The sequence below is a fragment of the Adiantum capillus-veneris genome, chromosome 20, assembly GCF_014529385.1.
Source record: "Adiantum capillus-veneris isolate H3 chromosome 20, ASM1452938v2, whole genome shotgun sequence".
In the NCBI taxonomy this organism is placed as follows: domain Eukaryota; kingdom Viridiplantae; phylum Streptophyta; class Polypodiopsida; order Polypodiales; family Pteridaceae; genus Adiantum; species Adiantum capillus-veneris.
The window spans coordinates 6,160,954-6,305,132 of record NC_140950.1 but is presented as its reverse complement, the minus strand read 5'-3'; the positions used below and the strand labels follow the sequence as shown (position 1 = coordinate 6,305,132).

Here is a 144,179-nt window from a genome sequence, read left to right as displayed (position 1 = left end):
CACGAGCATGTGTGTATAATTGATAAGCTTTGAGCATCAAGATCAAAGATCATTCACGACATGGAAGGTCCGTGCAAGCTTGCAAAGCCTCATGACTATTTGACAGCCCCTTGTTAGGTGGATCAACGGTACACGATCTTGGAAAGATATGGACCGTCCATTTATTCTCAAGAATCAAAAAACTTTGATCGGGTTGAACCTCCGTGACTTGAACCACCACCTAGCAAATCAGAGTCTATGACTCTCCCACTAAGCTATCGTGCGTCACTTGAAATCGAGATGAGAACATAAAATGATATAGCAAAAATGACGGGGTGAGGATCACATGGTGTTTGCTTAGAGATCGCTTTGGAATGGTTGGGGTCACACAGTGATCACTTTTAAATAGGTGGGATCACAAGGTGATCATATTTTGATTGGGATTTGCACAAGGATCACTTGTTGGCGGTCACTTAACCGGATGTTCACATCGATTTTATTTGCGGTTCACTTTAATTATGATCACATAGTGATCACTTGGGGATTAATCAGCCATCAAATGCTATGAAACTAATTCGTCCACCCTCAATTTATAGGGAAAATCGATCCCACTTGACAGAGTGGGTGTCAAATAATCATGAGGCTTACAAAGGGAGGTTCATTGGGTGATACATGGAGGCATTCGAGGGAGTTCTTTATGGCCTTCAAAATGCAAAGCAAAGCCACCTTTCAAATGGCCTTAAAAAACAAAAGTAGTGAGTAGTCACTTTTCAAATTTCATTTCAGAGCTAGAGTAAAACTACATAGCCTCCCAAAGACTCTAAGTATTATGAATATAGATAGAGTACTTTTTTTTAACTGTACTTTGCCATACTCAAAAGTCTTTGTGTTTTTATTTTCTACCATGTCACTACTTATCTTTCACTTTTGCATTTTAAATTAAGTGTTTTTTAAGGTTTTCTTTGAAATGAAGCAGTGAATGACACATGGAGGATCTCTCCTTCTTTGAAAACTTTAAGCTGGTTCATATATAGTATAGATTCACACATATATCAATTAGTTCTTTTTATTTCACCTTTCATTTCACAACTTTGCATGGCTTTACATTTCTTGCATTTTATAGCTTGATTCCAATCAGTGTTAATATTCAAGAAAGTCTCTTTTATTAAGCAGCTCCTGATGGAGTTTCCTCCCCACAAAGAAGAAAACCGGAAATACTAGCAAAAATTTTGAGATATGTAGAACTTTTGGATGACTTTCTCACATATTTCAGCGATTTTTCTTCCGTTTACCATGGTTTGTAGCTAGTTAGTCTCGATTTTCAATCGGCTCAAGACTAAGTTGAAGCAATCCTTTCCCAAACACTGATACAAGTTTAATTCAACCTAACAATTTTATCACTTTCTTATTGTTTTTAAAAGCCGTCATGACCCTTTCACTTGTTATACCTATTTACATGGTAAGTTCTTCTTATCCTTATACGAACAAACCAACTCCCATGTTTGATTCTTTCACAATCATTAGAAAAAGTTTGGACTCAAAATTGGGCCTTTTACTTTTAGAGAGAGAATGGCGTTGGACCAGTGAGAGGTAAGTCACCATAATACAGGTTCAAAGCTTTTTCATTTCTATCTTGTTGTTCCCTTTTCAAAAATTGGCACAAAAAAGACTCCAAAAGTCTAAATATTGAGATTGCATGAATCTTCACTTTGTCAATAGTGAAAGAAAGTCTTTTTCTATCTTTTTTTTTGTTCAAAACTCACAATAGGTGAGTGAGAAGTATATTATAAAACACAAAAATTACAAAATCTCCCCATGAACATAGCGTGCCATTAGAGCAAACCATAGCTAGAATCATAATAACAACCATACCATAGACCAAGATTGCTCACATAACTAGACCACAACAATCCACCACAGAGCAGTATCAACAAACTCACAAAGTTACAATGGCTATCATAGGGGAGCCACCCCACTCGAGATGAGACAACACAGTAAATAGAAGAGGATCAAAACAAGCCGAACGGGTGGGACCCACTGTCCCCATTACCATCAGCACCTTCCTGAGTTACCACCAAGACAGAACTGCTGCCACCAACAACTTCTTGCCTTGGGAAAGCCTGCATGTAAACCCGCCAAGTAAAGACCAAAGCAAACCAGATCCGAACGAATATGCCACCCAAAAAACAGTTCCAAGCAGAAGCACCACACCAAACCAACACAATTGATCAACACAGAACCATGGAAGAACCACCAAACCAATTTTTTCCACCATCAGGTCCTCCAACTCCACTCCCATAAATAGAGGTTTCCACAAACCAGATACGCGAGGCGAGCTTTTGCTCCTACCACAACAGAAACAGGCTGCCACCAAGCCTTGATGTCTCAAAAATAGAGGCGAGCATGAGAGGAAAGGAGCCAGCAGTAGAGTCACAAGCTAGGTCCTCCATCCCCGAAAAAGACTCTGATGCGAGGGCAACGCCACATCTCTGCAGCCAGCACCATCAAAGCGAGGCCTAGTGTGCCTCCATCCTCCTCCGCACTAGCCTCCAAAGGGGCCCCCACCCACGAGCACCGCGCAGGGCTGAGAACACAAAAATCCTAGACTACCCTTCCTCTCCTGCCAGCTTCCAATTAACATTAGGGTTTAGTCTTTTTCTATCTTAAATGATATTAATTTGAGAGTAGCTTTTTTGAAAAGTGTAACTTAGTTTGACACTTTCTTAGATCTCATGTCTTTCAAAGGCTTTTTTTTATTACAATTTCACAACTGGCTTGTCTTGCATGGGTTACACAAAATGCCATTTTGAGGATTGAAAATGGTGTTCCAAAGTTTCCAACCCTTTGCCTTTCTAATATGTTGAAATATTAGCACATTGGATCATATTTGGAAACTAATGTGTCTGGATTAGCATATTGGCTCAACTATTGAAATAGATGTGTATTTCTCTTTCTAATATTTTTGTTTCTTGTATTAACATTTCCACGTGCTATTGTCTTTCCATATTTTTTGCAACCCAATTGCTTGCTACATATTGTCTCTTTTCTTGGCATTTGTAGCTTGTTAAAGATTGTGATAAAAGAAACCCAACATACTTGCTACCTATCCTTTGATATAAAGTTATGACTCAAGCTAAAGTAACACAAAGTGCTAGTCATGCCAAATGTGAGGAGGTAGGAACCATCACTCACCACCTCCTCTCGTGTTGTGGCATGACAACCACTTTGTGACATTCTTCTTGGGTCGTTTGGAACACTAATAAATTTTTAGGTCTCCAGATGTACAAATCTTCAAAATCACAATAGAAGTGCTCAATTGAGAAAAATAGCCACACTGTTGCATCTAGACTGTTGAAAAAAGATAACATAGGGCTTTAAATCACCCCAACTTGAGCCCTAGAGCTCAAGTTATGACCCCCAAAAAAGTGTCACTAAGTGGTTGTGTGCCACAACACAAAAAAGAAGGGGGGGATCAATATTTTTCTCACCACAATTCAAAAAAGGACTTAAGGAAAAGGAAGAGGTTAGTAAAATGACCAAAATCAAGATTTGGAAAATGGTTGGAACTCCAATAACTTTCTTCTTGTAAGAAATTGTGCAAATCCATGATAAACAAAGTTTTCAAGTAAGAAATGAGATTAGGTACATACATTGAAGATTCTAGGAGAAGGAGACATCAGAATTATGAGCTTTAAAAACAAAAACAAAGAAAATAAATTGAGAGAAAAGCTCAAGAACTGGTCCAAGGAAGAACTAAGTCAACTTCAACGGAGTTCAAAGAACCCAACCGAAAATCAAGTGGGTCTATAGGATAAATCTATGAGCCTATCAATGCATCCTTTAAGGCATTCCAAGCAGGGCTATGTTACCATATACATGTGGTAGTGATGTGTGTGAACACACTTAGGACCGTCCGGGCAAGGTTTTTTCCCCAATGCATTGTATGCCCATTCATTCTAGGGCTATCCATCTTTCCATTGCACTCTAAGTAATATACTCTTTGTTGTGTGCCTTGAGCATCCTTTGTCTTCTCCAAACTGTGTGTGTTTTCTGCAACCCTAATTCCAACAATTGGTATCATAGCAGGTTATATCCTCTCGGGCTTAGTTGCCAGTAGCTCCAGCACATTCCTACTCACTTTCTTCAATTTCCTATGAGATTTGGCGAGGCTCACAGGTCAACAAAAATTTTGGTAGAGATTGAAGAGCTTAGTCTGCTCAGATTTTTGATTCAGGCTCATTGTAGCCTTCGTTTCCATTACAGATAGTACTGTGCAGGCTATTTTGTCATTTTGTGTAGAAATTTTGTTAGTGCCATTTTCTGCATAACAGGTCCCTTAGAGTCTTCTACGGTTTGTGCTATATAGCATGTGTTGTTCCCACTTTGTTTCTCCTCTTTTGGAGCAGTTTTCACATCAAGTGCATGCATTCATCATGACCGACAACAACACATTTGTGTTCAAGATGTTTGTTGCTGCTGAGGATAGATTGGATGGGGACAATTATCCTATGTGGGCTTATATGATGCAACATAATGTTCTTGTGTCAAAGGGAGTTTAAAGCATTGTGTAGGGCATTGATGTACATCCTGGTTCTGAGGATACAAGCAATGTTTAGGATGTTGCAGGTCTTGCTGCAAGGATTACTACTATTAGAGTTGGTTTGCCTACAACAAAACAAGCTTGTTGGGATGTAAAGGATTCACAGTTCATGTGTTGATTGCATTGTCTATGAAGCGCACCATACTCCTCATAGTTGTTCAGCAAAATCTACAAAACAGGCTCATTAGAAAAAAATTGGACTCACAAAGGGGCCTTATAAAGAGTTTGACTTTCTCTCTCATGTCCAAAATGGACGTGCGCTAAACTTTTTGCAAATCCACTCTAAACTTTGCAGAGATTTGACAGTTAGAATTACTCTTCAAGCTCATTCTATTGATATATAGCACGCCACGAGATTCCTTATATTTTGAAAGATTCTATTTTTTATTCTCTTGCGATGTGACAACTCCGTCTAGAATCTAAAGAACAAAAAATAAAATCTTTCAAAATATGAGGAATCTCGTGGCGTGCTATAAGAGTAGATTCTAACTGCCAAATCTCCGCCAAGTTTAGAGCTGATTTGCAAAAAATTTACCGCACGCCCGTTTTGGACATGAGAGAGGAAGTCAAACTCTTCATAAGGCCCCTTTGTCAGTCCAAATTTTGCCTAATGTGGGATATTCTGGTTGGTCTTTATGCAAGACGCAATGAGGCAAAAATTGCATTGCTGCGTAAAGAGATGAGTCTATTGGGGGTCATCGTAGCATCACCTAATCACAACCCAAGACCAACAAAATTATCGGTCTATGGATTGGCAACCCAGCTAGAGCTTGAGGGATGAGCATCATTGGATGTATTGAATGAGAGGTTTCAAGAGAATGCTCTTCCAATGCAGTAGAGATTAGCCATGAATCACCTAAGTCTAATCACACCATAATCATCAATCAAGTATCACCTACACACTTTAAGCCCACCAAAGTCCAACTTGTCATAGACTTGAATCTCAAAGCACTCTCTTGAGAAGCACACACTAATTGAATTGGTGTTGGCCTCTCTAATCACCACATGCCAATCAAGGTACTTAATCAAAAGCTACACACACAAGGGTGAATGGTACTTGAGTCTCATTAAACCCACCCACACATGAGTAAACAATAGGGCACATACTCTAATCACAAGATTAAAAATCCACTTAATCAATCTAATTAGAGATGTTAAATATCACAAATTGAGTACTCATAGAATGATAGGAGTGGTCAATAAGCAAGAAGTCATCACCACACACTTAAACCTAAAATAATGAGAAGGTGAAACTACTTCATGACATAATGGAATGTAGAATAATTAAGACTAATGAAGAAAGTAGAGACTAGATTAATCAAAAATTGCTTCTCTAATTATGAAGGATTAGCATTAGTCTTCTAAGTATGGACATTAAGGTCAAGGCTAGGCCATCCAAGACCACTCAAGAGAGAGCTCTCAAGAATGAGTCCTCTTTGCACAAAAGGGCTTCTTATAAAGGCATGCACCACAAGACTTTCTATTATGGGATTAAGTTGAGCGCTCTAGCATAGACAATTTGGAACTCCCAAATGAGACCAAAGACTTATACAATGTGAATAGAAAATATTGTGCACATCCATAGCACATCCCTAGCTTGGTGCACAATTGGTGTAGCATGTGTTAGCCGTCACTACTAATATTCCCCCTCTCCTAATTTGGCGCACGTCCTCGTGTGCCGCTGAAGCAAAGCATGGTGACATGGTAGAAATCACGTCCATGGAGGAATGTTGAGCTGCAAAACATAAAACAAGTCATGAGTATCAAAAGCCAACAAAGATAAATAAAACATGAAGTGTAATGAATAATCATGCAAAGTGAATTTTTTGCTTCTAAAAGATGGATCAATCATAGCCAAAAACTCAACAACATAAAGCAAAAAAACACATAAACTATCATGAAGATTAATAAACCACTTGAAATTTCAGTTTTATGCATGAAACGCAAGCAATCAGTTAAGACCCTAGGCTAATGCAAGGTCATAAACCTACTAGCCTAAAAACTATATGACCAATCTTAATAAAGCATAAAGTCTCATGTCTATGGGCTATAAAAAAACTCACAATCTATTAGTATTGTCACAGCTTTTTGAAGCTCATGGAAGTTTATTTTTTAACATTTCATAGAACCGATAACTTGAACTCCAACACAAGGGTCCAAACTAATTATAGGGAGCACTTCTTGCCCCTCTCTGCCACTCACAAGCCTCTCTCTGGCTGCCAGCTAGTGGTGACACCAATCTCCATGTGACTAGAAGCCGGGAGTCCATACCAGTGTAGTCATCGTCACACTAGGAGCCTCTTTGATGTCCTTCCTTGAGTCACTATCATTGCTTTCCTCACATTGCTTGTTTTTACGTTTATCCTTTGTAGAATATCTATCTTTGCCTTTGAAGTTTGCAATCCTTGGCCAAATGACCACACTTTCCACATTTGTAACAACTGTACTTCGCCCTCTTATTGGAATCTGAAGTAGCAAGTGCTTCACCATGTGATTCCTCTATCTTTGAAATCTAAATTTTGCCTTGAGTTACCAACATGGCTTCCTCCTCAATGAGAAAAGAGCTGAGATCATCAAATTCTAGATTTTCCTTCATTACTTGTAGCCGAAGTGTCCTAGCCACCGTTTCATACTCTTTAGGAAACTTCGTGAGAACCAAAGCAGCTAATTGAGTACTCATCAGTGCACTCTTCATAGCCGATAGTTGAACATGAATAACTTTAGTCTTCATAAGAAATGATTGCATGGAGCTTCTTCGTGGAAAGTGGATGTCAAATAACTATCCAAGAAGGGTGATCGCTCACATCGTAGAATCCCGATCAAACATTCCCATTGCCACAAGCTTGAACCACATTTCATTGGGAGACTTCAAAGTCTAAATAGCTGGGGAAAGGTCCTTAGTAAGAGATTCTGCAATGGCCGACATTGCCTTTGCATTAGCCGCATCCCAATCGACACACCATTTGAGACGTTCGTCATCTTGAGGGCGGGTGTACCTGTTGTGGGGATCCCTCGTGGGACAAGGCTCCGAGCCATCGACAACATCCCATAAGCCTTTCCATGAGAACCAAGTCGCATAATCAAATTCCAATGAGCGTAGTTATTTTCGTTCAATTTGTCGCTGGCGCTCAGGCAAGGGGGGGGGCATGATGAAGTTGCAAAATGTGGTAGTCTCGTAGCTTCTCGTACTCCACAACTGGATGCAGGAACCAAGACGATAAAATCTCCAATGCCAAACCCAACCTATCCTACTCTCGAGCCTCTACAAAGAAACTCTTCATATCCATCTCTTCAATTGCTCGCCTTGCTATCTCCCAAACCTCACCACAACAAAGTTATCGCACCCTCTACCTCTATTGCCTTCTCCAAACTACACCTCTTCCAACCGCATAAAGTTCCCTAAGACACACAAAGTGTGTCTCCTCCGAGGCCATCAACTCCAAGGACTTGCAACCCTCGACAGACAAATGTCATTGCCAAAAAGCACCAGGTGTCGATCGTTTCGGAACGCACGTGTTGTATGGGGTTCTGTTGGCGCCGTCAAGGGACAAAGATCGTCTCAAAATGCTTAGTGCGGGGGGGTTTCACAAGCGGATGGCGTTGAAGGACTTCACCATCGGCAACATCATTTTAAAATGCTATCGCAAAGGGGAATTTTTGACACAAAGCTGCCTTAAACAGCGTTTCAAAATGCAAGGAAAAAAGAGGGCATCCAGTGCCAGTTTTGGGCAGCGTTTCACAATGCCAGGAGTGAGGGGGAAGTTGGATGCCGGTTAGGAATTCCTTGCATTTTGAGATGTCAATTGGGGTGGACTTCAAAGCCGATAGAGTGCTACATTTTAAAACGGTTCTCTAGAGGGTGAGGTACAGAGATGCCAATGACTGTGGGTCTTCTCTTCTCTTACGGGTTGCTCCTCCACGTCCAAGGCCTTCAAGCACGGAGCTCCCCCAAGAAGCTCTGATACCATGTCAAAGTTGGTGATGCAGAAGCGTAGAGACCAAGGGGAGTGAGCACGAGTGCACGAGAGAGAGAGAGAGAGAGAGAGAGAGAGAGAGAGAGAGAGAGAGAGAGAGAGAGAGAGAGAGAGAGAGAGAGAGAGAGAGAGAGAGAGAGAGAGTCTCTTGAACCAATCAACCTTGGCAATTAATAATTGAATGTGTATACAATGGGGGCAAGGGGTTGCTTATATAGCAACCTGAGTAAATTGCCCTACCAAGACTTTGACAAATAAGTAAAATAAATACCTAAAAGCCCAACTATATAATGGGAGCACATTGGTCAAATCACTTGAAATGCCAAAACTCTAACACCATATCCTTGGGCCCCTTCTTGGATTTCAAACTAGCACTACATCAGATGAAAATTATGCCGTATAGCCTGATTGCATGGCAACACTTCCTGAATCGACACTAATACAACACATGTTGGCCCCAATTATATTTTTATTTCTAGCAACACTCGTTTATAACTTGGGTACCCTCGTAGGTTCACTACCCTCATGATTATTAGACACCCCTTCTATCCGGTGGGATCAATGGTCCCCTATTAATGGGGGGTGGCAGGATTGGTTTTGCACCGTTTGATGGTGGGTTAATCCCCAAGTGATCATCATGTGATCACAATCAAAGTGAACCCAAGGAAACTTGATATGAACATCAAGTGATCCTCGTGTGATTCCCAATTGAGATGTGATCACCTTGTGAACCCACATATTCCAAAGTGATCACTGTGTGACCCCAACCATTCCAAAGTGATCTCCATGTGAACACCCTATTAAACCCACCCCGTCACTTTTGCCATATTTTTTTACATTCTCACCCCCATTTCAAGTGGTACGTGATACCTTAATGGGAGAGATGTTGTCCCCGGTGTGGGAGGTGGTGGGCTCAAGTCGCGGGGGCAAACCCAACGAAAAATATTTTTATTCTTGGGAATAAACAGATGGTCCACATCATCCAGAGATTGTGGACTATCGATCCCACCTAACAAAGGGGTGTCAAACAGTCATGAGGGCTTGGTACCTCGGTCCTCATCATTTGTTGAGCACTTGAAGTTCTTTCTTGCAATTGTCAATGGCTTGCTTTTTCACCAGATCTGCTAACTGCACTCAATACTTCCTCAACATGTGGCTCGCGTTCAACTTCAAGTTTCCATCTCCCAACACATTTACTTGCCTTGTCCCCTGCATGTTCTCGCTACAAGCTTCATAAAGTACAATTTCGTTTCAGTATTTAAGCGGGTTGTCATCCTTTTCCATAAGGGTGCTCCCACGGTCGTCCAATCCTTGGCTCCCTAAATCTCCAAGCATAAGGGTGGCTTCCCATAGTGCACAGCTCCATCCAGCTAGTGCTCAAAGAAGGTCTTTCCCACAAGAAGCCTTGCATCATCATGCATTCAAATGATCAACAAGCTTCAAAGAGCATTTGGAAGCTCCCCATCGAGCATTCCCATCGAGCATTCAAAGGTTTTTTTTTTAAAAGGAAAAAGGAACTTCGAAGACTCAAACAGAATAGCAAGAAGGAGTTTGAGTATTCCCCTATTTGCATATCTTGCCTTAACAATGTTTTGTCAGCAACGGCAATAATATCTAAATTATGCACCATTTTGTATTGACAAATGATGTTATGTAATGCTTTTGCACAAAAGTGCTATGCACTCTTGGGTTTACAAACAGTGCCTACACAATGACTATATGGTAAGGCCGCCAATCACTATGAATCACACACACAAGCGCACAAAATGAAGTGTTTGTGTACTTTGCACCATTAGCCATGAGCGTTGTATCCTCAACAAAATGGACCAAAAACACGACAAATGACAACAATGACATCATTGAAGATGACAACATCAACAATGACAAAGACAAGAAGATGTTTCTAAAGAGGATACACATGATGACCACTTCCACATAAATGAATGAATGTAATTTTTGTACAACCTAGGTCATTCATGAACCTACTAAGTCCCACTTGTGAACCATAGCGATAAATCCGATACATAACCACTATGGTGTATCATGGGACATTGAACCATGGTTGCTAAATTTGCTGAGAATTTCCACGATGTATCCATTTGAGAACCGTAAGGTGTTGAATCCAATGAGAACCACCGTTATGTATCAGGTAGATGAATCATGTTAGCATAGGAGTACATCATGACATGAGAACCGTAAGGTGTTGAATCCAGTGAGAACCACCGTTATGTATCAGGTAGATGAATCGTGTTAGCATAGGAGTACAACATGAGATGAACATATGAACTCAAAAACATATGAAGTCTTTGTAAAACCCCAAGTTTGTCTTAAGGGGGGGATTGTTAGGGTAAGCCTAACTTGTGCCACCATGTGGGAATGCCCTCTAGCCACCTAGGAGGAGATAAATGATGGGATGTTAAAATAGCAAGAGGGTGCAACTCTCTAGCCAATGATTGTAAAGCATAAGGCCTATATTAGAGGTTGTTTTCTAATGAATCATTTTCACTTTGAGTTATCATCATTGTGTCTATACTCTACCTTTATGCTTTTGCCCTAAGCTATAGCCTAACCCTAATTTCCATCGTTGTAACCCTAACCATAGCATCATGGTGAGCTTAAGGCTTCATCCACCATAGCCTAGCTCACTAATGACACTTAGTGCAGATCACGCTTCCCCCAATTCTACCAAAGGAATCTTGAAAGATTCCACATATTGGAATACTCAGTGGAGCCAATAGGTGAGTACAAGTAGGTTGGCACAATTTTGCACTCATTAGTTTAAAACAAATGTAGGTAGATGCTCTCTTGCTTTGACTTCAACTAAAAGGTAGAAAGAAGAGAGGGACACGTGTTGGTAGGGTGGGGGACATGTGGCTGGATGATGCAGCCAAGGGTGGAGGATAGGGGGCTACCAAGCATCCCATGATGCAGCTAGGGGAGGAGCATGGGGCAGGTGCTCTGTCTAAGCAGGTGACGACCTCTAGCAGAGGAGGGTGTGCCCTTGTAAGAGTAGGTGGCAAATATATTTTGTATTGCATTGCTAGAGTAAGCACACATACCCTCATGAGGGGTTGGCTTAGGTTAAGGATGACTCTCTATTAGCGAGTTGCCATGGTTGGACATCTGTAGCATAGCTATCTAGCACTAACATAATGTCAATACTCAGAGGAGGGTGTGCCCTTGTAAGAGTAGGTGGCAAATATATTTTGTATTGCATTGCTAGAGTAAGCACACATACCCTCATGAGGGGTTGGCTTAGGTTAAGGATGACTCTCTATTAGCGAGTTTCCATGGTTGGACATTTGTAGCATAGCTATCTAGCACTAACATAATGTCAATACTCATGGTTGGACATCTGTAGCATAGCTATCTAGCACTAACATAATGTCAATACTCAGGGAAGTCACTTGGATGGGACACGGAGACTCTCTGAGTGTGTCAACCTCAAGAAGTGAACCAAGTGAACTAATCTATCAACACAACCAACAAACCATCACTCTCTAATCTAGGAAATTCCCATATGTCCTAACTCATCGTTGTAGGTCATCACACCATGCTATCAACCTAATGAACTCGGATCACAATGAAACTTTAGGGGGGAGCTATATTAGGCCCAAGGGCACTAATATACAAATTCTCGAGGTCATCCAATAAGGTACCAAAATCCTAATCCATCATGGTCCAGGTCCTGAAAATTGTTAAGTATGGAGCCTAATCGTTGGAATATTCATTTTCTCCAAAATATTATGGTCAAAAGGCGGCCGAAAGTGGTCAAAAAACGGCCGATCAGTTGGCCGATGGTTGGTAGTCAATGGCTGGTGGCTGGTGGCTGGTGGTCGAAAGTCAATGGCCGGTGGATGGTGGCCAATTTCAAGGCGGACTTGTCTTCTCAAGGGCGGCCACACATGAGTGCATTGGAGAGTCCAACTTGGACTTGTCTACACAAGGGAAGCTACACACACGGCTGCCTCTCATGAGAGAGGGCAGCCCTTTTGGCCTATAAAAGGAGGATTCTCCTACACACAAAATGCATTGTGGTGCATTGTGAAGTTGATGTGAGGTGGTGAGAGTGAAGCAAGGTGGGAGCTCTATTAAGGGTATAATCTCTTTGTAACCTACTTCTTGTTTGAAGTACTAAAGCCATTGAGTGGCTTCTTTCCCATGGATGTAGCCCACATTGGGTGAACCATGTATCTCTCTCTCTCTCTCTCTCTCTCTCTCTCTCTCTCTCTCTCTCTCTCTCTCTTGCATTGCATCTTTTCACTTTGTATCAGCCATGGCCTCTTTGATGGAAGAGCTAAATCCTTTATAGATCCCACAATTTTAGTCATTAGAGCCATGTTGATGATGTGTTCGGAGGCTCATTTTTCTCCTCTATTCTCTTTGATATTTGCAAACCATCTTCTTCTTCACAACATGAGGATTTTGATAATCAAAGAGTTGTTGAGACCACGTAGTGGCCTCTCCTATAATGCTACAATGGGTTGGTTGGTTTTATTTGAGTTTTATTATTAGACAATTCCTCGTCCTCAATTTTTACCTGACTGATCTAGCACAAGTTTCTTTGTTTGGTGAGATATTGGACAAACTTGTTTTCTCCACCGAATGTACCCTTGTTCAAAATCACTTCACAACCTTGTTAAGACCACTATATAATGTGTAGTGGAATTCTTGGTCTAGCCCAATATCATCTTGGAACTAGGCACCAATACTAGGCTCTAGGAAGCACTAGGGTACACCTACGTACAAATTGTGTACAAAGGGACCATTGCAACCTTCTCTACTGCACTCTTTATAGATACTATAGATGACTCGTCCAAGTGAATTTCAAGGATTACTTTGGTAGTTAGATCTTGCATGATGAGAGGCACATTTATTCTTTACACTTTGTCAAGAGATCACAGCTGTACCTCTTGGTAGGTCACTCCCAACTTGGTATGCTAGCTCCTGTGTGGAGTTTGTAGCTCTGCAAGCAGCCAAATAGGCACCTTCACAAGAAATGGTAGGAGTGGAATTAGGATAAACTCTCTAACCAAATGGTAGTATATATTGAGTAGAGAAAATTCTCTTTGTATTTCTCTACAAGATTACTGTTGTAGGTGACTGGTATCACTCCTACCAATTTGCCTGGTGGACCTCCTCAAATTTCTCCTCACTTTTATGTACTTTTTGTGCTTTACTACCCAATTCTTGGTAGTGACCATAAACTCTTCCCACATGTATATGAGGTAAAATCCATGAACATGGTCATGTATTCTCGTGCCATAATATCATAATTGAGTCCATATTGACTCACTTTCATCATGTGTTCATCCTGAGCACTTGTTCACACCTCTAGTAGAGATGATGTGAACTTCTATATTTTAATACCTTTTGTCAAATTCAAAAACATCTCTAAGGACTATCTAAAATGGGAGAGATGATTCAAACTTGTATTTTCAACACCTTCCCTCAAATTTTGAATCATCTCCAAATAACCCTTGTTAATGAGGAGAGATGGTGTGATCTTGTATCTCCAACACATTCCCTCAGATCCTACAACATCTTTGACTATTCTTGAAATCAAAAAACACAAAGTTATGATGAAAGGCTTCCTATGTTTGATGATCCTTCCCTTGATCCAATGATGGGCTCTATGAGATTAGTGTTGTAGGTGGCTTATATCACTCTTACAAGTTTGCTATTGAACGTCCTAAAATTGCTCCTACCTTTAAGAGACCTTTGGTACTTTACTAGCCGGTTGCTTGGTAGTTATTGTATACTCTTCCCATGTGTAAATCCATGAACATGGACATGAACATGGACATATGCTATCGTGAAATAACATCATACTTGAGACCATGTTGACTTGTTCCATCATCCCTTCCTCCTCAATCCTTTTTCACACCTCTAATATAGATCATGGGAATTTGGGTGATTCGCAATACCAAAAATTGTTACTTCTAGAGTATCAAATTATCTATTTGGTATTATTAGCTCTTTGTTATTGGTACTATTAAGATTTTGTTACAATACTACATTTGGTGGTCTATAGTACCATTTTCTAGGAGATTTACATGCTTCAACCAAAGGGGTATGAAGTAAAGGGTAAGGAGAAAATGGTTTGCAGATTAAAGAAAAGCTTGTATGGTCTAAAGCAAGCATCAAGACAATGGTACTTGAAGTTCGATCGATGGATACTGGATCATGAATTTAGAAGATGCAACTTAGATCACTGCGTCTACACAGATGGGAAGTTCATCGTCCTAATGTTGTATGTTGATGACATGCTGATTGCAAGTGCTATATCAAAGACCTAAAAGAGGATCTATCTAAATCTTTTTCAATGAAAACTTTAGGTGCTACAATGCGAATACTTGGTATGAAGATATCAAGAGACAGGACAAAGAAGACAGTAAAGCTATCTCAAGAGGATTACATCAAAAAGGTACAAAAAAGTTTTGCAATGCAAGATGCAAAATCGGTTTTTACACCTTTGGCTAGTCATTTTAAACTAACCAAGGATATGTGTCCCTTTATAGCCTACTTCTAGTTTAAAGTACTAAAGCCATTGAGTGGCTTCTTTCTCGTGGACATAGCCCACATTGGGTGAACCACATATATCATGTGTTCTCTCTCTCTCTCTCTCTCTCTCTCTCTCTCTCATATATATATATATATATATATATATATAAAATCTCTCATGTGTGAAAATTTATCTCTCTCCATTAAGTAAACTACTCTAATATCTACTTAGCTACGTCATATTTCCTAACAAGGTGATCACATAAAGAGCCCATTCAACAAACTCAAAATAGTTTGAGCTCCGAGTTTGAAATAACAGACTTGAAACTTCAACATTATTGTTTGGGAATTGAGGTTTGAATATCCATAAAGGGCATCTTCATCTCTCAACAAAAGTATGCAACATAGATTCTAAAAGCATTTGGATTGTAAACCTGTGAGTACTCCAATGGAGGCGAACGTGCGACTCTCCATGGAGGATTCTTCTCCCTTAGTTGACGTCAAGAAGTATAGGAAGCTTGTGAGAAGTTTGATTTTTCTAATGTAATACTAGACTAGAAATTTGTTTTGTAGTTGGTGTTTTGAGAGGTTCTCCAAATAGCCTAGAGAATCTCATGAGAAGGTGTGCATGCATGTTCTAAAGCATATTGAAGGTACTTTGGGCCATGGTATTTTCTATGGAATTGGCATAAATACCCTAAGTGGTTATTCTAACTCTCATTGGGCAAGAGGTTATGATTCTAAAGAGTGAATTTTTGGATATTATTATCACTTGGTTCTAGATTGTTTTCTTGGGTTGGCAAGAAGCTGCCAACGTCTCTCTTTCTTCAATAGAATTAGAGGATAAAGATGCTTATTCTGCATCTTATGAAGCAGTTTGGGTTAGGAGAGTTCTCATGAATTAGGTGTTCCTATTGATTCAACAACAACACTTCAATGTGATACAACTAGATATGCATGGCAATTGCCAAGATTCGTGTCTTTCATGCATTGAGGTTCAATTTTATCATGTTCAAGAGGAGAATGAGATTGTGGAGCAAGAGTATTCATCTATAGCCTTTCCTTTGTCTTTGCTTGTCAACATCTTCTGTTTGCTAGTTTTTAGGTTGCTAGCCTAGAGATGCATGCTCTTGTCCTCCATTGGTTTGATCAGCTACTAGGCATGTCAGAGTGTCTGGTTAGATGGCTCTTGAAAATTTCAAGGGACATGGCTAGTTTTATTTCCACCTTGACTAGAGCCATTAGGAGTGTTCTCAGCTACTAGGCGTGTTAATTGACTGGTCAGATGGGCCTTGAAAACCACTAGGGGAATGGCTAGTTTGATTTCCACCTTGACTAGAGCCATTAGGAGAACTAGTGGGGTCATCGTCATCATCATCATCCTTTTTTTCTGATGGTCCCCCATCCTTTGCATCCTACTCTTTCTCTTTGTCATCTTCATCCTCATTTTCATCATCGTTTACATTTGTTGACAAGTGCTCAATGAGCACCTAATTTGCTAAAGTATTGGTGAAAGTGAAACTCTTTTGCTCTAGATCATCTTTGATTGCTGCCACCAAATTTGGTAGATCTTCTAAATTCAAAGTAAGGTTGCCATCAAAATTAGTTATGTCCACCAATGATTGATAGATATATTTAATGAGTATTGGTTGTTTTAGTACAATGTGATCCAATGTTACTTTTTGTGTTGCCATGTCCTTTGTAAGTCTCCATTTCTCAATAGTAGAGCTAAATTCTAGAGCTTTACTACTTTTTGTGCTTCAATGTCCTTTGTAAGTCTCCATTTCTTAGTAGTTATAGCTAAATTCTAAAGCTTTAATGTTTTGTTTGTTGTTGGAGCTCTTTGACGGTCTTTATGTTCTACTCCCTTTGACACTCCTCTTCAATCATATATTCTTTAAGCTTTATCCAATGTCTTTGATGTATCAATGATGAGATTCCCCACTAGCTTGTTCTTCTACAAGGCTTGCAACCTATCTACAATTCTTTATACTAGAGTAGTGATGATAGTGGTTCCTTGTCTGGTGAAACTAGTGGCCCATTTAGATGTCCAAGCTTGTTCTCATGTTTGATTCAGGCTCTTCTGCAATTCGATAGTGGTTTTTTGATTTGTACCAAGTAGCACAATAGTTGTGGCCACTCAATTGTTGGTTGCTTCTATAGTTGTTGGTCTAGACTTATTTTCACCTAAAGTGATTGTTGGTTTCTTTGCTTTGGTGCTCAATTGATCCCAAAATTCTTGGTAGCCAGTTTTGATGTTTCAGATGCGTCCTTCTCTACATTGTGCTTTGTGTCTTTTTTCTTACAAGAAAGAAGTATTCTCCTCACGTAATCACTCTAATAGCATAGCTTAGCTTAGTAATTAGCACGGTAGAGGAGATGAACATGCCAAGGCTCTTGGTTGGATTTGCATTCCATAGCCAAGAGCTTTTGGTGTAGGCCTCTACTTCTCAATGCTTGGAGAAGGAGATGGAGTTCTTCTTGCACACATGAGTTGTGTGTGTGTGTGTGGCAATGTGTTAAGAGTAAAATGTAGCCCCCTCTCTCTTCTTCGTCGACCCCTCTTGCTAATTGCTCATGTTGGCCTCCCATTGGCTCTTGTAAAGCTTAGCCAATCACAAATTAGAAGCATAACGGATAGCCTTTTGACAAGTGTCCCCCTTTCCCCTTTTGTGAGAGTTTTAGGTAATTAAATAGTTTGATTAAACTCTCATTGGACCTCTTAGTCTTCTGGCCAATAGGAATTAGGCAAGCCATTGGGTTGCTGGATGCTCATTAGACCCCTTGGTGTTCAATAGTCTTCTAGGGAGCTTAATTTCTATTGGTTATTTTATCAACCATTTTTAAAATTGATTTGACTAGCTTTACTCTAGCCTAATTCTCATTGGTCCACCTCTATGGCCATCCAATAGGATTTGAGGGGAGATTGGGGGCAACTGGCGTAGGAGCCTGACATATGTCCAATATTCCTTTTGTGTAAAGAGGGAGCTTTGGTGTGTGTGTGTGTGTGTGTGTGTGTGTGTGTGTGTGTGTGTGTGTTTCTCTCTCATCCCCTACTAAAAGGGCTCGCCCCCTCCTTCCTAGGGATGTGGGAAGACTTGTTAGTCTTCCCATGACCATCCAATTTTCCCCTACTTTGCAAAGCCTTTGGGCAATTGAATTAAATTAGGAACCCTAGCCTATGGAAGTCTTAATGGAGCTAAACCTTAGGTTTTTTAAGCCCCATTGAAGCACATTTCTCTTTTGCAGACTGTCCCCCTTTGGATCCCTATTTTTCCTCCTTTGGATCCCTACAAAGATCGGTCTGGAAATTTTACCAATATTCTAGCTTTTACTCTCCTGGTACTTCCCCATATTAAATGATCAGTTTAACATGAGAAAATCATTTGGGAGAATTAGAAATTAGTTTTTATGACATTACCTCTCTCTTGAAATCATGGTTGTCCTCGACTATGAGGTGGAGAAGATAAAGTCTAGTGATTAGTCTGTTTGCTAGCGGGTAGAGGATCCCTATTTTACCCTACAACACCATTCCAAAATGGATGACTAGTCCATTTGGTGCTTAAGAGCCTTAGCTTCTGCAAGCATGTCTGCACTTTAGTCCGTATCAATCTTCCATAGTAGAGTGACAAACTCTACTTGGTGTTTGGGAGACGTCGTCTCCACAAACATGATCCTAAGCATGCATACTTATTAACATTTGTGCACGATAAAAAAAAAAGAGAGTCTTATAAGACAAAAACTTTGTTCATTTATACATATTTACATTTGCTTACTCTAGGGAATCATTGTAAGCATTGACAAGGTTTAAGTTATCCTTTAATTGTATGCCTTGCATCCATCTAGCATCTTGAAAAGGATAATTGAAGACAGTGGCTTTGAGGTGTAAATCCCAAAACTTGTCTGCCCAAGGACTTTAGGGATTCATATTTATTATATCTTCTACCTAAGCATACTTACTATTGGCATCTTCTTTACACCTTGGAAATCTTATTAAGCTCGTAACACATCATGACTATTGAGAAATTACTATGCTTGGCCATCTTGGAAAAAAGGGGGACTCCAATTTTTAATGTTTCTTTGTATTCGCCCTTAATGTGTAGTTGCTAGGCTTGGGCCTTTAGCAGAGTCCTATTAATTGACATCGGCTTAGTTAACACCAAGCCAAAGTGACTTGGGAATATATTAAGATTCAACTAAAAAATACCTATTAGAAGAATGTATGTCAAGTACGCTCCAACAAAAATGACTTAGAAGGTCAAGGTAGCACATTTTGTATATGGGCTTCACAAACCTTGAAGATTTGACTTCAAAGTTTTAGGCTTACAAATTTCTTAGATTTCCTTGATACGGGTAAGCCTATTGAACTCCAAATTTCAATTGGTAGTAAAAGAAGACATGAGACGACCCCAATTGTGAATACTAAAGACCTCAACCAAAGGATGAGTTTAGACTTTTAAATTGTGAGAACTGAGAAGCGAGGTTATGTATGAAGGCTATCAAAGATCAACCTTGCCTTGATTGTTTTGACCCCGACCATCTGGCCCGAGATTGTCCATTTAATGATCTAGAAAACCTCTTGAATTTCCAAGATTGAATGAGGCTAGAAGTGTAATCACTAATCCAAATAGAAGTTTTACAAATTCTCAATCTAAACATGTTGGGATTTAACAGATATTTTTTTGAAATCAGAGATCACCACAAAACTAAGGGAATTTTAGACCAAGAAATCCAATTTTTACAGGTATGAATCGCCCCACAATAACAACAACCTAACACCTCTCAAAAATTAATGGACCTCAATGCAATCGAGCTCAAGATGCTAGAAGAGAAGGAAACCAATCAAATGCTATGTTCAAGAGGTGAAGAAGGAATGGGTAGAATAAGAAGATATGATTTTTGGACTCACTAGTACACCAACGATCTTCAATAGGCTCATAACCAATATCTCTCTAGAACAAGACCATAACTGAACATTTTGTGAATTGATCAACGTACCTATATTATAGAAGTTTTAAGCCTTAGCTACCCTACATTTATGCTTAAATGAGGACACCTCAATTTTTTCAAGAGCTAGAGGGTGTAAGATCTCCAAATTTTGTAAGAGAATAAGAGAATTGGTTCTTCTAGTACACATAAACTTGACTCCATCATCTTTTATATAAATGGTTGTAGTACAATCTTATAGTGTTTTAAAGTAGAAAGTAAGGTTGTTTCTAGTCTCTACTAGTTAGACAGACACTCGCTTCGCTTTTGGAAAATTTTACTTTTTCTTGCTTTTTAGAAAAACAAGAGATTGGATTCTATTATTACTAGATCTCATGAAACTATTGGTCATATTGTTTTTGGTTAATTTTCATGCTTTTCAAGGCTTTTCGACAAAAAGCAAGATTGTTTCTTAGTTCTACAGGATCTAGCGAAGCCATGGCTCGTTTTATTTAAAAAAATCCCTTTTCATAAATTTTGATACTTTTCAAAAAATAATATGCTTTTTATGATTTCTAACCCAAAATCTTTGTTTTGACCATCAAAGGATGGCCGTATCATGTAAAGGTGGCAAATGGAAATATTTTTTTCGAGAATGGTTTTTACAAAAAACAACATCCTAATTACATTGGGGTGGTATGCTGAGACCACAATCATATTAGTTGCCAAGATTTCATTTAATTAATTTAGGAGGATGACCAGAATTGAAGGACTAGGAGATGAGGGTTGACTAGAATAAAGCAAAGAAAAGTGTGGCTTATTTTTAAAGAAAGGGTCCCAGTGATTTTCTAAAATTGTGGAGTGCTTTTAGTCTTAAAACCTAGCACCGAGTTTTCTCTCTCTTCCTTTCGCCATCACCTCGTGCCAAAAAACTATACAAGGAGCATGAGTGAGTACTCACAAACAGGGTACATACTCCATAACCACCATCTATCTCTCTCTCTCTCTCTCTCTCTCTCTCTCTCGCTCTACGTCTATTTGCACATTGTACATGAAAATTTTTCTCCTAGTTTCTACATATACATAGGCATATATGGACTTGCGAGAAGTGTAAAATATTGATTCTTGCTTCTCTAATCATATTTAACATGCTGATGTGTTCTTATGGCATGTTTGCATACGTGTAGACACGTAATTTATGTTCTTCTCCTATGTCATCTATATGGTAGGGACATTGTTTTGGTTGTATCTCTGAAACTACTACTAAAAATTAAGTTAGGCCCTTTAAAATGGGTATTAAGCACCATTTTTTTTCCTCTCGTATTATCCATGTGTGAAATCCTCATGTAAAGAGTTATGGTCAATGTATGGCTTGCTAGTTTTGCACTTAGCCATTGGACCTCGAGCTTCTTGGAGGTCTACCATAAGGACTCGCCAGATGGAGGAGTCCACTTAGCCAATTTATAAAATCTATTATAAATATTTAAATATAAACTTAAGTCACCATTGACAATTCTTGTGTTTGAGGTTTACAAATTGCTCTTGGTACACAATTGCCTAGGTGCATAATGTTGCTACCAAGGAGGGGAACCATATGGAGTCAAGATTTTGATGTGTAGCTCATATATATTTTATAACTTAATTTGGTGACTTGATTCCACTTGTGTGATGTCTGTGAAGATATTTGTTGATGTATGGCCGCCTACACAAAGTCATTAGTTTTGCAAAAAGTGGCTTTCCTTTTGTATCATAAAAGTGGGCATGGGTCTTATATGAGTGAAGTGATGGAATAAGATGAAATCCTATGTTATAGGGCTGAACTTAATGCATGATTATGAGGTCATACACTCTCTCTTATTATGTATGATCCCAAAAATGAAAAAAAAACTATTTTGTGCCTAAGGAGTCAGTTATGGTATATACTTGCCCAAAGTCATCGGGTTATTTTGTATCATGCTTATGGTCATTTGGTGATGATATGTTATGCATGGGACATCAAAGAACTTACGTGTGTGTCTCATGTGCATGTATGCATTGTATCCATCTTTTGAGGTCAAAACTAGCTAGATGTGAAGGAAGGAAGGGGGTTGGTTATGGTATGGCATTTGCATGTGATTATGGACAATTTTCTTGTGTCTATTTTTGTACTATATTTCCCCCTCCACAATTATATCTCTCTTCTCTCCCGAAAGAAGTAGTGTGCACATATATTCACCCTCCAATTGGTCACTTACTAAGGCGCGCTACTTTTTTCCTCGTTCTTGTTGGCATGGCTACATCAAATCAAGATGTTACCACCTAAAGCTTTTCTAGGAGCTACATCAAACAAATTCCTCTCATGGATTCTACCTAATTTGAATTAGGCAGCTACAAGCAGATAATTTTCACATCTAGATTTTGTTGCAAGGATAAGGAAAATGCAAAATCTTCCTTGTAGCAACATTGAGATTTACAGAACCTTGCCAAGAAACGTATTATTATCACTTCATATGATCATGCAAGGCGTGATGCTTCTTCTATGGAGTATTATTTTCATACAAGCACATGCAAGTAGTTTAATTCATGTTATGCATGCGGATGCTGCCACAAACATAAGTACTTGTTGCATCTGTTCTTGACAAAAATTCAAAGCTTCTTTGAAAATCTAGTTGTATGCAAGTGCATGTGATAAATTTGATTCCAAATTGGCATCCACCATCACCATCTTGTGAAAGTTGTTATTCCTAATCATTCTATTACATAATATCAGATTGCTCACAAAGAAATTTTTTAAAGTGAATCTTTTCTTTTGACATTGCACAATGCAACATGGCTTTATAATTACCATCCATTCATCATTTTGACATTGTGCAAGGCTCATTGGTTCATGAGAAAGCCAATGGCTAGCATAGACTACGACATTGCTTATGTGCAAAAATTTGATTTTATATGAAACCAAGGAACTTTCAAGCAGGTTTGGCACATGTAAAATGATTTTTATATGTCTTTTTGCTAGCTAACATATAAGCAACATGCTAACTGGCCTACAGGTTAGCTTGTACTAGCATCATATACATGATGAATGCTAACCGCATTCACGATATATGATTCTCATTAGCATACATCTCGTATAGTGCATCCTCCAATTCAAGATACAATGAATGCAATTGAGACATACATTTAGTGGCCCACAATAACAAAGGGTAAACAAGCTGACTTTATACCCATAAAAAAGACTCAAGGCACATCGTATGGCAACCCTCTTCATTTCTCAAGTATTTAAATATCATGGTTTACTAGTTTCTATTGCTTTGGAAAAAGATCCTAGAATGACCAATAATTTTTAGAGAAAATTATTTATAATTTTAGAAACAAAGCTCAATGTTTTCTCTTCACCCTATCAACCACACAAAAAGATGGCCAAAGTCAAATTGCTCCACAATATTTGATCTCTTAAAAGCCTATGTCATAGAAATGGATCAATGCAACCAATGAAATGAAATGGTATCTGCCTCTTTTATAATATGTATACAGTTAACACTATCTACACTTTTGCATGCAAGAGACCTTTTGAGGTATTAGAAGGAAGATCAAAAGTCCCTCCAATTGTGAAAATGGATGGGAAGGTATTTGCAGGTAATAAATTAAGTTGTGACTTACACTATACTTTAGCTAAGATTAGACAAGCTATTTCCGTTGCACATAAAAAGCATAGGTTATCAAAGATGATAAGCATGGGAGAAGTTTTTGATTCAAAGAAGGCGAATGTGTACTCCTTTTGTTTCCCAAAGCTTGTATGAAGCAATACTACAGGAAAAGCTGAAAAGGAGAGTGAACATGTCATCAAAAGTACTATGCTAATGTGGCACGTAGATATTATGGTTCATTTCAAATTTTGGGACAATAATTGAAATGAAATATTATCTCAAGTTGGCTTTCCCTTGGCCAATTCACAATGACTTCCACGTTATCTGACTTAAGGCTTTTAAGGTCACAAAACCAATGGAGCTTGTAGCACATAATCGTGAAAATTTTGAAGCTGAGGAAGAGATAGTTCAACCTTAAAGTATCCTACATCAAGTGAAGTTAAGGTTCTATGAAATCATAAGGTATTTTGTAAGTTTCTCATTCAGTTCAAAAGTTATATCCTTTTGAACATGCTAGTTGAATGTATGAGCCTCAATGGAAGGATAAAATATCTCTTGTAAATTCTTACAGTGACTTGCATCAGATGTATTAATAATGGATGGCAATCTTTACATGTTTTAAGAATGGAAAATTTCTCTTTCTTACCTTTTTCATTGCAATATTATTTATTTATATATTCAGATTTAAGTGCATGCATACAAAATTACACATTTGTGACACAAATTTTCTTCCAAAGTACCAAGTACTTTTTCAACCTACTACATAATGATATCTAGTGCTAAAAGGGGATCCTCAACTAAATGTGGCCATTCTACAAAAAGGAAGTGGAAATAGTCAAAGGGCCGAACATTGCACAAAAGTGCCAAAAGTGTAACGCCACTTCAAAAGTTCATAGAGAATTCATTTTGGATTCCAATGTGTTTTTATGGGACCAACACAACATTAAAACCACTATAAAGAGCCCTCGGCGGAGAGCAAGTTGCATGATTTGTGGTGTCTTTTTTTTTCTAGTCTCTATAGCCATGAAGCTCTACCACTATTTACACAAAACTATGTATCTAAATAAAGTGTGTGTACTATAAGTGTATTGATTTCAAAGTATCTCATGTAGAGAGGGTTGAATAAATACAATCCTTTCATTGTTGTGGGGGGGGGGGGGGGGGGGGGGGGGCTTCATAAAAACGACCCTATACTGATGGAAACTTTGTGTGTGTGTGTGTGACTGATCTAGCAATTGGTACATGTGAGTTTTTGTAGTTGTAAGATGCATATATGAATTTATTTAACTAATCTTGGTTTGTTAGATAATTTGAATTATATTATGACAAGGTCCTTCAAATTTCTACAATTTCTCCAAAGACTGTCATGGATGAAGGATCTAAAATCTTTAGGTTTTATGGGAGAGGAATGTCAGTGGAAAAGGGGGCACCTTTCTCTGCAAATGAATTGATGTGCTTCAATTATGGGTAACATCAAATACTTTTCATCCACTAGAAAGTATTCCAGCACTTGGAAGGCAAGCTTGGCCTACAAGTGGTGGATGTCACTCAAGGTACATCAAAAGTCGAAAAGCTAAAGACTATGTTCTACAAGGAATCCTCACCAAGAAACAAGGATGAGAACAATTGGAAGATTTTAGATACTTGTCACATGCACAACTCTTCTTTGAAGAGCTATATCTCCAAGATGTGCTTCAATAATGGGTGACATCAGATACTTTTCATCCACTAGAAAGTATTCTAGCACTTGAAGACAAGGCCTACTATGGTGGATGTCACTCAAGGTACATCAAAAGTTGAACTTTTGGGCAAAAGCTAAAGACTATGTTCTACAAGGAATCCTTACCAAGCAACAAGGATGAGAACAATTGCAAGACTTTAGATACTTGTCACATGCACAATTCTTCTCTAAAGAGTTATATCTCCAAGTACATTGAGGTTTTTTAGAAGCTTGTTTAATTGGATGATGAGTTTGAAAAAAAAAATTGAGGGTGACATCCACTTAAATGATTTTACAAATTATTTTCATGTGACTACGAGGAGACATACAAGTGCTTATGAATACTTTCATGTAATAACACACAATAGGACGCATGGCTTCATCAATGGGCATGAACCCACAAAGTCTTATTGATGATGCAAATTTTGAGAGCGATAAGAAAGTAATTTTTTGCTTTCGTTGTTTATTAGATGTGGGGCTCCTCGAATGTCAAGCCTCACTATCTTATTATAGTGATAGTGAGAACCACGAACATAAATGGCATACCGTGGGATGGAGTCGACTTAACTAGTGCATGGAGGCCACGAGAGGTTTTAAATCTCTCGAAAAATGCACTCAATCCTTTTCTCACTCAAATCTACATTCTATTGCATGTCAGGCAGCAAAAGATAACTACGACACCACAAACAACTCTCAATGGTTTACCAAGCAAACGAAGTCCAAACGAGACGAAACTTATAGGCTGGATAGACAACATCTATAGACACATGCTTGAACCCTCAAATCCCCCTTTTGACCACTTTTAAAAATCATGCAAGGCAGATTTGACCTAATCATTTTCAGTCTAGAATACACCCTCTAGCTTAGCAATGATGCCCCTACACCCCTCCAATGCATAAAATGTAGTCTTGTTAAGTGAGTATTGAGTTATGAGTAGACTAAGGAGTAGGCCAGAAACAACCAAAACATAGTTTTCTCACGAGAAAAGCATAATGTTGCGAAGAGCTTTCCCCTGTGCATGCAATGAAGTAGACGGCACTTCAAACAAACACTTCACGAGGGAATTATGAGCTTAAGAAGAAAGCAAGAGTACACTGTGCTTTGCAAATTAGTTATATTGCTTATTATCCAAAAAGTCTCCTCTAGGTTTTACAAAAAATGGATTTTATACCTTAGCCAAAGGTTTACGATTCAAAAAATGAGAAATATTCTAACTTTCTGCAGCCTAGGATTTCATTAACACAATCTAGAAGCATTTAGTCCCACTCTATTTGGCTCACAATCACAAAAAGGTTACAAATTAATTCCAAAAATAAAAGAATTACAATGACTTAGGGCTCTGGATGTCCAGTATGATCAAAAAAGTGAAAATTATATCATAGGTTGAGTATGTAGGCTCCGATGTTAGCTATGTGCTAACATTCCCCCCCTCCTAGAGTGGTCATCCGCAAAGTTTCTTGTCTACTTTGGCGAGCGACTGCAAGTCAATAGCAATATTGAGCTCCATTGTTGTTTAGCCCACGAACTTGGTGCAAAGGTTCTCCACCATAGGACCAAAGATCTTTGATTTGAAAGTGAAGAATCGTGTGTAGAAGGCTTCCTCAAATGTCTGCATATAATAGGAGGGCAAGAACATGATCCGAGCGTAGAAACCATAAAGCACTTCGTTAGGCGGTTAATTTGATAGATCGTAGCAAAGCCCCTAGTTTCCCTCGAGGAATACCATCCATGGTACATCGGTCTACTCTACTTGATGAAACATTTGTATGCATATGAGCAACATCTTGGAAATTTTGATAAACATTATGTAGGCCAAATGTAGGATCCTGTTGAAGATGTCCACTTCCTCTGAGAGAGTGAATTATGTAATCTTTTATAGCTCTGCCTTTTGAGGGACTCGAACTTGGGTATTTGAGCCATGTAGGATGTTTCTTTGAAAGAAATTGATGGCTATCCCAACTTCGCACTCTTGGTACTGGGCAAAATGTGGGGTCCTTTTTTATATCGGGTGGAGCTTGTGTGTAGAGGATGAGGTACTTAGAATGTGGCTTAAGACAATACATCCTCCAAGCTGGGTGTCGATCGGCATTGTCTATAGTTTGATCCTCGATTAGTCTCTCTTTCACTTTTAGGATTTTGTACTTGATGAGTGGGTATGGGAGAGACTGTTGGTACCATGGTTCTCTAATCTGCTTGGACATGAGTTCGGAAACATTTGTAGGGTGGAGAATCCGCTGGTCCCACACCATAGCTTCTTCCAGATGTCTTCGAATTTTGACTCTATGTTGAACTTAAGGGCTTGCTCGGCCTTGGCAGCAGTGAACTTACCTATTGGCCGCCTTGGTTTTGCTTCCAACTCAACTATAGGATTCTGGGGCTACTGTAGTTGGGTATATATCTTCTTCTAACTATGAGAATTCTAGTGCCCCAGTTTCTTTTGGCAATGTGTCAGGTACTTCTACTTCATGGACTTTTTGCATTCCTTTTCGTTGCTCTTAGACAACTACCAATGCTGCTTGGAGATCAACTGCCAGTTTTTTATCATTGTCCTCTTTCATCATAAATGAGAACGAGAGCTCGCTTCCCTGCATCTGTTCGGTCTTTGGTCCGCTTTTTGAGTGCTTGGTAGGCTAGATTAAAGCCTTGCACTTGATGGGTAAGTCGATGTGGAAGCATACTCCCTAATCACCAATGCTTAGCATTAGGCTATGCAGGGTGAAGCCTTAGCTTTACCATGGTGTTAGGGTTCGGGTTAGGGTTAGAGAGTTGGTGATTAGGTTTAGCTTATGTCAAATGCAAGAGCATAGAGTGAGAGAGTCTAGACACAATGATAAGACTCAAAGTGCAATGATTCATTAGAAAATAGCCTCTAATATAGGCTTAGTGCTTTACATTCACTGGCTAGAGAGGTTGTATCCTTTTCTTATTGGACCATGTCATCTTTTCATCCATCCTAGTAGAAAAGGGCTCTTTCCCATGTGGTGCCACAAGTGTGGGCTTACCCTAACAGCAATGTCAGCACTTGTGGATTAGGTTTCAGCTTATCTAGGAGCTCATGCTGATCTTTCAATCTAGCTTCAGCTTGGGCGGCTTGGCTTCTGTCATTCACTTTCCTAACTTGTTCCCATAGATGGTTTGGCCAAACTTCCTATACTAAGGAATTCCATCTAGCCCTTCCTCATTGTCTAGGACTATCATTTCAGAGTTTGTCAGTTCTTGCTAAAGATTCCCTCGATTCCTTAGCATCCTTTGTTTTCTCAGTTTCTCGTTCAATTTTCTTTTCTGTTGGTTTTCTTATGATTTCCAACTTTGGCTTTTGCTTTTCCCGCATTGACTGTGTGATTTGCACTAAGTTCTTGTAAAGCTTCAAGCTTTGCGGCTTCCATGTCAGGTGTTGAATAGTTTTTTCATTTTGTTTACAATGTTTCACCCGCTTTTAGTCCTGCTTGGAAAGCTTCCAAGGCTGCATTGATTGGCTCGTATATTTTTTCCATCAAACATGCATCCTCCTGGTCTTGGCTTTGATTTCTTAAATTCTGATGACATTGACTGAGTCATTCTTTTTTGAACTTTCTCTTCAATTTTCCTTCATTTGTTTTGTCTTATAAGGTCATACCATTTGCGTTTCTCTAGAGTCTCTAGAAGATTTCTTGGTCTTTTCAAACTCGCTTGCACTGTTTTGCCTGTTTTTCTTGGCATGTGCCCTAGTAACTACTCGAATCGGAACACCTTTTGAGGAGCTACTTGGCATGACTTGAACTACGTTGATGGCTATTTTTCCTTTGTTAGCCGGATTTCTCAGACTGTCATCATAAAAATGTCTGCCTTTTCGATCGTAGTGCATGCAATATGCTTCGATTGGTCTAGCATTCTTATTTGGCTCAGGACAATCATTCTTCCAATGGTCATGTGAACCACTATCGTGAAAATTCATTGTTCTTGGCTTAGGCATTTGTTTCACCATGGGTAGTCTTAGACGCTCCTTGGTTTGCAATAAAGTAAACCGGTGATGCATCTACAGGTGCCTGATAAACTTATTCCACCATGGTAGGAGTTGACTGTGTGTACCGCTTATCCTCCACTCCCACAATTGTTGAACTTGCTTCATTATAGGGCGTGACTGGTACTAGAGCTTGCTCATCTTCTTGCCCTTCAAGAAGCATGTACTTAATTGACTCATCATTATTTCCTGGTAGTGGTGGTTGCTATCCTAATACCGGTTGCGTCTCTCCATAGCCATAGGCAATTTTTGTCTTGGCCCCATGTTAGGAAGATACTTATGCATAGGTTGTCCCTATTGTCTCATTGGTACATACTGGACATTTCCATCATATTTAGGTTTGTAATAGCACTTGTTTGTTTCAGGTTTTGTCCATTTTCCCTCGATGGCACACCCTTTCGATGGTATGGGTTATCCCATAGATTGCCCTTGTGGTGGACCTTGTCCAAGCCCTCACATCAATATCCTTTGCATGTTACTCATCATATCATTCATACGTTGAAGCATGTCTTCAATAGCATTCATAAGAGATTCCATAGTTGTTCCTACTTGTGCTGGTATAGTTGATGTGGTCTTCTCACTCTGAGTATCCTCAACAGCACTCTCTTCATTGAAGATTTCGCAATTATCCCCCAAGTCTATTGCTACCAGGTTGCATGCTTCCCAAGTTGTATGTTTCTTGCTATGCAGAATGGCATGCAACTCCTTGTTGAGTAAACCTTCTAGGAATAATGAGACAAGTCTCTACTCGGTTGGAATTTCCAACTCTGGACATATATCGATGTATTGCCTCATTCGACTCACATAGTCTCTCACAGTTTCCCCTTGTCTCAAGTTCTAGATTTGTGCTACCGTATTGTGTTTGATTCCCATTTTTGAACAAGCAACAATACATCTCATAGCCAATGTTGGTACATCAATAATTGATCGAGGAGGTATGGTCTTGAACCAAGTTAAGCTTTTTCTTCCAAAGTCATTCCGATTAGCTCTCAAGATCCATTTGAAGCTTGCTAAATGGTCATACAAATCCTCAAATCCGCTATATTTTTTGACCCATTTTTAAAAGTCGACTGGTCTGCCTCTACGGTTGCGTTCCGCACCCACTCTCTTGGCCGGTGTTTCTCTCACTAAGCCTTTAAACCAGTTGCTTGATAGGTGTGACTGATGTGGACCTCTTCTTGTCCTAGTGTCTCCCGTTCTTCTCCAATTAATGGTTGTTTTCGAATCTCTAGCCCAATTCCCATCATTGAGGTGGCTACCTCGGGCCACACTTCCCTGTTGATTGGCTATACTGCCAAATGCTCTTTTGTTTGGCCCCAGACTTTGTTCTATTTCATGTCTCATACCCATGATGATTTCTCGAATGGAGTATCCTTGGTAATTTGTATGTTCAACCTCCTTTGGAGTCATCAAAACAAAGTTATTGTTATAAGAATACCTAAAGAAATGGATGGGAAAGTGTGCTAGGCCTTTCTCCCTTGTTTTGAAAATATATATAATATTTTCAAGGGTGTCAGGTGCCCTGGTTTAGAATGAGTTGTCAAAATAAAATCCATAATATTGTCGTCCTCCTAATAATAAACTCCAAGTCGTGGGTTGTTGATAGGTATATGCTTCAAAGGTTTGGTTGTAAGGGTAAGCCCAACTTGTGGCACCATGTGGGAAAGCCCTATAGCCACCTAGGAGAGGATAAATGTTGACATGGTCCAATAGCAAAAAGATGCAACCCATTTAGCCAATGATTATAAAGCACCAAGCCTTTATAGAGGCTACTTTCTAATCAATCTATTGCATTTTGAGTCATATCATTGTGTCTCTACTCTCTCTCTCTCTCTCTCTCTCTCTCTCTCTCTCTCTCTCTCTCTGCGCTCTTGCTTTTGGCATAACCTAACCCTAATTGCCATCTCTCTAACCCTAACCCTAACACCATGGTTAAGCTAAGGTTTCACCCTCCATAGCCTAACACTAATCATTGGTGATTAGAGAGTATGCTTCCACATCGACTAACCCATCAAGTGGTATCAGAACCAACGGTTCATACCTAGGCCTAATTAGTTATCCTAATTACATGTCTAATTACTCTCTATTCCTGTTAAGCATTAGTAGCAATAAGCTACACAATCTCGTTATGATTCTCATAGAGTTTGGGCACATTCATTGCGAGCCACTACCCTCATTTATGAGAGAAACACGAGATTAGTAACAATTAGTGTGTGTTTTATCGCATTTTCATTGCAATTAGTGTTGATTTTGCATGTTTTGTTCCCCTAATTAACTTCCCTTCATAACCGAATATCATTGCATTGTGCATGTGTGGAGGAAGCACTCGTCAAGAGCAGTTCATCAAATGTCTATCTGCTCTAATCAGGTTTTACATGCGCAATCAATTGCTTGATGAATTTTGCAAGATTAGTGGTCTTCACTTTCTAAAATCTCTGTAGTACAGCAGCCCAAGGAATTTGTGTGTGTGTGTGTGTGTGTGTGTGTGTGTGTGTGTGTGTGTGTGAAGGCTTAATATAGGTGTGTGAAAGAGATCTTTATGTTTTCAAGGCATCATTCATTTTAACCTTTTTTGGCCAACCAAGGCAACGCAAATTGAGAAAACATCCCATTTTTACGATGATTTGACTTTTTTTTCAGGGCCATCCCAATTTGAGTCCAACAGAGTTGAAAATTCCGCTGCATTGTGTGGCATCAATCTGTTTTTGCAAGTCACCTTTCCTATCATCAACATTGTAAGTCTACAGTTGATCAACGTTCGGGTCCCGCTATCCGATTGTTGCATGCCTGGATATTTTCTTCAAAGTGCTTCTCTGACTCCATATACTAATCTTAAGGAGTTCAAACTCTGCTGAGGGTGTTTTACTAGCTCGTTCTGCTAGGAGCTACTACACAAGGGATTTCTTGTAGTAGGAACAAATTGTTCTTGCATCTGCTATCGTTCGATGCCTTGTTCATTGTATACATCACAATGTGTCATCCTCATCACCTACCTATTTCAACTACCGCTTCAAAAGCTCTAAGTCAAGCCTCACCCTCGCCCAACATTTGCGTGCTATCAACATCCCAACACACTATTTTGAGCATTTCGCGGTATCGCCTACATCTAGCCCAGTATCCAATCTGCAGCCCGTCAAGAATTCACCCCTTTATGTTGTTGCAAGTTGCAACTTGCTAATTGCTAAATCTGTAGAATCCCACATTTGCTACAAATTTATGCACTGCACATCTCGTGCTCACAGGCTAGCCAATCAATCACTAATTCGCCAATTAGCATCACTTAAGGACCGGCCCCTGTTGCTGCTCCGTCTAGTTGGTGCCCAACGGGCTAGTTCCCACCACTTGCCTCGACATTGGTTTGTTTTGGGCCTTTCTCATGGGGTAGACTCCCACGGCAGAGGTTCCATAAGCTCTCTTTGTTAAAAGCTCCTTCCCACATGCTGCACTGCAAGGCAGCTAAACCTTCAAAGGCTTGTCCCAAGCATCTAGGTAACATCAAACAAAGAATTCTCTCGTGCTTCAGGAACAACAAAAGGCTTTCATCTTTAAGGTTCAAGCATGAAACACACCCCAACATATGTACAAAGCACATATGCATGAAGCTTTGGCATCCATGCATAATTTTGCAAATGGGTTGCCTACACACTGAGTGTACGATGAGACCGCGCCCATAGTCATGAGCACACACACGAGCACTACAAATGCAATCTATATGTTTAACACCATTGGCCATGAAGTTTACACTCTCAACAAATCGGACCAACAAAAGTCAAAAAACCAAAGCACAACATATACATGAAGATAAAAAACAAAGACAACAACAACAAACAAACAAATTGTTGCAGATTTTTGTGGGGGAGAAATTCCTCCAAACTACAAAAAGGAATAAGCATGTGAATTTGTGTGCACTCAGTTATATGTCACCCTTATTTGTGATAGGGAAAATTTGTGTGTCTACCCTTGTGTTTGGGGGACTTGTGTGCTTACCCTTTTGTGCCAAGGGAGGCTTGATAAGGTGTGGGGTTTGTTGCACTGCAAGACCTACATCCTAATGTGTGAGAAGAAGCTTGTGTGCATACACCCATTGTGATAGGGAAGGAAAATTTGTGTGTCTATCCTTGTGTTTGGGATACTTGTGTGCTTACCCTCTTGTGCCAAGGGGTTTATTGCACCACAAGACCTACATCCTAATGTGTGAGGAGAAGCTTGTGTGTATACACACATTGTGATAGGGAAGGAAAATTTGTGTGTCTACCCTTGTGTTTGGGAGGCTTGTGTGCTTACCCTTTTGTGCCAAAGGAGGCTTGATAAGGTGTGGGGTTTGTTGCACCGCAAGACCTACATCCTAATGTGTGAGGAGAATCTTGTGTGCATACACCATTGTGATAGGGAAGGAAAATTTATGTAACTTCATCCTCGTCTATGTTTGTGGGGAGACAGCTTGTGTGAGTGCAATACCTTTTGTGTTATGTGCAATAATACCCTTTATATGTGTGAAGATTGTGTGTCAGCTACCAGTACAAACACAAGTTTGGCTTAAGGGGGTGCAATTGTAAGGGTAAGCCCAACTTGTGGCACCATGTGGAAAAGCCCTCTAGCCACCTAGGAAAGGATAAATGTTGACATGGCCAACAGCAAAAGGATGCAACCCATCTAGCCAATGATTGTAAAGCAACAAGCTTATATAGAGGCTACTTTCTAATCAATCAATTGCACTTTGAGTCCTATCAATGTGTCTATACTCTCTCTCTCTCTCTCTCTCTCTCTCTCTCTCTCTCTCTCTCTCTATGCTCTTGCTTTTGGTATAACCTAGCTCTAATCATCATCTCTCTAACCCTAACCCTTACACCATGGTTAAGTTAAGGTTTCACCCTCCATAGCCTAATGCTAATCATTGGTAATTAAGGAGTATGCTTCCGCATCGACTAACCCATCCTTGGTATCTATCAGGTCGTACCCTTCTAATTCAAACACTGGAGGTCTCTCTTTAGTAGCCATGTTTGGAATTAGTGTATTGACTTCTAATCCCTATCAGTCTGTAGTGTCAAGATTTCAAATCTTCAAGTATTGCACTCCATTTCGGTCCATATAGAAGGTATCTTTCGTATTAGCTCTAACCTCCTCTTCGAACTCAACGGTAGGGTCTACCCTTATTACATACTCCTCGTTGGGATCCACATAGATATGGGCCCCATGCTTGTTAGTCTTGTAGAAGGTCAAAATGTGCTTGAACCTAAGAGAAGTTCTAGCCCTCGATTGAGTTGAGAAGGAAGTCATCTCGAAACTTGAGTCGGATACTTCTTCCACTATAGTCTCTAAAGGCTTTCCTCGGTTCACACCCTCTTCTGTAAATACTCTACTCTCTAAGTTTCTCTATTGTAACCTTAATTCGCAACAATACGGCCTCACCTTAGGTACATAAAGGCTTGAACTACTCAATAAAAATGAATACTAGTCTTTCGTACCAATACCAACACGTTTCTATGGTCGTAAATCCAATCTGGCAATTTTCCAAGCTGATCTTCATCACTCCCGCACAATCAACGGTAATTTTATTGATCTGTAAGAATATACAAGGACTCTTGGTGTAAATTTTACTTCAATCATGTCAAAACAACCACAAGATCAATCTGCAACCTTCAAATATGAAAAACTCAATTTCATGTAGCAAACAATATCCAAATGACTTCAAACTTGCTAAGCTAATTGCTATGGAATCTACCAACTATCTGGACCAAAAAATGTCAAAATCGAACTCTCTGACTAACAGGAGATAATAAGTGTGCTTATTATCTACTAAGCCAAAAACTTACAATTTTTCACTTTTTCTTGTCCACACTGGTCAAGCATGTGTCCAATAAGCCCTGAATGAGGTTATTTCAATTTTTGGTCTCAATCCCCAATAGTTTTTGTATCTGAAAATTTCAATTACAAAACAAGTGATCATGCAAGTTAAATGATGTCCAAATTTCTTAAAACTTCTTCCAAGCATTCTATTACTACTTTAGATCCAATTCTCTTTGAAAAAACTTGCAGAAATTTAATTTTTAGGGCAAGACTTTTTTGGCTTTGATTAGATATACACACTCTAATCAAGCCACATATCAAGTTTCATGAAGTTTGGTTTAGTTTTGGAGTTTCTAAGTTAAATTTTGTATCTAATGCGTATAACATTAGCTTTTTAGAGTAAGAATCTCAATGGAGCCTAGCACATTTACTACTTATGAAACGAGACTATATGCACATAATTGGATGCATAGTTTGCACGAATATGATGCAACGAGAGAGGGGTGACTATTCCACTCGCATACACCACGTCAAGGCAAGGAACTTATTAGGCCGCTGTCCCAATGCTAGTGGCTATGCTCCATCTTGAGGACAAAGATGCAACCTTGTCTTTGCAACAAACGCATCTTTCCAAAAAGGGGTTTGGGGTGGTAGTTATCTATTGAACTAAGAAACACTATTGTTTAAGAAAAACAAGGCCGTCACTAACTTGCCAATGGTGAGAGAGAGAGAGAGAGAGAGAGAGAGAGAGAGAGAGAGAGAGAGAGATAAATAAATACTCACACACTCAAAGAGAGAGAGAGAGAGGTAGTTGTAGCAGCATACCTTGCACTCCTTGCTCTCGTTTCTATTATAGAGTCTCTTTGCGCTCCTTCTCTTGGCCCTGCCACTACTGGATTTTCTTAAGCGAGCACTATTTTTATTACAAGCACGGCTCCAAAAGAACGCTGAAAAACAGCATCTTAAAATAGCTTCAAAAAGCCTGTACATCATTTCATAGGCACCACGCCTATATCACTCCCTGCAAGCAGGCAGTGCCAACAAAGCTAAAATAGAACTTGTCAAAATGAAGGCTTGTGGACCATATTCTTGAAATGAAGAACTATGTGCTCCTCTTTTCACTTTCTGCTTGCTCAGCTGCCTCTTTGGCATTAGGATATGATTTCAATCATGGGCCGCCAAGAAACAGTGAGAAGCGTAAGTCTCTGCTTACGCACATTTCCCTTTGATAAAGACCTTGCTTGCACTGCAGCTCTTGGCCTCCTTTCATGCGAAGCATATGGACTCCGGAAAGCAGCGCAAGCAAAAGCGACAAACACTTTGTCCTCTGGGAGCTTGGCTAAGACGTAGAGCATTCATTAAGAGCGTATCTTATGAATTTGAAAGCTCACCTCTGTGACGGTCAAGTTGGCGCCACCATAGCCTAACATTCATGGGCATGGTGCATCACCTACATCTTTGCATGTCGGCCAACGCTGATAAGCATGCATGGGTCAAGAGATGGAAACCGACAAGATATTGGGGGTGGTGCCGGGCAGCACTCACAGCTACCCAACTACCCAATCTCATGCGGAAGCCATAACGCTCAAAAAGTAAAAACGACACAAGAAAGTGCCCACCACCTCCACCAATGTGGTGTACACGGGATTGGTGCCTTCCCTGAGAGTTGGGCACTCCCTCATATTATTCACAGACGGTTACAAGCACCTTAAAAAATTAAATTCAAATGCTCTCAAGCTTATAAGGCAGCTTAAATCCTGAGTAATTCAACACTTTCCTGACCCTGTTTGATTTCTAGAATGCATACTTGCACTAAAATTAACGCAAGCATTTGCACCCAGATGCAACAACCTAGGACATTAACTGACCCAAGGCAGTGAAAACTCATAGTACAATGAGTGCCTTATGCTGTCATGGATTCCTGAATTTCTTTTCCCACAGATTTGATTACATTCAACGATCTCAAAAGAGATGTAATGCAAAAAATCAATGAACACAGGTCCAAATGTTCAACAGAAGCCACATGGGCGATGAGAGGCTCCCCTACTCCCTTGAGTGTATGACAAAAATAAAATACAAGATATACAACGCCACTAAGAAGATTTTGTAGTCCCACTCTCCCACAGAATCTGACCACATCTCATAATGGACAAAAGCGCATCTGTCATCAGCTTTGAAAATCTCATAACATTCTTCACTTTAACACAAAAAAATTGTCCAATTACTCTCTCCACATACACACTAGCTAATCAGACCTCTCGCAAAGTTGTAGCTGCAAGACATCTCCCAGAAAGCTAAGCTGCATCAAGCACAACCCCTTTGCCTTCCGTATTTACTGTTAAATTCACTAGAGAAAATTTGTCGTGCCTGCTTTTGCAGAAGCATGAATCAGGGTGTTGTAGACAATTGCTAATTCGCGCCACTCCATTCCTTGCCAGCAAAAATATCCTTCTCCATGCTACCTGCCAAGCCCTGCTTGCACACCATGCCCAATACCAGTAGGAAGCATATGCTTGAGTTTACAATTTTGTCATCTGGTTCCTCAAAAATAGCAGAGATTGTTCACGTTGTGTCCCACTTCATTGATCGGGAAAGCTGTCCTTACTAGGCAAGCCCGAACATGAATCATGAGCAAAAATCGAAGTCTCTGCAAATCCTCTCATTTTTTCCAATGACGAGAAGGCTTTTGTACAAAACTGGCCGTGATACTCAGATTCACATGCCCACTGCTCTCTTAACATTTGGAAAGCATAACGGACCATAGGCCCCGCATTCAGTCTGTTCAATAAACCGACCTGCACAGGAACAGCCTTTTGGGTGTTCAAATACAGGTTTGGTGTGTGCAAATACAGCTCTTAGAATGTGCAATCATGGGCATGAAGTTGATGGAATGCCATGTGCAGTATCTCCATAATGCAGATCAAATTTTCCCACAACTATGCTCACAACCTTAATGTTTGAATGCCAAGTGCTGTAGCTCCATAATTCTCTCCAGATCCCTAAATCTGCCTGCAAACTTCACAGGACTAAGGATCAATTTGTAGGTCCGCTCATTAGGACTGATATCAAACTTTGGCATTTCATAAAATAGCTCCAAGGCCTCATCTATAAGAGTTTCTCTTAGCAAAGCTGTAAGGATAGAGTTAAATACAGCCACATTCAAACATGCGCCCCCTCTTAGCTTCAAGTCCTTAAATATCTCTTGAGCTTCCTGAATATACCCTGACTTACCATACCCATCAATCAAACCACTGTATGTGTAAGGATCAGGGTGCACTCCTTTGGAGTCCATATCTGCCATGAGCTGCTCAACAAAATCCCTCCTCCCTGCTTTTGCGAAGTTATGGATCAAGGTATTGTAAACGATCACATTGGGATAACAACCACAGCCCTCCATTTCCTGAAAGTAGTAATACCCTTCTTCAAGCCTGCCTGATTTGGCAAGCCCATCAATCAGAGTGGAGTAAGCCATTAAATTTGGTGAGTAACCAGAAGCTTTCATCTCCTTGAAGTATGCAAGAGAGACATCTACTTGCCCTGATTTATTCATGGCTCTGATAAGAGCAGTATATGTCACCACATCTACGACACCAGTTTTAGTTTTGATCCGCTCAAATAAGCTCCTTGCTGCACTAAACCGGGAAGCCCTTCCAAGACTATCTATTAGTGACGAAAAAGTGAATGCATCTGGAGAGATGCCTTGTTCAGCCATTTCTTCAACAATCAAGCTGGCGGCTTGGATGTGTCCAGATTTTCCAAGTACCTTAAACAAGGTGTTATAAGTTATTACATTTGGTCTAACACCTAGGCCCTTCATGTCCTTGAGAATCTCATAAGCTTCATCTGCAAGCATTGACCGACCTAAAATATCAATCAGAGTGGTAAAAGTGAATACATCTGGATGAATGCCCTTCTCACCCATGTCCCTGTAGATTCGTAAAGCGTCTGCCAATTTGCCGTGTTTTCCATGCATGTCAATGAGTGTGTTATAAGTCACCAGATCGTACTGCACATGGTCATTCTTCATGTCCTGGACTACTTTCAGAACATCATCAAATCTCTTCTCAAGTGCATAGCCCTTTATAACAGCATTGAATAATCCAGGCCTCAAAGCTCCAGACCTTGACCGAAGCTCCTGTAACAGTGAGTATGCAATATCAACTTCACCATTCTCTGACCAAGCAAAAATCAAATTATCCAGAATTAATAAATCTGGATGTCTCCCTTTGGCTTTCAGCATTAAGTAAAGGTCGTAAGCCTTTCTTGCCAGGCCAGATTTGACTAAAGTACTAATCATAGCTTTAAAACTCTTCATTGGGATTTTTAAACCTGACTCGTGGCTTTCCTTACAGCATTTCTCAATCTGTTCAACATGTCCACTTTTGCTGAGGCCCGTGATGAGTGCACCATAAAGGGCCTTCTTATGTACTGGACCTGTTCCCTTCAGCTCAACAGAGACTCTGTAGGCATCTTCCAAATGGCCTATTAAGGCAAGTCCACTAACAAGGATGTAAAGTGCATCTCCTGTAGCTACCATGTCCATGGCCTTCATCTCTTTAAATACATGGTACGCTTCTTCTATTAGACCCTGCTGGCATAGAGAATAAATCTGCCTGGTTCTAAGTGTCGATTCATAGCCAGCGCCTGTGTCACTGAGACATTGTTTTCTTGACAAAACTGGAGGCCTTATTGTGCCATTGCAGCCATTACTTGAAGAGCCTGCAGTGCCACAATGACCAATATCCTGATAATTTAGCACCATTTCCAGTTTCCCAAAAACTTTTGTGAGAGATCCTTAAATCATTTTGGTATGGTTCTCGACTACAGCAGGAAGCATTGTGTATTCCAAGAAACATTATCGACTTTAGTGAGGCACTATGGCTACATGACACGTAAGCCGCTAAATTAGGGACACAGTAATCACAATTTAACCAGTTTTGCAACCAACTCCAGCATGTGCATCTTACAATTACAGGAATGACCAAAACTGAGTTGAGAAAAAGATGCTGCCTACACAAACAGACATCTTATGAGTCTCAATGGATCATTACGGCTTCAAAGCATCCGCTAGTTACTGGAAAGGGTAAGTGTTTGATCACTATTCCAAACTCTACAACTGCAGAATAACAGTGCCCTACTCCTGATTTTGTAACAACGATATGGACTCGAGAGAGAGCTCTTCAATGAGAGTTGGTCAGCAGTCTTGGTCCCTGGTCTATATGGAGCCTGGAGGACTCGATGTTTCCAAGGTTTCCGAGGGATAACCTCGGCAGCCTGCAGTGAATGTGCTGGCATTTTGGCTCGAGTTGATCCACACACCCCTTGTAATCACCCTCGATTATGCCTCCAAAATCAGACATATGCCATAAGCCCGTTCAGTAGACACTGACTCTAAGTATCGACGCACTAGACAACACAAATCCAATACTTGCACAAAGATGACAGTCACTGAAAATCAAATCACATAGAATCCATCGAGAGGACCATGATTTCTAGCAACGTGTTAGCAATCACATCTAGATCCAAACCGGGCCTCTTTGATGTTGGATTAACTAATTCTTATTGCGATCATGTCCATAGAATCTCAAGACCAAAATGTTGCAATCATTTCGTCTTTCAAACTTGGACTCGTACAAAATCACATGAGAGAGTACACATTAATCAGATTCATTTTCGGGAATTCCCATTTCCAAGTTCTTTATTCATATAGTCATACAACACAATACTATCAGCACATCAGTATTCCTAAAATCCAAAGGAAAATCAGTGATTTATTCCATCTGGGTAATCTGTGACAAAGGAGCGGAGTAACTCCCCTCTTGTGCAATCCCGTCTGCACCAGATTTCAACCCTGCTGATCTGCGGGATCTCTCGGATAGACGCAGCTAGACCGAAAGCCTCAAGGTAAAGTTCCAATATCTCAGGAGTATCTCATTCACTTTGCATCCAATGCCAGATAGTTCTTAAATTTCACTAAGAACCGCCGTATCACTTTATCTTTCACTTTCCTTTCCTTGTGAGCCAATATCTGTTCAGGAACGAGTATCTTCTCGCTCTCTTCTACTTCAGGTTGCTCCTTAGGCTCCCTATCAACTGGCACCTCACCTTTGAAAGGTTTCAGGAGACTCACATGAAAAGCATTGTGAATCTTCCAAGTATTTGGCAACTTTAGTATGAAGGACACATCATTTATCTTTTCTAGAATCTGGAAAGGGTCATAATATCTCATACTTAGCTTTGGAAAAAGCTGTTCCTTTCCCTTTCTTTTCCTAAGGCTGCCTTCTCAAATCGTAAGAGCACCCAATCATCTTCTTTCAACTGCAAGTCACGTTGATATCAACTACCTTCTTATGTCGTGTTTGAGACTTCTCAAGAGCCTCGCGAACCTTGGCAAAAGCAGTGTCCAAACCTCTCGTATACTGATCTGCTTCAAAAATCTTATCTTTGGTGCTTAGAAATGGAGAGACCTTCTTAGCACCCTCGATAACTTCAAATCGTGCCTTCCCTGTCGATGAATGAACTATGTTGTTGTAGGCAAATTCCACAAGGGCAAGTACTTTCCCCATTGAGTCTTTTAATCTGAAATGTAAAACTTCAATATATCTAAATTTGCTATTTCAGACTGTCTGTCTGTCTGTGGGTGAAATGAGGACGAGAACTCTAACCGCGTGCCAATGTTCTCCCAGATTGCCCTCCAAAACAAACTCGTGAATCGAGGGTCTCTGTCCGAAACTATGGACTCAGGCATGCCATGTAACCACAAAATTTGTGAGATGAAAAGTCTCGCCAAATGGTCTCGCTTAATTGTCTTCTTTACCAATATAAAGTGAGCTTGCTTGCTAAATCTATCAATGACTGTCCAAATCCCATCATGCCCACTTTGGGTCTTGGGAAGATCAAAAATGAAATCCATAGCAATGCTTTCCCAAGGGCGGGCGGGTATGGGTAAAGGTTGTAGAAGTCCTGGTGCCGTATGCCTGTCAAACATGACCTTTTGGCATACTAAACAACTGCAAACAACCTCATCGACATCCTTTTGGAGCCTCGGCCAGAAAAAGTAACGCTCAACACCCTTCAAGGTGGTATCTATGCTACGGTGGCCTGAAAAAGATGGACAATGGCACTCTGTCAAAAGTTCAAAACCTTTTCTCTCAAAGGCTACGTAGCACACAACGTTGTTTTCCACATCAAAGAGCCATCCCGTATGAAATAGCCTGCAACTGTCTCCCTACTCTGTATCCGGTGAAAGATATCTGCAAAATAAGGATCTGTGGTGTACTACTCTACCATACCCTCGAAATTGAGATGATGGATCATGGAATAGCCATAAGCAAGGCCTTTCGAGACAATGCATCTGCCACTAAGTTCTTTTGTCCCTAAACATGGACTATCTGAAAGTGAAAGTTGAAACTATGACAAGATGTTAGCCCACTGCATGTGCTTTCCTGAAAGCTGCTTCCGGGACAAGGAAATGGCGTAAGCTCTGATGGTTTGTAAAGACAATGAAGTCGGCTATGAGTAGATAGTGTCGCCATTGCATAAGAGAATGGATAACTGCCAACCAGTTGGTTTCTCCTTCCCCCTCTGTGGTAGGGCCCAGACAGAGTGGTCCCTCGACTCAGTGTTGGGATGGTTGCATACGAAGGTCCTAGAGTTCTCTCACCACATGGGAGAACTTGGAGTTACAGATATGCTACAGACTTTGTGGCCATTGGCCAAGTTTGCAGTGACACCCCCAGACTAAGCAGGATGTAGGCACGTTGTGGTGTACTTCTTTGCTGATATGCAGTATTTGCCTTGCTATGTATACATTCATGAGGACTCCTGGACAGAGGAGGTTGCTTTACGCACGGCTTGCTCTGCTTGGGCTTGGGCTAGGCACTCACTGCAGTCACGCCTATCTAGAGAACGCTCGGATGCGGATTACTCCCCATCCAAGCCAACCTCGAAGACAGCCCGTCTTGCTGCTGCGGCAGCATCTGTTCTCTCTCGCTCCCCATGAGGATTGTCTCATGGAACGTGCAGGGACTAGGTGGGCCCCAGTTTCAACGACAGCGGGGCCGATTGCATCAGGAGCTTCAGCGTTGCCTTGTGGGAGGAGAGATTGATCTCCTTATGCTTCAGGAGCACCATCTGTGCGAGAGCCGCATTCTGCGATGTGGTCAGATTCTGCGTGGACGATATGATACCTTTTGGTCAGCTGCTTTTGGGCCTGGAGGCATCCAGGGTGGGGTATGTATGACTATTGCGGACTCATTGCACCAGGCCATTGTGGGCAGAGGGATTATTGTGCCAGGCAGGGCTCAGTGGATTACTATGCAGGTTCAGGGTAGCCTTGTGGGCTTCCTGAACATCTATGCGCCCAATGTGGCGAGTGCTTGTGCAGAGTTTTGGACACAGATTGTTGAGTCTTTGCCGCAGGCCGATCATTGATGTATAGGAGGGGACTTCAACATGTTGGAGGACCCTTCTGACAGGATTGGTGGCAGTCATGCTATTGTGCATGGAGTCGAGTTGGCAGCTTGGGAGAGGTTGTGTATGACTTTGAGGGTCTCGGATACATGGCAGCACTCTAGTTTTGTGAGGCCCCAAGACAGTCTTGCCTTCTCTAGATCGGACCACAGAGTGGGAGGAGTGAATCTATCGCGGATAGATCGCTTCTACACTAGTGACCACTTCAGTGACTTGGGGGGATCAGTGGGCATCCTGGCAGGGACATCCTTCTCGGACCATGCACCAGTGATCCTCACAATGGCAGACAGGCAGAGGAGTGGGAGCACGATGCTTCGCATCCCAGAGAGGGTCTTGTTGGACTCAGCACTCAGAGAGAAGGTAGAGGCTCTCTGGACAGAGGGCATGGACAGCCAGGTTTCACCTGTAGACAGAGTGGCCTCAGGCCTAGCTCAGCTTAGCCACTTTTTTCTTCAAGAGTCTTTGGCTCGCCGGGCTGTAGCGAGAGAGTCGGAGCAGTGTCTCAGACGAGGCATTGCTTCACTATAGAGGATGCAAGAGCAGCATCCAGACAGTCCATGGTTGGAGGAGCAGTTACAACAGGCTCGACAGGAGCTTGCTAGCACAGAGGAGAGGCGTCATGAGTTTGCCGTCCACCGACAGGCATCTCAATAGACTCAGGTGGGTGACAAAGTGACTGGTGCGTTTTTTGAGACAGTGGGACCTCGGCACTCGCATGCCAAGGTCAATCAGTTGAGGAGGCCCGATGGGTCAGTTGCTTGTGAGCCCGAGGATATGCGTGCAGTTGCTACTGACTTTTACCGTGAGTTACTGTCGGCTGAGCCCCAGTTAGAGCAGCAGGATGCATGCAGGGAGTAGGTTTGGGCACAGATGCCATGTCTTGTGACAGAGGAGATGCGCCAAAGGCTAGAGATGCCACTTCAGCTTGAGGAGCTGCACACGGCTCTTAGGGCCCTCCCTCGTGGTAGCTGTCCAGGCGAGGATGAGTTGACTCCCAGCTTTTTCTTGGAGTACTGGGACCTGCTTCGCCCGGATCTTTTAGTGCTTTTCAGTACATTTTGCACACAGGAGTGATGCCTGACAACATAAGTGAGGGCCTGATCTACCTCATTGCCAAGGAGGATGGCTCCTTGGATGAGATTCGACAGTGGTGCCACATCACCATCCTCAACTAAGCCTACAAAATTCTTGCCAAGGCTCTGAGTTTGAGGATTCAGCCACTTTTAGAGAGCCTTATACATGGGACTCAGACAAGTTTTGTCAAGGAACGCAGTATCCTTGACAACATCTTTACTTTCTAGGAGGCTTCTGCCCTGGCACGGCTCCGTGGTGAGGACCTTGTGATTCTTCTTCTCGATTTTGAGAAGGCATACGACAGAGTTGACTGGGACTTTCTAGAGGGCACTCTACGCAGGATGGGCTTCTCAGATGCTTGGATCAGAGGGGTGTCAGCTTTGTACAGACAGGCTCACAGTCAGGTGCTTTTGGCAGGAGGTAGAGGTGAGCGCTTCATGCTCACACGCTCGGTCAGACAAGGTTGTCCTCTTGCCCCCTTTCTCTTTTCTGTTCTATGTGGAGGCGATGAGCAGATTTTTGGTGTCACAGCAGGTTGGTGTACGGGGCTTAGCACTCCCTATTCGAGGAGATGAGCTACTGGAAGCTGAGTTTGACTCAGCCTTGTACTTAGATGGCAAGGAGGCCAATCTTCACAGATGTGAGCAGGCTTTGGAGACCTTCTGTTGTGCATCGGGCGCACTGATCAACTGGAGAAAGACAATGGCTTTCTCGGTTGGTAGTGCTCCTGTGCTAGATTGGATGCCAAGAGAGGGTTTCGGGTGGATTTCCCCAGGGACTGTAGTTCGGTACTTGGGTTGTCAGGTTGGTTTGAACTTGTCTCCCGAGCAGTAGATTGCTCCTCTTGTCCAGTCCATCAGGAGAAAGCTGTTACATTGGAGCTCAGCACGACTTTCGCTGGTTGGTAGAGTAGTAGTTGCCAACCAGGTGTTGTTGGCGACTATGTGGTACATCACTTCCTGTTGGATCTTCTCGATTTCTTGTATAAGCCAGGTACAGAGGCTGATCAGGAACTTCCTTTGGTTAGGACGTGACACTCAAATGGCCCGAGCCAAGGTGGCTTGGTCGGTCATCACGCTTCCTTGTTCTCAGGGAGGGCTTGGGATCATTGATCCAGCACAGCAGAGCAGAGCCCTTCTTGCGAAATTAATAGTCAGAGGACTTCTTCCAGGTGAGGAGCCCTGGAAGGAGTTCTTGCTGCAGAGGCTTCATGCCAGGGTGCCTCAATCAGGAGGCCCTTGGCAACCTTCGACCAGATGGATCTTTACAAAGATGCGCCGAGTTGGTTTGAGCAGAAGACTGGAGGACCGATTCGCTGTGAGTTTTCTTCGATCTTGGGAGCTCTTACGGCGTGGCCTGGAGCAGAGACAGCCGACGTGCACGGAGGAGCGCCTACGGCAGCCCCTCGTCTGGAACCCCATGGTTAGCACTCAGAGAGGCCACTTGGTTGGTAGTCGGCCTCATCTTTCCTTGGGTCCCATGGCAGCAGGCCCAGCGCTCTCTCTAGGTGACTGGCTAGAGTTCACAAGTTTGTTAGAGGAGGTGCAGGGTTTCCAGCTACAGGGCATGAGAGGGGTGCAGAGCATGTCTCACGACATCTCAGAGTCAGTTCCAACAGAGTGGCTCACGCCTCTCGAGCCAGTAGCACCCCGGTGGATGGGAGCCTTCACACGACTGGAGGTTCTCATTTCAGTCAGGGCCTGCTCAGAGACTGTCCCAGCCTGTTCTTCGAGCTTCAGGGTGGGGGACGATTACAGCGAGTTTCAGTAGAGGCCCCGCAGGTAGTAGTAGTGTTGTTTCCAGAGGATCCCAGTTGTGGGCATCTGTGGGAGGACTTGCGTCATAGACCCAGACCCAGCAGATCTTGAGACTGGACACTGGAGACTATGGGCTTGGGAGTGTTGTCCACTGGCACGAGTACAGTGGGATCCGGGTGAGTGGCTATGGAGGGACCCCTTCTGTTCTGCACACCACCTTGGAGTCCCGTTCTTTCAGTACACTGTTCGGCTTGGCCGTCATATACTTGCAGCACAAAGAGAGGCCCGCCCCGCTGCAGCACGTCATTGGCAGGAGGAGGGCCTCACAGTCGAGTTCTTGGCAGCCTTTTGGCAGAGGCTGTGGGACTCCAGACAGCCGAGGCGCGTCACTTTGTTTCAGTGGCTGGTTGCACACAGAGCTACAGCAGTAGGGAGCTGGCTTGTGCATAATGGTCTCTCGGCCGCATGTGCAGCCTGTGACCAGTTGGTGGAGAGTCAGCGCCATTGTCTTTGGGACTGTCCCTCCGCCCAGCAGGTGTGGCTACGAGTTCTTCGGATGATGCCTACTCTCTCCACGGCTAGAGAGTACACTTGGGGGGCAGCGGCTTGGTCCACTCTCACGAGCCCGGCACTTCAGTTTGAGCTATCTTCCACCAATAGGATGATAGTGATACAGGGGGGGCGACCTACACTTCAGCCTGCTACAGAGCTTACTCCACAGGAGTGGTGTAGTGAGAGAGAGGAGTGTTGGGAGCTCATTAGTGGCCTGACACTTTGGTTCATTTGGCGGGCCCGCTGTTTCCGCATTTGAGGCTCGCTCTGCGCCACCAGCAGAGACTGTTCGTGACTTTTGGCTAGAGCTGATCCATACTCTCAGAGGACAGCTTGAGGGACTACAGGGCTGCTCGGACCGCATGCGGGAGCGCCGCGAGGCTTTTCTTCGACTCTGGCGCCCTGGGCCTTCTACACCATTGTCCAGGGTGTGCTCAGATGGCACTACCGTCCACCTGTGTGGCTCTTCCCTCCTCCCATCTCTTGATTTAGCCTCATTGTATATATGTTGGTTTTTCATTGGGAGAGTCTCCCCATCATGTTTGTTGTAGCCCTCTCTTGCAGAGGTGGTTGTAGCCCTATGGGCAGTTTTCATTAACTAATAGAAGGATCTTTTTCTCGGGAAAAAAAAAAAAAGAGCACAAGCCCACAAAACTTCAAACTTCATGGACATTTTTCAAATCAGGCCAATCACAAATGGTCTCTACTTTGGCCGGGTCCATCTTTACTCCTTCTGCTGAGACTATGTGTCCCAAAAAGTGTATCTCTGGTAAGAAAAACTCGATCTTTTTTGATTGATAACCAATTTATGTTTTTGCAGTGCTTGGAAAACCTTTAGAAGATGGTGTCTGTATTCTGCTTCTTTCTTGGAAAAAAGGATGTCGTCATCAAAAAAAGTGCCCACAAATGATCGATACTCTCTAAAAATCCTATCCATCATTCGGTTGAATGTCCCCAAAGCATTTGTAAGGCCAAATGGCATAACCAAACGTTCGTAGAAACCAAAAGTTGTCCGAAAAGCTGCCTTGTAGACGTCCCCTGGAGCGATGCAGATATGATGATATCCACTCTTCATATCAATTCTACTAAAACAAGAGGGTCCCTCAAGTCTGTGGAGTATATCATCGATCCTTGGAATAGGGATTATGTTCTTGATGAATTTTATTGAGAGCTCTATATCAATGCACATTCTCCAAGATCCATCTTTCTTTAGTACTAACAACATCGAAGAACAGAAAGGTGAAGTGCTAGGTTGGATAAGACCCTTTTCAAGAAGTTCTTTTACCTGATTCATTATTTCTTCATTTTGGGCTCGGCTAACTCGATAAGGTGGTCAGTTCGGTGGTGTACTACCAGGAATCAAATCAATCGTGTGATCCTCAGGACGAGAAGGTGGTAACTCGTTTGGTAGGTCTTCAGAGAAACAATCAGCCTGTGCGTGTAGAAAGTTCTGTCGTTCGTTTTATAAATCAGACATATTAGACTTTTGTTCATCATTCAGTTCCTTCAAGAAGATCGAGTAAACAAAAAAACTGGATTTCATTAATTTGGAAATGGCCGAAGCCGATACAAGAGGGACGGACTCGCCCTTCGACTTTACATCAAGTACAATCTCTCTATCCTTCTCATTCTTCAAAGTTGCTTCCCTAGCCCTATAATTGACCATGGCACTGTTCTTGTGGAACCAAGAGATTCCTAGGAGGACGTCACACCCTTCCAAAGGCATGATATAAAAGTCCTCGTGCCCTAAATACTTTTGACAATGCAGACGAAGTTTGCCAACAACACGTGTACCGTGTAATGGCAACATCCTGTTTGGGTGCCGCTAGAACCACCTCCGCTTGTGGCCCCATTTGGCCGGGCATAATTCCCAGTCGCCAATTCAGGTGAAATGAAGTTGGTCTTGGCTCCTCCGTCGAGGGCTTCTTGATCCATCTGATCTCGGCCGGTCCCCACACAATCTGGTACCAGTCCTACTTTCGTCTTTACTTTTCTTCCGCGTTCTTCGGCTGCTCTGGAACTCTCTGGCCTATCTTCTGATTGCCCTCGGAGTGCCTTTTTGGGGCACCGTGCAAATATATGTCCTTGTTCTCCACAATCAAAGCACTTCCCCGCTTTAAGGTATTCATTTTTCTGTTCCTCTGTCAGCCAAGGACGTGTATCTTTAAACTTCCCTTTCTTTTGTTATCGTTTGTCGAATTTTGTCTGGTCTTTGGTGTCAAAGCCTAAACGGTTGGATAAGTCAAGTTTCCCGAATGCATAGCAAACCCTTGCTTAGCATGTCCCATCAGTTGTTGTATGGACTCGGACTTCTGTAGAAAGCAGTAATCTCGAATCTCTTTGGGAAGTCCACAACAAAATTGCTCAATTTGCTGCTTAAGGCTAATCTTTTTAAGAAAAGAGGCACACAGAGAAGCATCCCAAAATCTTTCACAATAAAGATTTAAATTATCTCCCTTGGTCATCTGAAGATGATTCCAACCTGTAATCACATCACGCTCATACCCTTGAGTGAGCCAAGAGGAAATAAAAAGTCGCTTGAACTTAAGCCACTTTGTCGGTGCTTTTTTTCATAGCAGAAGAGTGAACCACCATGTCCGTGCATTTCCTTTTAAATAAGACGTTGTCCTCCTGATTTTTGAGTGCTCTCAATAGCGCCCTCCAAAAAAAGCTATGTCAAATTGTTGAATAAAAGCGAGGGCCCTGTGAGCATCTCTAAAACCTGAAAAAGTACCAAATTTTACTGCTTGTCCACCCTCCTTAAATTCTTTGGTCTTCTTGCTCTTATCTTCAAGAAAGTCGTATTGATTGGCTCTATAAAAGCGCTTCCTCTTTGAATAAAACATCTGGTCCTCAGAGTCCGAACTCTCAGAAGAGAATGAATCCTCCTCATAACTATCAAAAAAATTCCAAGATCTTCGGTGGGATCTGCTTTTCTTGACCTTCTTGTTCTTCTTTCCATGCCTCCAGTTCTTTCGTCGTTTCTTGCCCTTTCTGTCCTCATCACTAGAATCAGAAGAGGAAGAGCTGTCAGAACTATCAGAAGAAGATGAGGACGAAATGGACACCCTCGAAGCGTACACGCTTCCTTTGTTTCTTGTATTTGCAAAAAAAGACTGACGACCCGAGTAACCAGGTTAGTCTACTCCCTTGCTACGTCTCTTCGAATGCTTCGTGGCCCCTAGAAGTTGGTTGACTCATCTTTCGACAAAGTCGTCGCGTTCATCTTCGATGAACATCCGTGGAACAGGAGCTTTCTTCAAAGCTGACTTTAAGGGGGAATTGATGGCCACACGCCATCGGGAATACATCTCATCAATCGGATGCCAGATCAAAAATTTCGCGTACTAGGGATCCTCCGAATGCTGGAGCATGTCCTTCGCATAAGCATCAACTTGTTGTTGACGTTGCAGCTCATGTCAGGTGCAGCAAAAGTGTTTAAGGATTTAGCTCGGATCTAGTACTCCGCATAAACACAAGGGACACTTTACTTCATTTGAAGGAACTGAATTGAAAGAAAGAGAGAGATACAAGAGAGAGAAAGAGAAAGAAAAGAGACGACAGAGGGATGTCGGGTCCCAAACCCTCAAGGTCCCCCTTGCTCTATTGCCAGAGCAAGTACTTTCTTTATTCTTGCACAATGATGCTAAATGTTGAGGTACTGATGCTAATGGGTACTAATGCTACTGATGTTGGGTACTACAAGGTAATGATGGTATTGATGTTGGGTACTACTGGATATTGATGGTATTGTGGGTACTACGGGTGCTGAGGTACTGAGGTATTGAGAGATTCTATGTCGACGACGATGATGACGACGACGGGTACTACTAGGTCTATGTCGACGACGAGGTATTGATGGGTTTGTGCTAACGACGGTGATGTTGACAACGAGGTTCTTGATGGGTCTATGTCGATGACGATAACGGTGACGACAAGGGTCTTGATGGGTCTATGTCGACGACGAGGTCTATGTCGATGACGAGGTACTGAAGGTCTATGTCCATGACAATGATGTCGATGACGAGGTATTGATGGGTCTACGCCGACGAAGGTGATGTTGACAACGAGGTTCTTGATGGGTCTATGTCGACGACGATAACGGCGACGACAAGGGTCTTGATGGGTCTATGTCGATGACGAGGTTCTTGATGGGTCTATATCGACGACGATGATGTCGACGACGAGGTTTTGTGGATCCTTATGTCGAGCCAAGGCATAAGGGGTACTAGGTGCTGGGGTACTGTGTCGACGACGACCGGTCTATGGCTGAATGTTGAAAACTGTTCCGTCGACTTGGTTGCGATGGAACGACCGACTGTGAGACGAGGGAAGGGCTGATCTGCTGGGGGTGCTGCGGCGGGGAGCCGGGAAAGGCAAACACGCTGGCTGTCTTGGCTGAAAACACTAATGGAGAAGAAGGTTGAAAACGCTAGATGCTCACCTGCTATCCCCAAGTCTGCAGGTTCCTTTGCTGCTGCTGTCTCTTCTGTCTTCCACTAGTGCCCAAGAGATTTCTTTTATAGGTCCTCTAGCCATTTGCCCTACCTACATTCCAACAAGGGTAAACAAAAAGTCACTTATTAATAAAATGGCTTAAGAGGCCGTTCACACGCAGTAAAATGCCTATATGCTGAAATGGAAATGTTGTGCAAGAGAGGGTGTGCAACTATGATTGGCTTGGACATGCACGTCCTGCTAGAGGCTCACAAAGTACCACGCTAGGTCCTAAGCTAGACGGCTGACGCTAGACTGTAGCAGAAACACGTCCACGTAGCGCAAGTGAAGTGCGCACGTGACATCCCCCATTGTTAAAGATGAGGCACAATTGCCGAACTTCTATCTTGGGATTCTTTTCTGTTCTTCTCATGTTGACTGTTTGTAATGCTTGTGGATGCATAACCGATGAAGATTCCTCCAAACGGGTGGATACTGCGGATGTAGATCAGCCGCGATGTAAACACCCACCACACGAGTTACTAGGCACGCTTACTACTGTTGCAGAATACACACCTTGGTGCTAACTCTGCCTTGGGAGCAAGTACTACCACTGGAATAGTCCTGTCGTGAAAACATTGCAAGTGAAGCTGAAAGATCAAGGCTCGGAGGTATTTCCAATGGTTGCTTGTCGACGGAAGTGGATGCACGCTACATGCGAATGCGAATGCAGAAGAGGGGCAGGGACCCTTTTCCAACTCCTTCCATACCCGCATAAGAGGCAAGTAGATCTTGGTACTCAAGATCTGGGTTGTCGTGTATCCGATGTTGATCTTCCTTCAAAGACATGGCAATGAAGATGAGATCTAGTAAGTCCATGATCGGGACTCAAAGATTCTATCAGGAAAAAACACCGAGAGAGGTTCTTTGGGTTCTTGGTTCTACTTGGGTGCTTGATGGTTCTTGGGGTTCTTGGGTTCTTGGTGGTTCTTCCCTTGAGTTTGCGAAACCGAAGCACATAGAGCTTTGATACCAATGTCAGGTGCAACGGAAGAATTTCGCTCGGATCTAGTACTCCGCACAAACACAAGGGACACTTCACTTCACTTGAAGGAACTAACTGAAAGAAACAGAGGCATATGAGAGAGAGAGAGAGAGAGAGAGAGAGAGAGAGAGAGAGAGAGAGAGAGAGACGACACAAGGATGTGGGTTCCCAAACCCTCAAGGGCCCCCTTGGTCCATTGCCAGAGCAAGTACTTTCTTTATTCTTGCACAATGCTAGTACAATGATGCTAAATGCTGAGGTACTAATGCTAATGGGTACTAATGCTACTCATGTTGGGTACTACAGGGTACTCATGGTACTAATGTTGGGTACTACTAGGTATTGTGGGTACTATGGGTGCTGAGGTATTGAGGTACTGGGAGGTTCTATGTCGACGACAATGACGAAGACGATGGGTAATGCTGGGTCTACGTCGACGACGATGATGTTGACGACGAGGTACTGATGGGTCTATGTCGATGACGATGATGTCGACGACGAGATATTGATGGGTCTATGTCGACGATGATGATGTCGATGACGAGCAACTGATGGGTCTATGTCAACGACGATGATGTCGACGACGAGCAACTGATGGGTCTATGTCGACGACGGTGATGTCAACGATGAGGTTCTTGATGGGTCTATGTCAACGACGATAACGGCGACGACGAGGTTCTTGATGGGTCTATGTCGACGACGAGGTTCTTGATGGATCTATATCGACGACAATAACAGCGACGACAAGGTTCTTGATGGGTCTATGTCAACGACGATGATGTCGATGACGAGGTTCTGTGGATCCTTATGCCGAGCCAAGGCACAAGGGACACTAGGTGTTGGGGTACTGTGTCGAGGACGACGACGACGACGATGACGGTCTATGGCTGAATGCTGAAAACTGTTCCGTCAACTTGTAAGCAATGGATGACCGACTGCGACGAGGGAAGGGCTGATCTGTTGGGGGTGCTGCAGCGGGAAGCCTGGAAAGGCAAAAACGCTGGCTGTCTTGGCTGATCATCAAGGCTGAAAACACTGATGGAGAAGAAGGCTGAAAGCACTAGGTGCTGGCCTGCAATCCCCAAGTCTGCATGTTCCTCTACTGTTGCTGCCTCTTTTGTCTCCCACTAACGCCCAAGGGATTTCTTTTTTAGATCCTTTAGCCGTTTGCCCTACCTACATTCCAACAAGGGTAAATGAAAAGTCACTTAATAATAAAATGGCTTAAGAGGCGGTTCATGTGAGGTAAAATGCCTATATGCTGAATTGTTGTCCAGTGCAAGAGAGGGTATCCAACTATGACCGGCCTAGACATGCACGTCCTGCTAGAGGCTCACAAAGTGCCAGGCTAGGTCCTAAGCTAGATGACTGACGCTAGACTGTAGCAGAAACATGTTCGCGTAGTGCAAGTGAAGTGCACACATGACATTTCCATTCGTTCGTTCTCCGTAGGCCGGGGTGGCCCGTACTCTTGTGTCTCCTTTTCCATTAGAATTTTCCATGATTTCACCCGATCCATAATTGTCGAGTGGGTTCGTCTAGATTCGTCGCCTGAATCCCAAGTCGAGAATCTGGCATGACACACGGGAGAATCACTTAAAAACACTTCACAAATTTAATCACAATTCACTTGAGCCGACATGGCCCGGCATAGTTCCGTGCCCAGAGGTATTGTGGCCCCAAAGTCTTGCGCCCCTTTTGTATTTAAATTTTATATGAATGCTTGAGCAAAGTTATAGAGTCGGAGGGTCCTCTTTACTCAACTGTTGGTCAACAAGTTTGAGTGCAGAGGCCCTCTCAGTACATATTTAAAGGCCCCATGGACTTTCAAAAGCACTATATGAAAAGCTTCAAACTCAAAAGCTCTAGGCCCAAAAGCAGCCCACGGAAATCCAAAAATCCGCACGCTGCCACATCATTAGTCATCGCAAAACGCGGAGCGTTCTTAGAGCTGCCACGTCAGTACTTCTACGCGGTCCTCTTTCTTTTTATTTTTCCTAGTGTCCCTAGGGCCCCATCGGACAGGGCCCTATAAGTTGGAACAACTTATAACTTTAAAATCTTGTCCCCGACATGCCACATCATTATTTTGTGACACTATTGCGATCATGTCTATAGAATCTCAAGACCGAAATGCTATAGTCAATTCGTCTTTCAAATCTGCACTGAAACAAAATCACATGGGAGAGTACACATTGGTCAGATTCATATCGGGAATTCCCATTTCCAAGTCCTTCATTCATAAAGTCATACAGCAGAATACTATCAACACATCAGTATCCCTGAAATCCAAAGGAAAATCGGTGACTTGGGTAATCTGTGACAAAGGAGCAGAGTAACTCCCCTCTTGTGCAATCCCGTCTGCACCAGATTCAACCCTGCGGGATCTCTCGGAATAGATGTAGAGACCGAAAGCCTCAAGGTAAAGTTCCAATATCTGAGGAGTATCTGCTAGGTCCTCCTCCTCTATCCACTTCACATTCAATGCCGGATAGTTCTTGAATTTCACTAAGAACCGTCGTATCACTTTACCTTTCACTTTTCTTTCCTTGTGAGCGAGTATCTGTTCACGAATGAATATCTCCTCGCTCTCCTCTACTTCAGGTTGCTCCTCACGCTCCCCATCGACTGCACCTCACCTTTGAAAGGTTTCAAGAGACTCACATGAAAAGCATTATGAATCTTCCACGAATCTCACAACTTCAGTCTGAAGAATACATCATTCATCTTTTCTTGAATCTCAAAAGGGCCATAATATCTCATACTTAGCTTTGGAAAAAGCCACTTCTTACCCTTACTTTTCCTAAGGGGTGCCTTCTCAAATCGTAAGAGCACCCAATCATCTTCCTTCAACTGCAAGTCCCGTCGATGTTTATCGGCTGCCTTCTTATGCCGTGCTTGAGACTTCTCAAGAGCCTCGCGAACCTTGGCAAAAGCAGTGTCCAAATCTCTCGTATACTGATCTACTTCAAAAATCTTATCTTTGGTGCTTAGAAATGGGGGAACCTTCTTAGCACCCTCGATTACTTCAAATGGCGCCTTCTCTGTCGATGAATGAACCGTGTTGTTCTAGGCAAATTTCACCAAGGCAAGTACTTTTCCCTTTGAGTCTTTTAATCCGAAATGTAAGACTTCAATAAATCCAAAACCATTGAATTTGCTATTTCAAACTGTCAATCTGTCTGTGGGTGGAATAAGGACGAGAACTCAAACCGCGTGCAAATGTTCTCCCCGATTGCCCTCCAAAACAAACTCGTGAATCCCCGCGGGGGTCTTTGTCAGAGACTATGGACTCAGGCATGCCATATAACTGAAAAAGCTGTGAGATAACTAGTCTCGCCAAATGGTCAGGCTCAATTGTCTTCTTTACCGCAATAAAGTGAGCTTGCTTGCTAAATTCGTCAATGACTGTCCAATGGATCGTGGGAAGATAAAAAATGAAACCAATCATGGCTTTCCCAGGGGCGGGTGGGTATGGGTAAAGGCTGTAGAAGTCATGATGCTTTATGCCTGTCAAACTTGACTTTTTGGCATATATGCTAAACAAATGCGAACAAACTCGTCAACATCCTTTTTGAGCCTGTAAAAGTAATTCTCAACACTCTTCGAGGTGCCCAGAAAAGGTGGACAATGCCACTAAACTTTTTCCCTCAAAGGTTGCGTAACACACGACATTGTTTTCCGCATCAAATAGCCATCCCTTATGGAATAGGCTGCAACTATCTCCCCACTTTGGATCCGATGAAAGATGTCTGCAAAGTCAGAATCTCTAGCGTACTTCTACCATATCCTCGAAGTTTTGATGATGTATCGTGGAAATAGCCAGAACCAAGGGCTTCCTAGATAATTCATCAGCCACTAAGTTCTTCTCTCCTTGAACATGGGCTATCTGAAAATGAAACTGTGACAAGATGTGAAAGATGTCTACAAGATGTCTGCAAAGTCAAGATCTATGGCGTACTTCTACCATATGCTCGAAGTTTTGATGATGTATCGTGGAAATAGCAAGAACCAAGGGCTTACGAGTCAATGCATCTACCACTAAGTTCTTCTGTCCTTGAACATGGACTATTTGAAAATGAAACTGTGACAAGATATTAGTCCACCGCTCTACTTTTCCGAAAGCTGCTTCTCGGACAAGAAGTAGCGTAAACTTTGTTGATCTGTGAAAACAGTAAAGTCGGCTCCGAGTAGATAGTGTCGCATGAGATCATGAATAATTGCCAGCAGCTCTTTCTCGTAAATTTGAGCAACCAACAGGACGTGAAAACATCTTGCTCTCCTTGGCAATGACATGGCCTTCTTGCATTAAAACTGCTCCCAAACTGCGACCACAAGCGTCACAATAAACTTCGAATGGCTTCTGCAAGTGGCGCAAGGTCGATACTGGTCCCGCTATTAGTTTCTCTTTCAAAGTTTGAAAGGCTGCAATCTCTGTCGGTCCCCAAGTAAAAGGAACCCCTGTCTGAAAGGCTGCAATCTCTATCCGTCCCCAAGTGAAAGGAACCCCTTTCTGACTTAGCATATGCATTAGAGAACCAATCTTTGTAAATTTCTGAATGAATCGCTGATAATAAGAGCACAAGCCCAAAAAATTTCGAACTTCATCAACATTTTGCAAATCACGCCAATCACGAATGGTCTCTACTTTGGACGGGTCCATCTTTACTCCGGCTGAGACGATGTGTTAGTGTCACATGGACGTGGCAGTAGCTAACCTTAGTTGTTGGTTTCTTTTCAATGATTTTTATTTAATTTTTGGGACCCTCTTTTTGAAGTCACAAATGGCCGGACATTGTGTGGCCACTGTAAACGGCCGACAACCAAGAGTTTCACCCACAATTGGGAAGGACAGGTTGCCACGAGATGGTCGGGCGAGTCCACACTGGAATCCGAGCAGTAAAAGGGTGTCTAGGCTCAATTCAAAGTCATTTAGGTCCCCTGGCTACATTTATAAGTTGGTGGGTACTAGGAATTAAACCTAAAGGAGAAAACTCGACACATGGCAGTAGGAGAGCAACCTGCAAGTCAACACATGCTCCAGAAGGTCACATCCAAGAGCCCCGGAGGCGCCCAAAAATGAGGCTGGAAGCTGATTTTTATAAGTGCTCCTCAATGTGGCATGTGTGTGTGCGAGTAGTGGGTGCAGCTTGCAGGTGATCACAGCTTTAATGGAAAGCTTGCCTTCTCCCTTGTCTCATGCAATGCGATAATTTGCTCTTGCGCAACTCTCTCCCCCCTTTGCACATATGGTAATGCCCCTCTAGTTGGGCTTCTCAGATGACCGTGTACAGTTCTGGGGGTTTTATGCGCGCGCGTTTGCCAAGCCAAGAGCCTTCTGTACAGGAACCAAATTAGCTGATTGCTAATCCCCTTCAGGTACGCACAGTCCCATCGCGAAGGAATGCAAAACGGAGTGTTTTCTCGCGTGACAACTCGTCCAATTTACAAGGGAACTATCCAAATGCGTGCAGGAGCATCTGATACACGTATAGACGTCGATTCAAAACAGAAAATTACAGCCTACTGTGTTTTTCTGCAGGTTTAGGGTTTTGCACCTAAACTGCAAGACATTGCCAGGGGAGCCTCGGGAAAGGTGTGGAATGCTTAAACAAGGCTTTGGGCACCTGACAGTGACAAAACAGGGAATTACAGCGTGCTGAAATTAACCTACAGCTCACTAGAAAGCTTCCATGCCACAAAGGGAAGTGTCCTTGACGAGTACTTTGGACCTACAAGGATTTTTGCGCCGTTATGCTGGTGAAGTTGGATCAAAAACCTGCAACTACAGCCATGGACAGGTTTGAACAGCTTGGTGAGGGTTAGGTAAAAGCGTTCGGATCGTTTATTTGTCAAGGGAGCCTCAAGAAACCATTGGGTGCCTGTACAAGACAATTTAGAGAGATTTCCCGTGAGGAATCTCGTCTAATTCAGGGGGCAAGTGACCCTACAGGTGCGAGAGCTCGAGGGCTATCCACATAAGCGATTGGCACACGAATCGGAGCGCAAAACAGAGAATTCCGCATGTTGCAATTTCTCGCCAGGTTTTGTGAAGTGCTCTGAAGTGTGTGGAAAGTCACCGTGTACTTGGGATTTTGTCTGTGGAGATTTCTACTGTGGTTATGTTGTCGAAATCGGGTTAGAATAGAGGAATTTCAGCCCGATAAAAGTGGGACAGCTTGTAGAAGTTTACAGGTTTTTCTCAAGTGTAATAAGAATAAAGAAATACCGAAAGGGGCGCCAGTCTTTGGGGCCAACAAGATGTCGGTGTCTGCTTGGGAGCACTCTAGCTACCAAGTCGTGAAATGTCTTGAAGTGTTGAATTCTAGTCACAGGTTCATTTGTAAAGTTCCTTTGTGTCCTAAAGTTCAAGTAAAGTAAAGTTTCGGGTGAAAGCTAAAGTCTACCGCCCTACGGGCCGGTTCCATGGTTTCGTCGTCGGGACAGAATCACTTTTTCCTTAATGAGTGAGCCTTGGTTGGTTTGCAGCGAAGACATAGAGTACAGGAACTTGGAATTAACTATGGCTGACTGGACAAACGACGCCATGGAAGAGGGTTCCTTTTCACAGGATAGACAGGCTATTCCTCCAGTGTTCAAGGTTGGCGAGAGTTCACGGCCACCCCTGTCTATATCTTTTGTTGATTTGAATGCTCCACAAGGTCAAGGGTTTATAACTAGGCAACTAGACGAGGATGCGTTCAGGACAAACACCTATGGATGCAAAGTGGATGGAAGAGTGTGAATTGCTAGTCACCAAATGTATTGCAGCTTTACCTTGAGGCCTTTCGGTTATAGCCTACGTATACCCGAACCCAATGTGTGCATAGGAGGGGTAATGATGGAGCTAGCACATCAAATGTACATACGGATTCACTGCAATAGAAGTGGACACTACTCTACAAATGCTAAAGGTATTATGCTCACTTCTATCGTAGATGAAATAACAAAAGTATGTAGGTCTCATTAAGTCATTTGCATCTGTGTTATGACCTTTCTTGCGGGTACATGCGATGATAAAAGGGTGCTAACAACACAAAATCATCAATGGCCTGTATATATGGCATGCAATCGAGGACATTTGCGATTTCAAGAGGGGTACGTCACATGGACATGGCAACTCCTAACCTTAGTTGTTGGTTTCTTTCCAATGATTTTTATTTAATTTTTGGGACCTTCTTTTTGAAGTCACAAATGGCCAGACATTGTGTGGCCAGTGTGAAACGGCCGACGATAGAGAGTTTCACCCACAGTTGGGAAGGGCAGGTTGCCACGAGATGGTCGGGCCAGTCCGCACTGGAATCCGAGCAGTAAAAGGGTGTCTACGCTCAGTTCAAAGTCATTTAGATCCCCTAGCTACACTTATAAGTTGGTGGGTACTAGGAATTAAACCAAAAGGAGAAAACTGGACACATGGCAGTAGGAGAGCAACTTGCAAGTCAACACATGCTCCAAAAGGTCTTATCCAAGAGGGGCGCCCAAAAATGAGGCTGGAGGCTGATTTTTTTAAGTGCTCCTCAGAGTGTGTGTGTGTGAGTTGTGGGTGCAGGTGATCACAGCTTTAATAGAAAGCTTACCTTCTCCCTTGTCTCCTGCAGCTCGATGATTTGCTCTCGTGCATCTGTCTCTCCCCTTTGCACATATGGTAATGCCCTCCAGTTGGGCTTCTTAGATGACCATGTATAGTTCTGGTGGTTTTATGCGCGTTTGCCAAGGCAAGATCCTTCTGTACAAGAACCGGATTAGCTAATTGCTAATCCCCTTCAGTTATGCACAGTCCCATCGCGAAGGAATGCGAAAACGGAGAGTTTTCTCGCGTGAAAACTCGTCCAATTTAAACGGGAATTGTCCCATTGCATGCGGGAGCGTCTGACACACACGTACAAGTGTTCGCTCCGCCCAAAACGATTCAAAACAGAAAATTACAGCCTGCTGTATTTTTCTACAAGTTTAGGGTTTCGCACCTAAACTGCATGACATTGCTGAGGGAGCCTTGGGAAAGGCGTGGGATGCTTAAACAAGGCTTTGGGCACTTGACAGTGACAAAAAAGGGAATTATAACATGCTGAAATTGACCTGCAACTCACTCGAAAGCTTCCATACCGCAAGGGAAAGTGTCCTTGATGTGTACTTTTGACCTACAAGGATTTTTGCGTATGAACACGTTTGGATAGCTTGATGAGGGTTAGGTGAAAGCGTTCAAATCGTTCATTTGCCAAGGGAGCCTCGGAAAAGCATTGGGCGCTTGTACAGGACAATTTAGAGAGATTTCCTGCGAGGAATCTCGTCTAATTCAAGGGGCAAGTGACCCTACACGTGCGAGAGCTCGAGGGCTATCCACAAAAGCGATCGGCACCCGAATCAGAGCGCAAAACAGAGAATTCAGCATGCTGTAATTTCTCACCAGGTTTTGTGAAGTGCTCTAGAGTGCGTGGAAAGTCACCGTGTACTTGGGACTTTGTTCGTGGAGACTTCTATTGTGGTTATGTTGCCGAAATCAGGTTAGAGTAGAGGAATTTCAACCCGATAAAAGTGGGACAACTTGTAGACGTCTACAGTTTTTTCTCAAGTGTAGTAAGAATAACGAAATACCAAAAGGGGCGCCAGTCTTTGGGGCCAACAAGGTGTCATTGTCTGCTTGGGAGCGCTCTAGCTACCAAGTCGTGAAATGTCTTGAAGTGTTGAATTCCAGTCATAGGCTTACTTGTGAAGTTCCTTTGTGTATAAAGTTGAAGTAAAGTAAAGTTTCGGGTGAGAGCTAAAGTCTATCGCCCTACGGGCCGGTTTCAGTTAGTCCCTCGCCGGATCCATCCTGCACACATGACATGACACAAGCCAAACTCACACCTAGACACAAGTAGTGATTGGACATCAAGCTCACCTCCTAGCCATAGAGCCAATACGGGCTCACCCCCGAGCCTGCAGCCAAGCGAGCTAGCCTCTGCCACAAGGGCCGGTGTCCCATACCACCGAGCCCACACCAATACAGATGTGCAGGTGTTGCTAAATTGGCTTTATCTGACAAGAAATAATTCTAAATGAATTATTGAATTTATAAGTGAGAGGGTTTTCTCGCTTGGAACACCAAGAAAAATAATTCTAAATGAATTATTGGAATTTTAAGTGAGAGTGTTTTTCTCACAAGAGACATCCAAGTCCAGAGTATTTCTAGTGTGTCATTCAGAGTAATGACAGGAGCACTGTGAAAGGGAATATTTGTAAGGCCACCAGGAACGGGTACGTCTGATGCGTCACATTGGATGCATGACAGGGAGCATCGGAAAGAAGGAGTTGACCATCCGGGAACGGACATCTCTGAAGCATCTAGGATGGGTGACATAGAGCATCGTGAAGGAGATTGTACCGTAAGTTCGGTAGGAAAGGACTAGGTGATGGGTATTCCTAATGCGTCACAAGGTGGGTGACAGGTGCATCGGAAAGGGAATATCCATAGTCAGGAGGAAATTCCGAATTGTGTTAGAATTGTGCACAAGGAAAAGCATGCACTTGAATGAAGATGGGTTCAGAGGAAACTTTGAGGAAAAACAGATGCTTTTTGAGAAAGCGGGATTGCTTTTCAAGAAAGCAGATGCTTCCAGCGACGAAGTCTATGTCTACATTGCAACTGTGCATGTGATTGCATCCAAGGACGCCTGGGAAGTGCTGTGAAAGCATTGTTTTAAACTTATCAGGTTTTATTGAGTTTTGGGCAGATTCAAACTATTTTTAAAATATGTCGTCCGCCCACTTAATAAGTGAGCAGCCATTTGATAAATAAGGCAATAGATCAGCCAGCGTTTTCTCTCTCTCTTTTTCTGGCAGAACAGCGCAAAACAAAACAACAACAAAAAAACGGCCGCAATCTCTACGCGAGCAGACTGCACTCAGCTATTCGTGCCGAGGCCAGGAGCTATAAAAGCATCACATGCCCTCACTCAGAGGAGGAGATCAATTTTTGCAAGAAGAAGATGTTGCTGCGGATTTCATTCGCAAAGAAGACATTGCCGGTGATGCCCATGGCTGCCCCAAGTGTACCAGATGTCGCCAAAACCCAGTGAGGATTTCCCTCGCAAAGAAATGCCTACAGAGCGTGTTTCCATCGCGACAAGTTGCTGTTTTTCTCTGTTTTCAGCCCATAAATGTCGTAGACGGGGCTGATTTACGAGAAGGAACCCAAGAACATACCTATTTTGTGTGTAGGATTGCAGAGAGGATTTTCTATGTAGAGATCCCTTCTGGGGAATTGCTTTTCGAGAACCGAGTTGCATTTCAAGCGTCGAGACTTTGAAGGTAACGATTTTCATGTTATGAACTCTTAAGTATTTATTTGCAGGTGTACTTCCTCTTAGTGAGGGAGTAGGAGCAAAGGAAGGCATGAGCCTCTGCAAGAGAAAGCGCTCTGAGGAACTCTTCGCCGGCCCACTCTACTGCATGGGTCGTGCGATACTTGAACTTCATGAAAGTTTGTAATGCTTGCTTCTTTGGGTTGCGCGAAAGCGACACAGAGTGATCTGTTGCGGCTCCAATGCTCCAACTTCGTCTATGGTCGTGGGTCCACCTTCATGAATCTCCGAGGAGGAAAACTCCTAAAACCACTTCAAACACAAAACCATAAACATACCCGTTCCATGTAGAGTGACTCGAAAAATATTATCCTCCTAAATGATTGTGCATGCAATGCAGATGAACAAAGTGATGGAGTGTGAAACCATTCACCGTTCACCAAACACACACAAAAAGTGAGACCAAAACTTGACCTTTCGACCTAAACCTATCAACTATGGCAAGTCACAACAGAATTGCCAATGCTTAATGGACAATCGTGCTCGTGCTCTTTCTGAGACTATGTCATGTCAAGGAATAGACGTGACGAATCGACTCACAAAAAGGACAATCGGGAAACAATGTGAATTCCTTGAAAACAAATATTCTTTCTTTTCAAGAGTGATCCGCATACATCCGTGCTCATCCGTGAGTGAATCATGTGCATCGTGCAATACAACATGCCTGTGAAAAGGGAACACATAAAGACAATGACGAAAATACAAGAAACCGTCACGAATGAGAAACTCAAACAATGCATGCTAACTAATCATGCAAAGACAAAATACTTCCTGTATGGGTTCTTTGGACCTCGACTCGAGAGTCAAGATCGGTCCTGCGTGATTGATCGTATCTGCAATGAGGTTAGCTTCACGAGAAACATCATCATCCAAACCATCATCCTTGCGAACAATCACATCTCTACCATGGAAAAAATGTGTGTCGTGCTTAGGAGAAGACATGACAACAAGAGAATTCTTTTCATGCAATGACTCATGCTTTTCTAGACTATGGGACTGTGAACTAAGAGAAACAATCATACTGCGTGTTTTAACCTCTTTTGGATCATGAGAGTGAGAGACTAATGGCAAAGAAGAAATGTTCTTGTCACAACGAAGGACCATGGGAGGTGCTTCTTCAACTGTGAGAGAGAGAGTGTTTCGTTTCCAATCAATGCGTGGATTATAGCCTTTAAACCACTTAAGGCCAGAAATCAAGTCACATCCTTTGAGAGTAGAAACACAAAACGACGACGAAAACCGACATTTTGAACTAACATTGTCATATCGAGACATTCATGTGTGATAGAATAGTGCATGCCAAGAGCAAATCTAGAGACCACAATGGGATCTATGGGAAGAGCTTCTAAACGTGCGCTCTTCACGAGAGTCACTAATCACATCATGCATACTACCCGAATCAAACAAAATCACAATGCGTGTACTATTCACATGACCATAACACAACATGAGAGACGCATCTACATGATCATGAGAAACTTCAGACACATTAGTGTGCTCACTGAGTGCATTCAAAGATGATGTGGATTATGTGGGTTCCTTTGTGGGTTCTTTAGGGTCTTCTTTCTTCGAACAATCACGTTTCATATGACCTTTAGTATGACACTCAAAACATCTTTTGTCTTGTGCATATTCGGCTCGTCTTCAAGAGTCAACCAACCTCCTAAAATTCCTTGAGCAGATTTTTCATCAGGCGTCAACTTAGGGGTGTCCTGAGTTTTAGCCTTTCCTTTATCATCGTTGTGAGACTTCTGTGCTCGAGGTGTAGAAGAAGATTGAGAAGAAGAATTACCGTCATTCTTACCAATGGTCTTATCGTGCTTACCATTCGGTTGTCTTGCAAAGTACTTGACTTGTTCTCCTTCGGCTTGCCTTTGTTGTGCTCATTTCTTGTGCTAAGGCGATTCTCACAGCGTCATTATAGTCCCTAGGGATGAAAACTTGCACATCGAACTTAATGTACTCGTCTAACCCAAAGAGGAAATCCTCCTTGCGATCCTCCAACTTACGCAGTTGAACGTGAATCTGCAAAATACGGTTAGAAGAAGACATAACAGGGGATCCATTCTGCTTAAGACCACGCCAATCTTCTTTTAACCATTCAAGGCACTGTGGTGGCATAAAGCGAGCCTTGAGCTTGTTTTGGAAGTCGACCCAACTGAAAGAGAGGGGTACGCCTTCCTTGGCATGCTCAAGATGCTCAGCCGTCTGTGATTCTTGCCACGCTTGATACCAATTAATGGCATCACCTGCTAGGTACATGGCAGCAGTCAAAACTTTACTGTTACTTGTTTTTATGACAGTCGCAAAGTAAGCATTAAATTGACGCGACCAAGAATAAATCAAAGAAGCATCCATCCTACCATCACACTTACTAAATGTCAACTTCTCAGTGACTAAATTGTTGGAATTTTCGCCTCTACCTGTGCTCCCTGATGATTCACCCACCTCCTTGAGTGGCTCGGACTTCGAGGAGAGTACCTATAGGACCAACTCCTTCATGTGTTGGCCTCTCGCTCTAACTCCATAGTCGCGCGCTTCTCTTCGGCCGCTATGCGTTGAGCTTCGTGTGCATGCTCACGCTCAAGCTCCATAGCTGCCCTTCTTTCTTCGCGATCTCGATCCATGGCGGCCCGTTGAGTCTCTTGTTGTAGCATCATCTCCATCATCGTCTTGACCAAAGCCTCCATAGGTTTTGCTGCAATCTGTGGCGTAGATGGGAATGGGAGAGGATCGGGGAACAATCCTCCTAGTGTAGAAACTTCTTCTCCAAGTCACCTTCACGCAAAGTATCCATTCCGCTTCGGGTGGTAACCATGCATCGAGCTCTTGGGTACTTGGGGTCTTGGGTTCTTGAGGTTCGTGAGTTCTTGAGGGTCGTGAGGTTCTTGAGTTCTTGGCTTGCAATCTGCGTTTAAGAAGGCTTTTCTCTTACCCAAGCTCAACTCTTTCCTACAGGTGCACCCCTTGGCGGTCTTGCGCTCACACCAAGGTTGCTTTTTCCTACCTCACCTCGATTGGCCTGCCAATACGTGCAAGGTCCGCTCTCAATGAGTGAAAAGAGAAACGAGGGGAGACTGGACAAGCCCTTCTTTCTTGGGTTACCTACCACTCTTCAACAACACAGATAGGGATCGACACGCCCAAGTGGTCTTGGGTTACGTACGATCAAAACAAGCAAAAAATTTATTGTGCTTCTTTGTGCTTCTTTCCTTAAGTAATAATACCGAACACTTCTAAAGCGTTGAGCTCTGATACCAATGTAATGTGCAGCAGAAGTGAATGATCGGAACATGGTGAGGATCTACAACCGGGTGGGAGCAAGGGCTGAAACTGAAAACGCTGATTTGCTGATGCTAAAAAGCCTGGGCTGAACTGTTGAGAAACGCTAGGGCTCCTGCTAAGGTGCTGCCTATCTGTTGCGGTGTCTGTCTCCTCCTGTCTCTTGCTCTTCTGCCTTCTTTTGCTAGCGCTAGGTCTTCATTTATAGGAATTAGATGTTGGGTAGGGCAAGCTTCCCAACAAACTTACAAAAAAGAATTCCAAAAGTCACTTTTAATAAAATGACTTATAAGAAGTGTTTCCCATGCGAGGTCGGAACTGGAACCATGCGGTGGAAAATGCTCATGCTAGGTACTGGCTACTGATGCTAATGATCCTGGGTTGTGCAATCAGAGAGTATGCAGTGCTTGGGCATGCACGGCCTGTGCACATGCCCACAAAGGGTGCCAGAACACTGCCTAGGCTTCCTAAACCCTAGCAGTAGGAACAGCTTGTTCACGTACACATAGGGTTAGATGTGCACGTGACACGTAGGCTAAAACTTAGGGTAGGTTGTCGCAGCGACTACAGATACCTAGGGCACCATAGAATGTAGCCACACTATTGGTCTGCCTCAAATTGACTTCCCCGGTGTTGGGCTAGCTTGGAAGACCCGATAGAGCAGTCCCATTGGGCGTGCCAAAAATGAGAGCAGATGTAGATGGATATGGTGCACACTGCTCTCTAGTGGTGGGGACCGGGGTGCTCTAGATACAGTATGCATGCGGACTCACAAGCTAGCTCAAACCGACAGACAATGTGAAAACATGAAAATAGAACTGAACAATGAACAAGAAATGAAACAGTAGCCTTGACAACCACACGCCTTCCAAGGCAACACCCTATACATAACCAAATGACCATACAAAGACTATTCTGGTTGCGGCCAACTCTGCCCAGTTCACAACTACCACAACAAGGTACAATGGGGATGTAGAGACTGAGGTGCAATGGAGAGTGCAGATTTCTTAGGAGAAATCTCTCTAAATCCACCTGTACCTGCTTGGGATTAGCAGTCAGCTAATCCGATACCTGTGCAAGAGGCTCTTGCCTCGGCAATCGAGCATAATTTCCCCACAATTGTACATAGAGATAAATAGCCCTTGAGTTGGGCATCACGATTCTGTATTGAGAAGGTGAGAAAGGTGCACGAGAGCGGAATCATCGTGCTACATATGACAGAGGAGAAGGCAAGCTTTCCATTAGAGTTGTAAACCGACACCCACTACTCACACACACACACACACACACACACCCCTTGTAGCTTCACAATAGCTCCAAAATCAGAACCCAGCAGCCCCAAATCGATTTGGGCGCCCCCTCCTAGCTGAGGTGTCTTGAGATGGCTCCAAAGCTGCCAAGTGTCCACCTTGCTCATTTGGTTTAAATTCCTAGTATCGATCAACTTATGAAGTCTCGGTGAGGGGCCTAAATGACTTTTATTGAGCCTAGCTACCCTTTTACTAGTCAGATTTCACTATCAATCGACCCAACCATCTCATGGCTGCCTTACCTTCAACTCCAGGCATCGATCGTTTCACATTGGGCATGCAATGTCCAGACATTTTTCTGATTTGGGTCCCAAAAATTAAATAAAAATCAAGGGAAGGAAAGCAACAAATAAGGTTAGTGTTTGTCACAGTCTTGTGGCATACCCCCCCTTGAAATTGCAAACGTCCTCGATTATATGCCTGGTATACATGCCACAAATGATTTAGTGTGATTAGCACCCTTTTATCATTGCATGTATCCGCAAGAAAGAATATGAACCTTGGATACAAATGACTTATGAAACCTTCATACTTTTGTGATTTTTGTCTATCATAGAAGTTAACATTATACCTTTAACGCTTGTCAAGCAATGTACACTTCTATTACATTGAATCCATACGTACATATGATGTGCTAGGTCCAGCATCACCCCTCTTTTGAGCATGTTGAGTTGGGGCATACGTGGGTTGTAAACCAAAGACTTCAAGGTAAAGCTACAATACATTTGGTGACTCTACTAGTTCACTTTCTTCCATCCACTTTGCATCCATAGGTGGATAGTTTTAGAACTTCACCATATAACGTCTTGCACCTTTTCCCTTGACTTTTCTTTCTGTGTGTGCCAAAATCTGCTCAGGTACCAAGATCTCATCAAGTTCCTCAACTTCAGGTTGATCTTCATCTAGCAAATCTTCTGACACATCACCCACAAAAGGCCTTAGAAGACTCGATGAAACGCATTATGAATCTTTCGATTGTCACGCAATTTAAGCCTATAAGCAACATCATTAATCTTGTTTAAGTACTTGAAAAGGCCCATAGTAATAATGCATGCTGAGCTTGGGAAATAACCTTTTCTTTCCCTTCATCTTCTTTAATCTTGCTTTTTCAAACCCTAAAAAAACCCCATCATCAGGTGAAAACAAGAGTTCACGTCTGTAACCATTAGCAACTCTTTCGTGCTTTGCTTGAGTCTTGTACAAGGCAAGCTAATTTTCTTATACATTTCATTCATATTTTCTACATATCGATCTGCTTCAAGAATCTTATCTTTTGTGTGCAAAATCCACGCTTGTCAACCTAAGGCTATGTGGAGATAAGGGATGTGGTCCACAAGCCTCCCATGCAAAAGAGAAGGTGAGAGGAGTAGCCTAAAAATAGAAAACTGCTTTTTCAGGACCTAGGGTAAGTATTTTTGAAAGAACTCAATAAAGAAGGCGTTTCTGTAAAAAGACCCACGTGGCTTATTGAAAACGACGGGGGAACAGTTTTGTAGTTCGGAGTTTTTCCATTTGCGGACCGCAAGAGGGAGTTTTCTTCATTTTTTCAGTAGGGCTGCATTAGAGAGAGCAAGGAAACTTTTGTCTTCCTATCTCATGAAGCTCCATGCAATCCTCAGCCCAAAAAAACTTCCATGCTCTTCTCAAGGCTCATCATCTTCTCTCTCTCTCTCTCTCTCTCTCTCTCTCTCTCTCTCTCTATAGCTATGGCTGCTCAAGTTTCTACATAATCAACTATGCAGGTTACTACTTCTTAATGCTTACATATCTTCTTTCCAACCTGATTCTTGCTTAATCCCCGCACATCCTATCACCACAAGGTGTTTAGGACCTTGAGATTGAGTTCAACGAGGTGTTTTAAGTGAAAAGTCTAATCGCAAACTCTGCCAAATTTTAGAGCTTCATCACTTCAAGTTATGTAGTTAAAAGTGCAATTAGCTAGTTATATTGATCAGAAGCTCTTCTGAAGAAAAAGAATTTATCAATACAAAGTCCTTTCGGAGGGGGTCGGCTCCAAAAAGTTGAGCCCTCAATTGGTGTTGAATTCTTTTCTCTCTCTTTCTTGCAGTTTCGGTATATGTGTGTGATGTGTGATTGAATCTAATTTAATGCATGCTCCACAATTGTCATGCTCGAATATGCTTAATGTTACACAATTGATTGATTACTCTAGTTAATCTATAATTTCCGCTGCACTCTAATTCCAATTCTCTGACACATGGCACATAAATGTTTAAAAAACCCACAAGGCAAACATGTACCTGCATAGTGACCCACTAGGCCCTGCCTGGCACATTGGATCTGCCCACAATGGCATGCTGCCATGAATCCGCAATAGTCATACATATACCTCCCTAAATGTCACCAAGCCCAAAAGCAATTGACCAAAAGATCTCATAGAGACCACGCAAGATCTGTCCATAGCACCTGATATGGCTCACACAAGTGATGCTCCTACAGCATAAGCATATCAATCGTAGTCGAAGAAGTATCAACAGCAACGGATATCAAAATTGGTCAAGCCACGAGAGACTGCTGCAAAAGACGACGCCTGCACCAACGGACGCCTGTAGGGCTGCTCCTCTTGGACCAAGCAGCTCGTGGAAAATGCACTGCCAAGAGACCTCTAAGCTGCCAACAAATGGCCTGTCCCTTGGGCCGACGGCGGGGCATGGCAAGGGACAGGTGACGGGACGGAGGGACTAGCAGGGGGGATGGGAGAGGTTGAGGGGGCGAGTGGAGGAGGTGAAGGTGGAGGTGGAGAAGTGGGAACGATAGATGGAGGGGTAGGGTTAGAGACCGTCAGTAGCGAAGCTGAGGTAGAGGGGGTATCCGTCGGCTCATCATATTATAGAGGGTCAAAACGGTTTCCTATGGGAACCCACTGCTACAGGCCTAGTGCAGGCAGACCATCAAGGACACCAAACTGGCGCGCCTGTCTCTAACGACAACAACCACAAACCTGCGGCCAACCCTCCTCTGCTTGGGCACCTATCTCAGAAGAGGCACCCGCCTGCGCTCCCTGCTTCTTTGACTGATGAACCTTAGTAGCTTGGGTTTGTGTCGAGGGTTGAGGCCTCCTACGTGGACAAGCCTCGCAAGATGGCCCATCCGTTTGCAAATGAAGCACTGATTTGGGAGCCCCAAATACTCCACGCTCTGACGGAGCCAACCACCACACACCCGAGGTAGTAGAACTACCTTCGGGAGGGTGTGGGTGTCTCGAACCAGAACATGTACCATAGGTATGCCTGCTGGCCTGGCAACAACGGAAGCTATAGTGTGCCGTGTCTAACACAGTCCCAATCTAGGAATCTATCCAGGAAAGAAGCGGGAGGTACTCTCTCCTTGGGCCAAGCAAGCAGACCCATATGGGTAGGTCTGCTTCCTTGACAAGAACGTCAGTAGCAGGATCGAAGCCATGGCACCACTATGAAAATAAGCTCTCATTGCTCGGATGGCCAAGGAGCTCATCGCAATGACCTTGGATGCCATCTTGAAAGTCTCAAACTCAATCTGGTACTAGATGCACCCGAGGAGCTAAACATCGATGATCTTTCCCACCTCCGATAGAAGGCGGGCCTCGAGGAGGTCGCTCTCCTCTCCTCTGCTAGGTCGGGTGCCGACTATTAATAGGCAACGTAGGTGGCCTTCTCTGAAGACCCTCCACCTCTGCTTCTAAGCTCACTTGCTCTGTCCGACGAAAGAGCAAGTCGAATGGTAGGTTCTACCGTGTCGGGCGAGGGGGCTTAAACCCTTTAGGGTAGAGTAGAATCTTCCGTTTCTCTGTTGCTACGAAGGCATACGAGGACGGTTTGACTTCGAAGGAGGTGGGTCAAAGAACGAAGAACCGCAAGAGAGGAAAACAGAGCAGCTGTCACGAGGATGTGGCAACTGCTAACCTTAGTTGTTGGTTTCTTTCCAATGATTTTTGTTTAATTGTTGAGACCCTCTTTTTTAAGTTGCAAATGGTCGGACATTGTATGGCCAATGTGAACGGTAGTTTCACCCGCAGACGGGAAGTTGGTGGGCACTGGAATTCGTAAAGTAAAAGGATGTCTAGGCTTAGTTCAAGATCATGTAGGTCCCCCCGTCGCACTTAGCAAGTTGGTGGATACTAGGAAGTGAACTCAATAAAGGCATAAAGTCAAGGTGGGATCACCAACAGAAAGTATCCGACAGTTGGGCCACATTGCACTTTTGGATGCGGTCCCAATGAGGATAGACGGTCAGAAGACCAATGGGAGCCCAACGGAAGCATCTCCTAAAAACTAGGGAATTGCTATTTTGGGCCATGAAATGTGTTCGCATCATTACCTTCAGAATGACAAGGGGAACATTTTATTACTCTGCTGAAAAATCAACTGATGCACCAGTTGAGGGATTTTTAAGCAGGAAGCGCAATGCGGGAAAATTGCATGTATGAGTGCCAAGTGGCACTTTTTGGTCAATTTACCAAGTTTGGGAGAACAGAACTCGTAACTGACTTTTGAGAGTGGAGGCTGTTAACGCTGATTTTCAGTCATTTCTCTCCATTTTTGAGCTTCCCATGACTTTGACTAGGTCCAAGGAGCTCATTTTCAGCATTGGAAGGCATCAGATGCGCGTTTATAGGGCTGTTTTGCTGCATTTCAGCGATACACAGGTTTTGGCAGCCATGGAAACCTTCCCCTTTTTGCATCTATTTGTTCATAGATGCATTACAGGTCAAGGGCAGTAGAGGGGCGCTCGATTTATGCTGGGGGGATGCTTGATTGAGAACCTGTCACAAGTTAAGAGCTATGGAGTGCTTGCTTTCCTTCCTATGTACAGTGTGGTGCTAGGAGTGATGACCTGCACACTACACACTGCTCTCTCTCTCCCCTACGTGCAGTTATGTGATGCCTCACAAGAGGGCTCTTCATTTGACTGATGTACAACTGTGTGGGTTCATGCTTTTGTGTTGAAGCAAGAGCCTCAGCCTACCGCCCCACGGGCTGGTTTCATGGTTTCGTTGCCGGGATATCAATCACTTTTTCCTCAAAGAGTGAGCCTCGGTTGTTTTGGGTAAAGACACAGAGTACAAGAACGCAGGATTACACTATGGCTGACAAAGGGAAGGGCATTATGGAAGAGGGTTACTCTTCACATGACAGACAAGTAATTTCACATGTTTGCCCTGCCAAAAAGTGATCAAATTAGCGCTGATTTTCTGCTGCGTTTTTAGGGTTTGCAAGTATGAACCAAAATGAGATAGGGAGAGGTCTCACGGTGGTAGATTGGCCACTAGATCTCCTGCAGGAGTGATGTGGGTCTGCCACGTGACACGCTGCTTGCCGATTCTCTGAGGCGATTGCTTGGATTCTATGACGCATTGGTAAATCATCTTGAGGCTCTTGCCTCCATAGTTACCCGGAACGCGGAACGGGAACGGCGACAGGATCCCCGCGGAACGGTGGAACTGCTAGGGGTCCGGAACGGGAACGGCGCGGAACGGGAGGTATAAAAAACACCCAAATAGTGCATTTTTTAGCTCCTTGTGTTTAAATACAAGGAGTATTAGAGTGCTTTGACTCTAATACTCACAAAAAACTCGTTTTGAAGACCATTCAACCTTGCTATGACTAGATGATGAGAGAGAGAGAGAGAGAGAGAGAGAGAGAGAGAGAGAGAGAGAGAGGGAGAGACTCGAGAGAGTGAGAGGGAGAGGGAGAGGGAGAGGGAGAGATTTGAGAGAGTGGGAGGGAGAGGAAGAGAGCTTGAAGGCTTGAAGCCTTGAGCCTTGAGAGAGTGAGTCTTGAGAGGGAGAGATCTTGAGAGTGTGAGAGGGAGAGAGCTTGAGCCTTGAGGATTAGCTTGTGGAAAGAAAGGGGGAGGGGGGTGCATTTTATGAGTCCTTGAGGCCTTGCACACTTCAAAAAGAAGCCCAAACATTCACTCAATTTTTGCCAAATTTGTTTGTAGCCGTTGGCCGTTCCAAGGGCATTCCGGAACATTCCGAGGGCGTTCCAGAACGTTCCGGAATGGCCGTTCCGGTTTGCACTGGCCACCCGGAACGTCAGACGTTCCGGGACGTTTCGGAACGTTCGGGAAGGGAATTGCCCCCCCGGAACGGGGGCTAGGGGGCATTCCCCGGTAACTCTGCTTGCCTCAGCACAAAAGCATGAACCCACACAGTTGTACATCAGTCAAATGAAGAGCCCTCTTGTGGGGCATCACATAACTGCACGTAGGGGAGAGAGAGAGAGAGCAGTGTGTAGTGTGCAGGTCATCAATCTAGCACCACACTGCACATAGAAAGGAAAGCAAGCACTCCATAGTTCTTAACCTGTGAAGACACGTTCTCAATGAAGCATCCCCCCAACATAAATCGAGCGCCCCCTCTACTGCCCTTGACCTGTAATGCATCTATGAACAAATAGATGCAAAAAGGGGAAGGTTTCCATGGCTGCCAAAACCTGCGTATCGCTGAAAACGCAGCGATACGCAGCAAAACAGCCCTATAAACATGCATCTGTGCCTTCCAATGCTGAAAATGAGATCCTTGGACCTAGGCAAAGTCATGGGAAGCTCAAAAATGGAGAGAAATGGCTGAAAATCAGCGTTAACAGCCTTCCAAATTGCTCTCAAAAGTAAGTTACGAGTTTTGTTCTCCCAAACTTGGTAAATTGACCAAAAAGTGCCACTTGCCACTCAAACATGCAATTTTCCCGCATTGGGCTTCCTGTTTAAAAATCTCTCAACTGGTGAATCAGTTGATTTTGCAGCAAAGTAATAAAATGTTCCCCTTGTCATTCCGAAGGTAATGAGGCGAACACATTTCATGGCCCAAAATAGCAGTTCCCTAATTTTTAGGAGATGCTTCCGTTGGGCTCCCATTGGTCTTCTGACCGTCTATCCTCATTGGGACCGCATCCAAAAGTGCAATGTGGCCCAACTGTCGGATACTTTCTGTTGGTGATCCCACCTTGACTTTATGCCTTTATTGAGTTCACTTCCTAGTATCCACCAACTTGCTAAGTGCAACGGGGGGACCTACATGATCTTGAACTGAGCCTACACATCCTTTTACTTTACGAATTCCAGTACCGACCAACTTCCCGTCTGCGGGTGAAACTACCGTTCACATTGGCCATACAATGTCCGACCATTTGCAACTTCAAAAAGAGGGTCTCAAAAATTAAACAAAAATCGTTGGAAAGAAACCAACAACTAAGGTTAGCAGTTGCCACGTCCTCGTGACAGCAGCGCGTTTTGGTGGTGGTGATTTTTTTTTGGAGGGAGGGGGCTTGAGGCTGACAAAGGGTGGGAGGAGGCAATGCAAAGGGGAGGGGATACGCAAGTGGGGGAGGAATCAAGATGAAGGGGCAATGCAAGCAAGGGAGGAGGGAGGGGGCAGTGCGCGATCTGGGGTCAAGATTCTACCGCGACACAACAAAGATTCACTTCAAAATACCTCACAAAAAGAGAGAGTCGACACGGCCACACATAGTTTCGTGCCAAGAGATACTTGCCCCAAAGACTGGCGCCTCTTTCTGTATTTAATCTTTGAGCAAAGTACAATAGCCCGCGGGTGCTCGCTCTCAGATTCTACGTCCAAATGCTCTCCATAGTGAGCCCCCTTGGGTCACTTATAAAGGTTTTACAAGGGTTGCTAAAAGCAGAGCCAAAAAGCATTAAACTTAAAAGCAATGGCTCCAAAAGCATCTTCTCTAAAATCTCCCAACCAAAAGCAGCCAACGATAATTGCGGAAATCTGTACGCACTGCCACATCAGCAAGTCAGTGTAAACTGTGGAGATCCGTACAATCAACGCTTTTTCGTGTCCATACAGCTGCCACATCAGCCAGTCAGCGTGGATTGCGGCCGTCAGTACCGTCAGCCACGTCAGAGTGTGTGTCCGGGCACTGCCACGTGATCAATTTGTGACACGGGGGGAAGCAACGCGAGGGGTGAGCGATGGCGAATAGCAACAGCGAGCGTGTTGGATGCTATGTTTCTGACAATCTGTACATTATTATTTTGAGTATTACTTAAAACCCCAGAAATATCATTCTCGAGTCACAAGCATACAGCATTTCACACACCCCTACATATCCCACTTCTCATAGTTACAACACTATGAGATTCACAACACCTTTCAGTTTTGTGGATCTTATGCGCGTTCGCCAAGGCAAGAGCCTTCTGAGCAGGAATCCGATTACTTAATTGCTAATCCCCCACCAGGTACGCACAATTCCATCGCAACAAATTGCAAAAACGAGAAGTTTCTTCGCGTGAAAACTCGTCCAAATCAAAGGGGAAATATCCCATTGCACGCGGGAGCTCCTGAGACACACGTAGACGTGTTTGCTACGCTCAAAACGATCCAAAACAGAAAATTACAGCCTGCTTTGTTTATTTGCAAGTTTAGAGTTTCGCACCTAAACTGCAAGATAACATCAAGGAAGCCTCAGAGAAGCCTTGGGGTGCTTGTACAGGGCTTTGGGAACCTGACAGTGACTAAAACAGGAAATCACAGCATGCAGAAATTGACCTGCAGCTCACTGGAAAGCTTCTAAACTGCAAGGGAATCCATCCTAGACATGTAATTTTGACCTACAAGGGTTTTTGGTGCCGTTGTGCTGCTGAAATTGGGTCGAAAACCTGCAATTTCAGCCCTTGACAGATTTGGACAGCTTGGTGGGAGTTAAGTGAAAATGTTCGGGTTGTTTATTTGCAATTGAATAGAGAACTCTCGAAAGGGGCACTACAATTGAGGACAACTGTTTCGAAGCCAGAGAAATGTTGCTAAATGGATTCTTTTCTTATTTATTTTTTTGATTAATTTATATTTAATGAAATTAGAGTATTTAAATGCATACACTTGAACTGTAAAAGTTAGGAATTGTAGATCTACTAGAACTGATAAAAGCCATTAAGAACAGACAACTCTGATGTGTCATATGATGGAAGACATTAAGCATCATGAAGGAGTTGTTCCCTAAGTTCGGTGAGAGAGACCACGGAATGGGTATTCGCGATGCGTCACATGATGGGTGACGGGAGCATTGGATAGGGAATAATCCATTGATCTGGGAGGAAATCAGAATTGGGTAAAGGATTACGCGTAAAGATGCAGACACAAGAATAACGATGGGTTCTGAGAAGCTTTTTCTAAAAAGCAGGATATTTTAAAGTGCTTTTCACGAAAGCATGCGGGGATCTATGTCTTCATTGCATCTGTGCATGAGGTTGCATCCAGGGATGCCTAGGAAGTGTTGTGTAGCATCAATTTTCAGCTCACTGAGTTTTTATTGAGCTTTTGAACAGGTTCACATTAGTCTTTAAAAGTGACACGCTGCCCACTTAATAAGCGGGTAGCCTACTTTAAAGAGGGATAAAAACAAGGAGGCGCCCCTCCCTAGCTGAAAACAGCGCCATCCCTCTCTCTAAAAAGTTGCCACCAGCCATCCTCTCTCTCCCTCTCCCCCCTTATTCCAGCATCCTCTTGCACCGCTATTGTTGCACGGAGTTTGTAGGCTATTCTTGCAGCTCTCCAGAGCCTATAAAAGCAACCTAGCATTCCCTCTCCCCCAGATTTTCCAGCGCTGCCTAAAGAAGACTATGCCGCAGGGAATTTGCAAGTGATCGCGAGAAGTCTACTTGCGGAGGTCACTTTTCCGTACTTGGAGGAGCAGATGAAGCTTGTGAATACGCTTTACGAGTTGTTGCTTTGGTGTTTGTGCTTTTTGCAGGTACTCCATCAAGGAGAAGGAGCAAGGAGGCTTCGGCCTACGTTTTGGGATTCTAGAAACGGGATCCGGAACGGCCTGTGGAGCTTTGTTTTGCTATAAGTACAGACGAGAAAGCAATTGAGAGCTAAGAGCTCGTCTCTCGGAATTTCCCTAAGGGGAAGCAAAAAATGGAGGGGTTTTCTCATGTTCTTGTGCTTGTAAAAAGATTCTCCCTAAATAAAGATTCTCTTTTGGTTGATGGTGGGGGGGGGGGGGCATCTTCTAGTCCCAATACTGTGTCGATCTCGCTCGTCTCTTTTGTTCAATAGTCTATTTATATTCAGCTTATTGATTATTTGTGTGCGCTCCCGTTTGTGATAAGAATCAAGGGGAGGTGATAGCGATTCTTGATTATCTTTTTGAGACCCCTATAATCCACACACATTCGAAGGGATCCATCTTTCTTCTTAACAAATAGTATTGGAGCCCTTGCTAGAGATTTTGAAAGAGGTATGAAGCCTTTGGCAAGATTCTCATCAATATACTTTCTTGGTTCTATTTTTGTTTTGTTTTACGAGTCGGGATGGGTAACCTTTGTCGTCTCCCCAAAACAAAGCAAAAAAAGCTATATACAAACTAAATGAAAGGGAAAGAGATGACAAAGACTTCAATTGCACCCATACTCCTAGGGCAGACATTTTGTCACTAGTTTCCCCTGCACTACGTGAGGACTCATCTCCCCAAGAGGTCAGGCTTATCTACTCTCTTAGAGCATAGCCCCTTGAGAGACCCACATCGCTAAAACTTATGGGCATGACAACAACCAAGTACCTCAGGTCAAAGTACCCAAGAACTGCAGAACTTGCTTCGGCCTTTCCTTTTGGAGTTTCCTCTGCCACTTAAGTAGCTTATCGCTCACCACGCTAAACTGCCCTTACAATCCGATGGTTTTTCCAAAGGAAATGCCATCCGGAAGGGCTTCTAGTTCATAGGAGATAGCTTGTATATTGGGCCAAAAAGGGGGTTGAGTCTCTTCTTGCAACTATAGCACAATCATAGGGCCTATGCTCTGCTAGTAGATCTACATTCTTCTTCTCAAAAACATGCTTGTAATCTTGATATTGAGGTGGCAATGCCTCCATGCTTGTTTCTATTGGTGTGTCAGCTAGCATTGTGAATATCAAGAAAGTTGAATTCGTTTTCAATGCACACATGAAGACCTTGGCTCCAATGTATATAAGGTTTGTATGCTTCCCTTCCTTCTTTTGAGCTTGTCTAGGCTCAATTAGCCCTCCAATCAATACTAGGGTTGTGTAGCTCAAGCCATGGTAGGCCAAATACCAATTGAACTACTTGGGCACTGTATGATATTGAACCCAATCCATGAAGCATGATCCTAAAATGTTACTTCTATGGGGCAAATTTTGTACCTGACATCCCCTCAAGCAAGGGAACGACCATCAATTACTTCTACAGGCACTGCACTAGACTTCTTCACAAGTGGTATGCCTCGTTCTTTTGCAAATTCTTTGTCCATGAAGCACACCGTTGCGCCTAAATCCATTAATACTTCACAATCCATTTGACTATCCAGCATATGGATCTTGATTGGTGTCCTAGAACTTGAAGTGGGATTAGCGGGTAGAAAGAGACCTTCTTTTACTTGGCTTTTGTCTAACCACTTAGTGTCTACTAAGGTTTGGCCCTCTATGTTTCCCGAAAATGTTGAGGTTGTTGCACCATGACCCTTCATCGTTATCTTCTTTGGACAATGTTGAGCAATGTGTCCAGGCTCCCCACACGACATACATAGGCCGTTGATGCGTCGCCTTTGCTTCTCTTGAGTCGAGAGAGGTTTAAACCGTGCTAAATCAATTTGCATGGGCTCAATGCTTGGTTCATGGCCCTCTTGGATTGCAAGACCATCATGTGTCACCGCTGTTTCAAACCGCAATGATGTCCCATGACGCTTCTCTTGTAGTTTCTCAAATAGTCAATTATCAAAAACTATTGATTGAGAGATGAACTTGCTTAATGTATAAACCTTTGGCATAGTCAATAAAGATCTTTTACATCATCCTTTAATCCCATCGAAATTGGATAATGAAATATTCTTTAGGCCAAGTTAGATCACGGGTGAGTTAGTCAGAATTCAGATGCATCGACTGATGCAAGCCTTAACCCTTGGCGGAGATTTCTAAGCTTGGTTTCAGCAACCCTTGCTCTATCAACATCTCCAAAGGTCACAAAAAACTCCCGTACAAAAGCTTCAAAGTCATGGAGGAGAGGAGATTCCTTTTCAAGTAAAGAAGCAAACCAAGAGAGAGCCGTACCTGAGAGGAGCGTGCCAATAAGGCCCACTTGAGAAGCACCATCTAGATAACGCTCTCGTTGCATACGGATGAAGAGCCGCACTTGTTGGAGAAAGCTTCTAAAATTTGATGGAGTTCACTCAAATTTTTCAAGCAAACTGACCTCCGCTCTTTCTTGTGGCGTTGTTGGGAATTGCTAGATCTTGGGACTTGTGCTTGATGTATGCTTGTCTCTTGGAGCTCTTGGATTTTCTATTGCAAATCTTGCACCACTGGACCAAAGACTCGGGATTGTTCTACTTGAAGTTCAGATTTACTCACGCAGCTCTTGAGTTGTTGTTGGATGCTTTGCAAGGTGGTGATGACACCTTCCATGACACCTTCCATCACGGATTCCATAAAGGTTCAACAAGATTAAGAGATGGGAGTCTTGCCAAACTGTTATGAGTGCATCCTAAGCTAGAAGAAAGCAAGGAGGCACTCACAATATACAAGCACTTGAAAACTTGTTACAACACTTAATCTTGATTACAAGGCTTAATACTTGATTACTAAACTTGGATTACAAGACTTGAGTTACCGGGCAATAAATGTTTACAAGAACAACGCTAGATAACAAGACAAGAGCTAGAAGAGGCCTTACCTTGCAAGAGCCTCGCAACTGGCGATGGCAAGACTAAAGGGCTTGTAGCCCAAGACCTCTATTTATACTAAGGACTAAGGAAGTTAAGTCTACATAGTTACCCGGAACGCGGAACAGGAACAGCGACGGGATCCCCGCGGAACGATGGAACTACTAGGGGTCCGGAACGGGAACGGCGCGGAACAGGAGGTATAAAAAACACCCAAATAGTGCATTTTTTAGCTCCTTGTGTTTAAATACAAGGAGTATTAGAGTGCTTTGACTCTAATACTCACAAAAAACTCGTTTTGAAGACCATTCAACCTTGCTATGACTAGATGATGAGAGAGAGAGAGAGAGAGAGAGAGAGAGTGAGAGGGAGAGACTCGAGAGAGTGAGAGGGAGAGGGAGAGATTTGAGAGAGTGGGAGGGAGAGGAAGAGAGCTTGAAGGCTTGAAGCCTTGAGCCTTGAGAGAGTGAGTCTTGAGAGGGAGAGATCTTGAGAGTGTGAGAGGGAGAGAGCTTGAGCCTTGAGGATTAGCTTGTGGAAAGAAAGGGGAAGGGGGGTGCATTTTATGAGTCCTTGAGGCCTTGCACACTTCAAAAAGAGGCCCAAACATTCACTTCAATTTTTGCCAAATTTGTTTGTAGCCGTTGGCCGTTCCAAGGGCATTCCGGAACGTTCCGAGGGCGTTCCAGAATGGCCGTTCCGGTTTGCACTGGCCACCCGGAACGTCAGACGTTCTGGGACGTTTCGGAACGTTCGGGAAGGGAATTGCCCCCCCGGAACGCCGGAACGGGGCTAGGGGGCATTCCCCGGTAACTCTGAGTTAAGAACCTTCTAGGTTCTTTCTTCTAAGGAGGTTAAAAACCTTCTAGGTTCTTCCTTCTAAGGAGGTTAAGAACCTTCTAGATTAATTGACATAAGCAATGCTGTAAGCCATCTTCTAAAACCTTCCAGAACTTTCTTCAATCTTCCAGAACCTTCTAGAATTATTTAGTGCTTTCTTGTAGGTCCTTTTATTAGCTTGAATGATGGTTCCTTTTACTTTTCCCTGAAGACGGGGAATGACAGAGTGTGGTAGAGATGTGTAGAGAGAGAGAGAGAGAGAGAGAGAGAGAGAGAGAGAGAGAGAGAGAGAGAGAGAGAATGACACCCAATGGGGTCCCCCGTGATTTGCGATGGTACTGCCACGTGGCAACCTGTACGGATTTCCGCAATCTGCACTAATTGATGTACAAAGGTTTGTTTTTGCCGGGCTTGTGTACTCGTGTTTTGGGTTGTTCGAGTCCCCAAACATGGTTTTCAATAAGTATTTTCAGCCCTGCCTTATAGCTTGTGAATCGGACTTGTAAATCATGAGTTATGTGTTCGAAGAGGGCGGTCTCGACTTAGAAAGTGGTTGCAGATGCATGCGACAAAGGCAACTGGGCCAACTTGATGATTTAAAGTAGAAATGCTGAGATTTAAATTTCTGAAAATAGCCGAAGTGATGGGCTCCGAGTCGTGCTTTACGGTGTCGCATTCGGTGGCCGGAGCAGTGCACCATGCTCCTGGGGAGTTGGTCCGGAAAGAAGGGTGAGCTGGGAACTTTTGGTGGGGAAAGGAGAAAATTGGGGAGACTGTGGGGAAGGTGCCATGTGGCAATGGGATAATCACACATAGGGGAGAGTGGACTCAAAGCAAAGGGTATATAGGGCAAGTTGGGAGCCTATTTAGGGTGTATCAAAGGAGAGAGGAGCTCTCTCAAGCCTTGGCTCTGGGGGCTCGTGGACATTTGGGGGAGAAGGAGGCGCCATTTTGAGTTCCTGTTAACAGACTTGGACACTCCAAGTCAAGAATCTACCGCGACAGCACCAAATAACCACTTCAAAACAGTTCACAATTCACAATTGATTCAACACTGGCCCGGCGGAGTTCCGTGCCTAGAGATATTGGCCCAAAGACTGGCGCCCCTTTCAGTATTTCTTTTTGTATTAATCTGAGTTCAAAGTACAAGGGTGGTTGGGTCTCACTCTCAGACTCTGCGTCGAGATGCTCTGAGAAGTGAGAGACCAACTTCACTTATAAAGAGTTACAAGGGATGCCAAAAGCAGATCCCCAAAAGCTTAAAATCAAAAGCTCCAAAAGCTTAGCAAATAAAGCAGAGTGAATCTCTCTCTCTCTCTCTCTCTCTCTCTCTCTCTCTCTCTCTCTCTCTCTCTCTCTCTCTCTCTCTCTCTCTCTCTCTCTCTCTCTCTCTCTCTCTCTCTCTCTCTCTCAGTAATAAAATAAAGCAAATAGGCCTTCTTTTTTTATAAAACAAAAGCTTTCTCTCTTTGGCTGCCCTGCGTGGAAAAGCATCACCCAAAAAAGCTGCCAAACTGCCGCAAAATCTGCCGCAAATCGCGGGCTGCCACGTCAGCATTTGTACGGAAATTCGCATTTCACGAGCCTACCCTGCTCACCGAATCTGCTGCCCATATGGCTATGTGTGTTAGGGTTTGCCACGTCACCATTTTGTGACATGCCCCCCTCTTGCAAGCATTGTAATCGCCCTCGATTATGCCTGCAAAACAGACAGAGGCCATAAACCGTCTTAGCAAACACTAACTGTTAGTACCTACGCACAAGGAACACACATCTAGCACATGTACCAATCAACAGTCACATCACACAACATCACAGGACATCACTAGACATCACATGACATTCAACATTCATTCGGATCTTAGACCATGATTTATCGGCAATGTAGCTAGCAATCGCATCTAGATCCAGGGACCTCATCGATGTCCAATTGACTAACCCCTATTGCAACCATGTCTATTCGAGATCAAGTAGACCAAAATGTTGCAGTCATTTCGTCTATCAGTTCCTGCACTTAAAAACAAGTCAAGAACAAATCAATTTCATATTCAGGAATTCCATTTCATAAAGTCATACAGTAGAATACTGTCAGCTCTTAGTATCCCTGAAGCTCAAAGAGACATCAGTGACTCTAGTATCAAAAATCGAGACATCTCTTGACAAAGGAGCGGAGTAACTCCACTCTTGTGCATCTCACTGCACCAGATCTCCGGCCAAGCTGAATTCTGGGTTCCATTTGGAGTAGACTATGCTAAACCAAAAGTGTCGAGGTAAAGTTTCACAATCTGAGGAGTATCTGCTAGGTCTTGCTCCTCCATCCACTTCGCATCCAATGCAGAATAGTTCTTGAACTTAACCCAGAACCGCCTTCGGACTTTACCTTTATTCTTTGTGTCCTTATGTGCCAAAATCTATTCAGGAACAAAGATCTCCTCATTTTCTTCCACTTCGGGTTGCTCTTCAGGCTCCCCATCATCAGGCACATCACCTTTAAAAGGTTTCAAGAGACTCACATGGAATACATTGTGAATCCTCCAAGTGTCGGGCAGTTCCAATCGGAAGGAGACATCATTGATCTTTTCAGAGATCTGGAAAGGTCCGTAGTATCGCATACTAAGCTTTGAAAAAATCCTTTCCTTTCCCTTCTTCTTTGTCAGGCGTGCCTTCTCAAAACGTAAGAGCACCCAATCATCCTCCTTCAATTTCAAATCGCGACGATGGCGATCCGCTGCCTTTTTCTGTCGTTCTTGAGATTTCTGCAAAGCCTCGCGGACCTTGGCAAAAGCCGTGTCTAAGTCGCGTGTATACTCATCCGCTTCAAAAATCTTATCTTTCGTGCTTAGGAAGGGTGGAACCTTCGCAGCACCTTCAACAATCTCAAATGGCGCCTTCCCCGTCGAAGAGTGTATCGTGTTATTGTAGGAAAATTCCACCAAAGGTAGATACTTTTCCCATTGAGTCTTCTGATCCAATATATAAGACTTCAATAAATCTAAAACCACTGAATTGGCAATCTCAGATTGCCCGTCGACAAGAACTGCAACCGCGTGCCAATGTTCTTCCAAATTGCCTTCCAATAAATCTGGGATCCCTGTCGGAAACAATCGTCTCAGGCATGCCATGTAATCTGAAGATCTGGGCTACAAACAATCTCCCTAAGTGATCCAGCTTGACTGTTTTCTTCACTGGAATGATATGAGCCTGCTTGCTAAATCTGTCAATAGCAATCCAGATACCATCGTGACCACTCTATGTTCTCGGGAGATCAAAAATCAAATCCATTGCAATACTTTCCCAGGGCAGCTGGGTATGGGCAAAGGCTGTAACACTCCCTGTGCTTTATGCCTGTCAAACTTGACCTTCTAGCATACCAAGCAACTACGCACAAACTCTTCCACATCCTTCTTGAGTCTCGGCCAAAAGAAGTATCTCTTTACCCCTTTCATGGTGGTAGCGATGCCGCAGTGACCCATAAAAGGTGGACAGTGGCATTCAATCATAACCTTTTCCCTCAACAACTGTGTAAAGCACAACATAGTTTTTCTCATCAAGTAGCCATCCTAAATCGAATATCCTGCTACTGTTTTCCCATCCCGTATCCATGTGAAAACGTCTGCAAAATCTGTATTTGTGGCCTACTGGTCGACCATATCCTCGAAGCTCCTATGATGTATCGCGGAAATAGCCAGAACCAACGGCTTCCGAGACAAAGCATCTGCCACCACATTCTTCTGTCCCTAAACATGGACAATCTGGAAGTGAAACTGTGACAAGATGTTCGCCCACCGCATTTGCTTTTCCGATAGCTACTTCTGTGACAAGAAAGTAGAGACAATAATATGCACTCCGAGTAGGTAGTGCCGCCACTGAGTAACAGCATGGATAACTACCAAAAGCTCTCTCTCATAAATCTGTGTTGTCATTTCCGGCCTTGAGAACAATCGGCTCTCGTAAGCAATGACATGGCCTTCTTGCATTAAGACCGCACCCAGACTACGACCACAAGCATCACAATATACTTCAAATGACTTTTGCAAGTCCGGCAAAGTCAAAACTAGTCCCGTAGTCAATTTCTCTTTCAAAGTCTGAAAGGCAGTCACCTCTGTGGGTTCCCACAAAAAGGGACTCCTTTTTGTGTCAAGATATGCAAAGGGGAAGCAACCTCTGCAAACTTTCGAATGAACCGCCTGTAGTACGAACACAGTCCCAAGAAGCTTCTAACTTCATGGACATTCTTCAAATCGGGCCAATCACGGATAGTCTCTATCTTGGCCGGATCCATTTGCACTCCTGCTTGCTGACACAATGTGTCCCAGAAAGTGTATCTTTGGTAGGAAAAATTCACTTTTCTTTGCATTAATCACTAACTTGTGATCTCGTAATGCCTGAAAGACCTGAAGCGGATGATCTTTATGTTCTACCTCATTCTTGGAGAAAACAATGATATTGTCAAAGAAAGTGCCAACAAATAGCCTTACTCTCGAAAAAATAATGTCCATCATCCGGTTAAATGTCGCAAGAGCATTGGTTAAGCCAAAAGGCATCACCAAAAACTCAAATAACCCAAAAGTCGTCCAAAAAGCTATCTTGTAGACGTCTCCCGCACGATTCTGATCTAATGATATCCACTCTTCAAATCAATCTTGCTAAAGCACGAGGATCCCTGTAATCTGTCGAGTATATCATCGATCCTAGGAATCGGAAATCTGTTCTTGACGATGATTTTGTTGAGAGCTCTATAATCGATGCACAATCTCCAAGATCCGTCTTTCTTCAAAACCAACAACACTGGAGAGCAATACGGCAAGGTACTAGGCTGAACAAGACCCTTTTCCAAGAGGTCTTTCACTTGGTTCATAATCTCTTCATTCTGCGCTCGGCTCACACGGTAAGGTGGCCGGTTCGGTGGTGTGCTTCCTGGTATCAGCTCAATGGTATGATCTTTAGGACGAGCAGGTGGTAACTCGTCTGGTAGGCCCTCTGAGAAGCAATCGGCGTGAGAGTGGAGAAAATCCTGACCTTCTTTTTCAAGTTTAGACATATTTGTTCTATCCTCATCACTCAACTCTTTCATAAAGATCGAGTAGACAAACAGACTGGATTTCATTAATTTAGAAATTGCCAAAGCCGATACAATAGGGACAGACTCGCCCTTCAGTTAATGTCAAGTACAATGGTTCTGCCCTTCTTTGTAGTCAATGTCACGTTGTTCTTGTGGTACCAAGGAATTCCCAAGAGAACATCACAACCTTCCAAAGGCATTATGTAAAAGTCCTCATGCCCCAAATACCCCTGACAATGCAACCGAAGTTTGCCAATGACGGGTGTAATGGCTACGTCCCAGCCGTGTGCCGCTAGAACTGCCTCCGCAAGTCGTCCCATCTTATCGGGAGTGATCTCGAGCCGCGCTGCCAATTCCGTTGAAATGAAGTTGGCCTTGGCTCCTCCATCAAAGAAGATCAAGACCTCTTGGTCTCTCACTTTGCCCCAAGCTCGGCAAAGTTCTATACTCTCGTCCATGGTGTTGGAATCAGTACCCACACAATCTGGAATCAGTCCTGTTTTCATCTTGCCTTTCCTTTCCACGTTCCTCAGCTGCTCTCGAACTCTCAAGCCTTTCGTCGTCCTTGTCATTCTGTTCTTTCTGTGCCTTTTTTGGGCACTTCGCGGAGATATATCCATGTTCCCCGCATCCAAAGCACTTCCCCTCCCTGATGAAGCATCCTTCTTTTCTGGGTTGCTCTTTCTCTTTCTACTTTCATTTGCTAAAGTCTATTCGGCTCGTTGTGTCATGACCTCATCGGTGGGGTAGGTCAGACTGTCAGAATGAATGGCAAAACCCCGTTTCGCACGACTCATCATGTTAGCTGCAGCGGAATGAATGTTGTATTTTTCTCAAGATTAGTGATCTTTATTGCTCAAGGTTCCTTTTAGTTCTTAGGGAAAGAGAGAGCTTTCCGTCTTATGGAGAGTGCTATGCTCACGAACAAAGTGGGTGGATATTGTGTGTGCAAGTGAATGAGACTGAGAGAAGGAGAGAGAAGAGATACGACACCCGAGAGGTTGTAAAACCCTCCTCCGAAGGCCCCACTCTCGTCGGCGAGAGTGGTCTACTTTGATTGCACAAAGGTGTACAATGCGAATGCAATGGACTGATGCAACTTGGACTATGCCAATGACGACGACTTGATGGCTGAAATCTGGGATCTTCTAATCGCTGAATTTCGGGACTGTTTCGGTGGCTGAAAATGACTGTTTTGTCTGCGATTTTATGGCTGAAAATGGGGGAACATCTGCAACCAACTTGGGGCTGATCTACTGCTGTTCATAGGGCTGAAAATGCTGTGGTCTGGTGCGGCAAAGGCTGAGAATCAAAAACGTTGGCTGGATCTGCCCCTTGCCAAAAACGCTAGGCTTGTGGAGCCAAAAACACCAGTAGGCTGAAATAGCAAAAACGCTAATGCTGATGAGTTCCTAGCGATGGCAACAATCTGCTAACGCTAGGGTGCTGAAGGTGATGGCGATGAATGCAAATGAGGAAACGCCAATGGTGGGAACTGGCCCGGCGAGGATGGAATCCAAAAACGCTGGGGGTGCTGGGGGGTACTGCTGAGAAGTTGCCTGTTGAGCGGGAAGCTCCTGCTGCCTCTTCTGCCAGAAAGTGCTAACTTGGGTTTGCTTATATATCAACTTAGCAAAATTGCCTGACCTACTTTTGTTGGAAAGTCGCTTAAAAATAATGAGTGAAAATAACCAAAAATAGGAAAATAGGCTAAATGCACTGGAAAATTCCCATAACTGATGCTAATGGATTCTGATGGGAATTCCGATGATCATGCTGTGTGCAACCGGAGGATATGCATCTATGCTAAGTGATTGGGCATGCACGGTCTACGAATAGACTCACAAAAGTGCCAGATCACTGCTAATCTAAACTCACTGGATTGACTGAACCCTGCTGCTGTGGTGTAGCTTGTCCACGGACACATAGGGTTGGGATGTGTCACGTGATACATCAACTCCTGAACAGAAGCTGACTTCTGTTTCAAGCAGTGATCTCGGATCTCTGTAGGTAGACCCAAGGTAAACCGCTCAATCTATTCTCTGAACGAGATCTTCTTGAATGAAGAGGCAGGTAGAAAAGAGCTCCAGAATCTCTCGCAATAAGCGTCCACTGTATCTTTCTTGGTCATCCGAAAATGGTTCCAAGCAGCTCGTATATTGCGTTCATACTCTTGAGTCAGCCAAGAACAAATAAAAAGCTTCTTAAATTTCAGCCATTTGACTGGCGCAGTCTTGTTTAAAAGAAGCGTGGACCACCAAATTGGAGCATTCCCCTTAAAATAAGAGGCAGCTCTCCGAATCTTAGAGTGCTCTGAGTAGCATCCTCCCGCGAAAGCGATGTCAAACTGCTGTACAAAAGACAAAGCCTTCGAAGAATCTCTATATCCCGAAAACGTGTCAAATTTAGTTGATTGTCCATCGGACCTTCTTGCTTTTATCTTCCAGAAAGTCATATTGGTTGGCTTTATAAAAATTCTTCTTCTTTGCATAAAATTTGTTGTCGTCAGAGTCTGAACTGTCTGTAGACGAGTCCTCTGTAGAACTGTCACTCACTGGGCGAGATTTAGACTTCTTTGCCTTTTTCTTGCCCTTTCCAAAGCGTTGTTTCTTGCTTCGCTTTTTGCCTTTGCGGTCTTCTTCGCTTGGGTCAGATGAGCTAGAAGAACTGTCAGCAGAAGAAGAAGAAGAACTGGATAATTCTTCAAATCGAACATGCTTCTTTTGTTTCTTTGCCTTGTCGAATGTCGACTGACGAGGGAAGTCGGTGCCTTTCTTCTTCTTTTTGCCGTGCTTTTTAGCTTTGTTTTGCACGTCAAAAAGCTGAGCAATCCGTGCATCAACCACCTCTTCTAATTCCTTCTCTGAATACTTCTTGTGAGCAAAAGGTTTCTTGAGAGCAGGTTTCGGGGGTGGTGTTGTGGTTTTCTGCCACTGCTCATGCACTTCCTGAAAAGAAGTCTCGCTCATATATTTTGCAAATTTTGGGTCCTTCGCAAAATTGCGCATTATCTTTGTTGCATCGCCGATCAATTGACGACGCTCCATCTCTCGTCGCTCCGCCTGAGTAGGCCGAGGTGGGCCATACTCCCTGCCAGAATCTTCGTTGTGATCCCTTGCCGCATCTCTGGATGCAGAGAGAGTCGACTGAACCTTGCGTGAAGCCATAGGTGTTGCGGAAAAAAAAAATTGGGATCGTATTTCCCGTAGAAGAGAAATCGGCCGTGCCCTGATACCACTGTAACAGACTTGGACACTCCAAGTCAAGAATCTACCGCGACAGCACCAAATAACCACTTCAAAACAGTTTACAATTCACGATTAATTCAACTGGCTCGACGGAGTTCCGAGCCTAGAGATACTGGCCCCAAAGACTGGCGCCCCTTCCGTTATTTCTTTTTGTACTAATCTAAGTTCAAAGTACAAGAGTGGTTGGGTTTCACTCTCAGACTCTGCGTCCAGATGCTCTGAGAAGTGAGAGACCAACTTCACTTACAAGGTATGCCAAAAGCAAAGCCCCAAAAGCTTAAAATCAAAAGCTCCAAAAGCTTAGCAAATAAAGCAGAGTAAATTTCTCTCTCTCTCTCTCTCTCTCTCTCTCTCTCTCTCTCTCTCTCTCTCTCTCTCTTTCTTTAATAAAATTAAGCAAATAGGCCTTCTCTTTAATAAAGCAAAAGCTTCCTCTCTCTGGTTGCCCTGCGTGGAAAAGCATCGCCCAAAAAAGCTGCCAGACTGCCGCAAAATCGCGGTCTGCCACGTCAACATTTGTACGGAAATTCCGCGTTTCACGGGTCTGCCCTGCTCACCGAATCTGCTGCCCATATGGCTATGTGTGTTAGGGTTTGCCACGTCACCATTTTGTGACAGTTCCCACCTGCTGCCCAGGCGCCTGGCCTTCCTCTTGGTCCCCTGGACACTAGCCCCACCCCTTCCCTTGGGCCAATAGTCACCGACACCTCATTTCCTACCCAAATGAGGAAAAAAATGGACCAAATTAAAAGGAGCTTTCAAGGAGAGCCTTGTCGGCTGAGGAGAGAGAGAAGATCTCTTGAGATAAAAGATAAAAAGAGGCCCCATTTTATAGCTGCAACTCTCTGCAACACATACAAATTTCCAGAGAGCTCATTTTTGAGCAACAGAGAGTACACCCGCGACTTCGAATGGCCACATCTTTCTCATCTTTTATCTGTTTTTAGCCTATGGATACTCTACGGACATCTGCTCAAGACGGGCTACGTCATTATGTCTTTGGTTTCTGTTAATTCCAAGTGTGCTTCATGCTAGAAGGGTTCTTCATAATCTTTACAGGTGCTGATCACAGGTGGTCTCCGCGGTGCAATAGTTCTTCCTTCCGACGGTGAGACTCGTGCAAGGCTATAGAGACACTCGTTTTCCTTGTTGTTTGCACGCTAACATCGTTTTGGTGCCCCCATTGAGGAACAAGTGCCCATGTGCTCCAATTCTTGTGAAATATGTCTAGAATGTAAAGGGGATGTGGGTCCTTATGGACAACCGCCTATGTGTGTGCAAATTGTGGACAGCACTTGAGGCGGTCGTGTAATTGGATTGCAGCCTTTGGAGGATCGTGAGGTTTTGTGAAGAAAAGTAGTGGGGGCCAGGTTACCAAGTGTGAGGTAGATTAGGTACTAGAGCGATCCATCGACAGCCCTTGAACTTACGACGTCACATGTAAGTGTTTTTGTGGCAATTGAACATGGCGGACAAATTTACACAGTTTCATGGATTGCCTAATGAGAATGCACGGACTTTTATTGAGAAATTGGAAGTTAATTGCTTACTGCGAAATATACTAGATCAAACTATATTATTGTGGTTGCTGCAATACAGTTTATAGGATGAGGTGAAAGTTTATCTACAAAATTATGAAGAGGTGGTACAGACACAAACTCCACGGGTGGTTTTGGACTACAATCGTCTGAAGCAAGCTTTTTTGGCACAGTACAGATCCATTGAAGTACGTGATGAAGTTTGGCATGAAATTTTGGGGTACACTCAAAAGCCTAGTCAAAGTGTTGATGATTTTGTCATGCAGTTTACCCATTTATGGGATAATTAGGAAATGAAATCCCTCTAGCCATGTTAAAGAAAGACCATTTTGTGGCAAACTTAAAGGAAAGTCTGAAGTTCAAAGTTGAGCTGAAAAGGCCTGCTACTTTCGAGGAAGCAGTCACCATCGCCAAGAAGAAAGAATGGAAAGCTCTGAGACTCAATGAGTATGGGAAAGCGGTCCATGTGCAAGGTAATGGTGGCCAAAATGAAAGAAAGCAAGCAGAGGTTGAAGCCCAACCTGCTCAAAGGTTGCGAGCACTGAACAGTTACAGCGAAATATGCAAGACATGATGACCATGATGCAAGAATTGCCACTCAGTGTTCTTGGAGGTGGTCGTGGTCATATGGTGTGGTAGAGGAATGGCCCAACCATATGAAGCTCAGCCTAATGCTAATGTGGTCGTAGATAAGGTGTCTTTGAGCCACGAGGTTCATCCCTGCCTGTTATAATTGTGGTGAACTTGGTCATATCAGCACTCATTGTCCAAGGCCAACAAGGATGGGAGGTGATATTTTTCCACTTCCTCAGCAGATTCCTAGCAGGGCTAATGATTATGGATTGAATATACGTGGAATCAAAATATTCAACAAGAAAATCAGGCCTCACCCTCTGGTAATCATGTGGGTATTGTGCGGGTTGAAAGGAAAGAAGCAGACATGATTCCCGTAGGTAAAAGAGAGAGGGAAGGCTATGCTGCTCCAGGTCCTAGTAAGAAGAAAGGCAAAGAGAAAGAGGGTGAAGATGCGAAAGTTAAGAGAAAGAGAAGACCTTGTGGACGGTTTGATGTAGAAGATTTACCTTTGGGAGAAGGCCAAACAGCTTACAATTTAAAGGAAGACCTGATTGGAAAGAAAGTAGATTGTACTTTTGGACAGTTGATGAATATGGTGCCCAAACTTAAGAGGCAGTGGAAGTCATTAGTGAATCCAGAGAAAGAGCCGAAGCATGGACAAGTCAGAGTGTTGGTTGTGGGAGAGTTACCCAACATTTGTCCTGTGGTGAACACTTGACACAAAGGTGTAGGCATGGGAGGGGCCTACATTGATGAAAGTGCTCAAGTTTGTGTGATCACACAGTCATGTGTCGAGAGATTGGGTCTCATTACATGCAGAAGTTCTAGTTTCAATATTCGAGCAGCAAACCATGCCAAAGTAAAGTGTTTGGGCCTCATTAAGAATTTGGAAGTTGAACTCTTCAACGTGAAGGTTATAGTGAACTTTCATGTTATGCCAGCTAGCCTGGGAGCTTTTCCTCTCATTTTGGGATGACCTTGGTTGAGAGTTGTTGGTGCTATGCAAGATCAGGGCAATGGGCACAATTTGTGTGTATGGCAAGAAGGGCGAGAAGAGGGTGTTTGATATGACTACCAAGCAACCTTTGGCACTAGAAGATGTGAGTGAAAATAATGAATCTGAAGTCACCAGTGAAGACAGTTCTGAAGATTCAGGAAGTAGCACTACTTCTAGTTCCAGTGATGAGGGTGAAGTGTCGTTCTTGCTGTTGGACGAGGAGAAGAGAGAAATTGGTTAAGTATTGCAAGTATCAGGGGATGTAAATGCTTCAAGCCGTTTAGAACAACTTAAGGAGTTGATGCAACCTAAACAGGAATTGCCAATGAAGAAGGGGTTGATTCAAAACATGCTGAGTACTGACTTGACACAAGGAGAAAGAAGGGAGTACTTAATAATGTTGGACACGTTTCCAAATCTTTCATCACTTCATATCAAGAAATAAGGGGTTTTGTTGGAGATCCTGTGAAAATTGAACTAGTTGAAGGGGCAAAGCCAATAAGACAAATTAATAAGGATAGATAAGAAGCAAATGAATGCTTTAAAAGAAGAAGTGAATAAACTTTGGATGCAGGGTGTGTCAATTGATAATGTTGAATGGGTGAGCTTTGTAGTGGTCACTCCAAAGAAAGATAGGCGTTGGAGAGTTTGCATTGATTATAAGCCATTAAATACAATGACCAAAAAAGATCCTTATCCCTTACCTTTTATTGATCAACTTTTGGATGTCGTGGTTGGCTTTAAAAGATACAGTGTCTGTGATGGTTATTCAGGGTATTTCCAACTTATCCTTGCTCTTGAAAACCAAAAAAAGACTACTTTTATCACTCCATGGGGTTGTTTCTGTTTTCGTTGCCTTCCTTTTAGGCTGACAAATGGACCTGGAGCTTTTGAAAGAAAAGTGGATTGGATCCTTATCCCGTTCCTTGGGAAGTTTGTCAAAGGGTTCATAGATGATTTATGTGTATACAGTGCAAGGAAAGAGCATGTTCAGAAGCTTGAAATGACTTTTGCAAGGTATGATGAATGCGGGGGTCAGCTAAACCCTAAGAAATGTCATTTGGCACAGCCAAGAGTGAAGCTTCTTGGACATGTGATTCAGAAAATGGGATTGAGGCAAATCCAAAGAAAGTAGAAGCCTTGTTATCGTTGTCATCCCCAAAGGATACAAGACAGTTGGCCACTTCCATACAGAAGGTTAAATATTTGTCTCAATTTATACCTTTGGCATCACAATTATTGTTTCCATTGTAGCAAGCGGTTAAGAATGATACATTGGAGTGGACACGTGATTGTGAAGATGTTTTTGACAGAGTCAAAGAAGTTTTGAGTACACTACCTATTATGCAAGCTCTTGACTAGGAAAAGGAATTCTATGTGAACCCATCAGTGGGAGATGATGCCATTGGGGCCATGTTGTTGCAAAGGGGGAATTCAGGAGTTTTAGTTTACTTTTTTAGTGGAAGAGAGTACTCGAGCTACCCTAGCAGATCTACTCACTTATAAAGAGACTCCTGTTTTGGTTAAGGAAGAGGTGGCGCAAAGGAAGAAGGTCGAAACTCTTGCCATATCCAATGCTTCACTGTTATATTTTGATGGCTCTTATCGAAGAAGTCATGATGCTGCTTCGAGAGGCATTGTAATTTATGATGCACAAGGAAAACTTGTAAGAAAATAAGGGTTGAAACTTGATGCAAAAAGTAACAATTAAGCAGAGTACATGGCTCTTTAAGGTGGCTTGCACATCTGTTTACAGTTGGGAATTAAATGTCCTCAAATCAAAAGAGATGCCTTGTTGGTTGTGAAGCGAGAATTAGGAGTATGGAAGAATAAGAATCCTAAACTGAAAAATTTATGCTTCAAGGTAAAATTATTACTCAAAAAGTTTGAAGCATGGAGTTTGGAGCATATTGAAAGGTCTCAAAATGAAGAAGCTCATGACGTTGTCCAAGAGATGATCACTTGTGTGTTTGTGCTGAAGGCTAATGCCCCTTTATATCATGGAAGGGAAGTGGTATCAAAAGAGGTGGATTTTCTGTTGACAGGTGTTTTACCTTAGGGTCTACCATCATCCAAAAAGTATCTTTTATAAGAAAAGCTAAAAAGTACAAAATGCTTAATGATGTGCTTTACATAAAAGGAAGTGATTTAGTATTGCGTCGTGTGCCTTGAAAGAAGAAATCTACAAGATTTTGGAAGAAAATCATGAGAGATCTTGTGGAAGCCATTTTGCCATGAAGATCATGTTACATAAGATTTTACAAGAAGGCTATGTGTGGCCAAGTATTCAGCTGGATGTTAACCATTGGTGCAAATCTTGTTTATCCTGTCAAAAAATGGGAAAGAGAATTTTGAAGCCTGAACTACGAAAGATAATTCTAGCTTTTGATGTGTTTGAAAAATGGAATCTTAATGCTATTGGACCCTTACCCATGACTAGTTAAAAGAATGCTTACATCTTGACAGCAGTGGATTATTTGTCACGTTGGGCAGAAGCTAAAGCTGTCAAATAGATTACCAGTAGGGAAATGGGAAAGTTTGTATATGAACGTATATGTTGCAAATTTGGTGTGCCATGAAAACTGCTTTCTGATAGAGGACCAGGATTTAGAGGAGAGTTGTTTGATTATACACCATAGGTACAATTCTCCTTATTATCCACAATGCAATGGTCTCAATGAAAGGTTCAATGGAGAGTTAGTGAGAATCTTAACAAAGATGACCCAAACACATGGGAAAACTTGGGATTCAGAGCTGCCTTGTGCATTATGGGCCTATAGAACTGCCATCAAAACGAGCACAGGGTTTTCTCCTTACCACTTGGTTTATAGCAAGAAAGCTTTACTGCTAATTGAAGTGGAGATTCTTGCACTTAAATTGTTGTCATTGGGAGATAAACAGCATAGAGATACTTGGCAGAAAAGGTTGTTGGATTTACAATGTTTACAATTGGAAAGAGTTTTGGCTTTCAGCTACTATCAGGAAATGTCAAAGAAAGCTTAGATAAAGGCTAATGGAAGTGTGAAAGATAAGGGAATTGAAAAGGGTGATCTTGTGTTGCGATATAATAGTAAGTTGGACAATACCTTTCAAGAAAAGTTTCAAATTAAGTGGGAAGGTCCTTATACTGTTGTGAACAAATTTGACAATGGGACATATCAGTTGGCAGATTTGGGTGGTGCACAGCATAAATACCGTGTTAATGGTTGCAGATTAAAGAAATATCTGGCACATTTGATGACAATTGTGACAGATGAGATGCTATCAATTGATAAAGACACTGTGAGACATCTGAAAATGTGAATGAGGATTCTGGGAATGAGCTACAGCAGTTGTTCACCCTAGAAACCTTTGCTTGACATGAATGATCAAACACGCTTCGGGGGGTTGGCAAGCTATGTTAGGCATTTTTTGGATGAGCATAAAGCCAGTAGATCATGCTAAGAAGCTTGCTAACTAGCCTCATGTATATATGTGTACATATGCTTCGAGTCTTGGGAGTGACCATGTGAAATTTCATGTACAAGGTTTGGTTTTGTCGAGCTTGTGTACTGGTGTTTTGCATTGTTTGAGTCCCCAAAACAGGGTTTTCAATAAGTATTTTCGATCGTGTCTTATAGCTTGTGAATCGGACTTGTACATCATGAATTATGTGTGTCCGAAGAGGGCGGTTTCGACTTACACAGGCAACTGGGCCAACTGAATGATTTGAATTAGAAATGCTAAGATTTTAAATTTCTGAAAATAACCGAAGTGATGGGCTCCGAGTCGCGCTTTACGGTGTCGCATTCGGTGCTCCTAAGAAGTTGGTCCGCAAAGAAGGGTGAGCAAGGAATTTTTGGCGGGGAAAGGAGACAATTGGGGAGATTGTGGCGAATGGCAATGGGATAATCCCACATAGGGGAGTGGACTCAAAGCAAAGGGTATATAGGGCAAGTTGGGAGCCCATTTAGGGTGTATCAAAGGAGAGAGGAGCTCTCTCAAGCCTTGGCTATGGGGGCTCGTGGACATTTGGGGGAGAAGGAGGCGCCATTTTGAGTTCCCACCTGCTGCCCATGCGCCTGGCCTTCCTCTTGGTCCCCTGGACACTAGCCCCACCCCTTCCCTTGGGCCAAAAGTCACCGACGCCTCATTTCCTACCCAAATGAGGCCAAAAATGGACCAATTGAAAGGAGCCTTCAAGGAGAGCCTTGTCAGCTGAGGAGAGAGAAAAGATCTCTTTGAGATAAAAGATAAAATGAGGCCCCATTTTATAGCTGCAACTCTCTGCAACACCTGCAAACTTTCCAGAGAGCTCATTTTTTAGCAAGAGAGAGTACACCTCAGACTTTGAATGGCCATATCTTTCTCATCTTTTATTTGTTTTTAGCCTATGAATACTCTACGGAGATCTACTCGAGACGGGCTACGTCATTATGTCCTTGGTTTTTCCTAATTCCAAGTGTGCTTCATGCTCGAAGGGTTCTTCATAAATCTTTACAGGTGCTTATCACAGGTGGTTTCGGCAGTGCAATAGTTCTTCCTTCCAATGGTGTACTCGTGCAAGGCTATAGAGGCACTCGTTTTCCTTGTTGTTTGCATGCTAGCAACGCGTGTACAAACCACGTACGCAATAGTGTTCTAAAACTAGAAAATTGGCTCTAGAAGTCGATGAAGCATGTCCACGTGGCACATAGAGCCATGTGCACGTGACATCCCCTCCTGCTTAAGGTGAGGTATTGCTATCGAACTCCATGCATGCCATAAGATGATTTCAGACGAAGTTCCTTCTAGACGATGTCCTCCACAGCGACCTGTAAGAGAGAGACTCCCTTGGGTGATGTGGAAATGTCCAGAACACAAGGATGGTGATGATGCATTTACTCGTAAACACTGGACTGGACTGCCTCTTGGATCAACCATGCCCTTGTTGGTTACCAGCAAACAAAAACCTTTGTTGTCCCAACTTGGATGGTGTGAACCAAACTAGATGGCTGCTCATAGAGCGAATGGCTGGATATGCAAACGCCGATGTCCATGAAGGTTACCAGCCAACCTATGCTGCCCCTACGTAAATTGGCGAGAGCAACGCCGAATGGGAGATGAAGATGGATATGTCTTTTGGGATACCCACGAACCATGGCAAGTCCTCTATATGATGTCTCGTGAAACTGCCAAGTTACTCCTCAAAGGTAGCGGCTCCTCTTGGGGCTTCAACTAGATTGTCATATGATGGAAGCTCTTGATGATTCCTCCTCTCTGCAACGGATGTGACTGCGAATGTAGGCTCACGATGCCTGCGAGCTCCCGCGGTGGTTGTCTCGGGTTGGAACCATTTGGCTTCGGATTGATGGCTACAGATTGGTAAGAAGATGGAGATGGTGTGGACCCGATGTGCTGCCAAAGATGTGTACAAATCGATGCAAGGTGGTTCCAAACACATTGTACGTGGCGGATTTGTATCTATTGTATGTTGTTCCGTACAGAAAAATATTTTTATGTATGCGTACTCTTGTATAAAAACTCAATTTACCAAACTTTCTAGGACGTTTCCAATTAAAAACAAGATTACATGCATCAACTTTTAGAGACATTTAAAGACATGTTTTACAAGACATCTACATATTGTCATACTGTGTAACTATTGCAAGAGACTTTAGATGACATTGAAAGCTGAACACTAAACAAGCATATCAAAGTTGTTGGACCTAGAAATCGTACGTTGGAGTTCTCTGTGTTTTCGTCAAAAGTTTGCTCTCCATTTGTGTGTACGGAATGGCTCGAAAACCCTCACAAAATCACTCAATGGCCTTATATTCTCCCCCCCCCCTCAAAAAAAAAGACTTGTACGGATCGATCCGTACAATATGGTATGTACAGTATGGCCATACGGAAGGGATTGGATCCGTACGTACGTACCGAAACAACCTTGGATCGGATGACGATGCAATGCCTCTTCTGGAATGATGGAATTCTCCAAGCAGATGCGAGAGATGGTTCTCCAAACAATGCCAAGACTCTAAAGCTAATAGGTTGATCTGGATGGCGCCTTCCTTTGTCGTCATAGGTCGCTAACAAACCTTGATACTCACAATCAACATCTTCATGTATCCAGTGCATGTCTTCAATGATGCAATCTGTCATGTCAAACAATTTATGACTGCAAATATCCATGCGAGGATTCCATTATGTCGAGGTGGTCAAGCACACACACCAAATCAAGTACCCTCTCAAAAGCGGATCACGAATGTAATCCCTGGTATATAGTGTTTGCATTTCCTACGCTCAAGGTGCACGGTCATATGCGCAATGGCAGGTTTTGCACTTCCCAAAGTGAGAGAAGCGTCCTTGAGCGAAACGCTACAACATACTCAAACACTAGAGCGGGGGGGGAAAAGTTGAAGATAGCAGATTAGTGCAAAATATTCAAAGCTCTAATACCAATGTCGAGTGCAATGGAATTGAAATGGTGAAGATCTAGGTTTCACATTTCCACAAATCCTTTACTTCTTTTCCTTGCGTTAGTGGTTCCTTTCACTTTCCCCTGAAGAGAGGAAATGACAGAGTGCGGTAGAGATGTGTAGAGAGAGAGAGACAGAGAAAGAGAGAGACGCCCAATGAAGACCCAACCAACCCTCTCAAGGGCCCCCCACACCATAGCCGATGTGGTATTTGCTTTTGATTGTGTAAATGGAATGTACACACATGCAATACCTCAGTGTAGACTCTACTAACTCAAATGGGGAATGTGGCATCGGTAACTCTTCAAGATGAAGCACCTCCGAGATGTGGGATTGCGGATGGCCACCAAAAGGAAGATCTGGGGCTGAATTGCTCTCCTGATGTGGAAGCTCATCTACAGTCTGACATTACGGCACATCTGGCGAGCCCGCTGCTTCCGCATCTTCGAGGCTTGACCCATACCACCAGCAAAGACTGTCGTTGACATTTGGTTGGAGCTGGTCAATACCCTCAGGGGCCAGTTTGAGAGACTTCACGGTAGCTCCGACCACATGCGGGAGCACCGAGAGGCCTTCTTGCAACTTTGGCGCCCAGGGCCCTTCTTCACCAAAATTCATGGCGCGGCTAGATGGCAATATCGTCCACCAATGTGGTTGTTTCCATCTCCCATTTCCTCATTTAACCATCATTGTGCATATCTTTTCATTTGGGAGTGTCTCCCCACATGTTGATGTAGCCCTCTCTAGCAGGGGCAGATTGAAGCCCATTGGGCAGTTTTCTTAACTAATGGAGGGATCTTTTTCTTGCAGAACAAAAAACATCAGCAATCAACTAATCTGCAATGAGCAAGAGCTCAAAATAATCTGAAGCTATGCCAAGGACCTCAACATAATTTGTGTGCAACCTGCCTACAGAATCACACAAGGCCCTAATAGCAGTCCCCGTTGGTTGCTCCCTGAAATGTGCAAATAAATCCTTATTTCATCATATCACTTGTGTCAGAGTGTTTGTCACCTCTCCAGCCAATCCTCACAGAGTTGCTAGTGCCCCAGTTTCTCCTTGGGGCTGATCATAGTGAGTGGGCTTTCCTGTTGCTGTGTCAGGCATATGTGAGGTAGTTTGCTCATTATCCACTTGTTCCCAGTATCATTTGTGGGCCCTCTACTGCTTGTATTGTCATATAGTGTGACTCTTGGTTGCCCCAGGCTTAGGATATTTTCCCCTAATACATAGTACCATTGGATTCCACCTATGGACCTCTTCTTAGGTTTTTTTCCCTGTTTTCCCTATTTTAGAGTTGGGTTATTTATTTGTTGGGACTAGAGTAGGGCAAAATTTGAGAGTCCCCATATAGGGACCCCACCCCCTTGCACTTCTTCCACATTGTATTAATTCACTGATCATCAAAGCTTGCTAGCCTTTAGGGTTTCACTCTCTTCGACGTTTTCTCTACACAACAATTTCTCTCGTGTTTTTATCTCTCTAGCATTTTTGCCAGATCGCCACCCCTCTCTGTCTAGCTTTGCATTTTTCAAGATCTCTCTACTTTTGTCCCCTCTCTTGCCCTAGGCAAATTCCTCTCTCTGCGCATACATTGCAGATCTCAGAGGTCATTGCAACACGGTTATCCTCAAAGATCCCACATTCAGAGGTTGCTACTGTTCGCCATCGGATCTGATGGATTGTGCACCTGTTGCCGCTGTTTTCAGCCATATCCGTCCACCTTTTGCTGCCACTTCTCATATGGTATCAGAGCTCTGATATTGGGATCTGATCTTGGAGCATTTTGGTGCTTTTCTGGCATTTTTTAGCGTGTTGTTTTTTCAGATTCAAATCTGGTATTATCGCACCTAGTGAGAGTTTTCGAGGATTTGGTACAAGTTTTGCAAGTATTGAGGTTTTCTATTGGCTGCAGTAAATTTCAGATTCGGAGCAGTCACTTTGATCGAGTGTAATCGGATTTGGATGTAAAGAATTAGACCAAGAGGAGGGATAGTTTGCTAGCTATCCATTTGTCTCTCAGATTTGGTGCTGATTTGAAGTTATATGGGCCAATTTGGAGTGTGGGATGGTATTAGTGTCCAGTGCTACGTGGGATGTGTATCACAAGGTAAACCGGTGAAGATACCAACTCTTCCAACTTTTCCAGCTGAGTGTTAATTAGATGGTACCACCTATAGTACTTGGAGGATGACGCTGATGGCGGTAATTGACTCGTATGATCTCAGGTTCTTTGTGACCAAGAAGGTGAAGAAGCCATCTACATCAAAGGAGGGTGCACTTTAAGAGTGTGTCAATGCTCGAGTGAAATCTTTTATCATCTTGAATTATATCCCACATTTTGGATCATTTGCACTCTATCCATGAGCATGTTACTCCTATGAAACAAGTTGCTTTGCAAGTACATTTGATTAACCTGGATGCAACAAAGCTATTTCCATGAGGTCTCATATCAACAAGATGCAATCTTTGCGGTAAGAGATTCTTCAGATTAGGAAGAACATTGCATCGGAGGACATGGCCATTTATTTGGTTACCCCTGCATTACTCCAGTTTCTATTCTTCTTTGATTACCAACGGACAAATGAATACTATTACGTGGGAGAAGTTAGTACCGATGGTTTTGGACCAAGAAGAGCAATTTAAATCCCAAGTTAGATCAAGGTCTTCAGATTCAACCGAGGCTTTGGGAGTAGATTCCAAAGGGTAAAACAAGTTCGACAAAGTCGAACACATTCTTTGAAGATTGATGGAGAGCACGAAGCCTTGGAAGCCCAAAGACAATCTAACAATTGTGGAGAGAAGGTTTATTACTGGAGGAAATGTCCTTTGCAGAGAGCAAGTTAGCCGGAGTGACTCGAGCACCTACCTTTATTACACAGACGGAGTGACTTAAGCCGGAGTAACAATATGTAAATCTATGTGACAAGTAAAGATGAACTTGAAACCTCAAAGACATACATCAATCATAGCAACTGCTACACGACTGAGAATATCAATGCCGAGCTGTCTTGATCCCTAACCGAGGCCATGAAACAAGGACTAAAGGAAGAGTCTCCTCATCATGCGGTAGAGGTCGGAGAAGCTATCTTGGAACAAAAGAGCGAGCAGCTGTATACCAAGAACCGTAGTAGTCTGGAGAGCACAGCAATGTGCTAATAGCTGCAAGCTCTGACCATAGTCACATGGTGAGAGGGATCCGTGATGTATGCTCCACACTCAATACCATCAGCAAACAATAACTATCCTAAGTGTAGCCACTAAATGGCCTTCTCTGTGCAAGCCTGTCGCTAGCAATGCATGGAGGAATGCAACCTACCCAAGTCTAAATAGCCTGCAAGATATGGTGAATAACAAACTCCATGATTGAGGCCTCTGTCCAAGTCTCTGTGCTAGTGAAAGGTAGAGAGAAAGATAGCATGGGACTCAGCATGCTACCTAGGAAAGAGCCCACCTTTGGCACACGCCGCAGTATGTACAAGTGTGCCAACAAAGGACCTCAGCAATCACCCTTGTACTTAGCTCGTGATTACTCCCAAGCTATAATGGAGCATTAGCCATGAAAGAGCGAGGAACTTGGGAAGGAGGCGAGGCAAACAAAGGTGGAGAAAAAGGTGCAAGAGCGACGTGAAGAGGCGGTTGAGCGACAGATGGTGGTGATTTGGAGCATCAGTGGGAGAAGGCCGAAGAGAAAGAGGTGTTGAGATGGATGGTAAAGGTGGAAAATTTGTCTCCATGGCAAAGTATCAAGCAGCAGCTTGGGTGGTGGGTCTAGGTGCATATGGTGCCAGTGGTGGATGCCAGGTGGAAGAAGGTATATCCTGTAATTGATGGTCTGGCCAAGTAGCTGAAACCTGAGAGACAGCACAAGACACTACCTGCTGAGGTGGTGAAAGTGGTGCCGTAGGAGGCTGCTGCCAAAGAAAGGTATCACGGGTAGTAACTCTTTGCATTTCCTCCATGGCTCCCTGAGGTGGGGGTTATTTGGACTCACAGCAGCCGGGAGGCTGGGTAGGGTACTCCCGAACCAATTGCCCAAAAGCATGGCACCTAAGGCACTGATCCAAATGACCAATCACCACCAAGCGCTGCAGATGAAACCTGCCTACAGTGGGATCTCTGAGTCGAACTGTGTCCAGAAAATGGGCACCACCAAGGGCGTACACCTATGTGGAAAACCAATCTTCTTAGGCAGTGAGCCTGGTATAACAAAGCCCACCGAGCCGCTACACCAGTAACACAATCTGATAGGTGTAGTAGAAGTGCTTGGAAGGAGAAAGTAACTGGGAACCAAGGAATGTCCCCCATTCCCCGGTCCTTGTTTTTGGTCGTTCCCCCTCCCCCATTCCGCATTCCATGTGGCTATGTCCGAAGCCCACATATTTTTCCTTTGTATATTAGCACGCTTATACCCATAGATATACCATGAATATGAAGCATTTGATTACATTACAACAAGGTAAAACCATCATTCTTTGCACATCTCTTGCATTAACAAAATGCAAGTAATTTAATTTAACCTCCGTTCCAAAAATCCTACAGTACTTCTTGACTTTCAAGACCATAAATTCAAGCAAAAGCCATAAATTGTGCTCATGCATTTAGAAACCTGAAGTAAAAGAATATTGACATTGACTTACAAAATGTTGAGGAAGGAATGAAGATGGATGGGCTTTTGAAAGCTTCAACGACAAAGCGTCGTAGAATCTCCTTGCATATCATTCCCGCTTCTCAACTCTTTAACAATGCGTAGTAGCACTGTCAAAAAAGTGTGAAACTTACTTCAAGACAACACATCTTCTTGTACAAAGAAAATATTCTTAAGCTTAAAGTTCTGACACTAAAATCAAGGTTAAAAGCCATACTTGCCTAGATAAGAAGATGAGAGTATATATCGTCCCTAGTGAATGCCTCTACTAAACTCTACATAAGATGATATGAGAGCGTGTAGCCCATCATATATAGCCACTCCTAAAATACTCCATCAAAAAACAAGAAAACGAAGTGTTTGCCACGATAAACTTTGCAATGTAGCACCCATCAACAAGCTTAATCCAACTATCCACCTTTGTTCCCAAGATAACCAAGAGTCCCTTAAGGCCTTGTGTAGGCTAAAAAAAGACAAAATCAACAACAAGAATAAAGAAGTTACAACACCCATGGTCCCACACTAAATAGCTACAAGAAGATGCAAAACGCGGCGGATGATAAAGATGACAGTCTTCAAATATCACATTAAGACAAACACTCCATCTTGTTCAATTGTTCTAATACTTGGTTCTTTACTACTCCAAGAATGCTTCTTTGTACGTAAGACAAAGATCATTCTCTCCAACAGATGGGCAAATGTGTGTGTGTGTGGGGGAGAGAGAGAGAGAGAGAGAGAGAGAGAGAGAGAGAGAGAGAGAGAGAGGTTGCATTTAGGATGCATTGGAAATAATAAAAAATATTTTTACAAAAAAGGCGTTAGAAATGTTTTCTTCCAATAAAAAATGTTCCACTTTTTGAGAGTCTTTTAAAAAAATGTGACGATGGATTACATATTTCTATTGTTTAAAGATTAATTTGCAACTCCATTTAACAGTCGAGTAACTACAATTAGAGATCTCAAATTACATTATTGAGTGGTCACTAGTGTGCATTATTGACATATTTGACTTGGTACAATGTGAGTACTAGCTCAATTGCTTTGAAGCTTTAATTTAAGGCTCACATCTCATTTATGTTCTTGCTTGTATCAATACTAAAACTCCAATTTCTAATGCGTTATGACACTTTTAAGAAGCTGAAAGTGGTATTTAAGTGAAGTGTGGTCTATGTGAACATAAGTAGACACTAAGTTCGGTTGAATTTTGTTGTCACCTCTCTGACCAATCCTGGCGGAGTTGCTAGAACCCCACTACCTCCCAAGGGCTTATTATAGGGAGTGAAAGTTGTTTCATGGTTGTGCCCGACCTATGTGAGGTAGTTTCACCTTTTCTCATTTTTGGTTTGTCCCTACCATTGTTTTGCCCAGCCTGTACTGCTAGACATGTCATATAGTGTGCCTCTTGGTGGTCCCATTTCCCAAATTTCCGGTACTTCGTTTCCACCTACAAGCTATTTTTAGGGTTTTTATCAGTTCTTCGCTGTTTCCCCCCCCTATTTATGAGTCATGGGGTTTCATAGTGGACGTAGAGAAAATTTGGCCTTCCCCCTATATATTGCCCAAAGGGGGGAGGGGGGGGGGGGGGGGGGAGGGCACTCCTAGTCATTGTATCTTATCATCAGCCAATGTTGCTAGCATTTTTGGGTCTCTCTCTCTCTCTCTCTCTCTCTCTCTCTCTCTCTAGCGTTTGTCCCTCCCTAGCGTTTTTGCCAGATCACCCTCCCTCTCTGCTATTGCTTTGCATTTTTTCACGTTCTTCTCTTAATATGCCCTCTCCTACCCTAGGCGATTCTCTAACTCCGTGTACCCAGCATATCTAGGAATCTCCATAACGTGGTTGCTCTCGAAGGTTCTGCATTTGGAGGTTGTTGATGTCCACCATCGGATCTCCGAGATTGTGCACCTATTACCGTTGTTCATATCCATCCATCTTCTGCTGCCAATTCACACACTGTATCAAAGCTTGGGTGTTGAAATCCAACCTTGGAGATTTTTTGCGGCATGTTTGGTGCTTTTCAGGAGTTTTTGAAGAGGAAATAGCTTACTGTTTTTTTTCTATCCTTGAGCATGTTACCCCGATGAAGCTGTCGCTTCGCATGTGCACTTGATCAACCTGGATGGAGCCAAAGATGCTTCCATGAAGTCTCGTACCAATAAGATGCAATCACTACGGCAGGAGATTCTTTGGATGGGGAAAAGCATTGCTTCAGAGGACATGGCCATTTATTTGATGCACTAGTTGCCGTCGTCTAACTTGGGTTTCTATTCTTTGACCAACCCTAGCAGTGCTGCTAGTGCCCCTATATCTCCTAGGCTAATCTTAGGGAGTGAGGGTTGTTTAAAGTTTTATGGCTGTGCCCGGCTTAAGTGAGGTAGTTTTCTTATTTTCTGCACGTTTTTGCATTGTTTTGGCCACCATGTACTGCTCGCAGTGTCATATAGTGTGCCTCTTGGTGGTCCTAGGTCCGGGGTATTTTTCCAAGATTTCCTATCCCATTGGTTTCCACCCATGGGCAGTTTTTTGGGTTTTGATCAGTTTGTCCCAATTATTCCCCCCATTTATGGGTAATGGGTTTTTAGTGGAGGTAGGGCAATCTGGCCTTCCCCCTTTATGTGTGTTTTCTTTTTCTTTTTCTTCTTTTCCTTTTTCTTTTTTTCTTGTGTGTGTGTGTGTGTGTGTGTGTGTGTGTGTGTGTTGCGGGGGGGGGATTGCCCACCCTTGTCATTGAATCAATTCGTTGGTCAATATTGCCAATGTTTTTGGCGCTCTTTGTGTGTGTGTGTGTGTGTGTGTGTGTGTGTGTGTGTCACAAACGGGAGCGCATAACAATATAAAATACATTCGGATAAATAGAATTTATCACTTAATACCGAAGCCAGAGTATATAGAGAGAAATGGATAAAGGGAGAGAGATAGAGAGTGAGAAGATCGACACAGTATTGGGGACCAAAAGATGGGTTGGTCCCCCCCCGTAATAGTATCTTTATTACTGAGGAGAAGTCTATACAAGCACTTGAACCGAACGTATTACCACGTTCATTCTAGAATAAGACTTGATGGTTCCTGGAAGCCTCAGCTTCCGATTCCTAGGGCAAAACCCTATTCCAAGGAACTTCCGTTCCTTATTCCAATTCCTTGAGAATCAAGGTTCTCGCATCTGGATCTCACCTTCCACACTCAGGGCATGGCATCCCTGCAACTCTTTTCCGACTCTGTTCCCAGAGACCTCTTCCTGCAAAATAACTGCTTTCCCGGACATGAAGTCCTTCCCTTGGGAATTTCAACTTCCGGATCACATCTTGCGAGTCTACCACTCTCAGATCCGTGGATCTACTTCCCAAACTCGGGTACGAAACCCTTGGGCTGATCTGGCTCTAGTTCCTCAGAGCGCTTTTGTCCTGCAGAGGCTCGTGCCTTCGTCTGCTCCTACTCCCTCACGAAGAGGAAGTACACCTACAATCAAATACTCAGAGATCTTAACATGAAAATCGTTACCTTCACAATCTCGACGCTCGAAATGCAGCTCAGTTCTCGAAACGCAATTCCCCGAAAGAGATCTCTACATAGAAAATCCTCTCTTTCAATCCTACACACGAAAGAGGTGTGTTCTCGGGTTCCTTATCGTAAATCAGCCCCGTTTAAAACATTTATGGGCTGAAAACAGAGAAAAACATTTATGGGCTGAAAACAGAGAAAAACAGCAACTTGTCGCGATGGACACACGCTCCGTAGGCACTTCTTAGCGAGGGAACTCGCGCACTAGGTCTTGGCGACATCAGGTACACTTGGGACAGTCATGGGCATCACCGGCAAACGTCTTCTTTGCGGGTGGACTCTGCAGCAACATCTCCTTCTTGCAAAAACTGATCCTCCTCTCTGAGTGAGGGCATGTGATGCTTTTATAGCTCCTGGCCACGGGCGCAAATAGCTGCTCGCTCGCATAGAGATCGGGGCCGGTTTTTTTTTCCCCCCCCTTCTTTGCGCTGTTCTGCCAGAAAAAGAGAGAGAGAAAACACTGGCTGATCTGTCGCCTTATTTATCAGATGGCTGCCCACTTGATAAGTGGGCGGCCAGCGTATTTTTAAAATAGTAAAAATCTGCCCAAAAACTCTTATAAGTTAAAAACAATGCTTTCACAGCACTTCCCAGGCGTCCCTGGATGCAATCACATGCACAGTTGCAATGCAGACATAGACTTCCTCGACTTCCTCGCGGGAAAGCATCTGCTTTCCCGAAAAGCAATCCCGCTTTCTCAAAAAGCATCTGTTTTTTCTCAAAGTTTCCTCTGAACCCATCTTCATTCAAGTGCTTGCTTTTCCTTGTGCACAATTCTAACACAGTTAAGAATTTCCTCTCGACTATGGATATCCCTTTTCCGATGCACCCGTCACCCACCTTCTGACGCATAAGGAATACCCATCACCTAGTCACTTCCTACCGAACTTACGATACAATCTCCTTCGCGATCCTCTATGTCACCCATCCTATGACGCATCAGAAATGTCCGTTCCCAGATGGTCGGATACTTCGCCGGAAGCTCCCTGTCACCCATCCGATGTGACACATCAGAAGTACCCATTCCTAGTGGCCTTACAAATATTCCCGTTCTCAGTGCTCCCGTCATTACTTTGAACGATGTACTAGGAATACTCTGTACTCGGATGTCTCAAGTGAGGAAAACCCTCTCACTTAAAATTCCAATAATTCATTTAGAATTATTTTTCCTTGGTGTAACCAAGCGAGAAAACCCTCTCACTTATAAATCCAATAATTCATTTAGAATTATTTTTCTGTCAGATAAAGCCAATTTAGCAACATCCCTCTCACTTATAAACAATTGTCCTCAACTGTAGAGGTCCAATTGAACTGCCCAGGAGAGACCGGAAAAATTCCAAATCTTGCTCAATGGTGAGTTGAGCTAGTCCTTTCTCAAAAGAGGACTTAAAAATTAAATTAAACAAAAATTCAATAATTCAATACTTACCTTACCGGTTCATGTCGTTTCTCTAGTACCTCGAGGATATCCTTCACCATTCATCAAACTAACCAGCCACATAAGAACTCATCATTCACGTCTTTCCGAGAATCTGTTAACTTGATTCCGTCTTCTCAATCCCGAGAAGAATAATCCTCCTAGAAATCAATCTAGGTATTTGTCCTTGCGCATAATCCTGCGTTGTTAGTCCAGAGGGTATTAAACCTCTTGTGTCCTCCCGCATAGGGGATGTCGAAAGCATTAAGCTCATGCGAATCTTCCTGTGGCAGACAAAGTGTGCCATCTTACCAAAGTAGGTTCTTATTCCGGACCTTTGCTTTGGGCAGGCCAATTGTTCTGATCCGAAGATCCCTTGTGCATTGTCGCACGTCTTTCCGCGTTTTTTCCTCCAGCGGGTTATTACCACCGCAATGTTTTCTTTACGCTTGCGTTGATTTCTTACAAAAATCATCAAGAATTTTTCACTTAGCAAGGATCTAGGACTTCAGGGCGAACCCGCTGCAAATCTCAATGATGTTCTCCCATATGTGGTTAAGGTAATTCTTACCATTTTAAAATGGTTGGCGAATTATATTCTTACGAACATAATAGTTCGAATTTATTCCAGCAGCGTGTAAATGCTACTTGACTTGCTCATGGAGAAACATATACCGCAACCAAAGGTCGCTACTGTAATGGTAAAAGCACATAGCGTACTCAATGATCAACGACCATCAGAAAACCTCTTTTCCGTAGAGAAACTCAAATTCCTTCTACCGAACACATCTCAAATAGAGATTCTCGTATCGGAATATCCTTGAGCGCAAAAAGGCGCTCAAGAGAGTATAATAAACTCTCGTCCAGTTTCTGAAAAGGAAGTTGGTGCATCTCATTCCGTTCAGTGGAAAAAAAATTCGACTGGTAGATGACCCACCTTGGCATAGGTCTGCATCTTCGTGTGTTATCCATGTACCCAAAAGTATACATAATTCTTAAGCTGTGTTAGAGATCAGTGAACCTGGGAAATTACCTTCCCTTCGTAAGATCTTTAGAGCGAAGACACTCAACTTGACGATCCCTTGGCTCGATCTTAGAGAAAAACCCGCTCATCAAATAAACTAGGATTTCAATCCTTGGATCCTCGAGCACAGGCCATAGCCATCTCTTGCTCCTTCCCTCATAAAGAGAGTGTTCATTCACTTGTGCAAGAAGCACTAACATATCTTCCCTTACCGGGTAAGGAGTGTAGGCTCATAGGGTACTCCAGCTTGATAAAAGCTTTTCTTTTCTTGAAAACTCGGAATGGTTCCTTCATAATGTCCTACCCGCAATAGCAAGTAATGTGTTGGAGAACTACCGTATACTAGATCAATAGTTGACCTTCCGAATGGTTTAGCAAACCAGTTCATCTAATAGAACAATGTTCCGACTTGTTTCTACTCTCATAAATACTCGAGAATGATTGTCTTGGTTAGACACATGCATATCTCGTGCATAAAAGCAATACGCAGTTTATGAGTTCCTCAAAGATTTAACTTTGATCAAATATGTATAGATATAGATATGTATATGTATAATATATATCTATACATATACATATATATATATCGGAGTAGGTTTCAACCCTTAAACTTGAAACATGCGTGACCAACCCTGAAAAAAGGTGCGAGACTAAGATGACACCACGCGAGCTCGCTAATGCTGCTCCACCTGCGCACGCCTAGCTTTCCCCTCCGCGATTTCCGGAATTTAGGGTTTTTGGCAAAAATTAGGGTTTGCAGGAATTTTAGGGTTTCTGGCAGAAATTAGGGTTTTTGCTGTCCGCCACGTCATCACTTTGTGACAGGCAGCATCTCCTAAAATTTAGGGAACTGCTATTTTGGGACTTGAAAATGTGTTGACGTCATTACCTCCGGAATGACAAGGGGAACATTTTCTTACTCTGCCGTGAAGTCAACTGGGCAACCGGTTAGGATATTTTTAGGCGGCAACCCCGAAATGGAAAAATGCTTGTAAATGTGCCAAGTGGCACATTCTGGTGCACTTGCCTCATGCAACAAGAAGTGGCGCTGAATTTAGAGGAGAGCCTCATTTTCAGTTTTGTCACAGGTTAAGAGCTATGGAGTGCTTGCTTTCTCTCTTATGCACAGTGCGGTGCCAGGAGTGATGCCCTGCACGCTACGCACTGCCTTCTCTCCCCCCTTTTGGCAGTATGTTATGCCCCTCTAGTGGGCTCTTCATTTGACCAATGTACAGTTGTGTGGGTTCATGCGCGATTGCCGAGGCAAGAGCCTCTTGCACAGGTACTGGATTAGCTAGCGGCTAATCCCCCCGCAGGTACAGGTGAATTCGGAGAGGTTTCACGCCAGAAATCTCGTCCGATTCAAAGGGCAAGTAGCCCTACAGGTGCGGGAGCTCGAGGACTTGCTACGGATGCGACCGGCACGCGAAACGGAGCCCAAAGCAGTAAATTACAGCCTGCGGTGTATTTTTGCAGGTTTAGGGTTTTGGCCCTAAACGGACCCTAATACCCCCAGGAGGTTCGGGGACGCAAGGGGACCGCTATACAGGTGATCTGGTGCATTTTCAGGGCTGAAAACAGAGAATTCAGCGTGCTGCAGATTCTCGCCAGGTTTTGCAAAGTGCCCGTATGCGTCGGGAAAGTCATTTAATGCGTGGGAATACTGACCGTGAAGGGTTCTAGTACAGTTATGCTGCCAAAATCGGGCTGGAACAGAGGAAATTCAGCCGAGTTTGTGCGGGGCAGCTTGTAGGGAACCTCAGCGTTTATTCCCTCTTTTGAACAATAAAGAAATACCGAAAGGGGCGCCTAAGTTAGGGGCCAATCTGGTGTTCGTCTACTCATACAGGTGCAATCTAGCAGCCTATATCCCTCTCCCCTTTGTTGTGTCTTGAAAGTACAAGTAAAATAGACGACTAATAATGGGTGAAAGCTAAATCAAGGTTTGAAGTAAAGTCTACCGCCCTTTTTGGATTGAACAGGCCGGTTTCATGGTTCCATCGATGGGACTAAATCACTTTTTCCCATAGAAGTGAGCCTTGGTCAGTTTTGGGCTTGAAGACACAGGGGATCATAGACCAGACACAGGGAATTACAATTATGGCTAACAGACCAGATGATGTGACTGAAGAGGTTTCCTCTTCACAGGGTCAACAGACACATGAAGTGGGTGAGTCCTCAAGACCACCACAGACAGATGACGATATATTCAGGACCCAGTTGGCTACTGCTGTGGCTATGTTCACACAAGTGATGCAGAATCCGAGGTTTTTAGCCTTTTTGCAACCTCCTGTTCCGTCTCAGCAAGTTGGGTCACTGGATCATATTCAAAAGCCTGTTAAGGCTCGAGCACAGGTGATTCATACCGCACAGTCAATGGAAACACCTGTACACTTGACGGAGAACATGCAGTCTCCACAACCTATGCCTAAGGTGCAAGAACAGGTGGCTGAGATGCCAGTCTTTCAAGCTGTACCAGTTCAGCCCGCCACCTTTCAGCAGCCTATAGCTGGTTCTAATGGGCAGGGAAGCAACCTACAGGCTATGCAACAGGTCTTCCCACCACCTTCAGTACACCTTGGCTATTTTGGAGGTGGATCCGTATTCCAGAGCATGGCTGGTCATGCACCTAGAAATCAGTTTTACACGCCAGGAACAGTGTTTGGGGGTGCTCAAACGATGATGCCTAACCCCATGTACAGTGTCATGGGTATGCAACCAGGGTTTCAGAGCACTCAGGGCCAATTTGGGATGCCACAGGCAAATTTTGGTATGGCTGGAATTACAAATCAGCAGCCAAATATGGCATTTCCAAGTCAAGTTAATAGCGGCCAAGGAACACAAATGAACCCTAATAGTGTTCCCATGTTTCAGTCACTTCCATATGACAATTTAACACCACTGGAGAGGCCAACTCCGTACAAAGAAGGTGGCAAAGGTGTGTCTTTCACGACCTTTACAGGGTTTGATGACAGGAAGAAGGCTCTTTCATTCCTCCAGCAGTTTGACAAGGCCTATGCAGGGGGGAACTTTACAGAGGCTTCAAAGGTCCGCAAGGCAGCCACTTTCTTGACAGGGAATGCGGGACAATGGTGGACAACTTTATTGCTTCAAGGGCAAGCTCCGTCCACATGGATTTACTTCAAGCAGATTTTTGCAGCAGCATGGTTATCTGATGACTTTGAAGCAGATGTCATGACAGAATGGCACCAGCTTAATGCTGCCACTTGCAGAAATCTGGATGATTACAATAGGAAGTTTTGGAAAGCTCTACTTCCAGTAACTTCCTATAGGTTTGTGCCATTGATAGAACAGATTGAAAAATACTGTTGTGGCCTACCCAAAGGATTGAGAAAATACTGCACGAAGACAAAAGTCACTACTTTGACACAGCTCATCGAGGTAGCAAACACTGGCAATGGTTTGCTCAAGGGAGAAGATTGTGAATTTAACACTGGCGTCAAGGCAGGATCAGGCAACAAAAATTCAGCCAAGAAGCACGTTCCCAATGAGGCTCCTAGAGTGACTCAGGAGTCAGCCAACGCAGGAAAAGACAAAGCTACGGCTGAATCAGAAAAAAGACCAGCCAAGAAATGGAAAAGACGTTTTCCTCGCAAGTCAGAAGAGCAAAAGAAGGTCCTGAGGACAGAGAACAAATGCTTTATATGTGAGCAGCCTGGCCACATTGCTTACAATTGTCCTACAAAGAAAAGGCCAGTTGATTTTGATGACAAGGAAAACAAGAAAGGAAAGAAGCCCATGGCTGGTCTAGTGCCAGATATGGTGGGCGACAAGCCAAATTCAGATGCAAGTGAGCTTTGCAGAGCATGGGGAAAGGTCAGGGATCAAACAGTGCTTATCTGCTTTGATCCAGGTGCCAAAGCCAACTTTATTTCCCCAGAATTGGCTTCAAAGTTGGGAATCAGACCTGAAGAGATGGGGTATACAACAGAGGCAGGTTTGGCATGTCCTGGCCATACAGAGGCTGTGACACCCATCATTGGAAAGTTGCGTCTACATATCCAGTCCTATGTAGATGCTGAAGAATTTTACATCATGCCACTGGACGGATGTGATGTGTTGTTAGGTATTCCTTGGTTGTTTTGTGTACAGGGAATCATGGATGCCTACAACAAAAAGATCACTGTACAACGCAGGGGAAAGACTCATATTCTGGATGTAAAGCTTAAAGGGGAGTCTATTCCTACTGTATCAGCTTCTGCTATTACTTCTGTAATGAAAAAGCATCTTTCTGCGTACTTGGTTTTTGCACGTGAAGTGTCAGATTGTGATGAATCAAATTTATCTGTGCTAGATAAAGAAAGGTCAATGTTTTTACAACAGTACAGTGACTGTTTTTCCGATTCATTACCGTCTCAATTACCGCCAGAGAGACCCGAGGACCATGCGATAGATTTGGTGCCAGGCAGTAGCCCACTAAATAAGCCTTCGTACAGGGTTAGTGCGGCTCAGCAGAAAGAGATAATGGGCCAAGTACAGGAGCTGTTAGAAAAGGGGCTGATTCAGCCCAGTTCATCTCCATTCTGTTCTCCAGTGTTGTTGGTGCAGAAAAAGGATGGCTCATGGCGTATGTGCATCGACTACCGTGCACTGAACAAGAATACCATCAAGAATAGGTTTCCTATACCTAGAATTGATGATATTATGGACAAATTAGAAGGAGCAGCTATGTTTAGCAGGATAGATCTAAAGAGTGGGTACCATCAGATCCGCATTAGATCAGAGGATGTGCGCAAGACTGCTTTTAGAACGACGTTTGGCCTTTACGAATTTTTAGTGATGCCCTTTGGTCTCACAAATGCTCCTGCTACGTTCAATAGGATGATGGACAGAATTTTCCGTCCACACCAGCAGTTTGTTGGTACATTCTTTGATGACATGATAGTCTACTCAAAGAATGAAAAGGAGCATAGGCATCACTTGGCCATTGTGTTCAAAGAGCTACGCAGTCATAGGTTGCTCATCAATGCAAAGAAAAGTGAGTTTTTTCTGGAAGAGATTCACTTTCTGGGACACATTGTCTCAAAGGATGGTGTCAGAATGGATCCTGCAAAAGTTGAAGCGATCAAGTCATGGCCAAATTTGAAGACGGTGCATGATGTCCGAAGCTTTTTGGGACTATGCTCCTATTACAGAAGGTTTATCCGAAATTTCGCTGAGATTGCTTCACCTTTACATGCTCTTCAAAAGAAGGCAGTCACCTTTAGATGGACACAGAAAGAGATTTCAGCTTTTAATCTCTTAAAGGAAAAGATGACTTCAGATCCAGTCATTGTGTTGCCAGATCTTAGGAAGTCATTTGTGGTCCAGTGTGACGCCTGCGGTAGTAGCATTGGTGCAGTGCTAATGCAAGATGGCAGGGTAGTAGCCTATGAGAGCAGAATTTTGCAAGGGCCAGAGATGACCATGCAGGTCTATGAGAAAGAGTTACTCGCTGTGATTCATGCGCTCTTAAGTTGGAAACACTACCTGCTAGGTGCAGATTTCGTTGTCCAGACGGATCATCAGACCTTGCGATACTTCTTGACACAAACAAAGTTATCTGAGAAGCATATGCGATGGGCAAATATCTTGTCCATGTTCCATTTTCAGATTGTGCATGTGGAAGGCAAGAAGAACGTTGTGGCTGATGCCTTGTCAAGGAAGCCACAAATTTCAGCTGTGTCGATTCCTTATCATCATGAACTTGATGATATGAGAGAACAGTATGCAAATGATGAAGATTTTGCAAGGGTCTTCGAGCAACTAATGGATGGACAACGTCATGAACACTATCTTCTTAAAGACGGGTTCATCATGATGCATGGCAGATTGTGTGTCACAAAGCCATTGCGACGCAAAGTTATGGAAGAGAGTGATGTCCCACCGTATGCAGGGCATCGTGGTATCGATGCTACAGTTAAAGCGGTTGAGACATTCTTCTATTGGCCTACATTGAGAAGGGATGTGGATGCCTTTGTGCGAGAATGCCTAATATGCCAAAAGGTCAAGTTTGACAGGCAAAAGGCACCAGGGTTATTGCAACCACTACCTATTCCAGATAAACCATGGGAAAGTATTGCTATGGATTTTATCTTTGATCTTCCGAGAACGCAGACAGGAAACGATGGTATTTGGACCATTATTTGCAGATTCAGCAAACAGGCTCATTTTATTCTTGTCAGGAAGAAGATAAAGCCAGATCAGATGGCACGCTTGTTTATGAGCAATATTTTCAAGTATCATGGCATGCCACAGTCGATTGTTAGCGACCGTGATCCACGCATGACAAGTTTGTTCTGGAGAGAATTGTTTGAGAATATGGGCACCACGCTCAAATTCTCTTCGTCATTTCATCCTCAAACAGATGGGCAGTCAGAAGAGGCAAATTCTACTGTCCTAGATCTGCTGAAGTGCTATGTGTCAGAGCATAAAGGAAAGTGGGAGCAGTATTTGCCATTGGAGGAGTATGCATACAATAATACAATGCATTCATCAACTGGCAAGGCACCCTTTGAGATAGTTGAAGGTGGCAAGAAAGTTCCTCCTATACTGCATACAAAGGACAAGATATTTGAAGCAGATAAGTATGTTCAGGACATGGATGAAATGTACAAGAAGGTCAAAGTGGCCTTAGAAAGGACTCAGGCAAAGCAAAAGAAAGCAGTTGATCGTCACCGTCGTGAAGTGGTATATTCACTTGGTGATTGGGTGCTTTTACGCTTTGAAAAGGCAAGGTTAAAGAAGATGAAGGGCAAGGAAAGACTGTTTCCAAAGCTCAGCATGCGTTACTATGGGCCTTTTCAAGTGTGCGACATAATCAGTGATGTTGCATATAGGCTGAAATTGCCTGACAGTTGGAAGATTCACAATGCATTTCATGTGAGTCTTCTCAGACCCTATGTGGGTGATGTGCCAGAAGATATGCCAGCTGAAGATCAGCCGGAAGTCGAGGAACTTGACGAGATCTTGGTCCCTGAACAGATTTTGACACACAAAGAAAGGAAAGTGAAAGGCAAGGTTGCTAGGCGTTACTTGGTAAAGCTCAGAAACTATCCACCAATGGATGCTAAGTGGATGGAAGAAGGTGAACTTGCAAAGTCACCAACTATGTTATCACTTTACCTTGAAGCCTTCGATTTGCAACCTACCTTGACCCCTTGAGTTTCAAAGCTAAATGGATTGTCAGTGTGACAATGGCTTCTGAAACAAATGATGTACATGGTATTTAAAGTGAGCTCAAATGAAATACCTGTTACATGAATGTTAGAGCTGTACAGATTGTCAGTTTGGCAATTGCTCTTATGGAGTGTCCAAAAGTTTGGTTAGTGCTATAGAAGTGAGTATTTCTTGTCAATTTGTCAAGGATACAGTAATTGCTTCTATTAAAGAGTACATGTGTAACTGCATTCTTAAACTGTCGGTTTGGGTATGCTCGAAAGTGTTACGGGATCCAACGTGTACTATAGGACAGTGGCAAAATGTGCAGCTACCATTTTGTCATTGGAAAGTTAGTGACTCAAAGCAATGGCACAGTGCGAAGCTACCACTATGTCATTGGGACAGGGTTCACACGCAGGCAATACATGAGTCAACAAGGTGTTGAATACACCAGGGTTGACAATGAGCATGTATGTGTCGTACATGTGTCGACAGGTGTTGAATACATCAATGTTGACTAGGAGCTTGTACGACATAGATGCAAACGAGGACGTTTGAGATTTCAAGAGGGGGGTATGTCACCAGAGTGTGACTACTATCTATCCTTTTTGTTGATTTCTTTCTTATTATCTATTTACTTTCACTTTTTGGAAACACCCCTCGGGAAATCTAACTGCCCTGCATTGCATAGCTAGTGTGGAACTGTCCAGAGGGAGTCCAGGCCTGAGGGCAAAAGAGCACTAAGGTTGGACAAGGACTATGGTTAGCCAAGTGGGGTCGTTGACTAGCCAAAGTGGAATCCTTTGCTACAGAGGCTACATTTTAGTTCTGGATGTGGCCGCAGTGTACAAAGAGGGTCGGATGACCTAGAAAGATACAATGGCAGCATCTCCTAAAATTTAGGGAACTGCTATTTTGGGACTTGAAAATGTGTTGACGTCATTACCTCCGGAATGACAAGGGGAACATTTTCTTACTCTGCCGTGAAGTCAACTGGGCAACCGGTTAGGATATTTTTAGGCGGCAACCCCGAAATGGAAAAATGCTTGTAAATGTGCCAAGTGGCACATTCTGGTGCACTTGCCTCATGCAACAAGAAGTGGCGCTGAATTTAGGAGTGGGAGAGCCTCATTTTCAGTTTTGTCACAGGTTAAGAGCTATGGAGTGCTTGCTTTCCCTCTTATGCACAGTGCGGTGCCAGGAGTGATGCCCTGCACGCTACGCACTGCCCTCTCTCTCCCCTTTGGCAGTATGTTATGCCCCTCTAGTGGGCTCTTCATTTGACCAATGTACAGTTGTGTGGGTTCATGCACGATTGCCGAGGCAAGAGCCTCTTGCACAGGTACTGGATTAGCTAGCGGCTAATCCCCCCGCAGGTACAGGTGAATTCGGAGAGGTTTCACGCCAGAAATCTCGTCCGATTCAAAGGGCAAGTAGCCCTACAAGTGCGGGAGCTCGAGGACTTGCTACAGATGCGACCGGCACGCGAAACGGAGCCCAAAGCAGTAAATTTCAGCCTGCTGTGTATTTTTGCAGGTTTAGGGTTTTGGCCCTAAACGGACCCTAATACCCCCAGGAGGTTCGGGGACGCAAGGGGACCGCTGTACAGGTGATCTGACGCATTTTCAGGGCTGAAAACAGAGAATTCAGCGTGCTGCAGATTCTCGCCAGGTTTTGCAAAGTGCCCGTATGCATCGGGAAAGTCATTTAATGCGTGGGAATACTGGCCGTGAAGGGTTCTAGTACAGTTATGCTGCCGAAATCGGGCTGGAACAGAGGAAATTCAGCCGAGTTTGTGCGGGGCAGCTTGTAGGGAACCTCAACGTTTATTCCCTCTTTTGAACAATAAAGAAATATTGAAAGGGCGCCTAAGTTAGGGGCCAATCTGGTGTTCGTCTACTCATACAGGTGCAATCTAGCAACCTGTATCCCTCTCCCCTTTGTTGTGTCTAGAAAGTACAGGTAAAATAGACGACTAATAATGGGTGAAAGCTAAATCAAGGTTTGAAGTAAAGTCTACCGCCCTTTTTGGATTGAACAGGCCGGTTTCACCAGAGGCTAGAGATGCCACTTCATCTTGAGGAGCTACACACAGCTCTTAGGGCCCTCCCTCGTGGTAGCTGTCCAGGTGAGGATGGACTGACTCCAGCTTTTTCTTGGAGTACTGGGACCTGCTTGGCCCAGATCTTTGTAGTGCCTTTCAGTACATTTTGCACACAGGAGTGATGCCGGATAGCATGAGTGAGGGCCCGATTTACCTCATTCCAAAGGAGGGTGGCTCCTTGGATGAGATTCGACAGTGGCGCCCCATCACCATCCTCAATTCAGCCTACAAAATTCTTGCCAAGGCTCTGAGTTTGAGGATTTAGCCACTCTTGGAGAGCCTTATACATGGGACTCAAACAGGTTTTGTCAAGGAACGCAGTATCCTTGACAACATCTTCACTTACTGGGAGGCTTCTGCCCTGGCACGGCTCCGTGGGGAGGACCTTGTGATTCTTCTTCTCGATTTTGAGAAGGCGTACGACAGAGTTGACTGGGACTTTCTAGAGGGCACTCTACGCAGGATGGGCTTCTCAGATGCTTGGATCAGAGGGGTGTCAGCTTTGTACAGACAAGCTCACAGTCAGGTGCTTTTGGCGGGAGGTAGAGGTGAGCGCTTCATGCTCACACGCTCGGTCAGACAGGGTTGTCCTCTTGCCCCCTTTCTCTTTCTGTTCTATGCAGAGGCGATGAGCAGATTTTTGGTGTCAGAGCAGGTTGGTCTGAGGGGCTTAGCACTCCCTATTCGGGGAGATGAGCTACTGGACACTGAGTTTGCCGATGACTCAGTCTTGTACTTAGAGGGCCAGGAGGCCAATCTACACAGATGTGAGCAGGCTTTGGAGACCTTCTGTTGTGCATCGGGCGCACTGATCAACTGGAGAAAGACAGTGGCTTTCTCGGTTGGCAGTGCTCCTGTGCCAGATTGGATGCCAGGAGAGGATTTCAAGTGGATTCCCCCAGGGACAGCAGTTCAGTACTTGGGTTGTCAGGTTGGTTTGGACTTGTCCCCCGAGTAGCAGATTGCTCCTCTTCTTCTGTCCATCAGGAGAAAGCTGTTACATTGGAGCTCAGCATGACTTTCGCTGGCTCGTAGAGTAGTAGTTGCCAACCAGGTGTTGTTGGCGACTATGTTGTACATCACTTCTTGCTGGATCTTCTCGAGTTCTTGTATCAGCCAGGTAGAGAGGCTGATCAGGAACTTCCTTTGGTCAGGTCGTGACACTCAAATTGCCCGAGCCAAGGTGGCTTGGTCGGTCATCACACTTCCTTGTTCTCGGGGAGGGCTTGGGATCATTGATCCAGCACAGCAGAGCAGAGCCCTTCTTGGGAAGTTCGTAGTCAGAGGACTTCTTCCAGGAGAGGAGCCCTGGAAGGAGTTCTTGCTGCAGAGGCTTCGTGCCAGGGTGCCTCAGTCAGAAGGCCCTTGGCAACCTTCGACCAGATGGATCTTTACAGAGTTGCGCCGAGTTGGTTTGAGCAGGAGACTGGAGGACCGCTTCGCTGTGAGTTTACTTCGATCGTGGGAGCTCTTACGGCGTGGCCTAGAGCAGAGACAGCCGACGTGTCACCAGGAGGTGTATTTTTCCTGTTGCCTTCCGTAAATAAGTATTAGATATATTTATTTTATTTTTACTTGTTTGTCCCGGAACCCTTGAAAAGGTGCAAGTGGACATTGCATGGCCAGTGTGAAACGGCTGCAGCCAAATGGGTTTCTCACATCGGGGATCTAGGTCGGTCACACGGGGACTGCCCCGGCCAGTTAGCACTGAATTCTGATGAGTATGGAAGCTCGTGTGCGCCAAATTGGAATTTGGGCCACTCGTCAAGTCACTACAACTTTATAAGTTGAAAGGGGCCAGTAAATTAACCCACATTGTAGATGGTGGTCAAATGGTAGTCTTCAATGATGGTCAGGAGACCGATAGGGACACCATGGAAGCATCTCCTAAAATTTAGGGAACTGCTATTTTTGACCAGAAAATGTATTCGCGTCATTAGCTCTGGAATGACAAGGGGAACATTTTATTGCTATGCTGCCAAGTCAACTAACGCACCAGTTGAGATATTTTTAGCAGGGAAAGCCCAAACTCGGAAACTGGGCGACGTGTCAGCCTGTGAGCGATTTTGCCACTCTGGGAGGCAAAAACGAGCTGCATATCAACAAAGGGGACGCCATTTTCAGCCTCAGGTGGATTGTAGCAAGTACAGAAGCTATGGAATGCTTACCTTGCCCTCTATGCACAGTATGGTGACGGGAGTGATGCCCCGCACGCTACATACTGCTCTCTTTCTCCCCTACGTACAGTATGTTATGCCCCACTAGTGGGCTTCTCATTTGACCTGTGTACAGTTCTCGGGGTTTATGCGCGTTTGCCAAGGCAAGAGCCTTCTGAACAGGAACCGGATTAGCTAATTGCTAATCCCCCACTGGTACACACAGTTCCATCACGAAAGATTGCGAGTTTGGAGAGTTTTCTCGCGTGAAAACTCCTCCAATTCACAGGGGAACTGTCCCATTGCGTGCGGGAGCCCTTGGGACACGCGTAGGCGTGTTCGCTCCGCTAAAAACGATCCGAAACAGGGAATTACAGCCTGCTATGTTTTTCTGCACGTTTAGAGTTTCGCACCTAAACTGCAAGGGAACATCGGGGGAGCCTCGTGAGAGCCTTGGGATGCGTGTACAGGCTTTTGGGCTCCCGGCAGTGAAAAACAAAGAATTACAGCCCGCTGAATTTCTGTGACAGCTCACCAGAAAGCTTCCAGATATCGAGGGAATCCGTCCTAGACAGGTGTTTTTGACCTACAGGGGTTTTTGCGCCGTTATGCTGTCGAAATCCGGTCGAAAATCTGCGTTTTCAGCCCTCGCCAGGTTTGGACAGCTTTTTGAAAGCTTGTGCTAAGTGGTCGGATCGTCTACCTTAATTTGAATAAAGAAATACCGAAAGGGGCGCCAGTCTTTGGGGCCTACAGGGTGTCGGTCTCGTGTGCGCAGTGACATTCTAGTCGCTGGACGCAACTGTGTTCTCTTCCCTTCTCAGTGCTCTGTGTAAAGTTAACAGGTAATTGAAATAGTACCGCCCTCTACGTTGTACGGGCCGGTTATATGGTTCCATCGACGGGATAGTCACTTTTTCTTCAAAAAGTGCAGCGTGGATTGTTGTGGGTGAAAGCAACACAGAGCTTGTCGATATGGCAGAGAAGAGAGACCAAGTACCTGAAGAGGGATCTTCCTCACATGGCACAGAGAAAATTCCTTCAACTCTTCAAGAAGAGGACAGGTTGTTTAGAACTCAACTGCGTTGTTGCATGGACACGTTTCAGCAGTTGGCTAACAACCCAAGGATACAGGAATTCTTACAGGCTCCGACACAGGGTTTTCAGTCTCCTACACAGGGCATGACTGAGCCGTTGCAGGAAAAGGAGATTTCCAATGCGCAGAGGACTCATGATGCTCGAGGGAAAGCCCATGTGGTTGAGCAACTAGCGGTGTCCAATGATCTAAAGCAACTTGCTTTAGCTGGACAGGAACCGTTTGTGAATAGTCAAGGGAGCAATGAACAGGCTATGCGTCAAAACCTTCCATTACCTAATACTTATCCTGGTTATTTTGGAGGTGGTTCGGTGTTTCAAGCTATGGCTGGACCTTCCACAAGTTATATGCCAGGGAATGTGTTCGGGACAATGCAAACAGGAATGGGTAACCCTATGTACTCGGATATGGGTGTCCAACCAGGTTTTCAGGGTGCCTATGGCCAGTTTCGAGTGCCTGGAACACAATTTGGTATGGCTGGTTTTTCGCAGCCATACGTACAAAATGTAGATATGACAGGGAAAACAGTTGATGCGAGTGCTGGAATGAACACTCATGGAGCACCACTACTACAGGCACCTGTTTATGATAATGTGGCTCCTTTGAGTCAGCCTAAGGATTACAAGGAAGGTGGGCAGGGAGTGAAGTTTGAAACTTTCAAAGGAACTGAGGACCAATTGAAGGCTTTGACCTTCATACAGCAGTTCGATGCACCTTATGCTGGAGGAAACTTCACGGAATCTTCAAAGATACGCAAGGCTGACACTTTCTTGAAAGGGAATGCGCTCCAATGGTGGACCACATTGTTGAACCAAGGTCAAGCCCCAACAACGTGGGTCCAATTCAAACAACTTTTTGCGCCTGCATGGTTGACAAACACTTTTGAAGTGGATGTAATGACGGAATGGCACGAGTTGAATGCTAAACAGTGTGCGGATCTCGAAGAGTACAATAAACGGTTTTGGGCCACACTGTTGCCAGTCACCTCTTACAGGTTTGTGCCTTTGTCAGAACAAATTGAGAAGTACTGTTGCGGATTGCCCAAGAAAATCAGGGACTACTGCACAAAGACTACTGTCATGAATATGTTTCAATTGATAGAGGATGCAAGAGTGGCCAACAATCTGTCGAAGGGAGATTCCGATGGATTTAATAGCCACAAGAAAGGGGCCCAGGGCAAACAGTTTTCAGCCAAGGGCAATGTTGCAGCAAAGCCTTCTGAGTCTCCTGCAAAGAAGCCCTCCACTCAAGAAGCTGATACGTCCAAGAAGCAGTCTAAATCTTCTTCGGAACGAGGACAAGGACAAAAAAGGCATTTTTCTGGCAAAACTTTTCAAGAAAGGAAAGCTCTTAGGGAGGCCAAGAAATGCTACATTTGTGAACAGGAAGGACACTTTGCAAATGAGTGCCCACAGAAGAAGTCACAGGATAAGGATGACAAGTCAGACCATAAAGGGAAGAAGCCAAAGTAGAGTGCAGGACTTGTTCCAGATTTGGTTGGAGATCAGCCAAACACAGATGCCACGGAGCTGTGCAGAGCTTGGGGCAAAGTTAGAGACCAGACAGTGCTGGCTTTCTTTGATCCAAGAGCCCGTGCAAATTTCATATCACCAGAATTGGCATCAAAGTTGGGCATTCGTGCAGAGGAGATGGGTATGACAGGCGAAGCAGGTTTGGCATGCCCAGGACATTCAGAGCCTGTTACTCCCATTCTGGGAAAGCTTCGTCTGCACATTCAGAGCTATGTGGATGCGGAAGAATTTCATATTATGCCGCTTGAGGGCTGTGATGTGTTATTGGGTATCCCATGGTGTTACAGGTTGCATGCTATGGTGGATACTTACAACAAAAAGATTACCCTTGTACATAGAGGAAAGACTCATGTCCTTGATGTAAAGCTTAAAGGCAAGTCTGTTCCAGTTGTTTCTGCTTCTGCTATTTCATCTGTAATAAAGAATCATCTTTCTGCGTACTTGATCTTTGCAAAAGAAGTACCTCAAGTTGTATCTAATTTGTCTACCTTAGATAAAGACAGGTCAACTTTTTTGAGTGGTTTCAGTGATTGTTTTTCGGTCTCTTTGCCAGGGGAGTTACCTCCTGAGAGACCTGAGGATCATACTATAGATCTTGTGCCAGGTTCTAGTCCACCGAATAGACCACCATACAGGGTTAGTGCAGCCCAGCAGAAAGAGATTATGGGTCAGGTCAACGAGCTTTTAGAGAAGGGGCTGATTCAGCCCAGTTCATCCCCTTTTTGTTCGCCTGTACTCTTAGTGCAGAAGAAGGATGGTTCATGGCGCATGTGCATTGACTATCGCGCCTTGAATAAGAATACTATCAAGAACAGGTTCCCCATACCGAGGATAGATGACATTCTTGATCGGCTTGAGGGAGCGTCATTGTTTACAAGAATAGACCTAAAGAGCGGGTATCATCAGATACGCAATAGACCAGAAGATGTCCATAAGACTGCGTTCAGGACAACATTTGGTCTCTATGAGTTTCTTGTCATGCCATTTGGTCTCACAAATGCTCCTGCCACATTTAATAGAATGATGGACAGAATTTTTAGACCACATAGAAACTTCGTGGGTACCTTCTTTGATGACATGATTGTCTACTCAAAGTGTGAAGAGGAGCATAGGGATCACTTGACCGCACTTTTCAATGAGCTACGCAAGAATAGGTTACTCATCAATGCGAAGAAAAGTGAGTTCTTTTTGCAAGAAATTCACTTCCTTGGGCACATTGTTTCAAAGGATGGGGTACGCATGGATCCCGCTAAAGTGGAAGCAATTAGGTCATGGCCAGACTTGAAGTCCGTACATGACATTCGAAGCTTTCTAGGCTTATGTTCCTATTACAGGAGGTTCATCCGAAATTTTGCTGAGATTGCTTCTCCACTCCATGCACTGCAAGGAAAAGGAGTTACTTTCAAGTGGACAGCCAAGGAAATTTTAGAGTTCAAACACTCGAAAGAGAAGCTGACTTCAGATCCGGTAATTATTTTGCCAGATCTTTCTAAACCTTTTGTGGTTCAATGTGATGCGTGTGGCCATAGTCTTGGTGTAGTTTTAATGCAGAATGGCCTTTCAGAAAAGATCAGCGATGTAGCTTACAGGTTAAAGCTACCAGAAGGCTGGAAAATACATAATGCTTTTCATGTCAGCCTTTCAGAAAAGATCAGCGATGTAGCTTACAGGTTAAAGCTACCAGAAGGCTGGAAAATACATAATGCTTTTCATGTCAACCTTCTAAGGCCCTTTGTTGGTGATGTGCCAGAGAATATGCTTGATGAGGAACAACCCGAAGTGGAAGAATTGGATGAAATCCTTGTTCCTGAACAGATATTGGCACATAAAGAAAGAAAGGGTAGAGGAAAAGTTGCAAGACGCTATTTGGTGAAGTTCAAAAACTATCCATCGTTAGATTCCAAATGGATGGAAGAGTCTGAATTGCTTGATTCACCTCAGCTATTGCAATTGTATCTTCAAGCCTTTCAAATGGAACCCACAGTGACTTGATGCAACCTTTTTGGAGCAAGGCAAGAGCATGGTTCATGATGCTCAAGAGAGTAGTTAAGCAATTGTATCTACTCTTTCCATACAAAATTTAGCTAGAGAAGTTTGTGCTCGAGTACACTAGAACACTTCTATGCTTGATATATGTGTCGTAGCCAGGTTGGTGGGATTGTTTAATTGTCCAACGCTACATTTCCGGAAGCATGTATATCTTGGATTCCCATCATAGAATATATGTGATATCAGGAGATATCCGCATGTATTATTGGCATGCAAGCGAGGTCGCTTGCAGTATTTCAAGGGTGGGGTGTGTCACCAGGAGGTGTATTTTTCCTGTTGCCTTCCGTAAATAAGTATTAGATATATTTATTTTATTTTTACTTGTTTGTCCCGGAACCCTTGAAAAGGTGCAAGTGGACATTGCATGGCCAGTGTGAAACGGCTGCAGCCAAATGGGTTTCTCACATCGGGGATCTAGGTCGGTCAGACAGGGACTGCCCCGGCCAATTAGCACTAAATTCTGATGAGTATGGAAGCTCGTGTGCGCCAAATTGGAATTTGGGCCACTCGTCAAGTCACTACAACTTTATAAGTTGAAAGGGGCCAGTAAATTAACCCACATTGTAGATGGTGGTCAAATGGTAGTCTTCAATGATGGTCAGGAGACCGATAGGGACACCATGGAAGCATCTCCTAAAATTTAGGGAACTGCTATTTTTGACCGGAAAATGTGTTCGCGTCATTAGCTCCGGACTAACAAGGGGAACATTTTATTGCTATGCTGCCAAGTCAACTGACGCACCAGTTGAGATATTTTTAGCAGGGAAAGCCCAAACTCGGAAACTGGGCGCATGTCAACGTGTGAGCGATTCTGCCACTCTGGGAGGCAAAAACGAGCTGCATATCAACAAAGGGGGCGCCATTTTCAGCCTTAGGTGGATTGTAGCAGGTACAGAAGCTATGGAATGCTTACCTTGCCCTCTATGCACAGTATGGTGACGGGAGTGATGTCCCACACGCTATATACTGCCCTCTTTCTCCCCTACGTATAGTATGTTATGCCCCACTAGTGGGCTTCTCATTTGACCTATGTACAGTTCTGGGGGTTTATGCGCGTTTGCCAAGGCAAGAGCCTTTTGAACAGGAACCGGATTAGCTAATTGCTAATCCCCCACTGGTACGCACAGTTCCATCACGAAAGATTGCGAGTTTGGAGAGTTTTCTCGCGTGAAAACTCGTCCAATTCACAGGGGAACTGTCCCATTGCGAGCGGGAGCCCTTGGGACACGCGTAGGCGTGTTCGCTCCGCTAAAAACGATCCGAAACAAGGAATTACAGCCTGCTGTGTTTTTCTGCAGGTTTAGGGTTTCGCACCTAAACTGCAAGGGAACATCCGGGGAGCCTCGTGAGAGCCTTGGGATGCGTGTACAGGCTTTTGGGCTCCCGGCAGTGAAAAACAGAGAATTACAGCCCGCTGAATTTCTGTGACAGCTCACCAGAAAGCTTCCAGATATCGAGGGAATCCGTCCTAGACAGGTGTTTTTGACCTACAGGGGTTTTTGCGCCGTTATGCTGTCGAAATCTGGTCGAAAACCTGCGTTTTCAGCCCTCGCCAGGTTTGGACAGCTTTGTGAAAGCTTGTGCTAAGTGGTCGGATCGTCTACCTTAATTTGAATAAAGAAATACCGAAAGGGGCGCAAGTCTTTGGGGCCTACAGGGTGTCGGTCTCGTGTGCGCAGTGACATTCTAGTCGCTGGACGCAACTGTGTTCTCTTCCCTTCTCAGTGCTCTGTGTAAAGTTAACAGGTAATTGAAATAGTACCGCCCTCTACGTTGTACGGGCCGGTTATCGACGTGCACGGAGGAGCGCCTACGATAGCCCCTCGTCTGAAACCCCATGGTTAGCACTCAGAGAAGCCACTTGGTTTGTAGTCGGCCTCATGTTTCTTGGGGTCCCATGGCAGCAGGTCCAGAGCGCTCTCTAGGTGACTGGCTAGAGTTCACAGGTTTGTCAGAGGAGGTGTAGGGTTTCCAGCTACACGGCATGAAAGGGGTGCAGAGCATGTGTCAGGACATCTCAGAGTTAGTTCCAGCTGAGTGGCTCACGCCTCTCGAGCCAGTAGCACCCCGGTGGATGGGAGCCTTCACACGACTGGAGGTTCTCATTTCAGTCAGGGCCTGCTCAGAGTCTGTCTCAGCCCTGTTCTTCGAGCTTCAGGGTGGGGGACGACTACAACGAGTTGCAGTAGAGGCCCCGCAGGTAGCAGAGTGCTGTTTTTAGAGGATCCGAGTAGTGGGCATCTGTGGGCGGACCTGCGTCAGAGACCCTGACCCAACAGTTCTTGAGACAGGACACTGGAGGCTATGGGCTTGGGAGTGTTGTCCGTTGGCACGAGTACAGTGGGATCCTGGTGAGTGGCTATGGAGGGACCGCTTCTCTTCTGTAGACCACCCTGGAGTCCTGTTCTTTCAGTACGCTGTTCGACTGGGACGCCATATACTAGCAGCATAGAGAGAGGCCCTCCCCGCTGCAGCACGTCATTGGCAAGAGGAGGGTCTCACAGTCGAGTTCTTGGCAAACTTTTGGGAGAGGTTGTGGGACTCCAGACAACTGAGGCGAGTCACCTTGTTTCAGTGGCTGGTCACACATAGAGCCACAGCAGTAGGGAGCTGGCTAGTGCATAGTGGTCTCTCGGCCACATGTGCAGCTTGTGACCATTTGGTGGAGAGTCAGCGTCACTATCTTTGGGACTGTCCCTCAGCCCAGCAGGTGTGGCTACGAGTAGGTGTGGCTACGAGTTCTTTGGCTGATGCCTGCTCTCTCCACGGCTCGACAGTACGCTTGGGGGGCAGCGGCTTGGTCCACCCTCACGGGCCCGACACTTCAGTTTGAGCTATCTTCCACCAGCAGGATGATAGTGATGCAGGGGGGGCGACCTACACTCCAGCCTGCTACAGAGCTTACTCCACAAGAGTGGTGCAGTGAGAGAGAGGAGTGTTGGGAGCTCATCAATGGCCTGACACTTTGGTTCATCTGGCGGGCCCGCTGTTTCCGCATCTTTGAGGCTCGCCCTGTGCCACCAGCAGAGACTCTTCGTGACTTTTGGCTAGAGCTAATCCATACTCTCAGAGGACAGCTTGAGGGACTACAGGGCAGCTCCGATCGCATGCGGGAGCGCCGCGAGGCTTTCCTTCGACTCTGGCACCCTGGGCCTTTTTACACCATAGTCCAGGGGGTGCTCAGATGGCACTACTGTCCACCTGTGTGGCTCTTCCCTCCTCCGATCTCTTGATTTAGCCTCATTGTATATATGTTGTTTTTTCATTGGGAGAGTCTCCCCATCATGCTTGTTGTAGCCCTCTCTTGCAGAGGTGGTTGTAGCCCTATGGGCAGTTTTCATTAACTAATAGAAGGATCTTTTTCTCGGGAAAAAAAAAACATGCGTGACCATAAATTTATTTGGAAAAACACGACCGTTATACATGGTAAGCACTCATAGCACCACAGAAATATAAAACTTTTCACATCTTACTTTAGTCTCGAAATTACTATGAATTTCAATCATCATTAATGTCCACATCAACCTCATTAGCATTTGCCTGCCAACTTAGGCCAAGTATAATCTCATTTTCCATTCAAGTATGAAAACAATTTCCATACCGCTATAGTTCAACAAACCATATGAGTATGGTTGCAACTACATGAGAGAGTGTGCGTGTTACATCCTAGACATCACGATCAGCGCCTAAGCATTTTGCTTGAGGTGAGGCACTAGGCCAGACTAGCTAAAGGCTCTCACGCTTGAGGGTGAGCCAGGTCAGCTCTAAGGCTGGGAGGTGGATCGGATGTCTATTCCTTATTTTGTTCTATGTGCGTGTTTGGCTTGTGTCATGTCATTTGTGCTGCATGGACCCTTGGGAAGCACTAACACATGTTTCCTTGTTTCTTGTGAGGATAGACTACTTAGCAAGAATCAAAAATATTCATGTGCATTCACTCTCCCTTATAAATGAGCGCGTTTAAATCACACACATCAGAATACAGATCAGCCTCTACATCACCCTCACACTGCATCGGTTCAAAAAACATTCTAGAAGATGTTGGTCACTAAGCGATGCGTTCCATGAGGCAACCATTTTCATTCATTGCCCTGGAGAACATAACCCAGTACTCCCAAAACCCACTGCCTCGTGTACTTTCCCTTTTAGTCCGACTTGATCACAAAGGAGGCTTTCATAATGCTCACACAGGTCAATATATATGAAAAGATGCTATTTGTTCAAATCATTACATTCCAGGAGACAGAGGAGCTTCTCTTGGCACGTTGAGCAGAAGACATATCACCACACTTGGACACATAAGCCCGGGAAGTGTGTGATCGGTCTCTTGCAGCTCGGACGACACTTGTGTGTGTGTGTGTGTGTGTGTGTGTGTGTGTGTGTGTGTGTGTGTGTGTGTGTGTGAGTGAGAGAGAGAGAGAGAGAGAGAGAACCTGCAAGCTCTCCGCTCTAGCGCGCGCCGTAGCAGCTGCTTGCTGTGTAACCTGAACACAACGCCACAGTAATGGAACGCCGTTTGTGAGATTGTTGGCACTGTCGAAGGCATTCCAATGCCGCCGACATACTCTCGGCAAGTATGTTTTGGGAATTTTCCAATGATTTGGTTTCTCTTTTTTTTGTTCGTAAAATTACCAAAATACCCCTCTAATTTGTGGAAATTCCCAAAATACCCCTCAATTTTAAAAAAACAAAAATTACCGAAATACCCTCTAATTTGTGGAAATACCCAAACTACCCCTCAAATTTCAAAATTACCGAAATACCCTTGCATCTATTTTGGTTGGATTGTTCAAGATTTTATAATCTATATTCCTTTTTTACAATTTAGATCCGTTTTTGAGTGCTAGCATGTAATTTGTCACAAATTACCTTGCAAAAAGGGCAATTATGTTTAAAATAATGAAAAAATTCATCTCCAAAGCCTACGTAACATATCCAAATTCTAGTTTTAGCATCTTGTATTGATAGACAATCAATCCTCTCATGAAAAGCTACAAACTTTTTCGTCTTTCAAGAAATTTAATCTCACGACCAAGGGTACTTTGGGAATTTGGAAAATTGAAGGGCATTTTGGGAATTTGTAAATATTGGGGGTGTTTTGGGAATTTTTGAAATTTGAAGGGTATTTTGGTAATTTTCCTTTAAAATTTTCCCAGAATACCCATAATATTTTGTCATAAATTCCCAAAATGCCCTTCAAATTCTCCAAAATTTCCAAAATATCCATGATTGTGAGATTAAATTTCTCTAAAGATAGAAAAATTTGTAGCTTTTCATAAGAAGACTGGTTGTCTATCAATACAAGATGCTAAAACTAGAATTTGAGTTGTTTATGTAGGCTTTGGAGATGATTTGCTTCATTATTTTTTGCCATAATTGCCCTTTTTTGCAAGGTAATTTGTGACAAGTTATATTTTCGGCACTCAAAAACAGATCTCAATTGTCAAAAAGGGATAAAGGCTAGAAAATCTTGAACAATCCAACCAAAATAGATACAAGGGCATTTTGGGTATTTTTGAAGTTTGAGGGGTATTTTGGGAATTTCCACAAATTAGAGGGGCATTTTGGTAATTTTTCCAAACACCACTTTTCTCTATACTCTACACAACCTCCCACTATAATATACTACACGTGGAAGATTGTAGGCATTGGGCACATAACCTAAGGCTCTCTCTCTCTCTCTCTCTCTCTCTCTCTCTCTCTCTCTCTCTCTCCACGAGACAATCACATAGAGGAAAACTCCGACAGTGTGGACACCACATGTAAATCCTACATGCAAGATTGTCATTTACAGCAGCGTATGATTTATTCAAAAGGAAGGAATTTAAATAATTAGAGTATGCATTTACTCAAGCTCTTATGCAATTTACATAAATTAGGCCCATCATACAATAGCATATACAAAGTGAAACTCCTAATGAGCCCAAACGCATACAAAATAAACTAGTATGTGACCCGCGCATTGCAAAGGAAAAATTACCAAAATACCCCTCTAATTTGTGGAAATTCACAAAATACTCCTCAAATTTCAAAAATACCTTGTATCTATTTTGGTTGGATTGCTCAACATTTTCTTCCTTTTTGGATTGGGATCCATTTTTTAGTGATTAGAATGTAATTTGTCACAAATTATCTCAAAGAAAAAGGCAATTATGTCTGAAAAAATGAAGCAATTCATCTCCAAAGCCTACATAACCAACTCCAGTTTTAGTTTTTGCATCTTGTATTGATAGACAATTACTCTTACGAATAGCTACAAATTTTTTATCTTCGAAGATATTTGATCTCACAACCAAGGATAATTTGGGAATTTTGGACGTTTTGGAGGGCATTTTGGGAATTTATGACAAACTATTGGGGGTATTTTGGGAACTTTTGAAATTTCAGAGGTATTTTGGGAATTTCCACAAATTAGAAGGGTATTTTGGTAATTTCTCCTTTTTTGTTTCTCAGCCCGTGTTGCATGCGTCTGATCAAACGTGTTTGAGAACAAGGTGTTGTTGGTTGAAGGACATGTCCATTGCTCCAAGATAACACTCGGAACAAACCCCTCACACGTGCCCACTTCATGATGGATGTACACAAAAGCAGTAGTGTGAAGGTGATTGGGATTGAGCAACAACGTTCTACGATTCAATTGGATGCTTTGCCAACTTGGCCATGTTCGGTGCCAGTGTCTTACAAGGCCCTCAGATTCTAGAGGACGCCTTGTTTAGGGAGCAAGTCACACAACCCAATCTAGTAGGGGTAAGAGAAAAAAATATTGATTTATGGTCGCACCTGTAGGGAAAGACATCTTGGCTACAAAGAACTATAGTAAATCAACAACTACTTTGACTCGAGTGCATAAATCTTTTTTGGTCTGCCAAAGGAGACTTTAGTGTTTGATCAAAGCTTTTTGGTCTACCAAAGCGTAAAGGAGACTTTAGTGTTTGATCAATGGTCGATTTTTTTAGTTTTGAAGATAAAGCAATGATGGGTGGATACATCCAAATCATTTAATGCTAAATCTTGAGATTGAAAAGACCAAGACAAATCTCTTTGCTTTTGTATTCATTTCTTGAATCCTCTCTCTCTCTCTCTCTCTCTCTCTCACACACACACTACAAAGTCACATTCACACGCACATCCTTAACAATACTATTCTTTATTTCTTTAACATTCTTATGCTTGTTTTCATTGCTATGACTTTTGCTTAAGTAAAGATTGCATGTGGTTTTCTCTATGCCAATTTCTTGGATAATAACACAAGTATTAAGCGAAGAAGTACTTGCTTCACATTTGGTAAAAACAACCTAAAGGTTCCTTACTCATCTTTAGTGGACGGTAAGGTGTCCAACTTGGGGGCAACAACGGCTTGATAGTTAGGCATTCCTTCATTATTGGGCTCCATTAACAACACATTGCTCCAATTAATAGAAGCAAGGATAAGAGCAATAGAAGTTAGAGAGGCCTTTATCTTTCAGAGCCATGGACGAAAGGGTTCTATATCACAAGCAAGATCACTAGCTCAAAGGTTATGATGGGAGCTAACAACCAACTATAGCTAGACTAAAATTTTAACATGCATAGAATCTATAGACAACACCTTTTCCCAATGTTTAAAAAGCATCGATGCCATCCATAAATTCCTAGATATGGTAAACAACTAGTCTTGTGAAAAGTACTTGACTACTCGGGTCGCCTTGTATCTACACATAGTTCAATTGAATACTAGTCTTCCAATTTCCACACCACACTCATTCATTCCTCTTGTTTTCTACTTACTCTTTTATTCTATGAGAAGCACTAGGGTAATTTTCCCTAGCTCGATCACTCAAAGCATCCACGATACACCACAATTTCTCTCGCTTTTTAATCATCATCTCCTTAGTTTGTTAAGCGTAGACCACTACATGCTCTCTCTCTCTCTCTCTCTCTCTCTCTCTCTCTCTCTCTCTCTCTCTCTCTCTCTCTCTCTCTCTCTCTCTCTCTCTCTCTCTAAGTAGGCAGCGAGCCTATACCCTGTGCTTCCGGCCTCCCTTGGGTGAGGGGGCAGCCCTAGGGGAGGCCATAGAGCCCTGATCCCCCACACCTAGTAGCAACCCCACCCCCCTTCGCACTCTACAATCTCAGCCACTGCTCGCCAGTTGCGGCCTCTGCTTACCCAGGGTCATCTCTGCCCAGGCCCGGCCACCCGCCCAGGCTCAGTCTCTGGAGGCTCGACCTCTGCCCGACAGAGGCATGCCCACCCAAGGCTTTGCTGCTCTCGACTTGCTTGCTACACACAGTCGGCTCTTAATTAAATCAAACCTAAGCTTTAATTTGAATTTGTTTTCTAGACCAAGTGCCCACCATGGCCACTCGGGCTTCATCTCACGGGAAGCACACATTTGCCGACGTCGTGGCAACACCCCCAAAGGTGGACAACATAGCCCGGCTTCAACATGAAGTCGAAAAACTTCGCAAGGAAAACGACGATTTGAATGAAAGACTCGTAGCCATTGAGTCTCGCCTCACCACAGTGGAGAACTCCAACAAGGGAAAGATGGAACAAAAGGAAATCAAGCTCAATACGGAGGCAGAAATTACCCTCACCAAGAAGGTCAAGACTCAAGTGCAGGATGTCATCTTCCGCAAAGTAGAAGATCGTGTGACGTCTACACTACGCGAACAACATCGACAAGATACTATTGCTCTCAATGTTCGCATTGGCGGACTCCCGAGCGATTGGCAAGGAAAGCGAGGACCCAAGTTCCACGAGTCTTTCACTCGCATCCGAACAACAACCCCCATTATACAATGGGATCCAGCGACAATCACCACTCTCGCTCACGAGCATCGCACCAACCATGCAATTCTTACCTTCAAGACCAAAGCGGATCGAGTCAAGCTCCTTGAGCAATCAAAGCTTCTCAAGGATACAAAAATCTGGTTACTGAAGATCTCACACCCACCCAACCCAAACAGAAGAAGGTCGAACTCCAAAAGATACGAGAAGCGCACACAGCAGGGAAATGGGCAGTTTTTCGAGGAGGTAAACCCATCATCCAAGAGTTTTGAACTCCCAAACCGGCTCCCCCCTCCTCATCTATCTCATCTTAGGTTTTTGTTCATCCCACCTTATCTTTTTTTTTCCCACCACTCGATGGACCCTCAGTCCTTAACTGATATGTGTCAGACGGAATCCTTTGTACTGTTTTGTTTCTGGTCCCATAGGTCATATATGACCTCCATGGATGATAATTCAATCTCTCTCTCTCTCTCTCTCTCTCTCTCTCTCTCTCTCTCTCTCTCTCTCTCTCTCTCTCTCTCTCTCTGTGCATATTTAGGCATGGCCTACTCCAACCAATAACAAACAACAATTGTGTAGAGGAAAGAGTCGCAAGAATAGTATCTTGATTCCATCCCAATAACCAAAGAATGACTATCGCTCTCTTCCCCTTGCCATGAAAAAATTGTGCAAAGAAGAGAGGTGCCAAAGCAACAACAAAGGATCTGAAGTAGCAAGAGAGTGACTACCTTTCCTCTCCCTTTCTTGCTAAGAGAGTTGCAAGAGTAGTAGTAAAGGATCTAAAGAGTGCCAGAGAATTTGATACTTACTTTTAGATTCAGCAAGATTTAAATATGAAAGGAGAGAGTTTTTTATTGAGAGAAAGATAGCAAGGAGAATATAGGTTGTATCCATATTATTTCTTTACACAAATACACATTAAAACACTATAATCATGCACATAATTCAAAGAGAATACCCAATTACGATTGACAACTCGATGAGAACTGGATTTGCTTGGAGCTGATCCCCCCTCCAAAAGGACTTGTATTATAATCCTCTCAAAAGAGAGCTTTGTTACAATACATGGTTGTGCTCTTTGCAAAGCCTTGCTTGAATCAAGAAGACGGTGTTCTTCAAGATTCCATGTTATAACCCTCCTTCCCAAACCCTAAACACCCCAGCAGGGAGAAAGGAAATGTGGGGAAAGAGGAAGATGAGGGTAAAAAAAAGTATTTTTCAAGCAAGAGAATGGATTCTTTGAATATGCTTGCTCATGGGAAAAATCTTAGCAGTTAGTACTAATATTAGAATAGAGGAGATGGAGAAGAAGAAAATTTCATTGGCTTGGATTTGCATCCATAGCCAAGAGCTTGAGCATAGAGTCCGTCTCTAGAGCTCCCGGGGGGTGGGGGGGGGGGGGGGGAGAGAGAGAGAGAGAGAGAGAGAGAGAGAGAGAGAGAGCTTGCTTTGCCAACTTGCGAACTTGAGAGAGTGTGAGAGGAGCAAGAAGAACCAAAATTCCGCATGAGCCACTCCTTATATGTTTGTGCAACTAGACTTTAATAAGAATGCTTCACACGACCAATGAGGTGGGAACACCTCATAATGCAGCTCAAGCATGCCACACACTTTTCCTAGCTTGCCTTGCATGAAAGAATCCGTCCCCTCTTAGATTTGGACTCTTCTTGTCAAGTAGAGACACCACACACACTTGTTAAGTTCACACAAAGCAAGTGTGTGCTACTTTGTACATGTGGCCTAGTCCCGGCCTAGTCAAGCTTAGTAAAACAAAGACTAGAGTCAAATTATTAAATGAGGAAGGGCTGATCTAACCTTATTCTTTAGCTTTTCCTTCTCACTTATTAAAAATCATAAACTTACCTTTTTATTAATTATCTCAGGTGCAAGACCTTTGCACAAACCTTGGAGGCTTATGAAGCTGACTCGAGGCTACAGCCTACTTGCTAATTTAGGACCTACTAAATTAGGATAAGCCTTGGTAAAAATAAAACTCACCCTTTGGGATTTAAAACTTTCACCTTGTGTGCCAAACCTTAGCATAGTGCTTTGGAGGTGTCGCGAAGCTGCTCCCAGAATCTGCTAAATTAGTACAATTTGTGGTAAGTTAAAATTTCACCCTAAGACTTTTTAAACTTCATACTTGGAGTTTAAAGAGTTATTCTAATGACTTGAGATTAGCCCATTCACTTTTTATTTTTAGACTTCTATAATTTCTCTCGATCATCTCTTTTGTCTTGTACCTTTGATCAAGCCTGCCAGGGATCCATTTATCCTTCCTTGACCTATACCTATGACTGAGATAACTAGTTAGCAATTACCCTTGATCTTTTATGGACTTTTTTCCTTTTGGTCCCAAGCCTTGACTGGGTTGGTCCATCAACACTTAAACAATTTCACTTCTTCTCTTTTTATCTTTTGTGCACTTAAATGGCCAATTTAAGTTGGAAAATACTTTTAGAAGGTTGTAAATTAATTTTCATGACATTACCTCTCCCCAAATCATAGTCGTCCTTGACTATGGTATGGAAAATAAAGTCATAGATAGTCATGTTGCTTTGGATAGAGGATCTCTTTTTACCCATCAACATTCTCCCATAGCGATGATTAAGTCCACTAGGGTGCTTGGAAGGCTTAGATGTTGCAAGCATGTCTTTACTTAGCCCTAATCGTTTTTCATAGTAGATTGGCAAGGTCTACTAGATGCTTGAGAGACTAAGTTGTCTCAAGCTTGATTCTAGGTATGCATACACTTAAAACTAATGAAATTCTAAAAGAAATCTTAAAGTCAAAACAAGACAAAATCCTTTATAATATATACTTTGTTCATACTTAATTCTTACCTTTCGCAGGAGTCATTGTAAGTATTTACAAGGCTTACATTATCCTTTAATTGGATGTCTTGTATCCACCTTGCATCTTCAAAAGGATAATTTTAATTTTAAATTTGACAAGATACTGTCAAATAGTCTTAACAGTTCTTCAAAACCTTGTATTCATGTCGTAAGATACTCTCTGACTGTAAAATTTTTTCTTGGTCCTCAAACTCAGGTGGTTCTTTAATTACTAGTTCTTTGGGAGGCTCACATGAAATGCATTATGAATGAGCCAGGTCCTTGGTAACCTTAACTTATAAGTTGTTTCATAAGCTTAAGAATTTAAAATGGGATAATATCTTTTTGCTAACTTAGCATAATATTTATGGTGGCCCATTGGGCATCCTTGTGTTCCCTTGCCCGTAGTGTGGCTTAGGCGTACTTTTGGAAACTTGAGCTTCTTTGAAGGTCAAGGCTTGTCTATGCTTATCAGCAGCAACCTTTTGCTTATGTTACGTGATGGATATAACTTCTTTGATCTTTTGAAAAGATAATTTAAGGTCTTTGTTATACTAATCGGCAACAAATATATTCCCAAGTTTCTTGACTATCAATGGGAGCTTGGGTCTTCCTTCAATTAGCTCGAAGGGTGCCTATCCTGTAGAAGTATGGACAATGTTATTGTATGCATACTCTATTAATGGTATATACTTTTTTCGTTGATATTTCTGATCTACTTCCATAACATAGGGTTCGAGTAGATCAATGATGGATGAATTTTTTTCTCAATTTGGCCATCCATTTGTGGGTGATAGACCGATGAGAAATTCAACTCAGTACCTAAATTCTCAAAGAGACTGTTCCAAAAATTGCTAGTCATCTTGGATCTCTATCAAATACGATAGATGTTGGTCAGCCATGGTACTTAAAGACGTGTGAGATATATGGTGTGCTTTAATAGTCTTTTTGACCAGTATGGAATACGGTTGCTCGCTAAACTGGTCTACTATTGTCCATATTCCTGTATTCCCATGTATGGACTTAGGTAATCTAAAGCCAATTCCCATGTATGGACTTAGGTAATCCATGGATATACTTTCCCATGGGGAATCAAGTATAGGTAATGGTTGAAGCAAGCCAGGCTACTTCTCTCTATCATGCTTTGTCTTTCAACATTCAATGCATTTGGCAACATAGTCTGGTATGTCTACCTTCATTGTTGGCCAATAAAAATACTTCTCTACTTCCTTTAGAGTAGCTTAAATCCCTCTATGTCCCGCATAAGGTGGAACATGAGATTCGTACATAACTTTGAAGTCTCAACCTATAGCATACTCATCTATCATAGAGGACACATCATTGTGAGTAGCTATTGATACAACTCTCACTTTTGGCCTTCATGAAAGTGCATCGGACACTTGGTTGTGCTTATCAGCTATGTGAGCAATATGAAAATTAAATTGTGAGAGAGTGTTTTCCCACCTTGCTTGCTTATCACTTAATTTAGTTTGTATCAAAAAGTAATTAAGACTTTGATGATTTGTGTGCAAAATAAATGGAGTGCCTAGGAGATAATGCTTCCAAGCATCTAGGGCATGTAAGATAGCTAACATCTATCTTATATTAAAGTGCATCGACCACTTGGTTGTGCTTACCAGCTATGTGAGAAATATGAAAATTAAACTGTGAGTGTTTGCCGACCTCACTTGATTTAGTTTACATCAATAAGTATTTAAGACTTTGATGATTTGTGTGTAAAATAAATGGAGTGCCTAGGAGATAATGCTTCCAAGCATCTAGGGCATGTAAGATATCTAATAGCTCTTTTTCATATATGTCTAGATTATTTTCTTGGTCATCCAATCTCCTACTTTCGTATCCTATGGCGTGCCCTTTTTGAAGCAAAATATCTCCAAGGCATTGTCTTAAGTTTGATAATATTTGAAGAAAAATTTGGTAATATTAGAATGGGTTGAGAGATAAGCTTTGCATTTAAATTTTCAAAAGCTTCATTCTCTTTTGCAAACCATAAGAATTTAACATTCTTCTTAGTCAAATCATATAACGGGCCTGCTATGAATGATATTTTTTCTATGCAGTATCTATACTATACACACATTCCTATAAAGCTTCTTAATTTGTGTATATTTGTTGGTATAAGCCATTATTTTATTACCTCCAACTTTGTAGGGTCCATTCTTATTTTTTATTGAGAGATAATATGACGTAAATACTGAATCTCTTTTAAGAAAAACTCGCTTTTCTTTTGATTAATGTAAAGCTTATTGTCTCTCAAAAATTGAAATATTACATGAAGATGTTGCTTATGTTCCTCAATAGTCTTCGAGTAGATGATAATGTCATTGAAGAACACTCCCCATGAAGCTTCGACTAGGTCTAAAGAGCCTTTCCATCTTTTGATAAAAGATAGCCGGCACATTGGTAAGCCCAAAAGGGAATACCAAAAATTCATACAGGCCAAAAGTTGTTTGAAAGGCCGTCTTATGAATACATTCAAGCACTATCCTTATCTGGACTTTTGAGATCTATTCTACTAAACTAACTAGACCCTTGTAGCTTATGGAATATATCTTCTATCCTCAAAATAGGAAATCTATTCTTTAATTAAGTGCCTGATAGTCTACACACATTCTATAAGTACCATCTTTCTTTTGTATTAGTAGAACGGTTGAGCAAAATGGAGATGAACTAGGCTTGACCATCCCTTTTTATACAAGCTCGCTCACTTACCCCATAATCTCCTCTTGCTGAGCCAGTGAGAGTCGATAAGGAGGCTTATTAGGAGGTGAGCTACTAGGTAGAAGTTCTATGGAATGATTATCTTGTCCCCTTTTGGAAGGTACCTCCCTGGAATGTCATACATAAATACATCTTGAAACTCATCTAGGAAACTAGAGAATTCCAACTCCTCTCTAATTTCATCTTTAACTTCATTAGGAACACATGCATCTTTCTTAGACCCCTTGACAAAAACCATGTAGCAAGAAAGAGAGAGTTTCATTACTTTGTCTAAAATTTGAGTCTATACAAGAGGTATGGCGTCGTCCACACAATTAACATCAATCGTAACATCCTTGCCTTGATAGAAAAAGAGAACTTTTCTTTCAAGAAACTTCATAGTGGCAGCCATGCGATCAAACCATGGTGCCCCTAGGATAACATCTTCATGCTTGAATGGAGAGATGAAGAAATCTTCTTTATCAATAGAACATTGCACGTGGAGCCTTAGCTTCCCAATCAACGGAGTGACTGAGACCTCTTGCCCTTTGAAATATCCATCTACTTGTGCCACATCTCCCATCTCAAAATCATAAATTCCTAGCTTGGTAGCGAGCTCAAAAGAAATGAAGTTGTGGGTTGAGTCAGGGCCGAACAATATGAAAGCATCATGCTCTCTCAATTTTCCCCAAGCATAAGAGAGTGGTGCTCCTTTTCAATGGTCTTTCTCTTTTAGAGCTTCCACCATGGTGGCTCTAGGAGGGTCATTACGTTCATTTCTCTTAGGACAAACCTGCAAAATATAACCTTGCTCTCCACACTTGAAACCTGTGCTTGAGGCCTCGTTTGAAAAGGAAGTATTTCCCTCTGGAACTAGCATATCGTAAAATGGAGGGACTTTTTGTAAAGGAAACTGCACTACTTTTTAAGCCATCATACTTGTCTTTACCTGGTTCTTTAGATTTAAGAAAGCCGCCTATTCTTAGTTGTGCGAGCATCATGGTTTTTAATTGCAGTTTGACATGAAATTCACTTTACGACAATGTTCAACCTCTTCAGAAGATGTTAACCTTGGGAGAACGTTGCGTCACATTGTTCTTTCCCTTTGGCTTAGTTGATTCCTTAGCTTCCGTTGACTTTGAGCCCTTCTTGGTCCCTTGTTGGAAATGAATCCTCAAAGCAACCATAGTATGATGTATGACCTCTATAATAGTTTTAGGTCTTTGTGAGTTGACATACTCACTCATCTCCTCAGATAGGTCAACACAAACTTGTTGCTTTTGTTCCGCAAAGTCTATCTTTTTGTAAATGGTGGCTTTGAGATGCAACTCCCAAAACTTATCTACATACTTTTGGACACTCATATGGGGCCATCTTCAAGCTTCGCCATTCCGTGAGGACTTTGGCTTTTGCATCGCTTGTTGCAAGGAATTGCAACATAGCAATCCTTAAAGCTTTCCAAGTTTTTGGAGCTTCATTTTGACTATGTAGGCTTGCCACCATTGACGCGCTGACTTTTGGAAATGTATAGAAACATTATAGACCTTTGAAGTCTCCGAGAAATCTTCATTTGCAATATCCACTTCAAACTGTGTGATAAAGGCCAACATTTTATCAGTTGCGTCAAAGGTTCCATCATAGAAGAAAGCTTATGTTCTTTCCTCCCTCTTTGAATTTCTTCAACTTATGTGACCTCTTCTATGACGCATAGCTCCTCCGTTTACCTGTTCTCTTATCTCTCCTGTGTGGAAAAGTCGTTGTCTATGGCAGAAGATGGTGATGATGATGAAGAGGAAGAGGATGAAGAAGGCGAGATGGTGACCGCTTTCTTCGCTTCCTGTTAGCTATATTTCTTTCTCTCTTCTTTGGATTAGCATTGGATGGAGTACTTGATTACTTACTCTTCTTTTTGGAGGAGTAGGTGACCACTGTGCCCACTGTCTTCTTGGGGCAGCATCACTTTCAGAGGTAGGTGGAGTGTCACTTTCATACCTCTCCCTTGAAAGTTCAGGGTGCACTTCTTCTTATCGAATAGTTTGCCTTGGAGGTCTTTTGATATCTCCTCTTCATTATCCAAAGAGATTCCTCTTTTGGAGTTTTCACTTGGAGGCCTCGCAAGAATTCTCTCTTTTTGGGCACTTAAGGGAACTTGAGCTTGAAGAGCTTGAATTTGGCTATGAACCTCCGCTTGCAAAATAGGATTTCCCATTGCTTCTTGCAGCTTGTTAACAAGGTAGTTGAAAACTCTGCAACCATAATCAAATGCTATACCATGAGCCAAAACTAAGTTGTCAATATTAATTGCATTCTCCTGATTATGTTGGGACATGATTAAATTTCCTTATATGTGTTTGCTAGCTCTTGGCTTGGCACTTCCAAAACTTTGGCTATCACTCCTCTTATCCCTTAAAAATTAGCACTCAAGTAAATATACGTGGTTTAGAATATTGTTAATTACAAAGAGTAGTGGAGTGGTTTAGCAGTGCGAAATTGGCAGCGGTTCCTATTGGGAAACAAATAACTCAATAATGGTTAAGCCATAGGCAAGTCTCAAAGACTCCATTATTAAGACCATAGATCTCGATGGTGCCCCCCATACCTTGTTATCAGGCATACCAACCAAGTTAATAAATCCTAGTCCCACTTACCCTTTTGCAATGAGCAAATCCAGCTTTTCATAGATTACTCACTGACCTCTCTTCTTGGGCAAGACAAGAAAAACCTCAACTCTAATACTGATGTCAGACAATTTGATACTTACTTTTAGATTCTATAAAATTTACTATGAAATGAGAGAGTTTTCCATTAAGAGAAAGATAGCAAGAAGAATTTAGGTTGTGTTGGACTGATTTATTTACTCAAATACACATTAAAAACATTATAATCATGCATATAATTTAATGATGAGGACTGGATTTTCTTGGAGCTGGTCCCCCCTCCAGAAGGACTTGTATTATAATTCTCTCAAAAGAGAGCTTTGTTACAATATATGTTTGTGCTCTTGTGAAGCCTTGCTTGAATCAAGAAGACGGTGTTATTTAAGATTCCATCGTATAATCCTCCTTCCCAAAGCCCAAAAACCCCAGTGGGGAGAAAGGAACTATGGTTAAAGATAAAGAAAAGGGTGAAAACAAGTGTTATTTAAGATTCCATCGTATAATCCTCCTTCCCAAACCTCAAATACCCTAGTGGGGAGAAAGGAACTACGGATAAAGATGAAGAAAAGGGTGAAAACAAGTAATTTTCAAACAAGAGAATGCGTTCTTTGAATATGCTTGCTCATGGGCAAACTGTTAGCATATCTTAGTATATTAGAATAGTAGAGATGGAGAAGAAGAAACTTTCATTGTCTTGAATTTGCATCCATAGCCAAGAGCTAGAGTATAGTCCGCCGTCTCTAGGCTCCCATCACACACACACACACACACACACACACACACACACACACACACACACACACACACACACAGAGAGAGAGAGAGAGAGAGAGAGAGAGAGAGAGAGAGAGAGAGAGAGAGCTTTGCCAACTTGGGCACTTGAGAGAGTGTGTGAGAGGAGCAAGAAGAACCAAATGCTAGTGCAATTGTGCAACAATTAGAATGCTACACACTTGACCAATGATGTGGGAGCATTACATAATGCAACTCAAGCATGCCACACACTTGTCCTAGCTTGCCTTGCATGAAAGAACTCGCCCCCTTCTAGATTTGGACTCTTCTTGGCAAGTAGAGACACCACACACACTTGTAAAGTTCACACAAAGCAAGTGTGTGCTACTTTGGACATGTCGCCTAGTCAAGATTAGCAAACAACGAATGAGGAAGGGTTGATCTAATCTTATTATTTATCTTTTCCCTTGCATTTAATAAAACCATAAACTTACCTTTTTATTAATTAGCTCGGGTGCAAGACCTTTGCACAAACCTTGGAGGCTTATGAAGCTGACCCGGGGCTACAACCTACTTGCTAATTTAGGGCCTACTAAATTAAAATAAGCTTTGGTAAAAATAAAACTCACCCTTTGGGATTTAAAACTTTGACCTCATGTGAAAAACCTTAGCATATTGCTTTGGAGGTGCTATGAAGCTGCTCCCAAAACCTACAAAATTTAGACAATTCGTGGCAAGTTAAAATTTCACCCTAAGGCTTCCCAGACTTCATACTTGAAGTCTAAAGAGTTATTTTATTATAATGACTTGAGCTTAACATAGTCACTTTCTATTTTTAGACTCTTATAATTGCTCTCGGTCATCTCCTTTGTCCAGTACCTTTGATCAAAGCTACCTGGATATATTTATCCTTCCTTGACTTGTACATATGATTGAGATAACTTGTTAGTAATTACCCTTGCTCTTCTATGGACTTTTTCTCTTTTGGTC

General features: G+C 43.3%; 1 protein-coding gene across 2 annotated transcripts; it reads right to left on the bottom strand.

Moving 5' to 3' along the window:
• Positions 1-37,025: 37,025 nt before the first annotated feature.
• Positions 37,026-130,051, bottom strand: LOC147432039 (uncharacterized). Of its 2 annotated transcripts, none has more exons than XM_086491846.1 (3): positions 129,906-130,051; positions 103,370-103,487; positions 37,026-39,835 (listed from the first exon to the last, which is right to left on the bottom strand). In XM_086491846.1, exons 2-3 carry the CDS (start codon positions 103,449-103,451, stop codon positions 38,067-38,069), a joined length of 1,851 nt encoding a protein of 616 aa, XP_086347972.1. In that variant the 5' UTR covers positions 103,452-103,487; positions 129,906-130,051; the 3' UTR covers positions 37,026-38,066. The 2 variants fall into 2 exon arrangements, with proteins under 2 accessions (XP_086347972.1, XP_086347973.1); XM_086491847.1 differs by lacking the exon at positions 129,906-130,051 and adding an exon at positions 82,365-82,566.
• Between the last annotated feature and the right edge of the window lie 14,128 nt (positions 130,052-144,179).

What these genes read in the sequence shown, in the direction of transcription:
- LOC147432039 (XM_086491846.1), bottom strand. Translation starts at nt 103,451, where the DNA reads ATGATATGCAAGGAGATTCTACGACGCTTTGTCGTTGAAGCTTTCAAA. An exon ending in CATTCCTTCCTCAACATTTT is followed by an intron (nt 39,836 to 103,369) that starts GTAAGTCAATGT and finishes GTGGCACTGCAG; the next exon opens with GCTCTTCAAGTAATGGCTGC.